Source organism: Pinus tabuliformis, chromosome 5_1, assembly GCF_031772625.1.
Source record: "Pinus tabuliformis cultivar Carrire ecotype Pingquan chromosome 5_1, CPIR1, whole genome shotgun sequence".
NCBI lineage: Eukaryota > Viridiplantae > Streptophyta > Pinopsida > Pinales > Pinaceae > Pinus > Pinus tabuliformis.
The window spans coordinates 385,179,716-385,323,894 of NC_142305.1; the positions used below are offsets into that span (position 1 = coordinate 385,179,716).

Here is a 144,179-nt window from a genome sequence, read left to right on the forward strand (position 1 = left end):
GTCAGTAATCAAGTCTGTTCTGGTTGGGGGCATAGATATTCATGATTCGAATGTTTTTTCCTAAATCAGCAGCAAATACATCCATACCCAAGTAACCTGAACCACCCCAAGAGGATATCACTTTAATAGTTTTGCGGTTAATGCCCATGGCAAGACCCCCCGATCTGCCCACTGCGTCCAGGCCTTGGAAGTGCCAACCAGGAAGGAGGGAAATAAGGGTTCTGGAAATCAATTCAATGGGGCCGAGGGTTTCCTGTAGGAGGAGAATGTCACAGCTGGAACAATTTAGGAGTCGTTTGAGGGCCAATCTTTTTTTGGGGTTGGCTAATCCCCTATAGTTGAAGGAGAGCCAAATCATGGGGGAACAGATTCAAGGGGCTCTGATGCTCTAAGTGCCCTTTCAATGGTGGTTTGACGACCCTGTGCAACATCAGCCACCGCGGATTTGATGGCTTTAGCGAGCTTAGAAGGTCGACCTCTAGAAGGTTTTGACTCTGTAGATTGGGGGGGAAATACCCAGGCCAAGAAGGGGAAACTGTGCAGAGGTCGAGATCGTAGGTTGTAAGGATGGGACCCCGATGCAGAGGGAGGGGAAGACGGGAGGGTAGGGGGAGTAAACCCAAGAATGGACGGAGGTGTAGTCGAGAAGATGGGTGGTGGAGATACAAATCCGCATTTTAAGGGGGGCTAGAAAATCTGGATAGGATCTTACAGAGATGAGGGGATATGTAATGATGCATGAACATGATTTAAATGTAGAGCAGAGGAGCAAGGTACAGAAGCATTACCCGTTGTAGGTGCAGCTCCCACCGCAGTCCTAGTACGCGTCAATGGGGGGGGATGGAGGTGGATTCCTTGGAGCATTGTTTTGCTGAGTTGAGGCACCTTCCGCTTCCTTTGGGAGGGCTTGACCAGATGGTTGTTCTTCCATGTTCAGCTCTTCCGACAGACGGTGTTTCACCCCTCTAGTAGCCTCCTGAACCGGTGATGAGAGTAAAGGGCATTCCTTATACAAATGCCCTACCTTATGGCATCTGCAGCAGCGGAAAGGTACTCCTTCGTAGTCCAAGATCTGACGATGCGAGAAATGCCTCCAGTGTAAGGTAATTTTCTCCTCCAGGCCCTCTTTGGTATCAAGGTGAACAAGTATCCTAGCCATTGTCATGATTCCTGTTTTCTCATATGACTGGTCGTGTTCAAGATAGGTCCCCAGGGCATCACCTATACGCTTGAAAACCGGAGGTGTCCAAAATTGCATAGGTAGACTAGGCAGGCAAACCCAAATAGGCCCTGCACCCATTTGTTCTCGCTCCGAGTCGAACAATGGATCCCATCGTTTAAGGAGAACTAGAGCAAGCTCAATGTGCCAAAAACGAGAGAGGATCCAATCCGTGTACTCTTCTCTGTGAAACTGGAGGGACAAACCAGCCATGGGCCAAACCCTGATGATGGGAAGTTCTTTGAGTAGAGAACCCCAAATCTCCATTGTCCAGAGGCGAAGGCATTCAACTGAGTAATTTCTGCCTCGCACACGCCCGACCAAGACCTTCTTCGCCGTGTCAGACACATCCCCCATTGAAATGTCCTCGCCGAGAGTCAGGTTGATGTCCGTATCCACAACTTTGAGACACTTCCCTTTTTTGGCTTGTCTGAACGATGACCCATTGGATGCTCCCTTAACAAACTCCTGCAACCCTAGTTGACCGTGTGAGGTGTGGACGGGGTGGATTTAGGGTTAGGAATGGGGGAATTGAAACACCCAGATCGAATAGGTGAATTAGGGTTTAGACCGCCAGGCGCTAGGGTTGCACTAGAGTGTGCAGGGATGGGTAGGGTAGAGGGACCAACTAGAGTGCAAGAGGATGAGGGAGCACTCAAGGGCATAGAGAAATGCGGGGGCTGTACCAGAGGGGATTCGAAGGTAGGAGAGGGTTGTAAGCAATTGCCCAATAGGCTGAGGGTTGCTGGAGATAACGGTGGACAATCCAACCGAGGTAGGTCATCTATATGAACGTCAGGTGGAGGAGGCTTGCCAGTGGAGCACGGGTGGAAGGGCACGGACTGTGCATTTGTCAACGGGCGATTTTTTGCAGCCAGAGACAAGGGACCGTTCCAGATTGTTGATGAGCCCATATGACTTGGTCAAGATTGGGGTCCGCCTCGTAGTCCACGATATATTCGAATCCATCGGGAAACAACAGTTACTGTCGGTAAACAACAGGAGTGGGGAGTAGCTAAATGGGGGTAGATCACAAGTGCACAGTAAAACAACTGAGACCGTGACGAAGAGGTTAACCAGGCCGAGAGAGGGTTAATGCTACAGGTCAGCAAGGTAAGGATGAATGCGATCAAACCACAGGGTTATGGCTCCCGCGGCCACCATGGGAGCCGTAGCGGTCGAGCAGAGCCAACTTCATCCTCCTCCACTTTCACCATCCAAAATACATGGTCCACCTTTGAAGGATTATTCAGACAGCAAAATCCTGCGTTTGCTTATGGTAAAGATGATGATAATAATAATTACACCAAGAGACATTTTCGACCCAATATGGTAGAGATGTTGTAATGTGATGTCTTGTTTAACCCTAAAAATAATCCTATGAATCAAATATCTTGAGATGCAAACTTTTTAAAAGAAATTTGATCCCTTTAGGTTTGATAAATTTGGAGTTAAGACAAATCTAAGTTGATAATAATAATATAAAATAAAATTATAACTTAGTTAATTTTAATGATTTTTTTAATCTCAAAAACTCCAGATATATTATGAGCTAAATTCCTATTTACCAAATTGCGACAATTAGCACTTAATTAAATTGATACTAATCATTAATTGATACTCAAGTAACATTTCATTTTGGAATGTGATGCTTTTAGAAGCATCAGGACACAATGATGACAAATATGTTAGCATCAATCTCTTGACATTGTCTTATAGCGAAGGATCTGTTAGAAAAAATTGAGCGAGACCATCATCAAATTGAATAAGAAATTAATTGAATTACAAAAAACGAAAAACATAAAAGCTAATAATCCCGTAAACTATTTTTAATCTCATAAACATCAAAATATTTACTTTCCAATTAACTTTTAAATATAAATCCATGCGAATTAAACAGCAACATTGTGACCCATCGCTTGGAAGGCCCTTTTTGGGTTTTACAAACTTGTGTTGTATTTCCTCTTTATTCATTATTTACTGCGACCCCTCGCTTGGAAGGCCCTTTTTGGGTTTTACAAACTTGTGTTGTATTTCCTCTTTATTCATTATTTACTACGAATTAAACAGCGACATTAAACAGCCAATTAACACTCAAATATAGGTCCATGCGAATTAAACAGCGACATTGTGACCCCGGGCTTCGAAGGCCCTTTTTGGTTTTACAAACTTGTGTTGTGTTTCCCGTTTATTGGGAGAGCTACCGTCCTGCATCTCCAACCTCCCATATTCACTTTAGCGGTCCCTATGGCTAATTTCTTGGCTTGCAGATTGTCCCAGTGGCTGCACTTAACCTCCTCCCGATCCTTTCAACTTGCCCACGCGCTGCGAAACAGCAAGCAACCTGCTTTTAGTTTCTCCAAACAGATCAATCGTTTTCTTCACGGTACACCACTGGCGGCAGCTAATGGAAAAGTAAAACATGTACTCAGTGCGGGTCAGGGTTTGAATCTCCCCGGAACCACTGGGGAGGTGGAGAAGGCCGCCGAGCAACCCGTCAAGAAGAGCAGGAATCAGAAGAAAAGGGACGCTGCTCGTGCTTTCTACTGGGGAATGGAGTTAGCAAAGCTTTCCTCAGCTCAGCTCAAGCGAATAGTCAGGTATTTCACCTTTGCATTAAATAAATCAGGAGTTAAATTTTGCAAACAATGATGAATTTCATTAAAATCCTTATAAGCTCTTGTATATGTTGCGAAATTAATTTGTTTTCATCAGAGTACTTTAATGGTAATGCTCTTAACTTGAATGTCACGAAACTCCTGAGAACCATTTAACAGGATTATTCAATTTCGATTTTTTGTTCAATTGAAAATAAGCTATTCATTCGATTACATTGATTCGAATTGGAATGCTTGTGAAGATTATCGGAATAAGATTTTTGAGACGACTTTCCTTAGTCCAGAGCTTGCATTCCCTCATTCAACAATAAAGTTGCAATCCCCTTGGCTTTTATACACTGCATGTATTATTGACCAGCTTTCACTTCAACCCAACCTTTAAGACTTCATCTTTCTAATTTCAAAGTTCAATTCTTATTGAAAAACTTAGCACGAGAGGAGACACTTGCGGTCGAAGTTTGGAGTGTGCGAACACTAAATATTTCAATCATTTTTGGGATTTGTCACGTCTCTTTGTGTGATTATTTACTAATATCAACATGTATTTCCCGACAAAGAACATTATGGCCAGTGATTTTGATGAGAGGGTAGTCCATATGTAATTTCCCCTATGGATTAATTGCCCAAGGGAGGACGAAGTAGCTTATCCAACCTCGTAGGTTATAATCTTTGAGAAAGGGGGAAACCCATTATCTAATGTTTTGAGGCAACATTGGGTAAATTTTGGGGCAGCTGGGGCAAAAAGCCTAATTTGAGGGGTCGCACGTGTAACCCTCACATAAGATCAATAAGGAGAAACCCCATGAGGATAAAGAAAGGAGCGATGGAATCATCTTCTTATCATCGAATTGGATTGGTTTATCTCGGATTTCTTTGAGTTTGGCTCTGAGGGTTTTAAGACCCCTTTTTCTCTTGACTAGTTTTGGTGGAGGTGATCCCACCCTAGCTAGTCCCCTTCTTTTCTTTGTTTTGGTACAACATAGTCATTTGGAGTAGCTCAGTTCTATCATGCTTAGCAAAGTAGGAGCTTCTGTGCTTTGGTTAACAATCTTTGTCTCAAGCCCAATGAAGGTTCATTCTTGAGGGAACCCTCCCAAATTGTCCCTTGAAGTTGACGTCACACATTCTTTGGTAGCGATACAGAGCTTGATTTAAATGAGGGTTGGGCCGTCTATACAAAAAGTCAGTTTCCCATGTGACAACATAAGGGCAACCAAGCACGTTATCAAGCTTCCTGCGACAACCTGTTAGGGCAGTCGCAGATTAGACAAGGCATTCCCCCTGTGACAGTGAGGTCTCCCACAACCGTCTGAGATTACCTTGTTGAGGAATACAAAGACACAAAGGCTGAAAAACCCTAAAAAAAAAAGATCACCTAAGGACATCTCTGTGGTATCAGAGTTGTCCATCTTGCTAGCTTGTGAGTGTATGAGCCTTTTATGCTTCTAGAAGATACAAGTAATGTTACAGTCATAAGAAAATATTTATCTACAGTACAACCATGGGGGATAGCGAAGGACAAGGAGGATCAGATACTAATGACCTCTTGCATGTGCTACTCCATGGACAGACAAAAATAACCAATTTGCTAGTGCAAGGGCAGTGAAATGTTCTAGTGTAAGCTTTTAGGGTTTCAAAATCATAAGTTAATCTCTAGTAACTGCACAACACTATTCATTTTAGGCAGAGATAATATAAATCATACAATAATGCAAATGATAATAGATTTTACCGCGCAACAATTTGTTCACATCTATCAGATCTTTACAACAACTACTAGGATTGTGATACCAACAATATTTATCTATGAAATGTAAACTGTCCACTTCAATGTTTACAATGGCAATCAATATCTAAGCAATAGTTCTGATTCAGCTGATCATTTTAACCAACTTACTGGAACATTATTATTCTAATTGTTGTTCTTTCAAACCTCAATCCACGTACAAAATTAGATGACTAAGTATCTTCTATACTAGTGATACTCTACTAATTGAAAGTTTGATTGCCCTTATAGTCCCGTTCCTCATATCTGTTTGTTGGAGACAGTTATGTTAACTGCAAAATTTGTGCTGCACAGAACCCTAACCAAATATTGTAGGAGAGATGCTATAGATACCCATATTTGGGGAAGAGGGGACCTTGTTGTCCTAGCGAGCTTTCCTCAATCCAATAAACTCTTGCAGCTGAGATCCAAACTCCAAAAATTTCTTTTTTTGGCAGACCTAATCAACTCTAGCTGATTTGGGATGGCCTGTAATGGGTGTCTGTTGACTTAGAGTGGGTTCTGAGCTTCTTTGTTATGTTTCTGTCTGTTTCCCTTCAAGCCCTGTTGCCAAACTGGTTTGTGGCCATGCGGCCCTTGTCGTTGTGGTCTTGCGATCCTTGCCGTTGCGGCACTGCGACCTAAGAAACTCATTTCTATTGCGAAATTACTAGAGAAACTTCTTAATCATGCACTGAATTTGATCCAAGAGATGTTGTGCTAGATCAAAGTATAATCTTCAATACTTGAACCAAATTAGAACTGCTCCAATGACTTGTGCCAAAACAAGGAGATGATGACTAGGTAGGGTGAGATCACCTCCACCGAAACTAGTCAAAGAATATAAAAGGGGTCTTAAAACCCTCAGCGCTTAAGGCTCAAAGAAAACAAAGACATATTGATCCAATCCAATGATGATGCAAATGATTCGAACTCCCTTGTATTTGTAGATTTTCTTGTGGGGGTTTACCCTCCTTAATTAATTGAGAGGGGTTTCTGTTAGAATTTAGGTATAGCTTTGGAAGTATTTCTGAGAGGTGAAACCTTTCCAAAAGGACTTGGTTGGGAAAATTACCCAAGTAGGGTTTTGACCCAAAGATGTGGGACCTAGGTTTTAACCCAAGACAATCATTTCTGTATTCTAAAGGGTAAGTGACAAAAACTCTAAAGGATCTAGGGTTTTGCTTAAGAAACCCTAAGAGAAAAATATAAATAAGAGCCAAAGGAGAGGTTCATTATACACAAGTGGAAGGACTAATTTATGTGCAAGGAGTGCCTTAGAGGAGGTTCGAGTTCTGCTCATGGAGGCTGAGTTCGGCCCTTGAGAGAAGACTGTAGCAAGAATACCTTTTTTTCTATGAAGCAGAGTCAAGGATTAGATAAGCAGCAAGAGAGCCGAGGCTTTGGAGGGCTGCTTAAAGTCTATTTAGGCTACAAGGGAGGTCTGTTTAGGGCTAGGTTCTGCTCTAGTATGTACCGCAACCATGAAAGTGATCATCCTTGCTGAACATATTAGTCCGAGCTTGGTTTAGGGCCTGGTCAAGGGCAATGAAGAGATCTATGCCATGCTGTTGTGTTTAGAGGGGTTGGCCACAAGCAGCCTTAGTATTTGAAGGAGGCCGAGTGCCTCAACTATCGTGAACAAAAGTACTGTGGAGGGCCAGGAGCTAGTTAGATGCATAGTTTTAAAAACCGCTCAGAAAAACCGGTAACCGGTCAAACCGGCCGGTTAGCTAGCTGGCCGGTCCGAACCGGCCTAAAAACCCGGTCAGACCCTTCATTTGCCCGATTTTTGGCCCTAACCGGTGAAAACCGGCCGGTTTAGGACAAAACCGGCCGGTTTGTTACAAACCGGCCGGTTTTAGGCACAACCACCATAAAGTTAAAAAAACATGTTTTTGACTGTGTTTGAGGGGTTTTGGGGGGGGACTAAGGGTGTTTCAACCCTAACAATGTTGGCAATTAATGGTAATGTTAAATTCTTAAAGTAAAAGTGACATTTCCTTTAATTTTCATTTTCATCCTTTTACTTAAATTTTTAACATTACCATGAAATGACTCAGGATGTTTGAGAGTGGTTTCGACCTCATTGGATTTCATATGGAGAAACTAGAATTTTAGATTTCACTCAAAATTCAGCAGACTTAATGGTTTTCAGGATTTCATGGTTTGGGGGTAAACAATAAATGCAATTAGAGCTCCAAATGATAAGAAAAACTCCTGATCTAGATCCCATTGTGTTGGACGATATTGATCCAACATCAGAATGGGTGGAGGAGACTGAAGAACCTGTGTTTGAGGCTGATTTTGATATCGACATGGCTTTGGCGGGGGATGAAGCAGATTATGTGGTGGCATCAGAACTAGGATCAATAGCGGCATCAAGGAAAGGCAAGGAACCAATGGAAGGCACTAGTCATGCAGGTCGACAAACTCGTGCTTCCATTAGGTCCACTTCTATTGTCATTGGTGGCATTGATACTGAGGTTGCAGATCAGGCTGAGGCATCCTCAGACTCTGAACCAGATGATGTCTATGTAGCTCCTGATGATGATCTTGTGTCTACTACTAGTAGTGGTAATGAACTTGATGATTGATCATGTGTATACTGTAGAATTGTAGTAGGCCAATGGCCTCATAGCTTGCAACAATGTTTTTGGACTTTATAGGCCATTTAGAGCCTCATTTGTTATGTATTTTGCTATTTTGTTGATGATATGTATTGCACTCGATGCCATTTTGATGTATTCACCTTTACATGGTATATAAATGAGCAAACTTTGCATATTTTTGTTGAAATTTGGTACCGGAGGACAGGTGGTTCCCTTAGGCTTTGATCTTTGGCCTAGGGAAAAGTGTCCAAAAGAATTTAATTTTTCTCCTAAAGTGACTTTATAATTTTATAAAGTTAAATCTAATTTAAAAGTGACTTTAAGTGATAAAGTTACTAAGTCTAATTTTAAAGTAACTTTTATAAAGTTAATGAAAAATTAGAAAGGAAAAGTGACTTTGGAAATAAATGACTAAGTGGGTCTTTATTAAAGTGAGGTGAATTAAAAAATAGAAAGTGAGATTTAAATGAGCATTTAATCTCAGCCATTGATCTAAATCTATTTCAGCCATTGGATTTAGAGATCACCCAAAAGTCACTTGGATCACCCAAAAGTCACTTGGAGTTATATATTAAAGGAGGAAAAGGAGGAAAAGGTCATTCATTCTTTCATGAGCAGATTGGGAGAAGGAGAGCAAGAGAGCAAGAGAGATTTCTGAGCAGGGAGGAGAAGGAGACAGCAGCTTGGCACACATTCCAAGGCAGCAGTTGAGCAGATTTGTACAGCTGATTCAGCACATAGTGAAAGGCAGATTTTTGCACAAAAAATCGAGGAGCAGTTTGCTGATTTTTCTGCACACAAAATGGAGGTCGTACAGCATTTATTGTTGTCCTGTTTGCTGTAATTTTCAGATTGCTGTGAGGCACGGGAAAGGAGATAAGTTGTAAATTTGCTTGCTGATTTTTTGCTGAATAATTCTCACTGTAAAAAGACAATTTTCAGAAATAAAGAAGCGCTCTCAAACTGGTTTTCCCTAAGAGTTGTAGGGGGTTTTTCTAGGGTCAAGTTGACCAAAAATATCAGTGTTTTAATGGCTGTTTTTGATTGCTGATTTTTAATTCTGCAATTTCCAGCATTCTGAAAAATTTCCAGAATTTGTGTTTTCAGCAATAATTATTTTTTTCAGTCTGTTAAATGTATGGTTATGGGAATGGGCATTTAACTACATGGGAGAAATAAGGAGAAACTGAAAACCGGGGTGGGAAAACAGAAATTTTTACATGGTATCAGAGCTTGAGTGCTGAAGGGCAGTTTGGGACAGCAAAAGGAAAAATTACAGTTGCTGATTTTTCACTCAGAAAATTCCAGCAAGCTGATTTTTTTCATAAACAACAGTTTTATCTTTACTACAGCAGTGCTATTTTTCAGTTTTAGGACAGCAGGATGTCATTGGGATTGAGGGTGGAGGATAGGCTGGATGGGCATATAAATTACAGCGTTTGGAAGGAGAGAATGCAGAGTATCTTTGAGGAGGCAGAAGTTTGGGATATCATGGTGCATACCGCACAGAACCCTGTTGTTGTGCCCACTGATGTTACTCAGTTGGCTGAGTATAAAAAGAAGAACAATAAGGGTAAGAGGCTGATTCTAGACGGAATCAAAGACCATTGCATTCCTCATGTGAGAGGAAAGAGCAATGCCCATGAGATGTGAACAACATTGTCCAATCTCTACCAGAGTACCAATGAGAACCGGAAGATGGTCCTGAAGGAGAAGCTGAAGAACATTAAGATGGGGAATGATAGTGCAGCTGGATATCTCACAAAGATTACCAATGTGAGAGATGAGTTGGCAGCGATTGGAGAGGCCATTCCATCCACTGAGTTGGTGCGTATTGCAGTGAATGGCCTCCCCCGTTCATGGTTGAACTTTGCTGATGGGGTTTGTGCACGTGAGACCCTTCCCACATGGGAGAGGTTTTGGGACGATTGTATTCAGACAGAGATCAGGAAAGGATAGCTTGGGGCAGCCAAGCCAGTTGAGCAGGATGAGGACGTAGCACTGGTGGCAGGAGGCAAGAAAGGCAAAGGGAAGAAGCAGGCTTCCACAAGCGGTGGTGGAGGCAAAGGCAAAGGTAAAGGTAAACAGGGTAACTCACAGAAGGACTATTCCAAAGTGAAGTGTTGGAATTGTCAGAAGATGGAACACTATGCAGTTGCGTGTCCGGAGAAGAAGTAGAAGAAGGGGAAGAACCAGGACGTGGCAGCTTCAGCAGAGATTGAGGACTTTGTGGTCGTTTTGACCGAGAGTTTGCGTTCACTACGTGTGAGTCCTCTAGTACAGGATCACCTGCCACACAGGTTCAGAGGTAGCATGCTTTTCCCTCGATTAGCGGAGCATCTTCAGGTATCTGGTATGTGGACAGTGGGGCTTCACGTCACATGACAGGAGTCCGGGAGTACTTCTCAGAGCTTTCAGAGAGTGGCACTGATATTGAGGTAGTACTCGGTGATGACAGAGTTGTTAGAGCAGTCGGGGTGGGGACAGTGACATTTCAGAGGGAGTCCAAACCTCCCTTGAAGGTGTCAGAGGTTCTTTATGTGCCAGGGATGAGGAAGAACCTCATATTCGTCTCAGCTTTGGAGGACAGAGGATATGAGGTACTGTTCAGGGGAGGACAGGTGTTGATGTATCCCAGGGGTTCTCCAGCTGATTCAGCTAGAGTGATAGGTGTACGCCATGCAAAGGTGTACAAGTTTGCATTCTAGCCCCCTTTGGCATTGAGCTGTAGTACTGACAGCAGAGCTAGCAGTTCTGAGCTGCGTGAGATTTGGCACCGCAGGATGGGACACATGTATCATGGAGCCTTGAGGACATTGCGGGAGATCACCACAGGTGTGCCAGATTTCAGTACTGATCACTTTGATACTTGCAGAGGTTGTGCGATGGGCAAGTTTGCCAAATCCCCTTTTCCCAGCAGTGACAGCAGAGCGACGGGGATACTTGATTTGATTCATTCCGATGTGAGCGGTCGGATGTCTCATGTTTCCTTGAGTGGATATGAGTACTATGTTTTATTCATTGATGATCACTCCAGGAGGACCTGGATTTATTTTTTGAAGACCAAGAGTGAGGTCTTCAAGCGGTTTCAGGAGTTCAGAGCTCTTGTGGAGACTCAAACAGGTCGAAAGATCAAGTCCTTGAGGTCGGACAATGGAGGAGAGTACACCCCCCTTGGAGAGTTTGTTGACTATTGTGCGGAGGCAGGCATTAGGAGGGAGTTTACTGTTCCTTACAACCCCCAGCAGAACGGAGTTGCAGAGAGGAAGAACAGATCCATCATAGGGGCTGCCAAAGCCATGATACATGATCAGGGGTTGCCATTGTTCTTGTGGGCAGAGGCCTGCAACACAGCTGTTTACTTGCAGAACAGGAGTCCGCATCGTGCCTTGGGGCACATGACTCCGGAGGAGGCTTTCTCTGGGAATAATCCTGATCTTGGTCATCTTCATATCTTTGGATGCATTACATACTCCTATATACCCAAGGAGAAGAGGACCAAACTAGAGCCCACCGCAGAGAAGGGTATCTTTGTGGGCTACAGTGAGACCTCAAAGGCCTTTCGGATTTACATTCCTGCACAGAGGAGAGTTGTTGTCAGACGGGATGTGAAGTTCGAGGAGGACAGGGCCTTTAGGAGGTCACGGGAGTTAGAGTATCTGGATCAGCCAGACCCTCAGCAGCAGTTGAGTCAGTCGCAAGGATCCAGTGGGCAGGGATCAGGAGGATCCGGAGGTACATCTATGAGGATGTCAGGTCCATCAGTGAGCAGTGGCTCGCCGAGCCAGAGGGGTGGTGCTCCGGGTAGCATGCAGAGCAGTTCACAGAGCAGTTCACTAGGGAGTCCACTGATGGACAGTTCACACGGTACCTCAGCTTCTACAGGTTCAGGTGCAGGCAGGAGGATAGCAGACAGACAGTCAGGAGTTCAGGCTACTGATGGTGATGAGGAGGAGGAGTTTCATTCTCCTATGGGAGAAGCATGCTCAGGGAAGAGGAAGCCCAAGTGGCTTTAGGACACCTTGAGAGATGCCACATCTGTTGCTGAGCCGAAGAGGCCGGTCAGAGAGAGTAGACCACCTGAGAGGTTCTGTAGCTATATGGCGATGGTTACCAGCATCCTTGACTCTGAGCCTTCTAGCTATGAGGAGGCAGCTAGCCAGCAGGTCTGGAGAGAGGCCATGCAGGAGGAGTATTCTTCTATCATGAAGAATGATGTTTGGGAGGTGGTGCCGAGGCCTGAGGGCAAATCCGTGGTTACTTCCAGATGGCTTTACAAGGTAAAGCATGCTGCAGATGGCAGCATTGAGAAATTCAAAGCGAGGTTTGTGGCTAGAGGGTTCTCCCAGGTAGAGGGAGTTGATTATGAGGAGACCTTCGCTCCCGTGGCTCGATATACTTCGATCCGCTCCATTATATCGATAGCAGCAGAGATGGGTTGGAAGATCCACCAGATGGATGTGAAGACCGCATTTCTCAATGGCTTCATACAGGAGGAGGTGTACATTGAGCAGCCACAGGGCTTTGAGGTGCATGGGAAGGAGTCCCATGTGTGCAGATTGAAGAAGGCCCTTTATGGCTTGAAGCAAGCTCCCAGAGCTTGGTACTCCAGGATAGATGCATACTTGCAGGGGATGGGTTTCACAAAGAGTGAGGCAGATCCGAACCTTTACTTTATTGTGATTGGTGAGGAGCCTCTCATTCTGGTGCTGTATGTGGATGACTTGATCATTACAGGTGCAGAGAGACTCATAGAGCACTGCAAGAGAGATCTTGCGGCGGAGTTTGAGATGAAGGACATCGGCTTGATGCATTACTTTTTGGGTTTGGAGGTGTGGCAGGAGAAGGGGCATTTCTTCCTGGGGCAGGGGAAGTATATTGTGGACATCCTTAACAGATTCCACATGGAGGATTGTAGACCCATGTCGACACCGATGATCACCAACTGGAAGAAGCTTCATGCTTCGGATTCCGAGTTGGTGGATCCCACATTGTACAGGCAGCTGATTGGTTCCTTGATGTATTTGGTCAACACTAGACCAGATATCTGTTTTGCAGTCAACACGATGAGTCAGTTTATGTGTGAGCCTAGGAAGGTTCACTGGGTGGCTGCAAAACACATTTTGCGGTACTTGCAGGGGACAGTGGATTATGGTCTGGACTACAGGCAGGGAGATGGAGTGAGATTGGCAGGATACACTGATTCTGATTGGGCAGGTTGTGCTTCTGATAGGAAGAGCACTTCAGGGTGTTGTTTTGGGTTGGGTTCAGCAGTAGTGTCATGGTTCAGCCGGAAGCAGCAGTCAGTAGCACTGAGTTCAGCGGAAGCAGAGTATATGGCAGCCAGTCTAGCTAGTTGTGAGGCTATCTGGCTTCGCAAGATGTTGTTTGGCTTATTTGGTCAGCCGTTGAGACCTTCAGTGATTTACTGTGATAATCAGAGTTGCATTAAACTCACGGAGAATCCAGTATTTCATGACAGGTCAAAGCATATCGGGATCAGATATCATTTCATCAGAGACTATGTTCAGAAGGGAGCTGTGAAGCTTGAGTATATTTCCACTGATGAGCAGGTTGCAGATATTCTTACCAAAGCCTTACCACGGGGCAAGCATGTCTACTTCAGAGATAAGATGGGTGTGGTGAAGAACACCTTCCTCGGTAAGAGGGAGTGTTGAAATTTGGTACCGGAGGACAGGTGGTTCCCTTAGGCTTTGATCTTTGGCCTAGGGAAAAGTGTCCAAAAGAATTTAATTTTTCTCCTAAAGTGACTTTATAATTTTATAAAGTTAAATCTAATTTAAAAGTGACTTTAAGTGATAAAGTTACTAAGTCTAATTTTAAAGTAACTTTTATAAAGTTAATGAAAAATTAGAAAGGAAAAGTGACTTTGGAAATAAATGTCTAAGTGGGTCTTTATTAAAGTGAGGTGAATTAAAAAATAGAAAGTGAGATTTAAATGAGCATTTAATCTCAGCCATTGATCTAAATCTATTTCAGCCATTGGATTTAGAGATCACCCAAAAGTCACTTGGATCACCCAAAAGTCACTTGGAGTTATATATTAAAGGAGGAAAAGGAGGAAAAGGTCATTCATTCTTTCATGAGCAGATTGGGAGAAGGAGAGCAAGAGAGCAAGAGAGATTTCTGAGCAGGGAGGAGAAGGAGACAGCAGCTTGGCACACATTCCAAGGCAGCAGTTGAGCAGATTTGTACAGCTGATTCAGCACATAGTGAAAGGCAGATTTTTGCACAAAAAATCGAGGAGCAGTTTGTTGATTTTTCTGCACACAAAATGGAGGTCGTACAGCATTTATTGTTGTCCTGTTTGCTGTAATTTCCAGATTGCTGTGAGGCACGGGAAAGGAGATAAGTTGTAAATTTGCTTGCTGATTTTTTGCTGAATAATTCTCACTGTAAAAAGACAATTTTCAGAAATAAAGAAGCGCTCTCAAACTGGTTTTCCCCAAGAGTTGTAGGGGGTTTTTCCAGGGTCAAGTTGACCAAAAATATCAGTGTTTTAATGTGTTTTAATGGCTGTTTTTGATTGCTGATTTTTAATTCTGCAATTTCCAGCATTCTGAAAAATTTCCAGAATTTGTGTTTTCAGCAATAATTATTTTTTTCAGTCTGTTAAATGTATGGTTATGGGAATGGGCATTTAACTACATGGGAGAAATAAGGAGAAACTGAAAACCGGGGTGGGAAAACAGAAATTTTTACAATTTTGTCTCTATTGGCTTGGAATCATGGTTTTACATCTAAAAATAGTTTCGTTTCATTAAAAATTGATTATTTAATGTATTTTTTAAAAACCGGTTCGTTTAGACCAAACCAGTGCCGGTTAGACCGGTTCCGGTCGGTAAACCGGTTCATTAGGTGGACCGGTCCGGTCACCGGTTCCGGTTTTAAAAACATTGGTTAGATGATATCTGTGAAGTTTGAACAGAGCTAAGGTATAGCAATATGTTCTTGTGATCAACATAAGCCTAAGGAAGGAGCCACAAAATCTCAAGTAGGAGAAGACAAACTAGAAGAGAACAAAAGGAAGTTTGTTTTGTGCATGAGAAGAGGTTGAATTTTGTTGGAAATAGTACCAAGGAGAGGTGTTACTAGGCATTTATCCCTTTTAACCTAGTAAATGTTGAAGTTTCTAAGTTTACTTATTTAGAAACCCTCCATACACTTTATCTGATTTATTCCTACCTACTTGTTATTTTCCTTAACAAGTTATTCATAATGTAATACTGAAAATAAACACTAGTGCATGCTCGCCATATTACAGATCAACAACTAAAAGAAACAGAAACAAACACACCATATGACACCATTATTTTTGGACTGATGTCCCCGAAAAAACCCAATGTGGGAAAACTGGTGTAGCTATTTGAGGGTTTTCTTATTAAGCAATATCAGAGTACAATTTGGGTGCCGAAACTGGCCTACCCAACAGAGAATTTCCTTGGCAGTAATACCTTTCAGTTTCTGACAAATCTACTAGCTGAAACCTCGAATAATCCTTCCGGCAGCTACTCAGCACCAATCTGCCCCAGAAACCCCACCGTCAGCCTCTCTCTGCACTGCATCAGCCCCTCTCTGCCTCACGCTGGCCCTGTGTCACCTTGGATGGGTCTGCGTCAGCCCTGGGAGGCCCTGCGTCAGCCCTCTGGTCATCTGTGTCAGTCACGTTGGCCTCTCTGAGGCTCTGCGCAGCTCTTGGCTGCCTCTGGGTGAGCCCTGGCTGGCTCTGCGTCACTCTCCTTGGCTATTGTGCTGCTCTCCCGACACTATCTTTGCCTCTCTGTCTCTCTGTACTCAAATGCCCCTCAGCTGCATCTCCTGATCACTAATTCTATCTCTTTTAGCAAACCCCGCTCTAGAGAATAGAATGACTGATCACTTTGGTGTATTCTCTCCAAGTGGCCCTCAAGCCTCCTCTATACTTTTCCTGTTGACATCTCAATGGCCGAGATTAAGTCCCTAATCAACGGCTAAGATTAGATCTAGCTTGATCCTTGTCTTTTGGACCATTCTAACACAGATTCATATTAATACACATTAATATTTTATTTTCCCTAAGTTTAGACTTAGGGACTCCATTAAAATATTAATTATTTTAATATCTCCTGATCTATTTAGAATCTGCCCAAACCCTTTTTGGGTATTGGAGATCTCATGTGCCCCAATCTCTCCACCAAATTTCGTAGCTAGAGCACATCCGATGCTACCCCAAATCAACACTCCCTCTTAGCGAGCAATGTGCTCTAGCAATACTCCTCACTGAGTATTACTCTGATCATCCAACATTGGTACCTATGCTGATGCTAGGCCTTTTTGCCCAACATCCTCTGCACTGCTGCATGCTATACTGCTGCCCATGGTTCTTCCACTGCCACTACTGCATCTGTACGACAACTCCCTCTGCAAACGTGTTGCTGCTGGTCCTTTCTCCCAGCACTGCATCCGCATTGCAACCTCCTCTCATCATGTTGCATCGTGCTGCCTACTGTTGCACTGCAACTTAGTTACTGAGAAGTAAGTAACTGATCTCCCAATTTGACTTCCCTGTTGGGCTAGAGACACCCACTGATGCTGAAGCTCCCTTTGCCGCTAACAAGTGCTCCCTCTCTGACCTCTGCGTTGCTGCAACAACTCCCTGCATCTCGCATCATTGCACACCTCTCTATGCCATCCTGCACTGGTGCAACACTTCTGTGCCTCTTGCACTGCTGCAGCTTGCTAGCCTCGTGTTGTCTTGGGACTCCTGCACTGTAGCTCTCTCTGCTGCTCCATCCGCATCCGTCTCTACCCGACTCAACTAGTCCTGCTATTCCTCTTCGGGGCTCCTCTAGCAAGGTCTAATCCAAGAGGTTGGGTACTTCGAGGATCCTGCACCTCATCGCCTGTAGTCTGCCTGCCTGCAACTCGATGTCTCCCCACTTCTTCTCAAGTGGCACATGTGCGCTCATGGCATAGTCATCGTCTGTCAAAACTTCCTTTTCTGCCTGTGCTAGCGCTGCCTTAGTCTCGGAAGACTCTCCCTTACTCCTCTTCCTTGGACACTGGGTTGCATAATGACCCAGCTCCCCACAGTGGAAGCACTTGATCTTGGAGAGATCTTTCTTCTTCCGCTTTTCCTGCTTTCCCTCAGATGCTAGGGCAACATCTTCCTCCTCCTGCTTGACTTTGATCCCCTTGCTACTGCTACCTGTCTTTGACTGTCGTCTGATCTCTTCTTGGCGAAGAGCTACCCACATCTCGTCCCAAGGTGGGAGAGTCTCTCTGCCCAGTGTACTCTGGACCAGTGTTGATAATATCGGTATCGGGAAAATATCGGCGAGGGTCCAGAAAATATCTTATCGGCAATATCGAGAAGCATAAAAAATGCATAATATATATATATATTTTTTATTTTTATTTTTTTTATTCAGATTTCTAAACATATAAAGCAATAACAACATGAACTAAACACATTGGCACATAAATATGAAGAAGGCACTGATATATATGATGTCAAATAGAAATGATACATCAAACTTCAAAGGCGATACCAAATCCTGCTGATCCCTGATAATTGTCCAATCAAGGACTCAAACAAAATAACATCACATATCCTGCTGATCCCTGATAGTGATAATTGTCCAATCAAGGACTCAAACAAAATAAGTTCACATATATAAAACTTTAAAAGTATTTCATCATCATGAGTTATAAACTTATATGTAGCAAAAGTTGCAAAACAAATAAAACTAGCAGCTATCTATCTGAGACCATTGGCCTCTCCCTAGCAGCTTTCTTTCTGTCTTGTTCAGCAATTGCTTCACGAGCTTTTTGTGTAACCTCTGCACTAGAAACCATACAAGGCATTACATCTGCATCATATGCAGAGAGTCTAGCCAGATGGTATTTCAATCGTGTAACCCCTCCTGACATCTTGGTCCCACACAAGTTGCATGATATATATGCCTGATTTGCCCCACCAACAGCCTCCCCATACTCCCAAAATGGGTCCAAGACTTTTGGCATATTTAACATTTGTAGTGAACTAATTCAAAGCTAGGGCACAAAAAAAACAAAAAATTGGCATTAAACCCCCAACACAAAATGAAAAAATAATAAGTAATAACCACCTCATTAAAAAAAAATTACTACATTATTTGCATTTTGCAATGTGAATGAAAAATGGCAATAAGAGGGTGCATAAGAAAGTTGAAAAAAAAAAAATGAAGCTTGCTGTCCAAATATGGAGAAAACCCTTGCATTGGTTCATGGGCATGAAAATCATAGCAAATGGAAAAAAACAAAGAAACAAAATGTTGGTAGGCAAAGAGGCAAGCAAGCATAACCCTAAATCTATGAAAAAATCATTAACATAAGGGTTTTTAAGAACATACCTGTTAATGGAAGAAATGAAGTTTGTCTCACTATTCTTCAATCTTTGATCCACAAAAAAATCTTAATTGGTGGTGATAATCGTTGTTTGATCCTCAAACCCTCTTTGACAAGCACCACAAAACTCTTTCCCTTCCTTCTCCAACACTCAGAAACAGAAATGAAGAAAAAAAAAAAACCAATTTTTCCTTTTTGTAGCCGCGGAAAAACACGCCCAGCAATATTTTATATCGTCGCGCGATATTTTGCCGAAATATCGCGATATTTTCGGGAGCCGAAAATATCGCGATATTTTCTCGGCGATGTTTCGGCTCACCGAAAATATCGCGATATTTATGCTATTCGGCGATATTTCGCTGATATTATCTACACTGCTCTGGACAAACACCTCCTAGTCTTCTGAGACAACATTTAGGGCTGTCCTCACCATCAGCTCTTGATCCGGTGTTGCCTCTATAGCAGTCAACTGATCTCGGATCTCATTCAGTCCTCTGAGGAAGGTGTCAATTGGTTCTCCCTTCTTCATCTGATATGACCTCAATTGATTCTCAAGTAACATTCTTCTCTGCACAAAAGTATGCTGGTACAATTTTTTGAGAGCCTCCCACATCTCAAATGCCGTTTCCTTCTCGGCTATGTGTGGTACTACATGATCCTTGACCTAGTCAAGGATAATGCTCTTGGCCCTTGCCATCGCTTCCTCGTACTTGTCATTATCATTGGGGTCGACTAGGAGCTATTACCTTCAAGTCGAAGTTCTTGACATGATTCTTGTCAAGAACGGATAAGATTCTGGCCTTCCAGACTACAAAGTTCGATGCTCTGTCGAGTCTATCTTGGTCTCTTACTCCATGTAGTGCCATGATGCTCCTCTACTTCCCCCTTGGAAGTCCTATGTTCGACTCCTTTGAGTCTTTACTTCCCGTCTGGAAGTTCTCTTCTAGACTCCCTCTGAGTCCTGATTTCCCTCTTGGAAATCCTTTTGCCGCGTCGAGATGCCCCCTACGCTGATCGTCTTGTGCAATCGCACCACTGATTCGGGTTCCTCAGCTAGAAACCCTCGGTAGCAACTCCTCTGGCCTTGCTTTTTCAGGTACTGTTCTGATTACAGTGCCTCACCAGCTCCACTCTGCAATATTCCCGCAGCCTTCTAAACCCCAACAACCTGAAGGTGAGAGCTCCTAGGCTCTGCGCAATCCCGACACTAGCAAACCAGCCTCCTCAGCCAACTGCATTAGCCCTCCCAGCTACTGCGTGGCTTTGCGTGAGGCTTCTTTTGCCTTAGCTTTTGCGTTGCCTCTTCCTAGCTCACCCTTGATGATGCAGGCACTGCGTCACCCTTTCTTGTTGCTGCTCTGCTAGAAACAACTTGTCACCTCGGGACAGCTGTTTTCTGCTGCTATTGCTCCGCTCGGCTGATGTCCTTTAGTCTTCCTGTGATCTGCAATCACCCTTCGATACCATGTTGAAGTTTCTAAGTTTACTTAGTTAGAAACCCTCCATGCACTTTATCTGATTTATTCCTACCTACTTGTTATTTTCCTTAACAAGTATTTAGTGTGGAAAAAGTCTGGAAAAAATCCCGATTTAATCCTAAAAACGCGATTTTTTGAACTAAACGATTTAATCCCCCGACTTTTTGGCGACTTTTTCACAAAGGAAAAAATCCCGATTTTTTCCTTAAATCAAGAGTCGACCCAAAAAGTCTGCCTCCCTTCCCAGGCTGTGGATAAAGAGGCCGCAAAGGTGAAAAACTGTAAATTGAAGCTTCCATCCATGCATTTTCAAGTTATTGCATTGTATTGTTTGTCATACTTCTTGCGAGCATAGCAGTCTCATTTGTAATCTGTTAGTTTTGAGGTTAAGATATGTTTTTGTTTTCCAAGGAAAAACAAATCTTTAGAATTCATATTTCTAGTTAGAAAGTATACATTGGCTAAGCCTCTAGGCTTTCAGTGATCCAGACTCTAATAGCCACTGCCCCTTCAAAAGATTACAAAAGTACCAAAAGGACAGGCATACAACAGTCTTCCGTAGAAAGAACCCCACACCATCAAAAACATTGTTACAGTTGTTGAATGCTTCCAGAAGAAACAACAAAGAGGAGGTCATGAAGATCAAATAGCAACAACCTGTCCAAAAAAAACAAAACCAGTGCCTCAAAAAAGAACCCATTTTTCAGACAGGAACAAAGTACCTGTGAAATCTTGTGACAACAAAGATCCTTCCTGCAATGAGAGCACGTTTTGAAAGGGAATCTTCTTTAGTGGTGAACTCCCTGTAAATGTGGGCAAAGGTTATGTATTGGAAGTGGATTTTACCTCCAAGAGTTTTTGAATAATAGATGCCAAGGCTAGGTTAGTAATCTGACATCTACTGTTTTCTCAGAAAATAAGCAGCTTGGAGTCACCAAGCGTTAATTTTCACATCTACTGTGATACTCACTGTTAATTTTCATTGGACCTACCACCTGACACCTTATTACCCAAGCAGATTACAATCTACTGAATAAATGCATGACTTATTTCTTAATACAATTAGCGGAAACAAAAATTAAAAAGGGAAGAGGATCTCAGTGACTGATTACTTGATGACTTTTAGATGACTTATGATATACATTTATTATATTTTTTGTTGATATTTTGACTCTTGAGAGTTGAGACTCAGACAGGACCCAAAATTCAGGAGTTGATTCACTATTTTGATATGTGATCTAGCATTAGACTTCATATACATATTATATATTAGCTTTCTTTACATGTTTATGTGGAAATGCATTTATTTGATGTTGTGGATACTCTAGATGTTAAAAAAAAAAATGAATAATTTTGTGTTTTTTTAATTTTGCCGACTTTTTGCCTACTTTTTCAAAAAACTCCCGACTTTGACGAGTTTTTCAACTTTTGGACCCTTGCCGAATTAATCCCGACTTCGACTTTTTCCACATTGCAAGTATTCACAATGTAAATACTGAAAATAAACACTAGTGCATGCTCAACATATTATAGATCAGCAACTAAAAGAAACATAAACAAACACACCATATGACACCATTATTTTTGGACTAATGTCCCCGGAAAAACCCAATGTAGGAAAACCAGTGCAACTATCTGAGAGTTTTCTTATTAAGCAATATCAGAGTACAATCTGGGTGCCGAAACTGGCCTATCCAATAGAGAATTTCCTTAGCAGTAATACCTCTCAGTTTCTGACAAATCTATTCGCTGAAACCCCGGATAATCCTTCCGGCAGCTACTCAGCACCAATTTGCCCCAGAATCCCCAGCGTTAGCCTCTCTTTGGATTGTGTCAACCTCCCTCTGCCTCACGCTGGCCCTACGTCCCGAATGGGTCTGCGTCAGCCCTGGGAGGCCCTGCGTCAGCCCTCTGGCCCTCTGTGTCAGTCACGCTGGCCTCTCTTGGGCTCTGCGCAGCTCCCGGTTGCCTCTGCGTGAGCCCTGGCTGGCTCTGCATCACTCTCCTTGGCTACTGCGCTGCTGTCCCGGCACTATCTTTGCCTCTCTGTCTCTCTGTACTCAAATGCCCCTCAGCTGCTTCTCCCGATCACTAATTCTATCTCTCTTAGCAAACCCCGCTCTAGAGAATAGAATGACTGATCACTCTGGTGTATTCTCTCCAAGTGACCCTGAGCCTCCTCTTATACTTTTCCCGTTGACATCTCAACGGCTGAGATTAAGTCCCTAATCAATGGCTAAGATTAGATTTGACTTGATCTTTGTCTTTTGTTCCATTCAACACAGATTCATATTAATACACACTAATATTTTATTTTCTCTAAGTTTAGACTTAGGGACTCCATTAAAAATATTAATTATTTTAATATCTCTTGATCTGTTTAGAATCTGCCCAAAACCTTTCTGGGAATTGGAGATCTCATGTGCCTCAACTTCTCCATCAAATTTCGTGGCTAGGGCACATCTGATGCTACCCCAAATCAACAGTAGACAAAGTAATGACTTTTGTCTTGGTGACCTTTATGAGTTATATTAATGTCATGGGTGGAAAAAGTACATAAAATTGTTGTACCATGTGCTTTTCTAATATTAAAGTCACTTGTACTTTATAAAGTGACTTTATGTGTAAAGTACTAAGTGTACTTTTCTAATATTAAAGTGAGTTGAAAAATCACTTTATAAGAAAAATAGAAAAATGTACACAACTTGAAAAATGTACTAGGATGCTTTTAAGTCATAGGGCCAATGTGTGAGCGGGGTCATTTGGGAGAATTGATCTCAGCCACACATCTTGAGATTTGGAGATTAAATCTCATCCATTGGATCCTAGGTATAGGGATTCAATATTTTCTAAGAGACAAAAGGAGAAAAAGGAGGCTCATTCTTCACTTCACACTTGAGAGAGAATGAGGAAAAGAGAAGAGAAAACTTCAAGGAGAATTTGCAGCTAGAGGAAGGCTCAAATTCCTAGGCAAAGGAGGCAGCTACAACACAAAAAACGAGAAGGCAGCCATAGGAGGCACAAAAATTGAGGCAGAGGCATGAATTTTGAGGCAGAGGGCTACACGATTTTTGAGGGAACAACACAAATTCCAAGATTTATGGGCACAAAATTTGAGGGAGATTCAATTGTTGTTTGTCACGAAATTTGAGGCACAAATTTTGAGGCAGCTGATAAGGGGCAGCGCAAAAATCGATGCATAGTCCAGCGCAGATTTCGAGGCACAACAGTCACCTTCAGGAATGAATTTCAAGGCATCTACAACACAGAAATCGAGGTTGAGTTTGCACAGAAATTGAGGCAGATTTGGCATTGATTTCGAGGCAGAAATTTCTGGGCATGAAAAATTTGTGAAATCTAAAAATTATCAGTGGGAACAAATTTCCAAATTTGCATTTAATGCTTCAAGTGCTAAGGGAGATACGTATTGTGATTTATTTATGTACTTAGACTAATTTCTCAAGCAATAAAATCCTCCTTTGAAGACCGGTTTTCCTGAAGAGGTCGTGGGGTTTTTCCAAGTTCACCTTGACCAAAAAGAAGTGTCTCACGTGCTTGAATGCTTTCTTAAATTTTGTACTAGTTTCAACTAATAGGAAAAATGAAAAATAGTAATAGTACTCTTTGAATGTTTACAATTAATGCATTCTGAAATTTATATCAGCATGACAAAACATGTGGGTTGGGTCAAATAAACACATGCAAATTTGTAAACTGGGGTAAGGGGCCAGATCATAATTTTTCTATATGGTATCAGAGCCAAGTTGAGGCTTAAATCTTCATTTTTAGTCAGCTGATAAAGAGGGCAGCAAGCTACCAAAGTCTTCAAACAGTGAACCATACCTTTGAAACTTTGTTAGAAACCCAAAGACTTCAGCAATTCAGACTCCAGAGGGAGAGAGGTTTTAGCTTCCAGATTTGCTTCATTTTGTTGGTTGTGAGGTCATGGCTACTGGGTTGAGAGTAGAGGACAAATTGGTGGGGGCTGAAAACTTTGGCCCATGGAAGGAGGGGATTATGCTTTTTTTTGGAGGAGGTGGAAGTGTCGGATGTTGTTGAATCAACTATGCAAACACCCACTGATCCAACATAGTTGGTAGAGTTCAACAAGAAAAATGTGAAGGCAAAGAGGATCCTTCTAGATGCCATCAAGGACCATTTATTCCCTCATGATTCAGGGATGAAATATGCTTATCAGATGTGGGAGTCCTTGGTCTCTTTGCATTAGAGTTCTAATGAGAACAGGAATATGATGTTGAGACAAAAACTACGCAACACCAAGATGACCAAGACTGATAGTGTGAGTTCCTCACCAGAGTCTTACAAGTGAAGGATGAGTTAGCTGCTATTGGAGAGACTGTTCTATAGGAGCAGTTGGTTCGAATTGCTTTAGAGGGGTTCACCGAGAAGTGGGATAGTTTTATCCACAACTTGGTGGCCAAAGAGCACTTTCTTGGTTGGAGGAGGATGTGGGACGATTTCCTCTAGGAGGAGATCAGGAGGAGTATGAAAAGTGGGAGCAATAGTGGTGGGGGAGATGAAGAGGAAAATGTCGCTCTTGTGGCAAAGGGCAAGAAGGGAAAGAAGATCAAGAAGGGGTCTTCTAGTGGAGCAAAGCAGGATAAGGGGAAGCAGAAGGCTAAGGAGAAGGACATGAGAAAAGTGAAATGCTTTGCTTGTGGGAAGATGGGTCACTATGTTGTTTAGTGTCCCAACAAGAAGGGTAAGAAGAAACAAAGAGTTGCAACTTCAATAGATGTGGATGATTTTGCGGCTATGTTTGATTCAGAGTGTGCTTTGGTGGTGAGTTTAGCCACTCATGTCACTTCTTCCCGTGCATGGTTCATAGACAGTGGAGCATCCTGCCATATGACCGGAGTTAGAGAGCACTTCATGAGCCTTTTGGAGGATGACATTGACTTGGAGGTTGTGCTTGGCGACAACTCCAAAGTCAAGGCAGCAGATATGGGGACAATTTCATTTCAGAGGGAGTCATCACCTCCTCTGAAGGTGACATATGTTCTTTATGTTCCAGGGTTGAAGAAGAGTTTGATATTAGTTTCCAACTTGGAGGACAGGGGGTATGAGGTACTGTTCCGAAAGGGACAAGTGTTGATATATCCTAGAGGATCCAGTATCGAGTCTGCTCGTGTGATTGGAGCTCACAGTGGGAGACTATACAGATTGATGTTTCAGCCTCTTCGAGCTATGGTAGTGCAGACCAGTAGCAGTGCTTTATGTGAGTAGTTGGGTCAGAAGTGTGCATAGGGATCAGCTCTAAGAGAGTGTTGAGTTGTATTGTTGCTGAAGGAACGACAACTGGTCAAGATGGTTTCTGGCTTGATGTTTGAGGATCAGTTGGAAGGGATTTACAACTACAATTCGTGGAAGGAATGAATCAAGCTGGTATTGTTGGTGAATGATCTGTGAGATTATGCCAACATTGAGATCAAGGCACCGACTGATGCAACAACATTGGCTTTGCATAACCAAGTTGATGCGAAGGCCAAGTTTATCATTCTTAATGGAGTTAAGGATCACTTGATACCTCATCTCACTAGGAAAGACATTGCATGGCCGATGTGGGAAGCTCTGAAAGCATTGTTTTAGAACAAAAACAAAAACTAGAAGATGGTATTGAGAGAGAAGCTGAGGAACATGAAGATGGGAAGTGGTGAGAACATGACTTCTTATCTCACAAGGATTTCACAAGTTTGTGATGAGCTTGCAGCTATAGGGGACAATGCGAAAGAATTAGAGTTGGTGAGGACTACAATAAAGTGCTTCTCAAAGCAGTGGAAGCCATTCATTAAAGGAGTAGTCTCACGGGAGAATCTTCTAGATTGGAACAGGTTATGGGATGATTTCATCTAGGAGGAACTTCAGGGCGAGGAACTTTAGTAGAAGATTGATGCAGAGAACATTGCCCTTGCTAGTAAGCTGAAGAAGGGAAAAGAGAAGTTCGTCATCAAGAAGGACCCAAGCAAAGTGAAATGCTTCACATATGAAGAGTATGATCATTATGGAAGCAAGTGTCTGCACAGGAAGAAGAAAGAAGGGAAAGAGAAGAAGCCTGAGATGGTGATGGCTGCTCTAGCTACAGTTGACGAGGAGTTTTCTTTGATCTCTCATTTTTTTTGGAGCACCATTCGTGAGGGTGCTTGATTCATAGATAACAGAGCATTGAAGCATATGACAAGTTCACGAGAAGTGTTTGAGAGCCTGATCGAGTGGAACTTTGAGTTACATGTGAAGATTGGTGATAAGAGTCAGCGTGCAGTTAGAGGAACTGGGACTATACCATTTAGGATGGAGTTGGGTGGATTGCTGCGAGTCCACGATGTACTTTGGGTACTGGAGCTCAGGTGCAACATGCTCTGTCTCAGCAATTGAGGCAAATGAGTTTAAAGTTATGTTTCCGGATGGAAAGGTGATGCTCAAGCCCAATGGATCTAACTCTAGCCTGGGAGTGGTTCTTGGAGTCAAAGAGAATTCTCTGTATAGGCTAAAGGGCAAGCCTACTGACCAAGGAATGAAGAATGTTTTTGAGACTTAGAGGGAGTCTAGTTACTAAGGGAATTCACAGATTTAGAGGGAGAATCAACAACATCAGAAGAGTGCATCAAAGGAAACTTCCTAAGTGACCTAAGGGACAAGTATAAATATACTAGCCAAAGGAGAGGCTTAGGACAAGAGCAAGAAGGACATTTCTCTTGCGAGCAAGGGCAGCAAGGAGCCACAACCAAGCATGAAGGAGGTCGAGCTGAGCAGTTGAGGTTATGTGGTTAGCAGGGAGCAGCCAAGTGTTTGGAGGCCTGGTTAGAGGCAACAGCAAGCAAAGGAGGGCCATAGAATTAGGAATAGGAGCCACAGCTTAGGAGCAGCAGCCACAGCAAAACGAACAGGCAGGTCTGTGTATTGCAGGCCAGGGAGGGCCGCAGAGCCACAAGGCCACAGGACCTGCCACAGACAGAAAGGGCTGAGCAGAGATTGATCTGGGCTGCTGAGTGTGTTGAACAGCTGGACAAGGGCAGACATATAGCTGGCTGAGTGTGCTGGCAGAAGGCTCAAAAGGACCCTGGGCTAAAGGATCATGCTCAGAGTGCTGGCTGTAGGTAAAATGCAGTTGCAGAAGAGCTAAAGAGGTTGACCTCAAAGGACAGCAGGCTGGCCAGGTAATCTAATTGATACTGTTTATGGTTCTATTGGCAAAGGATTGCCTCAGTGTATATGTTTTGGCGGAGAGGGCTCGGTGGATAAAGCCTCAGCCCTAAGTTTTTTGTCTGACGCAACTGACCTTGTATTTTGGGTACAGGAGCCTTGTGGTTTTCTTGTTAAAGGACTGATAAGCAACAAGTTTGGGCACAATAAAATCTTGTGTAGTATATTGATCTAATTGCTGGTGTAATTTCCGATGTGCAAATTGTTTTGAAGTTAGGCATTTTCAGTGTGTTTATGTTTTCTAGCTAAGAGCATAAACCAGACCCGGGGTGCATGGATTTCTAACAGAACGTACCAGTGGATGTCACTTAATGGAAAAAGTGAGACATTTGAAAATAAACACCCTTCTCTACCTATTCCTAATTAGGCTATGGACCCATAGAGGTTGTTTACAGCCGAAAATATTTTAAGTGTAGGGGTGTGCAATAACAGGTTATGCAATGAACAGTTGCAGGGGAGATTTAAGACTTGCAATCCAACAGTGGGGAATCATAAACCTGCAACCCAAATTTATGTAAGTACACAGACGTGCAAACTAACACTGTGGGCTCCACAAACCCACAGCCAAAGATTGTGGAAGTTGGGAGACCTGCATTCCAGCATTGTGGGGATTTAAACTCACAATCCAAGCCCGAGGGAGCAAAGAACCCACAATACAAATGACAGCTAACGAAGCTCTGTAATAACAAAATCCCTGCAATACAGAATGATAGAATATTGAAATCAAAAGCTCCACAACAAAAGAAAACCCACGGTACAACACCATGGAAGATTGAAGCTTGCAATGCTACATTGCAGAAGACAGTGGACAATATAAATTGCAGCAAGAAAACTTCAAAGCCTAAATGAATCATCAGTAGATGCGATGCCAAAGAAGACAAGGAAAGTGGAATGAATTGTTCATAATAAATTAATTATTGCTGCTGTAATTGTATAAATGTCTTAGTACTGCAACTGCTGAATATATACAGACACACATACAGGGAGAGAGAGAGAGCTGCAGAGTCATTAGAGAGGAGTGATCTCAGAGAATCTTCAACAGAGCTGGAGTCTTGGCACACTGATTGTTTCAATCTGTAATGCCATCCATGTATAGATTTCTTTGCTGTAATATATCTAATATTCAAAATCTGGATTCTCTGTTGTCTCTCCCTATTCTTGTGTTTGCATGTTTTTGAGGAGGTTCTATAACTAACACATTAGTTGCACAAAACGAGGCATGCACACTCACATTCATAACCTAATTCCTCTCAGAATTCTTGGTTGCACCCTGGACTCAGTCCTTTGGCCAGATTAGATGTAGTACTAGTTTATTTTTTTTTTGTAATTCTGCAAGCTAAGTTGTAAGTAGATTTAGGTGTTCTGTGCCATTTTTTCTTGCATAATCAATTGTGAGAATTTGAAAAATTTACTACAGCCGTTTCTTACTATTTGAAGATTGAATTCTCAAAACACGTCAAGGGGGAAATAGGTAATCTGACCCAAACATCTGTGGTATCAAAGCCCTCTATCCACTACTTTATGCAGAGACCAACCTTGTTTAGCAACCATCTGCCTTTTAGATAAATTTCTCTGATATCCTCACCAAAGAAGACTGATTAAATAGTCCTTGCATTGGATGATGTCTACTTCCCATTCTGTCTTCTGATCTGAACTATTCTATTCCTTCAAATTTTTGATTGAGGGCCAAGTACCTGCTAATTTATGCATACAATCTTTTATTATCACAACTAGGCTTCATGTTTGCAGCCTTTGCAGTCAGTGCATATTCCGTTTTTCTTAAAATTAATGTTTATCTTAATTCCATGGGAATTCCTTCTAGCTGCTTGGCAAGGACTTTGAAAATTTGGTTTCAAGGGTCGGGGACAATCCTTACCGCTCGATTGACCATGGACATAGCAGCTACTATGAGTCAAAATGTAGTTCCACTAATCATTCTCTGTTTGGCTGGACCTTATGATTGTACATGGTTTTTCCTAGTTGTATTTGTTTTCACCTGTTTTAATTCCTTCAGTTCCATTTCTTCTATATAATAAGTGCCATGTTTACTTACAGTGTAGTAGGATTAAAATTAAAAAGGTTCTATTTCCTATGCTACAGAATACAACACTGGAAATTGTTATTTTAGTGAACATTTTAGAAAACATTTCCAAATGTTATGATATGTGCCACCCTCTGAATCTGGTACCTGCAAATTTTTGAGTGGGTTGAAAGATCAAACAGTTTAGCAGTTTGAGATTGTTCTAAAATTTGGGCTGTCAATTATGCATTTCTGATGGAATGATTCATATGATTGACTTTTGGCAGGGCTGCTTCCCTTGGAAATGAAGTTATTGATGCTGTAATGCTTGTGAAGGTATTATTCGGATGTTTCCTACATCAGCATGCTTAAATGACAAAACACTTAAATGTAATACTATAGATTGGCTTTGTGGCAGAAATTGGGCTCTGATGTACGTGAAGGGAAACGCCGTCAATTCAATTACATAGGTCAGTAATTCCGTATGAGTTCTTGAAATGCATACCTTCTTTAATTTAAACATTTATTTTTCTGTGGCAGAGAACATGTATTGCTTATGTGTAAAATTTGTATGTGGTTTCTGTATGACCTGTATTTGCTCTGTTCTCAATTATGTTTTACTTGAGGCAGAAGGCCCCATCTTAGTGCCGAGTTGGATTATTGGTATAAAAATTTACATAGGGACCTGGCAATGGACTAGACTTGAGTGAACCCAACAAACATGCAGCATCACCATGATTCAAATCACCAATGCAAAATGACTCATGCTGAGAGGGATGATAAATAGAAGAGGAAGAAGTAATATCCTTGCATTTTTTAGAATAGTCTTGCCCTTTCAGAAGGGTTATTCTTGGCAAAACTAAAAAGAATGTCACTCCTTGTCAGCTTCTTGCTTTTCCTTTATTTTAATGATTGACCTAATAGAAGGTTGTGCACCAGGTGTGGTTCGAGAACAAAAAACGATGAGTTTGCTGAGGGCATTGTGTAAGGTGGGGCTGAAGAAACACAGTCAATTCTTTACCCCTTGGATATTGCAACTCCTCCCCTTCCAAGCTGAGCTTTCACAGCAGCCCTTGCATCTCTGCCTACTTTCAAATCTCAATTGCTTTGTTTGCAATATGAATTATTTCTGAGTTTGCATTTGGAGTCTGGACAAATACCCACTTCATGTCCTGGAATTTGTGCAAGGTGGTATTTCAATCTGGTGATTCTCCCCATTATCTCCTTCCCACAACTTGTAATTCAACTTTTTTCTATTAATCCCCCCTCGGGTTCACCATATTTCCACATAGGGTCCAAATTTCTTGGCATTTTCAATATTCAAAGTAATGATTAATCCTATGGCACAAAAAGAAAATTTTAAATCAACATTGAAGAATCAAAATACAAAAAATCTGCATAAAAAAGTACATTAATGGTAGATGTCCCACAATCCACTAAAAATAATTAAGAGGGAAACCTAATAGGCATTGCAAATAGAAGCACTCTCTCCCTGACAAGATGGTGGAAAACTAATTGGATAAAGGAACCCTATCAAAAATCTAAAAAAGAAACCCTAGAAATTGTTGCCCATACCTGCAAATCTGCAAATTGTTGAAGGAAATAATGCCCACTCCACAATAAAATGGTGGCAGCAAATGAAAACAGTCTAGACTCTGATCCTCATCCTTCTCCTCCTTTGCTGTCCAGACCCTTTGCTTTGTTTTGAAAATGAGGAAGAAAACCAAAAGATTGCTTTTATGCCAACCTGTCTGCAACTTGGTGATATTTTGGATTGTGGCACGATAATATCGTGATATTATCACAAAATAAAATATTATGAAAATAATGACCCAAAATTATCATCTCCTAGAAAATTTCACGGAATATTGTGATGTTGGCGATATTATCATGATTTTAGCGATTTGTAGGTGTGCGGATCCAAACTCATCATTTTTTAATTCACTTGCTCAATCAGGTGCCTAGACATTTTTGTCATTTCAGCAGTAGCCCATAGAGGTCTCTTCAAATCATTAGTAGCTGCTATAATTGAGTCTTCATTTTAGTGATTTGCTTGAAATCAGAAATCTGAGTTTGCTGCCATGTTGTTTCCTTTCTGTTGTAAATCATCTAACTTTTCATTAAGAAAGAAAACCCATAGTTTATGTGAAAAATGATCAACAAGAAGTAAAAAGTGCTTGGTACCTAACAACGATGGGGGTGTGATTGTCAAAATACAATTCTCCACAAGCACAAGCTCCAACATTTTAGTTGTTCTCCAAGCTATACTTTTGTCAACATCCTCCTTGTGCTGCACTACCAGACATGTTACGCATATCCCTACCTCCTGAATAGTAGGTAGACCAACAACCATCCCTAACCTACTCTGAAGATAAAGATGCTAAAATCATAAATGCCCATACCTTTGATGCCAAAGTGAGTTGGCATTGTTGAACACACACTTATATTGAGAGGGGGGGTGGTGAATCAATACAAGACCATTTTTACGTACTTAAACATTCATGAACAGTAAGAAAACAATCACATATGAGATCTATCAGCTGCAGAACACGGAATACAAAATTTACATGGAAATCCTTACAGGAGAAAACCACAAAACTTCTTTTTGTAAATCTTTGTAGGCAATAACTTATTGTTACAAATATTTGTAGGCACTAATCGACTGGAGACAAGAATCACCTCTGCTGCAAATATTTGTAGGCACCAACCTACTAGAGACACCAATCGCCACCATTGCAAATATTTGTAGGCACCAACTTACTAGAGATACCAATCCCCTCTGCTGCAAATATTCATAGGAACCAACCTACTAGATTGAGTCCACTAGCTGCTTTTGCATTCAGCGAGTCCATTTCTCCCAAAACTTCTTGTTTTTGGCTTCTTCCCAAGAACAAACTTGTACATTATGCCACATATCCAATTTTGCAAACCTGATTTTGAAATTTTTACCTGAAGCACTTTTGTATGTCTCCTTAGATCTCTGAAAATTTCAGTCTGAAATGTGTCAGAGAAAAAGTTACAACAAAAATTCCAAGCTGACCCAGGGGAAACTGATTTCAAGATAATTCGAAAACCCTAACTTCCACAAGGAATATCTTTTAAATTGTAGCGAACTAAAGTCTGAAATTTTTATCCAAGGTACTGCTATATGCCTACGCAGGTCTCTGAAAATTTCAGTCTAAAACATCCTAGAAAATGAGTTATAACAAAAATGCCAATCTATCCTATTTGAAACTGATTTAAGGACTATTCAAAAACCCTAACTTCCATAGGGCATACCTCTAAAATTACAACAAACCAAAGTATGAAAGTTTTACTTGAGGTTTTGCTATATGTCTCCACGGGTCTTTGAAAATTTCATAGTCTAAAAAATCCTAGAAAATAAGCTATAGCAAAAATGCCAAACTAACTTGTTTGAAACTTATTTTAGGACTATTCTGAAATCTTATCTAACAAACCAAAGTATGAAAGTTTTACTTGAGGTTTTGCTATATGTCTCCACGGTTCTTTGAAAATTTCATAGTCCAAAACATCCTAGAAAATGAGCTATAGCAAAAATGCCAAACTAACTTGTTTGAAACTTATTTTAGGACTATTATGAAATCTTATCTTCCACAAGGCATATCTCTGAAATTATAGAAAACCAATGCTTGAAATTTCAACCACATGTACGTGAAGATCTTGCTTCCATCTCCTCGAAATTTCATGTCCTGAAACATCCCAAAGTAAAAGTTATAGTGAAAATGCCAAATTGACTTGTTTGAAGTTGATTTAAGGACTATTCAGGAAACCTAACTTCCATGGGGCATGTTACTGCTCAAACTAGCAGGGGTCCTAGGAGGGGATCCTATAGAGCAACTACTAGGTCAAGGGGTAACAACGAAGCAATAGCCCATTGCCACCCCAGCTAAGGCTCCCTGCTTTTTATGGACTTTCATTGATGGGAGGAGACCTGGTACAAGGGAATCACAAGAATAAGTATGTCAATGAAAGGATGAAGGGTGATTCCCAAGGCCTATTCACAAGAAAGACTCAATCAATATGGCTTTCTTGCTTGAAAAGCAAGGTGATAGGCTATCTAGGAAGGGCTAAGAGGATTCTTGAGGCTAGGGTTTGGGAATATATCTTGTCAAGAGGGTTCCTATACCCAAAAATCCTTACGAAGAATTGGCCTTTATGTGATCTTTGTGAAAGTTGTGGGACCACACACGACCAAGTGGACCCAAAATTAGGTCAAGGGTATGGAGTTGATCAACCAAGGAGGGGCTTGACCTAATTAGGGAAGAGAAGAGGATCAAAAAACAAATTTTCTTTTGATGTATTAATATAACGATCCAAATGAGGACACTAGTTAAGGGAAACCTAGGGAAAGAAAAGGTCTTTGAGCTAGGGTTTGCTATATTTCGGGATCCCACTGTCGGAATTGCTTCAAATTTGGGGGGCCTCTAGAGGAAACCCTAGCGCAGTTATGGACCAAAAATCGAGGTGTTTTGATGGCTAGGATGGAATTTAGTTGATGCCCTAGGTCACCTATTAGGGCTAGGCCTAGAAAGAGAAGGAGAAGTCAAGAAAAATATTCTATTAAGTGACCACCAATGGTTGGATCAGTGCCTTGCCTTTGGGAGAGATGGAGTCAAGGTGAACTTGTGATTTGGAGAGACTATACCCAATCAAGGAGACCTCTAGACAACTTCGCATGGCAATTAGGGCATGAGAGTAGTTGCCAAAAGATTTTATACTTTGATATGCAAAAATTGATGACTTGTCAAGGTGTTTTCAACAAAGATAACCTCTAGGAACATTCACCCATTCGTAAATGACACATGCAATGTATGCAACGCTTCAAAGGCCAAAATTTCCACTATTTCGCATAGAGTAGCAGTAGATTTCAAACCTATATAGCGAAAATCCCAACAACATTCATGTTACAAAATAACAAGAATAAACATGAAAAATATCACTTACATGTACAATGAGTATATCCAATCATCAAATTATGCCAATACTGAAGCTCCAAGACCAAGAAGATAGAATCCAAACATCAAAATTCATCCATGAAAACGAACTCGTCCTCCAAAAGGGAATGCGAAATTCTCAAGTAGCTACTAATTCCAAATCCAAGTGATAATGAGAGAAATGAATCGCCTCTCATCAATTTATACCATCTCTAATAAGTTCGATTTGCCTAATTGGCCCAATTAAGCCCCAGATAATAAAATAATGTGCAATAATAACATCCCTTGGTGACAAGCACACCAAGATAACTCAATAACATAAAAATAAGCCTCTCAAGAGGGCATAATAATCAACATAATGAGTCGTTGGGCCATCGAGAAGGCCTAATGAAGTCCAAAGTGTTCCATGGTGTGAGAATGGACTCCAAACATAGTGGACAAGGGGTTGGCCACTTGTTTTCCAAGCAAATCACTGTGGTGCTCCCAAGTGGGTGTGGGGGCACAAAGACATCCTCATGGGTTTCCAAGTGGATCGAAGATGCTTGTAAAACATCTGTAAGGGCTAGGATGATGACATATGCTCTCCCTTTGTCTTCTGCAGTGAGACACATCTTCATTTGGACCCTGAAACATTTGGCAAGTGTATGTTGCAAGTGTGGAGCCGACTAGGCATGGTGAACCAGGTGCATCATCCTCATCCAAAAAGTGGAACACGAGCAATCAATGAGTGGTGTTGGGGATCCATGAAGTACTTTTTGCTATGGTGGAGGCCCATGGCTGTCAACGCTCACCCTACAAGTGCTAGTGTGGCCGTCTGGAGGGCTTGGGCCCTGTATAGGGAAACCAAGCCCCCAAATGGAGACTCATCTGCAATCTTGCATAAGATCCAATGCATCCCCTTACCTTACAATAAAATAGATCATTAGAATAATCAAGTAAAAGAGCTTACAAGTCATGAAATCAATGGGGCACTTCATGGTGGCATGCCCTTCCATAGTGGGCTTTGGCAACTACAAGTGTTTTCGAGCTCAATAAGGGGTGACATGTCCATGGTACATCCATCAAGTGGTAGGGGGCAAATGATATAGTGATGAAACAAAGTGGGGATTAGGGGAATGCTCTAGGCCACATGTCATGGTACAAGGGTAGCTATGATGAGGGAAGCCCACACTTGGGTATACGAGTGTAGGAGGGGGCAAATCATGGTACATGAGTTACCTCGATCTTTGTTTTTCCACCTTTCTTCATATGCCTTTTGCATTTGATAGGTTTTTCTTCATAATTGCTTAGGGCTCCAAGGGATGAGAGCATGAAGTGTTGGATACAATAGTGGGTACCCCCTTTTAAGGTGGGGCATGTCATTGCCTACCAGGGGTTGGGACATTCATGGGTTCCTTAATGTGAAGGGGGCTCATCTAGGGCCAATAGGAACTAGGGTGATGGCCACAAATAAGGAGTAGAGCTCATGTTTGACTTTTGCCCATGGGCTAAATTTGTATGTCTCGACCATCTTTTTCATTTTGTGGTACATTTCCTGTTGAGAGTGGCCAAATTATGATTTTTCCTTTCTTTTTAGTTGCATCAACCTCTGGGGCATCGTTTCAGGCCTAACCCAAGGTGTGGACAAGGGGAGGGGGAGGCTAACCCTATGTGGACCTAGATGGGAAAGGGACGAATGGGGCTAAAATGAGTGGAGGGGAGTGATGTATATGGTGTTAGGAAACGGGACCACGCAACCAAAATCGAGATTTCTCATGTAGTGCTAATGGCCAGTAAAGGAGATCCCACGGGAATAGGATATAAGGCTAACCACCAAATCAGGCAAATGAGACAAGAGAACAAACCTAGCCCACTCTTTTCGCAGAATCCCCCCACCAATCCATGTCCAAAAGTGCCCATGACAAGTAAGGAAAATTACTCAACTATACCAATGAAAAGCCATACCTTCAGGGCGGGGAGGCCCACCTTCAAATATACAATCATAACAAATGGGCGAGGGACCACATGGTTGGCTCAAGTGGCAGAGATAATGACATATCGAGCTATTTAGTGGCTACAAGGGGTTGGTGGCTGAGGACCACCTAGGAGAAAAAATTTCTCTTATGCATACTACCCACAGGTTGTGGGTAACAGGGCATATCTCCAAAATTTTAGCAAACCAATGCCTAGAACTTTTATCAGATCTACATGAAGATCTCACCTCCATCTCCTCAAAATTCACAATATGAAACTTCTCAGAAGAAACATTATAGCAAAAACGTGAAGATGGCTCTTTCACTCCACAAATCACATTTTTTGCGCCACCTTTAAAAGCCCATGAATACTCCCCAACATCTCTTTGCCTACCTTAGATCTCTTCTTACTTGGATGGTCTTCGAATACACACCCATCTATCCTTTATTTATAGTGTTTTTGGCTTTCACTTAAGGGGTTGACTTGTAAAATTGACTGGGCCGACATGGCATAATATTTCATATCTCCTCATTCCTATGGTGTTAGAGGGAGTGCCATATACCTTTGGAAAGGTCTCGGAATACTCTTTTTAGCCATATAGCCTATGCTTCCATTTGAGCTAGATCTTTATGGTAAAAAGACCGTAAAAGACATGGTATCCAAATTGGGCATACAAAAACACTGGGTATCCAAACAATATTTCCAACAATCCTTATCTTGGATATTTGTAGTATCCCTCTATCTTTGACATCAATGACAATATTTCCAATAGGCATCCACCAGATCCTCTAAATTCTTCACTGCTGCATTTGAACTTGTACAAGCCATGCTCCTCCACTCATGAAGATGTAACCTTTCTACATCATTAGTGCTTCACCAAGCTTTTGCCTATAGTAAACACATCTTCTACATGTGGACTTGTCTCTCCATTTTGACTAACAAAAAACAAATTTCTACGTAGCCCTTCAACCATGTGGATCCTGCATTTGCCTCAATTAAATGTTTATGCTTTGGACTTGGCTTCCATAAAGGACACATACCATTCCTTCCTCTTCACATATGCGATGCGATTCTAGTGTGAAGGTTTCTTTTTGGGGAACATATTTTCCTAATAATTTTGTTGGGCGCTTGAGATTCAAACTAACTATATTTTTGGCACTACTTCGTCATTGTCGTATTTTGAATTGTACCTGTTAGTGCTTTTGTTTGCTGGGTTTGAATTTCATACTTCATTTTCATCCATCCTTTTTGAATAATACACTGACTTGTTTTCACATTTATGTTTTGACCCATTTTTCTACTTCTATAAAAATGGTTTTTTTCATTATTAACTTTAACTATCACCTTTCAGAGTTTTCTATTTCTTGGTGATACTATTTTTAGAAAATGGTGCCATTGAAGATACTTTGTAACACTACCTACCCCAGTACTAACATTTTCATGGGTCATTGGGGATATTGCAAATGTTTGACTTAAGTTTCTTAATGGTACTTGTTGTCGCACAAAATGTCTAGGCACCGCAACAACGGCTGAGATTGGGGGCTGTCACCCTGATCCCCAATCTCTTCGTTTAAGTTGTTTCCCAATAGTAGACTAAGGTGGGTAGATCCTATGGAAATGGAATGAAGGAGAACTAGTTGGGAACCAACCAGTTCGGGAGACACAGTTAAGCAACCAAGTACTTGATTTAGATTTAGCAAGACTTATAGGATTCGATTAGATTTAGACGATTGATACCAATGCCTTATGGAGTCAACTATCTTGCTAGGAAAATTTAGGACCAAGTAATTGATGAGCAACTGCTGCTTGGATGAATAACTATCTTATATGAAATGCAGATCCTAAAACTAATGTGAGCTGCAGGAACCTTGGTTAATTTTAGTTAAATGCCTATTCTAAGTTTAAACCATTCAATCCTTTCTATATCGAGGTTGATTTCATAGTAAGTGGCAGAGAGAAGATAAGGTGAATCACACTAAGGTGTGATTAACGATACCTCTCCTGAAAATCTAACGTACCCAGTGCCTCCAGCGCTGCAAAGAGCTGTGGCTCTGATGACTGCAAGGCGCTGTGGCTTTGATGACTGCAAGGTCACCGTTTTAAGTACTATGAAAACCAGGCTTCTCAAGCAAATATGGATGGGTACCTATCTTTCTATGGACCAAACTTATGCTTGGAAGTAAATTTTAATTATGTAAGACTAACTTAATATGCAAGTGCATGAGATGATTAGAAGATGGAGCGAGATGAAGCTAGATCAAAGATTGATTTATTTCTGAGTTATATGCCAAATCCTTTAATCGCCAAAATAAATATTCACTTCACTAGACAATGACTGAAAGATAAACTTCTCAGTGATGTGCTTAAAATATCATAATATAATGCCCAATTAAATCGCAAGCTAATCACTTCAATTTATCGAAATTCTTTCCAATGCAATTATAGCTCAAAGAGAACAAAAATTTCTTGACAGTTCTTCAATATCACCTTCAAGGTAATGCCAATTATATAGATGCTCAAAATACTCAATTTAGGAAACGAAAGATATGCAATTTTCCACAAGTAAACGATAGAGTATTCAATAATTACTTGAAAAAATTCTCAAAATTAAATATGTAAGAAATATCCAAAAATTTCAAGTAAATAAATCCACGCTTATATTAGAATAATGCTATTTAGTGTTTAATGCTCATTCTTATTAGTTGTTTCTATTTTTATATTTTTAGCAGTTTCTTAGAAGAAACTGGTTGTTTCTATTTCCTAATAGAAACTTTATGTTTCTATTTCTGTAAATATCTCTGTTTTACTTATTGAGCTTCATTTGCTCATGTAAATCAATTCAATTCATTCATTGATTATGGTATCAGAGCACAGGTATCTTTCGAAAAATTTTTCATTGCTTGAAAAATTCTGTGGCTCATTTTGAAATTGTTCTTGGAATCTGAAATTTTTTTGGGTGTCAATTGTTTTTTGACGTCGTTGTTTAATTTGCGCCTGCGGGTTCCGACTACTCCGAGGGTTTCTTAATTACTGGAATATACTTTGAAGATGATCCTTCGATTGATCATCCCACTGTGTTGCACTACAACAACTCGTCGTCTATTTTTTTGGGGCTTTCGCAGAGATTTGAATCAGTGACGTCGACGGTGTTGGAGTCTCAGTTACTGTGTGTGCAGTTTAAGTTTGCAAGTGTGACCACCACGAGAGTCGGGCGTGTCTTTTATGCCGTGGATAGCCGCATAAAGTTAAAACCTGATCGAGATCTTACAGGGGTTCTCGCTAAAACTTCACTGACCAACATTGATTTCCGTGCAGAAGTTCTCTTTGCGAACAAAGTTGCTTTTCCTCCTTGTGTTGATTTATGGTTCTGCTCCTCCGAAGCTCAAAGGTCGATGCTCCGTTAATTGAAGGCAATATCTCAAAACTTTGGGTGACTGTTTGAGGGTGAGCCAATCATCTGATCCCGACGCAAGCGGACTTTGGTCACTATCGCCGTTCAAACGACATTGTTTTTTGATCCCCTCTATCTCTGCCCGAGTCGGAGAAATTTTTTTTGCCGCTTGTGAAATATCTCTATGTGGCCTGCGGAAGCAATGGCGACGACGGGACAGAGTGACGGCTAGATCGAGTGTTGGTTGCGTGTGACCGACGGAGTGACAACTAGGATTGAGCGGCCGCTGTGTGTGACGTTATCAGCACGAGGGTCATCGCCATTATTATAAGTCGTAACAGCGTTTGCACATCTTCGCCAATTATTAAAGGGACGTGTTCAGTCATATTGTTGGAGTAAATTTTTGCGCTGTTCTTTTCTGTACTTGAGCAAGAGTTAGCTGGAAATTGGCATTCCTGTAGCAGCATATGTCCCCACCTATATACCAGTTCGCACATAGAAAAGCAATACACGTCATTTAACAACAAACCAAGGAGGGGCCGTGGATTTTTTTTTGTTGCGTGATACAGGTATCATCTGTCCATAAATATTACAATTTCTGGTTCTATTTCTATTACATCAGCACCTATCAGATTTTGTCCGGATCAGCCGACATCTGCATTGAAATCTGTGCCAGACTCTTTTGTTGTTTTCTGTGTTTTGGGAAACGTGCAGATGGCCTCGCTAACCAATCTGATGTTGAAAGGCAATCAACGCTTTAATGGCACAAATTATAACATTTGGAAACAGAGAATGTTGACCATTTTTGAATATAGGCGTCTTGACCAGCTCGTTCTGAACAAAGAGCTCTGTCCTAGTACAGCTGGTACTGATCAAGATAAGTTGGATGATAGAAATCGAGAGGCTGTTATGCTTCTCAAACTCTCTGTGATTGATGATCAGTTACCGTAGATTCCTTCCGACAAGACAACTGCCGAAATCTGGCAACATTTGAAGGAATTGCACGAGACATCCGACAAGAACAGGGCTTTCTTTCCCAAGAATCAGTTGTTCTCCATCATGATGGACGAACATATGTCTTTACAGGAACCATCTTAATAGGATTAAAGACATTCGAGATCAGCTCGAAGCCATTGGTCGGACCATGGAGGAAGAAGATATGGTAGTCATCACTCTGAAAAGTCTACCAAAATCTTATGAGCACTTCATAGAAACACTCAACATTACCTCCACTAATGTTTATCTGAAGTTTCCGGAGTTATGCACCAAACTCATGCAGTAGGATCGTTGGAAACGACAGTTTGGTAGTGGTGCTTCATCAGCCTCCTCAGAAAATGCTTTTGCTGCCAAATATTAGTGCTCTCAGTCCTTACAACAGAAAGGTTTTTTCAGTTTTTTGATCCTGCTAGGAAGAAAAATGGGCAGTGTAATTATTGTCACAAATTCAGCCACATGAAGAAAGATTGCCGACAGAGGATTGCTTCTGAACAGAAGAAACAGGGAGGGCCCCATTAGATGGCGAATGTTGCAGAACATTCCGAGCAAACAGAATCTGCGTATGCCTTTATGGCTAAAAGGTCTTCAGATCATGTCCCGTCTTCGGCTTGGTACATTGACTCTGGTGCATCACACCATTTCTCTCACAGGCGTGACTGGTTTATTGACTTCTCACCTTTCAGTGATTCAATAGTATTCGGCGGAGGTGAAGAGCACATAGTAGTTGGCAAAGGTACAGTTCAGATCCAGTTTGTGGGCGCACACTCATCTTCCTGAATGTGTACTATGTTCCTAGTATGGAAATTAATCTGCTGTCTGTCAGCTAGATTATGTGGAACTCTCCTTAGCGTGATGTAGTGTTCAGTGTGCACAAGTGCTCCATTATCGATAGGGACACTAGTCTTACGGTTGCTGTTGGCCTAGAGGATCATGGTCTATACAGGCTTCTTGCCACTGGAGATTCTCTAGAAGTAGCTCTAGCAGCTCGTGTTTTTCCCATCAGCACTCTATGGCATCAGCGATATGGGCGTCTAAACATGTAGTATCTCTCTCAGCTCTCTCGGGAGGGACTTGTGTCAGGGTTACCTGATATTCAGGCTCAGTAGTTGGGAGTATGCGGCGCCTGTCAAGTTGGCAAGCAACATCGGTCTTCATTCAAGGATGGAGAATCTTGGCGCGCATCTAAGGTACTCCAGTTAATTCACGCTGATATTTGTGGTCCTATGCATACATCTTCTATTACTGGTTGCAAATATTTTTTTCTTATTGTAGATGATTTCAGTAGAAAGATGTGGGTGTATTTTCTAAAATATAAATCTGATGTATTTAGTATCTTTCAGAAGTTTAAATCCTTAGTTGAAAAAGAGTTTGGCTGTAATATCATAACTCTTAGGACAGATAACGGGGGGGAATTTTGTTCTTCTGCTTTCTCCAACTTCTGTGATACTCATGGCATCAAACGTCAGTTAACTACACCCTACACTCCTCAGCAGAACAGTGTTGTCGAACGCCGCAACCGTACGGTTGTTGAAATGGCTCGTTCCATGTTACAACACAGGAATGTTCCGAACAAATTCTGGGCTGAAGCAGTATTTACTGCTGTCTATCTTCTTAACCGATCACCTACTCAGGCTGTTAAGGGGAAGACTCCCGAAGAGGTTTGGTCTGGCTGTAAGCCTAAGATCAGTCACCTCAAAGTATTTGGCTCAGTTGCATATGTTTGGATTCCAGTTGCTAAGCGCTCTAAGTTGGATTCCAAAAGCCAGAAACTCATGATGACAGGGTACAATGATCATCACAAGGCCTATAGGTTGATAGATATAGCCACTAGTCGTCTTAGCTTCAGTCGTGATGTAGTATTTGATGAAGACAGAGGATTCTTTCAGTCTCCTCCTTTTGAGCAGTGTTCTGAGGATTGGCCTCACAATGTTCTTCTTCCGATAGGCCCCCCTGATGGGAGGGATGATGCAACATCAGTATTTGATGATGCACTACCTGAGCTTCCTCCGGAAAATAACCCTCCTCTTGCTGCTCCTATTGTTCCTGAGCCTTCTCCATCTCCTCCTGATATTGGTTCCTCTACTCTCCGGCCTAAATGGTGGGCTAAAACCATTGGTGATCTCCGGGATAATGAGCTTCTTGAAGGTAGAACTTCTAGACATAAGAGCAAACAACAGTCTACTGTAAATTTTGCTCTTATGGCTAACCTGCACAGTATTTTTGAGCCTCAAACCTATTCAGAGGCTAAGGGTACACCTGAGTGGGAATAGGCTATGGAAGCTGAATTCCAGAGTCTTCAGAAGAATCACACTTGGACCCTTTCTGATCTTCCTGCAGGGAAAAAGCCCATTAGCTGCAAATGGGTGTATAAAGTGAAATACAAAGCAGATGGAACTGTAGACAAGTATAAAGCTTGCCTTGTTGCTCGAGGGTTCTCACAGAAGGAAGGCATTAACTACGAGGAGACTTTTGCTCAACCAAGATGAGTACCATACGACTTGTCCTTGCCTTAGCAGCTCAGTTCAATTGGAAAGTCCATCAGATGGATGTAAAGAGTGCTTTTCTGAATGGTGACTTACAGGAAGAAGTCCACATGATGCAGCCTCCAGGATTCAAGGTCGCTGGTCAAGAACAAAATTCTGTAGATTAGTCAAAGCACTCTATGGTCTGAAACAAGCTCCTCGGGCTTGGTACATGAAAATTGATCAGTACTTCACAGATCATGGTTTTCAACGGAGTCCATCTGATGCAAATTTGTATATCAAGCATACTTGTGATGATATTCTGTTTGTGGTTGTCTATGTGGATGACCTTATCATTACTGGCAGCTCCACACATTTGATCCATGGGATCAAACAGGATTTGTGCAACACTTTTGATATGATAGATTTAGGACTTCTTCATTACTGTTTGGGGGTTGAAGTCTGGTAGACTGAGAACAACATCTTTCTCTCTCAGTCCAAGTATGCTAGAAATCTTGTGGACAGATTCAGAATCCAGGATTGCAAACCTGCCACAACTCCTATGGAATCAGGGCTCAAACTTTCAGCTCAGTCATCCTCACCCCTTGTGGATGAAACTTTATTCAGGCAATTAGTGGGCAGCCTCATCTACCTTATTGCCACCAGACCTAACATCAGTTTTGCAGTGAGCTGCATTTCCCGCTTCATGTCAGCTCCTAAGGCTGATCATTGGATAGCAGCGAAGCGTGTGCTGCGTTATGTGCGTGGCAATCCTGATTATGGACTTCTGTACACTCGAAATTCCAATCCTATACTCAATGGTTACACAGATTCTGACTGCGACGGTTCGGTTGATGACCGTAAATCTACAGCTGGGTATGTGTTTATTCTAGGATCCGGTGCTGTCACCTGGACTAGTAAGAAGCAGCAGGCAGTGGCTCTCTCCTCAACAGAAGGAGAATATCGGGGAGTAGTTAAGGCATCTTGTGAGGTAGTTTGGCTTCGGCGTATGCTTGTGGATATGCATGTTTTCCAGATAGGTCCTACTCCCTTGTTTAGTGATAATCAGGGAGTGCTCAAACTTGCCAAAAATCCAGTCTTTCATGAACGAACAAAGCATGTAGAAACCCATTGTCACTACATTCGCCAACTTGTTGAAGACGGATCCATTTAGTTGCGATATGTTCCCACAACGGAGCAGCCCGTCGACATCTTCACTAAGCCCCTTGGTCCTGATAATTTTGTAAAATTCAGAGGGTTTATCAGTGTTGTAAATAGATTGAGCATTAAGGGAGGGTATTAGAATAATGCTATTTAGTGTTTGATGCTCATTCTTATTAGCTGTTTCTATTTTTATCTTTTTAGCAGTTTCTTAGAGGAAACTGGTTGTTTCTATTTCCTAATAGAAACTTGATGTTTCTATTTCTGTAAATATCCGTGTCTTGGGAAATGTGTAGATGTCCTCGCTAGCCAATCTGATGTTGGAAGGCAATCAACGCTTTAATGGCACAAATTATAACATTTGGAAACAGAGAATGTTGACCATTTTTGAATATAGGCGTCTTGACTAGCTCATTCTGAACAAAGAGCTCCTTCTTGGTACAACTGGGACTGATCAAGATAAGTTTGATGATAGAAATCGAGAGGCTGTTATGCTTCTCAAACTCTCTGTGACTGATGATCAGTTATCGCAGATTCCTTCTGGCAAGACAGCTGCCAAAATCTGGCAACATTTGAAGGAATTGCACGAGACATCTGACAAGAACAAAGCTTTCTTTCTCAAGAATCAGTTGTTCTTCATCATGATGGACGAACATATGTCTTTACAGGAACATCTTAACAGGATTAAAGACATTCGAGATCAGCTCGAAGCCATTGGTCGGACCATGGAGGAAGAAGATATGGTAGTCATCACTTTGAAAAGTCTACCAAAATCTTATGAGCACTTCATAGAAACACTCAACATTACCTCCACTAATGTTTATTTGAAGTTTCCGGAGTTATGCACCAAACTCATGCAGCAGGATCGTTGGAAACAACAGTTTGGTAGTGGTGCTTCATCAGCCTCCTCAGAAAATGCTTTTGCTGCCAAATATCAATCCGCTCAGTCCTTTTAGTAGAAAGGTTCTTCTCAGTTTTTTGATCCTGCTAGGAAGAAAAATGTGCAGTGTAATTACTATCACAAATTCAGCCACATGAAGAAAGATTGCTGACAGAGGATTGCTTCTGAACAGAGGAAACAAGGAGGGCCCCATCAGATAGCGAATGTTGCAGAACATTCCGAGTAGACAGAATCTGCCTTTTATGCCTTTATGGCTAAAAGATCTTTAGATCATGTCCCGTCTTCGGCCTGGTACATTGACTCTGGTGCATCACGTCATTTCTCTCATAGGCGTGACTGGTTTATTGACTTCTCACCTTTCAGTGATTCAGTAGTATTCGGCGGAGGTGAAGAGTACACATTAGTTGGCAAAGGTACAGTTCAGATCCAGTCTGGTGGGCGCACACTCATCTTCCTGAATGTGTACTATGTTCCTGGTATGGAAATTAATTTGCTGTCTGTTAGCCAGATTATGTGGAACTCTCCTTAGCTTGATGTAGTGTTCAGTGCGCACAAGTGCTCCATTATCGATAGGGACACTAGTCTTATGGTTGCTGTTGGCCTAGAGGATCATGGTCTATACAAGCTTCTTGACATTGGAGATTCTCCAGAAGTAGCTCTAGCAGCTCGTGTTTCTCCCATCAACACTCTATGGCATCAGCGATATGGGCATCTAAACATGCAGTATCTCTCTAAGCTCTCTCGGGAGGGACTTGTGTCAGGGTTACCTGATATTCAGACTCAGCAGTTGGGAGTATGCGGCTCCTGTCAAGCTGGCAAGCAACATCGGTCTTTATTCAAGGATGGAGAATCTTGGCGCGCATCTATGGTACTCCAGTTAATTCATGCTGATATTTGTGGTCCTATGCATACATCTTCTATTATTGGTTGCAGATATTTTTTTCTTATTGTAGATGATTTCAGCAGAAAGATGTGGGTGTATTTTCTAAAATATAAATCTGATGTATTTAGTATCTTACAGAAGTTTAAATCCTTAGTTGAAAAAGAGTTTAGCTGTAATATCATAACTCTTAGGACAGATAACGCGGGGGGAGGGGGGGATTTGTTCTTTTGCTTTCTCCAACTTCTGTGATACTCATGGCATCAAACATCAGTTAACTACACCCTATACTCCTCAGCAGAACAGTGTTGTCGAATGCCGCAACCGTACGGTTGTTGATGGAGGATTTGATGAAGATGGAGGATTCTTTCAGTCTCCTCCTTCTGAGCAGTGTTCTGAGGATCAGCCTCACAGTGTTCTTCTTCTGGTAGGTCCACCTGATGGGAGGAATGATGCAACATCAGTATTTGATGATGCACTACCTGAGCTTCCTCCGGAAAATAACCCTCCTCTTGCTGCTCCTATTGTTCCTGAGCCTTCTCCATCTCCTCTTGATATTGGTTCCTCTACCCTCCGGCCTAAATGGCGGGCTAAAACCATTGGTGATCTCCGGGATAATGAGCTCGTTGAAGGTAGAACTTCTAGACATAAGAGCAAACAACAGTCTACAGTAAATTTTGCTCTTATGGCTAACCTGCGCAGTATTTTTGAGCCTTAAACCTATTCAGAGGCTAAGGGTACACCTGAGTGGGAACAGGCTATGGAAGCTGAATTCCAGAGTCTTCGGAAGAATCACACTTGGACCCTTGTTGCTCGAGGGTTCTCACAGAAGGAAGGCATTGACTACGAGGATACCTTTGCTCCTACAGCCAAGATGAGTACCATATGACTTGTCCTTGCCTTAGCACCTCAGTTCAATTGGAAGTCCATCAGATGGATGTAAAGAGTGCTTTTCTGAATGGTGACTTACAGGAAGAAGTCTACATGACGCAGCCTCCAGGATTCAAGGTTGCTGGTCAAGAACAAAAAGTCTTTAGATTAGGCAAAGCACTCTATGGTCTGAAACAAGCTCCTCGGGCTTGGTACATGAAAATTGATCAGTACCTCACAGATCATGGTTTTCAACAGAGTCCATCTGATGCAAATCTGTATATCAAGCATACTGGTGATGATATTCTGTTTGTGGTTGTCTATGTGGATGGCCTTATCATTACTTGGCAGCTCCACACATTTGATCCATGGGATCAAACAGGATTTGTGCAACACTTTTGATATGACAGATTTACGACTTTTTCATTACTATTTGGGGGTTGAAGTCTGGCAGACTGAGAACAACATCTTTCTCTCTCAGTCCAAGTATGCTAGAAATCTTGTGGACAGATTCAGAATGCAGGATTGCAAACCTGCCACGACTCCTATGGAACCAGGGCTCAAACTTTCAGCTCAGTCATCCTCACCCCTTGTGGATGAAACTTTATTCAGGCAATTAGTGGGAAGCCTCATCTACCTTACTGCCACTAGACCTGACATCAGTTTTGCAGTGATCTACATTTCCCGCTTCATGTCAGCTCCTAAGGCTAATCATTGGATAGCAGCGAAGCATGTGCTGCGTTATGTGCGTGGCACTCCTGATTATGGACTTCTACACACTCGAAGTTCCGATCCTATACTCAGTGGTTGCACAGATTCTGACTGGGCTGGTTCGGTTGATGATCGTAAATCTACAGCTGGGTATGTGTTTAGTCTAGGATTCGGTGCTGTCACCTGGACTAGTAAGAAGCAGTAGGCAGTGGCTCTCTCCTCAACAGAAGCAGAGTATCGGGGAGTAGTTAAGGCATCTTGTGAGGCAGTTTGGCTTCGACATATGCTTGCGGATATGCATGTTTTCCAGATAGGTCCTACTCCCTTGTTCTGTGATAATCAGGGAGTGCTCAAACTTGCCAAGAATCTAGTCTTTCATGAACGAACAAAGCATGTAGAAACCCACTGTCACTACATTTGCCAGCTTGTTGAAGACGGATTCGTTCAATTGCGATATGTTCCCACAACGGAGCAACCCGCCGACATCTTCACTAAGCCCCTTGGTCCTGATAAGTTTGTAAAATTCAGAGGGTCTAGCGGTGTTGTAAATAGATTGAGCATTAAGGGAGGGTATTAGAATAATGCTATTTAGTGTTTAATGCTCATTCTTATTAGCTGTTTCTATTTTTATCTTTTTAGCAGTTTCTTAGAAGAAACTGATTGTTTCTATTCCTTAATAGAAACTTGATGTTTCTATTTTTGTAAATATCTCTGTATTACTTATTGAGCTTCATTTGCTCATGTAGATCAATTCAATTCATTCATTGATTAGCTTAGAGTTAATTAAACAACGAGTGATCTCAATAGATATCAAACACAAGAATATTCAAAACCCAATGTCAATGATCACGAAACTTAACATGCAAAAAGCTTAACACTTGAATTTCAAAATTTTATTATCATGAAAAACCATGAATTTTAATTGTTAATCAAATAAACACTTCAAGCAATTCCAGAATTAAAATGATTTTCTTAAGTAACTCCAATCCAATTTTTTTTTATTTCCCATTAGTCAAACTTTAGAAATATTAAAAATTATATTACTTTGACTATAAGAATCTTTACTACGATTAATTATTTTCTCAAAGCCTAAAGATTTTAATTTGATGTCCCAATACCCCCCATTTTTTTTTTTTTACTTTCTAATGTTCATGAGACATTTTGTCTTTTTTAAACAAAAATTAAAAGTTGAAGTTTTATTTTATTTTATTAATGTCTAACAAAAATTAAAAAACGCCGAAAGGCCAACTAACAAAAAGGAACAAAGGTTTAATTTTTATTTGTTTTGAATTGTTTTAGGTTAAGGAAAAGCGTAAACAGAAGAAAAGTTGTGAGGGCTTTGGGTGCAGGTCGAACAGTGGTGGAAGAGAGCTCAAAGGAGGGATGCGAATGGAGAGGAGGGCACGCACAAAGGAGAAGACAGAGGCTCGGGCAACGAAGGGAGAGATGCAAGGAGGAGGAGGAGGAGGAGCTCTGCGAGGAATGACAACACGCAGGCAGAGAAAGGGAAATGCGCAAAAGGAAAGGGATGCAGGAGAAGGGAAGAGAAGAGGGACGCAGACAGGAGAGAAGAGGGAGCAACAAGGACACATAGGAGGAAGAGGAATGGAGACGTAGGCAAGGAGAGCGGATAGAGGAAAAATAATGAAATATGCAGAGAAAACGAGCAGAAAAATGAGGGCAGAGAGGAGAATGTGGAGTAGAAAAGATGCAGCAGGAGGGGACTGCAATTTGGCAGCAACAAAGGGAGAAAACACAGCAAGGAAAAAATGATTTCGAGCAGAGGAAAAGAAAGGAAAAATGCAAAAAGCATAGCAACAAAATTTGAAGGTTTTAAAGCAGTGAATGGTAGCCCAAGAACCTTAAAAAATTTCCCAGAAATTTATATTTTAAACTGATATACTTCTGCTTCAAATTGTTCTTAGAAAAACTTATGAAATCCTCAGATCTAAATTTTGAACCCTTAAAAAAAAAAATTCTCTGAATAATATTCCCTGCTAATTTTTGCTGAGGTCAGATCTTGCCATCTAGGGTCTAGATTTGGCTCCAAATTAAATTTTTCCTTGAGATCCGCACTTGCAAAATAGAAAACAAAAATACCTAGATCCCGATATATACAAAAAATAAATGAAACCCCAAGATCCAAATAAAAGAAATTTCAGATTTATACAAGATAATTATAGATCTATACAAATGAGTTATAGATTTATCAGATCTGAGGAGTATGAGCCCAACTCCGCTTCCAGATCTGTAGATCTAAGGCTCTTCTTAGCCAGATCTATCAATTTTGCACAAGTCATAAAGATATTTAAAATTTTTATTGAGGTACTAGCCCAAAAACATCTTGTAAAAAAATAGTTCGTTAGCTAATCTCGGAGTTTTAATCCAGAAGGATTTCCAGATCTCAAGTTTTGGGAATTCGCTGGTCCAACTGAGGACTTCCCCAAATGCCTAAAATCTTTGAATAAAGATGAATTCTGCACACTTAAAATATAAGCTGCCTAATTAATAGAGGTATAAAATAACGATTAAATCTTCAAAGATTGGAGATACTTGCCAGTTGAATAAAAATCTTAATGCCATCTTAAAACCCAACAATTTAAGCAAGATACCTGAGCAATAAATTGAACTACAAGAGCTATTAATCAACAACTTATAAATAAGATCAGCAAAAATTTAAACACATGTTACCATAAGATACCAGAGAGGAACACTGCCATCAAGTAAGACCCTAAAGACTTTGTGTTGTATTATTCCAGAAAAGTTTACAAGAGCTTCAAGAGCTAGCACACAATTCAATGATTAGATCGAATAGACTGACACTGACCTCTAATTTATAGATAAATTCTCCAACAGCTAGTTGGCTTGATCTCTGTCAAATTAATCTCGACTGTTCATAAAGCATTAATTAACATTTAATTGTCACCGTCGAAATTATTTATTTTTTGAGGAAAAATCGATTTTTTCATTTAATTTATTTTTATTTAAATCAAAATTAATTATTTTGAGTTAATTTCCTCAAAAAATTGATTTTGACTTAACCACCAAGGCACAATGGTCCAAATTTTTTTGATTTCTTCAATATTCCCTTGGTTGGGGACTTCCAAAAACTAATTTCTTTAAGACCTACGAATTTCACCTTTGGAGAATTTAATTTTACCCATGACACAAAATTAATTAAATTTTTGGCTTAAGATTTTAATTTAATTTTGCCAAAAAAATTTAATTAATTGACTTATGAGGGGATTAATAATTTTTCCAACCTTCTAATATTTTAGCCATGATGTCTTATTATGAGGGACTATGCACTAAATATTTTTTACATCAAGATATTACAATTTAATACATGAAAGGGGAACACTTGTTCATTATAGACCCTCAAATATCTACCCAATTTTGTGACTCAAAATATGATCTAGTAGTCTAAGTAATTTGTAATAAAATAATCTAGCCAATTAGCTAGGATTATTCCCTAATTATTTATACAAGGACTCGATAAAAAACACTAAGACTCACTTAATATCTTGACAACAAAATCCTCCCTAGCTTTGGGGTGAGGTTGGAGGGAAAAATTATGTCAATCATTTGGGTTTAGAGACACAAATGAATCAGTAAGACAAAAAACCTCCTAGGGTAGGAATTGTCACCAAAATACTATGCTTACTTAGATTCTTACATACATGATGGTCTTACTAAGATCATTTACATTATAACCATGCAAAATGGGTTTACATCTTTAACAAACTACTGATTGATGATGAAATATGAATGATGTGAACACTTGAACATGATAGATCCTTTTTGCGAAAAAATGGGTGTACTGCTATGGGGTCGTTGACACAGAGGGGTCAGCAATACTCAATAAATCAAGTTACAAAATGTCAATATCTAAAAATTTGCGAAAATAGATATGCATGTAATTCCCAAAGTCAGCTCGAAGAGAGGGTTCTTTTGACGATATAATCACTTAGATACACTGTAGCTTTAAGGATGGATAGTTATTAATATGATTGAGTTTTGCTACCATCGTACACCATATTGTTCTTAATTGATTTTCTATATATATGTATGTAGATACAACTCATGAATGACACACACACATGTGCATAGAATTTGCTTGCACATTCGCTTATATATGTAAATGTATTTTGTTTACAACATGCAGGTTATATATACCATATAATTTTATAACTCTATAACACATATATTAAGACAAATGTTGTGGATATTAAAGTCCTATGATCCATTTATATATACATATAAACATCCATATATCTAAACTAATTATATATATAAGATCCAACACACACACATGGTATATTAAGTAAACGAATAATTATATCAAATTATATACGATACACCCATATATTGAATATATATGCATACCATACATGTGGTATATCAATTATGTGAAATGAATTTATATCATTAAATGCTAAACACGTGTCCACTATATATTAATAAAGATTCGAAATCGAATTGATACGTAAAGTATCAAATTTATGTAAACATGACGATGATATCATATATTAAGGTAAATAGAACAAGTGAAGCCTGACCAAGCTTACTACATACTCACGCTGGCCAGATCACATGTTAAAGCAGTTAAAATCAATGAGGCCTGGGCCAAGCTATTCATATGCCCACACCAGTACTTCCTACGCCTGTGTGACTTTACGAGCATTAAAAAGGTGAAATAAAAGAGGCCAAAATCATTTTATATCACCATGCAGGTTCTGACATGTATATTGCACAATAGGAATAAATAAGGCACGGGCGAAAACATCCGAAAACAAAATGAATTCAAGAGGGGTGAAAGTAAATGACATGTAATATAATGGCCTGCCAATGTTACACTATACTATCCCTACAGGTTGTTTCACATGAGTTGTAGCAACATACTTCTTTCCGCCAATGCTAAAGCCACTGCTAGAGTCTCAAGTTGGGAATATCTTTATCCAGATATTCATTACAATAGATAACTAAAAAATATATATATATGAGAGGGATACAACATAAAAATCTGTCCTAGAATTATATGGAATAGATCCATTACAAGAAGAAAAGGGATTCCTTCAAAAGGAATCAAAGCCAACAAACTCTGTTGGTAACACCAAACATGACAATAATTGTGGCAACAACCAACACATGTGAATATTTTCTTTTTGCATTCATGTAAACATTTGCAGGTTTGATGTGCGCATAATACATATCAGCTTCTCCAATCAAAAGTGGTATAGCCGAAGTGAGGCGAAATGGATTCATGTTATCACGGTTACTTCCAGGTAGTCTAAAAGCCATTAACAATAATAGCTACAAATAGGTCATGCAGGTTATATTATCTTCAAAATATGTCAATCATGCAAGTGATCCAAAAGCTATATTTAAATTCTATACCCTACTTAGCAGTATCTGAAGATTTTGAAGCTGCCATATGACCTTTTGGAAAGTTTTTTTGAAGATTTTAGTGACAATGTCAATGGCTCAGTGTATTTTGCAGACAAATCAAGTATCAAGCCCTCAGGATTTGGCACCATTAGGCCTAAACTGCTTGGACCTCCTGATTTTCTTTTGCATGATGTACTCTACCTTCCAAAGCTATAGAGAAATTTGCTATTCCTTGTTCGCATTCACTAGCAAGGCCACTCTATTCATATGTTTGATGGAAAAGTGGAGGTAAGGAAGGCCTTTGACAACACATTGTCATGATTGGACTAGAGCAGGAAAGACCGCTGAAGCTAGAAGGAAGATCTGCTCATGCATAGAACTGTGCATACCTCTCTTAGCATAATGAAGGTACATTTCCATCTAGTTTTCTATGGCATGCAAGATTTGGACTTCTTAATTATGACAATCTTTGCTTATTGAAAAAGAATGGTGTTTCTAGTTTGCCAACTATTCCTAGGAAATTGAAGCAATGTGATGCTTGTATCGTAAGAAAGCATAGGAAACAACCGTTTCATAGTTCTACTTATAGAGCACGTAGAAAACTTGCACTGATTAATTCTGACTTGTGTGGCCCTATGCCTGTTCCTTCTACAAATGGCAATAAATATATGATGAATTTTATTGATGATCACAATAGGATGTGTTGGTTATATTTGTTGAAAAGCAAATCACAAGCTTTTGAAACTTTTAGAAATTTCCATATATGAATTGAAAATGATGCACAATCACATATTGGCTCCCTTGATACTGTAATGGAAAATAATATCTTTCTATTTAATTTACAAACTATCTTCACCAACATAAGATTCAACATCAAGCTATTGTTCCATACAATCCTCGAAAAAATGGTGTAGCTGAAAGAATGAATAGGACTATAGTGAATATGGTTCATTCATTGTTATTTTTCAAAAATGTAAAGTTGATGTTTTGGTCCGATGTCGTTCTATGTGCAGTATATGTGGACAACACATGTCCATCTCATGTTCTCAGAAATAAGACTACTTATGAAATGTGGTATGGCCACATTCCTTTGGTAAGGCATTTCATTGTCTTTCATTCCACTTGCTATGCCTTGATATCTAAGGAACAAAGAAGCAAGCTTGAAACAAGGAGTTTGAAGTGCATCTTCTTTGGGTATTAATAAACCACCAACTCATGTCATCTTTACGATAAGGTAAACAAGAAGTTTATTCTTTCGAGAGATGTGATCTTTCTTGAATCTTCCAAGAATGGCAACATTGTTGAGCAACAACTTGATCATTTGCATAGATTCAATCATGCAAAAACATCATGAATTTTATAATGAGATTCCACATCTTGAAGTGGAGATCCCTATCTTGGGTTAATATATGGAATCTCCTTCTGAAGCATTGTCTTGACCCTAGCTTTAGAGCGAGCCATAATGATGAGAAATGTTGTCATTGATGTCAGGCCAGGAGGTAACTCCTCCATGCAAATTGTGTTTATTTATTAAGATTACTCATGGTTATATACAGGAGGGAGTGACTCTTGGGCTTCACCTCCCGATGACTCTTCATTTTCCGTTATTTACTATTTACATTATTTACAAGTGTTCACCCAATCCGAATGATTAGGTGTCAACATTCCCCCCCTTAATCTGAAGGGATGTTGGTGAGTCCAAGCATCGTTCTGAATCTTTCGAACTTTTCTCTTCCAGGCGCTTTGGTGAAGATATTTGCAATTTGCTCATTAGTAGAACAATGGCATAGATGGATTGTATTGGCCTCAACATGATGTGGAATGAGATGGTATTTTGTATTGATGTGGTTCATTCGATCATGGAACTTTGGGTTGTTGGCCAACTTTATTGTAGAGGTGTTGTCAATCATGAGTGGAGTTGAATGTACTTGTTTTACTTGCAAATCTTCCAGAATTTTCCTGAGCCACACAATTTCTTTTGTTGCCTCAGCTGCTGCTACATATTCTGCCTCTGTTGTGGAATCTACTGGAACTGATTATTTGCGTGATCTCCAAGAGATAGCTCTTGATCCAAGACTCATAGCATAACTTGAAGTAGATACCCCAGTTTCTTTGTCTCCATCGAAGTTCGAATCAGAGTATCCAAATCAAGATGAAGTCGCGCACCTATGTATACTTGAGTGAACACATAACTTGCAGTAGACTTCCGATCATTAGGGTCACCAGCCCAATCAGAATTAGTGAAACCAACCAATAGAGGAGATGCTTCTGCACTGTAATGAATCCCAAACTGCACTGTACCTCGAACATAACGAAGTATTCTTTTAGCTGCTTTCCAATGACTTTCATGTGGGTTTTGCATAAACCGAGCAATAAGGCCAACAACAAAGGAAAGGTCAGGACGAGTATGGGTCAGATACAAAAGTTTTCCTACAAGTTGACGGTATAAGGTAGCATCAACTTCACGGGAAGTACAAGTGACTGAAAGTTTGATTCTAGATTGAAAGGGAGAAGGGGTTGGCTTACAGTATTCCATGTGAAAATGGCGTAGAAGATCACATGCATACTTGGAGTGGGAAAGGGAGATACCTTCCTTGGATTGCAAGACTTGAAGACTAAGAAAATAATGCAAGTGTCTTAAGTTTGTCATTTCAAACTTCTTTTTAAGGCTGGACTTCACATGGTTTATAAGGTTGGGATCACTACCAGTAAGGATAAGATCATCAACATAAAGAACAAGAATGATAAGAGACTTGCCCATTTTCTTGGTGTAGACAATGTTGTCAGAATGACACCTAGAAAATCCAGTTTCTAAAAGAAAGCTATCCATTTTGGCATACCAAGCCTGAGGGGCTTGCTTGAGACCATAAAGGGATTTCTTAAGCCGACATACAAGGTTGGAGTCTATTTGTATAAAGCCAATAGGTTGTTCCATATAGATTTCTTCATGCAAGTCCCCATGCAAGAAGGCAGATTTAACATCCATCTGATGGACTTCCCATTTGAAAGAGGCAGCAAGGGAAAGAACAAGGCAGATAGAGTTCATTTTGGCAACAGGGGAGAAGGTTTCAGTATAGTCAATGCCTTCAACTTGTGAAAAACCCTTAGCAACAAGATGAGCTTTATGTTATCAACTTTTCCATTTGGTCCATACTTGGTTTTGTAAACCCGTTTGCATCTAACAAGTTTTCGTCCCTTTGGAAGGGGAACAAGATCCCATGTATCATTTGCCAATAATGAACGATATTCTTCATTCATAGCTGCGTCCCAATCTAGATGGCCTGAAGCTTCTGCAAAGGTGTCAGGATCATAATTCGCTGAAGCTTGAGCCAGTAAAGAAGAGGCTCTATCGAACTGAGAACGTGTACGTCGTTGATCTGTAGGATCACCGACAAGAGCACCTGCTGCATCCCGAGTAGCACGGACCCATTTTGGAAGCTGAGAAGCTGAAGGAGGATCCTGAGAAGGTGGGGGAGGATTGTAATCCTCGTTGTCATCATCTGAAGAAGAAATATTTTCAAAAGTAGAAGGGATAGAGAGAGGTGGCACATCCGCCGAACTAGGCTCGTAGGCCGATATATTTTCAGCGAACTTTACATCTCTTCTAATGATAACATTTTTGGACTTAAGTGGAATAAATCTGTATCCTTTGACATCTTCAGAGTATCCAACAAAAATACATTTTTCACTCTTAGGTTCTAAAGCTTTATGTTTCTCATCTGGAATACGGGCCCATGCTTCACTTCCAAAAACACGAAAGTGACTTACATTTGGTTTGATTGAGCTCCATGCTTCTTCTGGAGTGATATTCTTTAAAACCTTAGTAGGAGTGCGATTTATTATGTAATTTGCACAGTTAATTGCTTCTGCCCAAAAATTAGGACTAAGTCCTTTAGATTGAAGCATACAATTAGCTATTTCCTTTAAGTTGCGATTTTTCCTTTCAGCTACACCATTTTGTTGTGGAGTATATGGAACAGTATGTTGCATTTGAATTCCATTCTCAGTGCAAAAGTTGATGAATTTGTTGTTAACATATTCTTCGCCATTATTAGATCTTAGCTTAAGAATTTGATGTCCAGATTGTTTTTCAACAAAGGCCTTAAAGGCCAAGAACATGTTAAATACTTCATTCTTGAGTTCTAAGAAGTATACCCAAGTGCGTCTAGAGAAATCATCAATGAAGGTTAAGAAATACTTGTAGCTAGAGAATGAAACAAATGGAAGTAGACCACATAAATCACTATGCACAAGCTGTAAAGGGGCTGAGATGTGCCAAGAGGCACATTTTTCGAAACTATCCTGATGATGTTTTCCGAGTACACATTCGGAACAAACACCATCTCTGCAAGATACCATTGGAAGATTTGTCACTATATTTTCTTTACATAGATTTTGAAGGGATCGATAGTTTAAGTGACCAAATCGCTCATGCCAAAGTTTGCTCACTTCATCATTATGAGCAACAAATACCAAGGGAAGATTTGATGACCCAAAGTTGTTAAACTTATACAACCTTGTACAATCATCAACAATGCCAATAGCTAAAATCTGTCTAGGATCTCTTAGGTCCTTAATTACAACATCGTGAGGTGAAAATTCAACGATTTTACCTTCACCTGAGTGAGTTATCTGATATACAGATAGAAGGTTGCAGGATAAGGTTGGAACACATAATACATCATTGAATTGACCATTGTCTACATGAACAGTTCCAGTCCTTACAACACTAAGAGATCTATCATCACCAACATATATATTTTTGGTGTTACAATCATTTAAAGAAGAAAACATGGCTTTGTTTTTGGTCATGTGATAAGAAGCTCCAGAATCAATGAGCCACTCATGAGAATGAGTAGAAGAAGATACATTTAGTGCATATCTAGACCGAGATGCTTGACAACCACATGCAGAAAGTGCTATTCCTGAAGATGAAGTTGAAGTTGTTGAGTGCTCCAAATAGATGTTATGCTTCTTCATTGCTGCTTCCAAGGCTTCCATCTTCTTAAAGCATATTTGGATTCTAAGTGACCATCTCGATTACAAAAGTGGCAATGTCTATCAGTCTTCTTCCCTTTGTTTTTATTTGCCTTATCATTTTGTTGAAATGATTTTTCATTTTGAGACTGAAATGGCTTAGGACCCTTGTTTGGTTTAGGACCATTCTTTTTAGGATTCTTTGAATTTGGTTGTTGCTGGGCAGCTAAGGCTTTCTTAGAAGAGTTTCCAAGATTAAGAAAACCAAGATGTAAGAGTTTTTCTTGTTCTCTTATTAAAGAATGACAAAGGGCATCAAAGGAAGGGGACTTGTAGTCTTCTCCTTGAGAAATGAAGGCTTTTCTTGTAGAATGGAAGGTGGAAACAAACATAGAGTAGGCTGGTCCAAATTTAGTAAGATGGAATAGATAAGGTTACCATCTTCTTTCTTAACCTTAACACCTTCCAAAAGAAGTCTAAGGGTCTTGAACTTGGACAAAAAATCTTCAATGGAAGAAAAATTATTGGGGTCCAATGTAAGCAACTCATTTTCGAGTTGATGGGCTCTAAGTTCATATTTAATTCCAAAAACTTTATTGATCTGTTTCATTGCTTCACTAGGAGTATCAAGTTCGGCGATATGGAATCTAAGGTCTGGAGAAATAGACATCCCTATCAACCCATGTGCTTGATCTTGCCTATTTTACCATTTGGTTGCCTTATCTTCATCTTTCGGTTTGGTTTCTTGGCCTAAGGCTATTATGTAAAGACCTTTACTTCTAAGTAAATCCACAATGTAGGACCACCATTGGAAGTAGTTGGTGTTGTCAATAATAACTTGGCATGGACTTTCCATTTTAACAAAAACTAAAGCTATAAATGCTGAAACTGAGTGTTCCAATGGAAAGATTTCGAAAAATTACGCTGATTAAAAAAAACAGCGCTGAACCGGATGAAGAAGTTATGGATTTTTGAAGAAAAGATGTTGAAGATGTCGACGAAGTGCGGGTATGTGCGGAAATGAATGATAATGTTATATTTAAAAAAAAATCCAGCCCCTTTCCAAACTTAATCTAATTAGCTCAACAAAAAGAAAGACTTGAACTCAAGACCTTTATTCTCATAAAGTAGCTTTGGATCAAGTGAGCTAGATTAAAGGGTAAGTAATTTTTGGAAAAGAGGAAGGGTTTTTTTTTTTTTTTTTTTTAAATTGGTTTTTTGTTTCGTTCATTGTTGTTTGGTAGTCACTGAAGCTTTGGGGTGCGTGCTTACTTGAGAAAGCTCTTTTTTTGCCTACAAAACAAAAAACATGAAATCCAACACGGACATACAAAAAAAAAAAACAAACCTTACGGCTTGAAGTTAGCTTTAGCCGAAAACTAAATATTTTCCTCAATGTTTCTGATTTTCTGAGATCACACTAAGGCGCGATGGAAAAGAGCATACGCATGAGAAAAATCCTTCATTTCTATTTCTGATTTGCCCAGATCGCACAGAGTCACGGGGCAAAGAGCATACGCAGAAATGAAAGGTATAGATCCGGTAATAAAGAAAAAACAAAGACTTAAATAAACCGAAATAAACAGAAAGAAAATAACTAAAAACTGCAAATAAACACTGCATACTTCCAGATCTTAAAAATGACGTAGCTAGGGCTATCGGAAACCTTTTCGCGTCAAATGAAAGGGGTTCCCCACTGGAATAGATGCTCCTAACACAATAGAGCAGTCCTCTCAGCCTGAAAGCAGTCAGTAACACTAGATCTAGGAAACGACAGTTGGATGCAGTTCTACCGGCTTCAGATTTGGATCAACAACGGATGGGGCCCTCAAATAACTCTGATACCATGTAGGAATTGACAGGGTAAGTTCCTCGGATAGAACACCAAAGGACACCGCTCACAAACAGATCATAGATCAATACGCCAGTATTGTTGACGTGGTTAAAACCCTCAAAGAGGGAAACAGTCCATGGCCTGAGCCAATGCGACCACTTCAGGCAATTTATTAATAAAAGAATGAAAATTTACATAAGCTTCTCTCATTAATGGTTACCCTACAAATGACCCTCCATGATCTTTAAATAGAGATCATGGACCAATCGGGTGTTAAGCCACGGATCAAGTGTCGGTAATACCGAGGAGAGAATGAACCGTCAGATCACTACATATCGTGACCGTCGGATTGTAAGTTACAAAAGTACATAGTAAAGAAATACACTTTACCTAACTCTACACTAGACCAAGTTATACTTAACTATTTCCTATATGTCGGAATATTCTAACATCCCCCCTTAAGAACAACATGGGATAGGATTGAAGGATGTACTAATATGACACAATAGGAGAAGGAAGGAGGCATTAGAACCTATAATCAAAGGATTGCACTCAGCCATGCCAAACTTGTTTAACAGATCTCCAATGTACTTCTTTTGAGAGAGGAATATATATTTCGGCTGTTGAGTTACTTCAATACCAAGATAGTAATGAACATAGCCCAAGTCAGTCATTTCAAAACCTTTCCTCAATTCCTTCTTTATGGATGCAATGTAGCTATCATTGTTCCCTGTCATCAAAAGATCATCTACATATACCACAAGATATACAACATTTTTGCCAACTTTCTTGACAAACAAAGTTGCATCATCAAGATCATAATGTTTGAAGTTGAGTTTCAGAAGATGCTCAGTGAACTTTTCATACCAGGCTCGTGGTGCTTGCTTGAGGCCATACAAGGATTTCACAAGTTTGCATACTTTATGTTCATGTCGCTTCACAACAAATCATTCTGGCTGGGACATTAAAACATTTTTTTCATATCTCCATTCAAGAAAGCAGTTTTTACGTCCATTTGATAGACTTTCCAACCGTTCTGAGCTGCCAAGGCAAAGGGTGTTCGGATGGTAGCACATTCTATGTGCAGTATATGTGGAAAACACATGTCCATATCATGCTCTCAGAAATAAGACTCCTTATGAAATGTGGTATGGCCACATTCCTTTGGTAAGGCATTTCATTGTCTTTCGTTCAACTTGCTATGCCTTGATATCTAAGGAAGCTTCAAGCAAGGAGTTAGAAGTGCATCTTCTTTGGGTATTAATAAACCACGAAGGCATGTCACCTTTACGATAAGGTAAATGAGAAGCTTATTCTTTCTAGAGATGTGATCTTTCTTGAATCTTCCAAGAATGACAACATTGTTGAGCGACAACCTGATCATTTCCATAGATGCAATCATGCAAAAACATCATGAATTTTATAATTACATTCCACATCTTAAAGTGGAGATCCCTATCTCGGATTAATACATGGAATCTCCTTCTGAAGCATTGTCTTGACCCTAGCTTTAGAGCGAGCCATAATGATGAGAAACGTTGTCATTGATGTCAGGCCAGGAGGTAACTCCTCAATGCAAATTGTGTTTATTCATTAAGATTACTCATGGTTATGTACAGGAGGGAGTGACTCTTGGGCTTCACATCCCGATGACTCTTCATTTTCCATTATTTAATATTTACATTATTTACAAGTGTTCACTCAATCCCAATGATTAGGTGTCAACATTCCCCCCCTTAATCTGAAGGGATGTTGGTGAGTCCAATCATCGTTCTGAATCTTTCGAACCTTTCTCTTCCAAGCGCTTTGGTGAAGATGTTTGCAATGTGCTCATAAGTGGAACAATGGCGTAGATGGATTGTCTTGGCCTCAACATGATGTCGAATGACATGGTATTTTGTATTGATGTACTTCGTTCGATCATGGAATTTTGGGTTCTTGGCCAACTTTATTGTAGAGGTGTTGTCGATCATGAGTGGAGTTGAATGTACTTGTTTTACTTGCAAATCTTCCAGAATTTTCAGGAGCCACACAATTTCTTTTGTTGCCTCAGCCGCTGCCACATACTTTGCCTCTGTTGTGGAATTCGCTGGAACTGATTGTTTGCTGGATCTCCAGGAGACAGCGCTTGATCCAAGACTCATAGCATAACCTGAAGTAGATACCCCAGTTTCTTTGTCTCCATCGAAGTCCGAATCAGAGTATCCAATCAAGCTGGAGTCACCCACCTGTGTATACTTGAGTCCAAAGTCTTGGGTTCCCTTCAAGTACTTTAGAACTCTTTTTGCCAATGTCCCTCACCAGGCTTTTTCATAAAGCTGGAGAGGATTCCAACAACAAATGAAATATCTGGTCTGGTAGTAGTAAGGTAGTTGAGACTTCCTACAAGCTGTCTATACCTTGTTGCATCCTCAAATTCTTTTCCTTTAATGGATGCGAGCTTTAAGTTCTGTTCCATTGGAGTAGTCAAAGGATTGCGCTCAGCCATGCCAAACCTGTTTAACAGATCTCCAATGTACTTCTTCTGAGAGAGGAATATATATTTCTGATGTTGAGTTATTTCAATAACAAGATAGTAGTGAACATATCCCAAGTCAGTCATTTCAAAACCTTTCCTCAATTCCTTCTTTTATGGCTGCAATGTAGCTCTCATTGTTCCCTATGATCAAAAGATCATCTACATATACCACAAGATATACCATTGTTTTGCCAACCTTCTTGACAAACAAAGTTGCATCATCAAGATCATAATGTTTGAAGTTGAGTTTCAGAAGATGCTCAGTTAACTTTTCATACCAGGCTCGTGGTGCTTGCTTGAGGCCATACAAGGATTTCACAAGTTTTCATACTTTATGTTCATGTCCCTTCACAATAGATCATTCTCGCTGGGACATTAAAACATTTTCTTTCAGATCTCCATTCAAAAAGCAGTTTTTACGTCCATTTGATGGACTTTCCAACCATTCTGAGCTGCCAAGGCAAAGGGTGTTCGGATGGTAGCCCATTCTATGTGCAGTATATGTGGAAAACACATGTCCATCTCATGCTCTCAGAAATAAGACTCCTTATGAAATGTGGTATGGCCACATTCCTTTGGTAAGGCATTTTATTATCTTTCGTTCCACTTGCTATGCCTTTATATCTTAAGGAAGCTTGAAGCAAGGAGTTAGAAGTGCATCTTCTTTGGGTATTAATAAACCACCAAGGCATGTCATCTTTATGATAAGGTAAATGAGAAGCTTATTCTTTCTAAAGATGTGATCTTTCTTGAATCTTCCAAGAATGAAAACATTGTTGGGCGACAACTTGATCATTTGCATAGATTCTATCATGCAAAAACATCATGAATTTTATAATGAGATTCCACATCTTAAAGTGGAGATCACTATCTTGGATTAATACACGGAATCTCCTTTTGAAGCATTGTCTTGACCCTAGCTTTAGAGCGAACCATAATGACGAGAAACATTGTCATTGATGTCAGGCCAGGAGGTAACTCCTCAATGCAAATTGTGTTTATTCATTAAGATTACTCATGGTTATATACAAGAGGGAGTGACTCTTGGGCTTCACCTATCGATGACTCTTCATTTTCCATTATTTACAAGTGTTCACTCAATCCCAATGATTAGGTGTCAACATTCCCCCCTTAATCTGAAGGGATGTTGGTGAGTCCAAGCATCGTTCTGAGTCTTTCGAACTTTTCTCTTCCAAGCGCTTTGGTGAAGATGTTTGCAACTGCTCATTAGTGGAACAATGACGTAGAAAGATTGGCTTGGCCAACTTTATTGGAGAGGTGTTGTCAATCATGAGTGGAGTTGAATGTACTTGTTTTACTTGCAAATCTTCCACAATATTCTTGAGCCACACAATTTCTTTTGTTGACTCAACTGCTGCCACATATTCTGCCTCTGTTGTGGAATCTGCTGGAACTGATTGTTTGCTGGATCTCTAGGAGACAACACTTGATCCAAGACTCATAGCATAACTTGAAGTAGCTACTCTGGTTTCTTTGTCTCCATCAAAGTTTGAATCATAGTATCCAATCAAGCTGAAGTCGCCCACCTGTGTATATTTGTGTCCAAAGTCTTGGGTTCCCTTCAAGTACTTTAGAACTCTTTTTGCAGCACACCAATGTCCCTCACAAGGCTTTTGCATAAACCTGGAGAGGATTCCAACAACAAATGAAATATCTGGTCTGGTAGTAGTCAGGTATTTGAGACTTCCTACAAGCTGTCTATACCTTGTTGCATCCTCAAATTCTTTTCCTTCAATGGATGTGAGCTTTAAGTTTTGTTCCATTGGAGTAGTCAAAGGATTGCACTCAGCCATGCCGAACCTATTTAATAGATCTCCAATGTACTTCTTTTGAGAGAGGATTCGATGTTGAGTTACTTCAATACCAAGATAGTAGTGAACATAGCCCAAGTCATTCATTTCAAAACCATTCCTCAATTCCTTCTTTTATGGATGCAATGTAGCTCTCATTGTTCCCTGTCATCAAAAGATCATTTAAATATACAACAAGATATACAACTGTTTTCCAATTTTCTTGACAAACAAAGTTGCGTCATCAAGATCATAATGTTTGAAGTTGAGTTTTAGAAGATGCTCAGTTAACTTTTCATACCAGGCGCGCGGTGCTTGTTTGAGGCCCTACAAGGATTTCACAAGTTTGCATACTTTATGTTCATGTCCCTTCACAACAAATCATTCTGGCTGGGACATTGAAACATTTTCTTTCAAATCTCCATTCAAGAAAGCTGTTTTTATGTCCATTTGATGGACTTTCCAACCGTTCCGAGGTGTCAAGCTAGGGTGTTTGGATGGTAGCCTATTCTATGTGCAATATATGTGGAAAACACATGTCCATCTCATGCTCTAAAAAATAAGACTCCTTGTGAAATGTGGTATGACCACATTGCTTTGGTAAGACATTTCATTGTCTTTCGTTCCACTTGCTATGCCTTGATATCTAAGGAAGCTTGAAGCAAGGAGTTATAAGTGCATCTTCTTTGGGTATTAATAAACCACCAAGGCATGTCATCTTTACGATAAGGTAAACGAGAAACTTATTCTTTCTAGAGATGTGATGTTTCTTGAATCTTCCAAGAATGACAACATTGTTGGGCGACAACCTGATCATTTGCATAGATCCAGTCATGCAAAAACATCATGAATTTTATAATGAGATTCCACATCTTGAAGTGGAGATCCCTACCTTGGATTAATATATGGAATCTTCTTCTGAAGCATTGCCTTGACCCTAGCTTTAGAGCGAGCCTTAATGATGAGAAACGTTGTCATTGATGTCAGGCCAGGAGGTAACTCCTCAATGCAAATTGTGTTTATTCATTAAGATTACTCATGGTTATATACAGGAAGAAGTGACTCTTTGGCTTCACCTCTCGTGACTCTCTATTTTCCATTATTTACTATTTGCATTATTTACAGGTGTTCACCCAATCCCAATGATTTGATGTCAACATTCCCCACCTTAATCTGAAGGGATGTTGGTGAGTCCAAGTATTGTTCTGAATCTTTCAAACTTTTCTCTTCCAAGCGCTTTGGTGAATATGTTTGCAATCTTCTCATTAGTGGAACAATGTCGTAGATGGATTGTATTTGCCAACGTTATTGGAGAGGTGTTGTCAATCATGAGTGGAGTTGAATGTACTTGTTTTACTTGCAAATCTTCCAGAATTTTCCTGAGCCACACAATTTCTTTTGTCGCCTCAGCGGTTGCCACATATTATGCCTCTATTGTGGAATCTTCTGGAACTGATTGTTTGCTGGATCTCCAGGAGACAGGTCTTGATTGAAGACTCATAGCATAACCTAAAATAGATACCCCAGTTTCTTTGTCTCCATCGAAGTCCAAATCATAGTATCCAATCAAGCTGAAGTCACCCACCTGTGTATACTTGAGTCCAAAGTCTTGGGTTCTTTTCAAGTACTTTAGAATTCTGTTTGCAGCAGACCAATGTCCCTCACAAGGCTTTTGCATAAACTTGGAGAGGATTCCAACATCAAATGAAATATCTGGTCTGGTAGTAGTTAGGTAGTTGAGACTTCCTACAAGCTATCTATACCTTGTTGCATCATCAATTTCTTTTCCTTCAATGGATGTGAGCTTTAAGTTATGTTCCATTGGAGTATTCAAAGGATTTCACTCAGCCATGCCAAACCTATTTAACAGATCTCCAATGTACTTCTTTTGAGAGAGTAATATATATTTCGGATGTTGAGTTACTTCAATACCAAAATAGTAATGAACATAGCCCTAGTCAGTCATTTCAAAACCTTTCCTCAATTCCTTCTTTGTGGATGCAATGTAGTTCTCATTGTTCCCTGTCATCAAACGATCATCTACATATACGACAAGATATACAACTGTTTTGCCAACTTTCTTGAAAAACAAAGTTGCATCATCAAGATCATAATGTTTGAAGTTGAGTTTCAGAAGATGCTCAGTTAACTTTTCATATCAGGCTCGCGGTGCTTGCTTGAGGCCATACAAGGATTTCACAAGTTTGCATACTTTATGTTCATGTCCCTTCACAACAAATCATTCTGGCTGGGACATTAAAATATTTTCTTTCAGATCTCCATTCAAGAAAGTAGCTTTTACATCCATTTGATGGATTTTCCAACCGTTCTAAGCTGCCAAGGCAAAGGGTGTTCGGATGGTAGCCCATTCTATGTGCAGTATATGTGGAAAACACATGTCCATCTCATGCTCTCAGAAATAAGACTCCTTATGAAATGTGGTATGGCCACATTCCTTTGGTAAGGCATTTCATTGACTTTCGTTCCACTTGCTCTTCCTTGATATCTAAGGAAGCTTGAAGCAAGGAGTTAGAAGTGCATCTTCTTTGGGTATTAATAAACCACCAAGGCATTTCATCTTTACGATAAGGTAAACAAGAAGCTTATTCTTTCTAGAGATGTGATCTTTCTTGAATCTTCCAAGAATGACAACATTGTTGAGTGACAACCTGATCATTTGCATAGATTCAATCACGCAAAAACATCATGAATTTTATAATGAGATTCCACATCTTGAAGTGGAGATCCCTATCTTGGATTAATACATGGAATCTCCTTCTGAAGCATTGTCTCGACCCTAGCTTTAGAGCGAGCCATAATGATGAGAAACGTTGTCATTGATTTCAGGCCAGGTGGTAACTCCTCAATGCTAATTGTGTTTATTCATTAAGATTACTCATGGTTATATACAGGAGGGAGTGACTCTTGGGCTTCACCTCTCAATGACTCTTCATTTTCCATTATTTAATATTTACATAATTTACAAATGTTCACCCAATCCCAAGGATTATGTGTCAACATTCCCCCCTTAATATGAAGGGATGTTGGTGAGTCCAAGCATCGTTCTGAATCTTTCGAACATTCCTCTTCCAAGCGCTTTGGTGAAGATGTTTGCAATCTGCTCTTTAGTGGAACAATGGTGTAGATGGATTGTCTTAGCCTCAACATGATGTCGAATGAGATGGCATTTTGTATTGATGTGCTTCGTTCGATCATGGAACTTTGGGTTCTTGGTCAACTTTATTGTTGAGGTGTTGTCAATCATGAGTGGAGTTGAATGTACTTGTTTTACTTGCAAATCTTCCAGAATTTTCTTGAGCCACACAATTTCTTTTGTTGCCTCAGCTGCTGCCACATATTCTGCCTCTGTTGTGGAATCTACTGGAACTGATTGTTTGCGCGATCTCCAGGAGACAACTCCTAATCCAAGACTCATAGCATAACCTGAAGTAGATATCCCAGTTTCTTTTTCTCCATTGAAGTTCGAATCAGAGTATCCAATCAAACTCAAGTCGCCCACTTGTGTATACTTGAGTCCAAAGTCTTGGGTTCCCTTCAAGTACTTTAGAACTCTTTTTGCAATAGACCAATGTCCCTCATAAGGCTTTTGCATAAAGCTGGAGAGGATTCCAACAACAAATGAAATATCTGGTCTGGTAGTAGTAAGTTATTTGAGACTTCCTACAAGCTGTCTATACCTTGTTGCATCCTTAAATTCTTTTCTTTCAATGGATGTGAGCTTTAAGTTCTGTTCCATTGGAGTAGTCATAGGATTGCAATCAGCCATGCCAAACTTGTTTAACAGATCTCCAATGTACTTATTTTGAGAGGAATATATATTTCAGAGGTTGAGTTACTTCAATACCAAGATAGTAGTGAACATATCCCAACTCAGTGATTTCAAAACCTTTCCTCAATTCCTTCTTTATGGATGCAATGTAGCTGTCGTTGTTCCCTGTCATCAAAAGATCATCTACATATACCACAAGATATACAACTGTTTTGCCAACTTTCTTGACAAACAAAGTTGCATCATCAAGATCATAATGTTTGAATTTGAGTTTCAGAAGATGCTCAATTAACTTTTCATATTAGGCTCGTGGTGCTTGCTTGAGGCCATTCAAGGATTTCACAAGTTTGCATACTTTATGTTCATGTACCTTCACAACAAATTATTCTGGCTAGGACATTAAAACATTTTCTTTTAGATCTCCATTCAAGAAAGCAGTTTCTACATCCATTTGATGGACTTTCCAACCGTTCTGAGCTGCCAAGTCAAAGAGTGTCCGGATGGTAGTCCATTTTGTTGTGGGGGCAAAAGTCTCCTCATAATTGACCCCTTCGTTCTGTGCAAAACCTTTTGCCACAAGCTTGACTTTGTGCTTGTCAAGTGAGCCATCAACTTTATACTTGTTCCTGTAGACCCACTTGCAGCCAATTGGTTTGGTTCCCAATGGAGGATCAACCAGTTTCGAAGTGCCATTCTTTATCAAGGCATCATACTCCTTTTGCATTGCTTTTTTCCATTCAGCATGAGAAGCGACTTCTTTGAAGGAAATTGGTTCAAAATCTATAGACAAATTTAATTCACAATCATAAGAAACATCCATATCAACAGGTGAATCAAAATCATCTACATCACGTCCATTTTGTCTGGTTGAATTTCATGTTCTTGTCTTTCCAACCTCATCACGATGAACACTTTCAAGTGTCTTTGTCAACCATTTTGGAGGACCTTTCTGAGATGGCCCAGGCTGCTCAGTTCACTGTGTTGGGACTGAATCAAGATTGAGTCTCCCAATTTTGTTAGTCACATCACTCAAAGTATCATCAGTGGCTAGAACTTCATGTGGGGGAGAGAGTGCTTTAGAAGAAGATTTGACAGATTGATCCAGTATAGGAATCCCCCCTTCAAGGTGTGGAATCTGATTATCAAATTCTTGGAACAATTTTGCATCTCCAAATCTATCCAAGCAATCAAGCTGCTGCTCAACAACATTGTCAGCTTTGGAAGATTCAAGAAAGATTACATCTAACAAACTTCTTATTAACTTCATAATAGAGACGATATGCTTTAGAGGTATTTGAATACCCCAAGAAGATACACTTATGATTCCTTGCACCAAGTTTGTTTCTTTGTACCTTTGGTATCAAGGCATAACAGGTGGAACCAAAGACCTTGAGATGCTTTACCGAAGGAATGTGGCCATACCACATTTCATAAGGAGTCTTGTTTCTAATAGCATTAGATGGACATCTATTCTTTACATATACAACACATAGAACTGCATCAGCCCAAAACATCAATTTTACATTCTTGAAAAACATCATGGAATGTACCATATTTAAGATTGTCCTATTCATTCTTTTAGTTACTCCGTTCTATTGGGGATTATAAGGCACATTTGTTTGATGTTTGATCCCATGCTGGCGGAGATAGTTTTCAAATTCATTTGAAGTGTATTATTTTCCATTATCAATGCGAATAGAGCCAATATGAGATTGTGCATCATTTTCAATCCATGTATGAAAGTTTTTGAATGTTTGAAAAGAATCAGATTTGTTCTTCAATAAATAAACCCAACACATTCTGGTGTAGTCATCAATAAATGTCATCATATATTTATTCCCATTTGCAGAAGGAACATGCATTGGACTGCATAAATCTGAATGAATGAGTTCATGTTTTCTATGTGCTTTGGAATGTGAATCATGAAAATACTGTTTGCTATGCTTTCCTAGAATACAAACATCACATTGCTTAAGTTTCGTAGGAATTGTAGGCAACCTAGTAACACCATTTTTCTTCAACAAGCAAAGGCTGTCATGGTTCAAGTGTCCAAATCTAGCATGCCATAAAAGACTTATGGAAATGTACTTTGATCATAATGAGAACTGTATGAGAAAATTTGTGCACGAGCAGAGTTACCTTGCAGCTTCAGAAGTCTTTGTTCTTTTATCCGCGTCGTGACAATTGAGTGATCTGATGCTTTTCTGACCTCAACCTTGCCATCAAACATATGAATGGAGTGTCCTTGATGGCGGATGTGGACCAAGGACGAAGTTTCTCCTCAACTGTGGGAGATATAAAATATCATGCAAAAGAAAGTCTGGAAGACCAGGGAATTTGAGCCTGATTGTGCCAAGCCCTGATGGCTTGAGTTTTGATTTGTCTACAAAGTATACTGCTCCATCAACAATATCAGTAAATTCTTTAAAAAAATCTCTTCTAAAAGTCATGTGGCAAGTTGCTCCTGAATCAAGCAACCAATCATTTTTTCAAGAAGCAAGTGAAGCATTAACCAAGTCTTCATTTACTCCAATATTACAATGTGCCACAACATAGTGAGTGGATTCAGGTGCTTTACTTTTCTCTTTGTCGTTGGTTTTACCTTTGGCTTGATTTCTTTCCTGCTCAATTTTGTCCCAAGGCTACTTGCATGTGAATGCATCATGTGATCCATCTCTATTGCAACATATGCGATGAAGATCAGACTTTTCTCCTTGAGATTGTTTGCCCCCCCTGCCTTTGAAATTTCTTCTTCCGCTTCCTCTAGAAGAATCTTGAGCATGATCCTTCTCTCTATGTGCAAGACACATAGCTTCCTCAGAAGATTGAGGAACTGTCTTTTTCCCAAAAGCCTTCTCTCTCAGCAAACTTTTTCACAAGGGAGTCAAAAGTAATCTCTTTGCATTTGCTTGCAATGACTCAAGATAATTTGAGTAAATGGGATAAAGTGCCTTGGCAAACGCTGTAAGATGAATGTCTAGTTCAACATTAGTGACTTTGATATCATGCATAATAGAGCTTACTTCTGATGCCAAAGCAAGAGGATCATCATTTTTTAATTCGAGACTGAACAATTTAATCATCAATTGGACAATTTCAAGTTCAGAGTGCGAGTCATAGAGTTCCTTCAACTTCTGTAAGGCTTCAAAAGCATTTGAAAATGGTGAAATATGGTGACTCAACTCTTCATTTACAGATGCTGCAATCAATGCATAGGCCTTGCTGTTCTTGTTTTCCCAAATGGTGAATTTCTTGTCTGAGGTAGGCTTTGCAGGTTCATTATCTCCTTCTCCTACACAAACTCCTTTCCACAGCTCATTGAAAATGAGAGTGTGTTTTATGTTCCTCGACCTTTCAGTGTAGTTCTCTTTTCCCAAGAGAACTACTCCAACAATAAATATCAATGAATGCATTTTAAATATGTGTACTCTGTTGCCAATATAAAAAATTGTACTTCTGGTGGAGAAAAAATGCAGTTTTGGTGTAAAAATTGTAAAAAAATTGCACTCTGATATATAGGACAGAGGTATTACTTTAGGGAGTTGTTATTTGGGGAAGGTTTTATATGGGGAAGGTTGTATGAGGGAAAGGGTGATGATTGGACCGATGGGGATATGGTGGGGGAGGTTATATCTGCTGGGATAGGCGTATATGGGGAGGAGTTAACCGAGAACTGTAGCAGTGAGGATATACAAAAGCTGTGGCAGCGTTATATATTATGAGAGGAGGCGGTATGATACCTGTGTGGAGGCTTTGATACCGGTGAGGGTATTACGTATACTGTGTATAGGAGTATTGAAGCAGAGTATGGAAGATAGGGAGTATACCTCCGCAGTAATGGACAATGGATACCAAACGCAGTATTACAGTCAACGCAATAGACATTGATGTGAGTTTTATAACTGGAGGGAGTAATACAACAAAGCGAAAGGCAGAGTTATATAACTGTGTGAGGATGGTATAACCGATAAGTGGGAGGTGTGAAACACAGTCACGAGGATCAACCACTTTCCACAAATATTTAATGCTCAGACACTAGTGTTATAACTGTCTCAACGTAACACAGTCATGCCACCCGGTGGTCCATCTCATTAAATGTTGAGTTGTAAAACATTGTTTAGAATGTATACACAGTTATTGAAAAATCGGCATACCATTCGCTCCACAGTCACAACACTCCCGAGAGACGCACCAGCTCACCGTTCTGGCTTCAATGCACCATATCACCGCTTGATCTTCACTGTACCAGCCACACCATGCTTCCACACACACACAGATTAATACCCAACAATGCAGCAATATGAAACTGAAGTATGCAGATAGGATACTGCGTGCACAGCAAAAACGTAGAATTTTGACCAAATCAAGGAGACAACTCAAGTAAAGAACCGATGGCAGAGGAGTTACTGAGAAACACAAATGTAAATTTGGGCAGAATATGGCAGAAAACTGCGTGGAGTCAGAAAACTGAACAAGAGTTACAATGCAAAAAACTAATTTTGGGAGCTGGCTCTGATACCATGTCAAGCCAGGAGGTAACTCAATGCAAATTGTGTTTATTCATTAAAATTACTCATGGTTACATACAGGAGGGAGTGACTCTTGGGCTTCACCTCCTGCTGAGAGAAAGATGTAATGCCTCAGACCTGTAGAACGATCCATATGCAAGTTACCAAAATCATAAACACGTTGTCTCAGTTAAATTTGCTGAGAAGCCATTCTTCCAAAACAAAGATCATACTATCAGTGCAATGTTAAATATATGAAGAGAGAAATTTTGTAAAGCGATACTGCTATAGAACACTCGGAATAATTATGTTTGAAGGTACTTGTCCACAGTAGCTCCATTGAACAGAATAACGATATGAGCTAATCTCATTTGTTGAGCGATTCTGTCATATAAAAAGAAGTGACACCATTGAGCGATGGTCAAAGCCACACTCGTAAATTACGAACCATACACTTTTTCTGTGATATAAATATGTGAGCCACCAGGAAGATGTGTGGGCCACAGAGATAGATTATAGTTGGTGCGAGTTGCAATGTCGGAATATATTAATGCAATCTTCAAAAATGAACTTATACAAGCTTCAGAAATAACGTAAACAAATCAGTCATAATGAGCCATAGTAATTAGGCGACAGTCCAATCATATGCGAGAGAGCCACAAAATAATCATATGCAAGAGAGGTCCTGTATATGTGCGATAGCCACATTCCTCAAATAGAGTCCATTGAACCTTTTTGTCACCAACCCGAATGTTGAATGATGGAGAGAGAGATGTCAATATATATAGTTGAATGGTCACTCCTTGGATGATTACACTTGAAATCTCACGGAGGGAATCTTAATCTTGATTTTAAAATTCACTTTTAAAATATCTTCCTCCTTTTTAATAATTTTGCGCCCAATTAATATTTTGTTCAATATGATTTCTTTGACCAATTTATTATAAAAAAAATATTTCCCTTTGAAAATAATAATTCGAAATCTTTCTTCTGACCAATATAATTTATGGGACACAAGGGTTTGCTTTTGGGGACTTAGGGTTTCCCTTAGGGGAAATTCGTCCCAGAGCTGCCAAATTTCAACACTTACTTTATATGTTATTTGTTTTGGACTCCAAAATAATGATGAAAAGCTAATCATTGCTGCATTTCATGGGGATTGTTTTTCAAAGTTTTACAAATCTTAATGACTTTTTTACTGCCTCCATTGTAATTTGTATTCAGATCTGGCGAATTGAGGGACAAAGTTACAAACAAGCTAGTTGCTCAAAAATGGAACCTTTCAAATTTAATTGTTTAAGCATATAGAATGTTGAAAGAAAATATTTTCAATCTGCCATCATTTTTCTAAAGCAGAAGGAATCTTGACCCAGTGCTGCAGAATGCTGTTTCTGTATTTTCATCCAATTCTTGCTTTTCCAATGTTTCATGTTTTACTGAAATTGCGACTATCCTTTTTGCTCTCTTATTTCCTGGAAGAGTTATCTGCACACAGAAGATGCATGCTTATAGCTCTTCAATATTGTGCATCATTCAGATATTTTTCCAATGGCCAGGGATAGTGGCTTATAAATGCCATTATCAAATGATATACAAGGTATTGAATTTAGCAAGAAAAGTTTGTTTTGCAACTACAGGGAATTAAATCCCCTAGAAATCTCATGATTAATTCTCTGTAATTAACAATCAACATTTCTACATGCCTGAAAACCAGTCTAATGTTTCCGATGTTTTAACTATATTTTAGGTGGGCTTCTGCGAAACGTACAGCCCGAACTGATGGAAACTCTTCTTCAAGCTACAAAAGATGGGGACATGGATGCATTTCATGCTGTCTCTAGAAGGAATACAGAGCATATTGAGGAGGATATGGAATTAGAAGAAGATGAAAAAGAAGAAGTAATTGATGAGGAGGTGCGTATAATTCAGAGGACTTGAACGGGCTATGTTTAGTTCGATTAGTACTCCAATCTACCATCGATTATTAGGTAAGAAACACCATCTTAAGATCCTGTTACGGCAGAATACTTTGTATATGAAGTTTGCTCAGCCATTGCTGGAAATGCCCATAGGTGCTACCATATATGGAGATTGCAAAGCGATGGTCAGAAGGTCTGATTTCAGGGGATGCTTCAATCACAAAAGAAGTGTATTCGTTGTACAACATAGATTTTGATCGTCAGGTACTTGAAATTGTATTATCCTAAAGGTACCTTAATCTTTCTGGAAAAAGTAAAGAGAAAAAGAGAGAACAAAATAAAGAAGACAGAAACAAGGTAGAAAAGGAAAATCAGATATCTTGCAAAGCCATAATAAAAAGGAAAAGGCTTTTAAAATAAAAATGAGCCTCAGAGTTTAGTTTGCTTATTTTACTTCTAGCATGTAGGATTACTTCTCTGTCTCAACACACGTTTTAACAAATCTGGGTGCTGTTTAGGGTCATGCTATTGATGTGTTTTTTGGGAAAAAAACTAGTACCTTTTTATTAGTAAATAAAGAGAGTACACTCTAGATATGCTTATACAGAATTCTTCTACTTTTCTAATTGAGCATCAGTTTGTATTTCATCAGTTTTCTATCTTCCGGTTCCCAAGCCAAAAACCAAATTTCTTGCTTGTCTGATAAAAACTCGAGTAAGACTCATCATAAAGTATGACAAAAATACCTTACAGAACCAGCTACTGTTCTAAAAAATCTAAGGAGTCCATCTAGTGTGTTCCACGGGGACTCCCCCCCCCCCCTAGGGGTCTAGTTTCCTCGCTCCCCCGCGCTCTGGGGACTTGGGACGAGTAGGGGACGTTTCCCCACGCTCCCAAAATGGAGGAAACTCAGGGGGACGTGCCAGGGAAACTTTTCCCTTCCCTGAGGGGGCGTTTCCGAAAAGGGGGACGAGGGGGGACGTGGCACACCTTTAATGCATTAAAAACCATTTTAATTAACTAAACGCTGAACTTAATATTTAATTAAGAGTTAATTAACGTTTAGGGTTTTGGGAAATCGTTGTTTCATGTTATAAAAACATCACCCTGAACCATGAACAACACACTCACAGCCTTTGCAAGTTCGCTGAGCGCTCCACTCACAGCGTTGGATTTCACTGTTCGGATTTTAATAAACAGTGCCTGTATCATTATTGATTGTATTAGGAATTGTATACAAAAGGTAAATTACCTAAAAAAAGCCAGTGAATTAATACAATTTGTTGAAAGTGCAAGCTAGGAAAACCAAGAACTTGAATCGGTTCAATATGGGCTCTCCCCGTTCATGGTGATAGTAGGTTTAGGAAAAGAGCCTACTGTCACATGTTCTGAAAAGTGGATCTGACTATTTTGTTTCCAAGAACCAATTAACCACAAGTATGGGTGAAAAATCCGACCTGTAAAAACTTAAAAACTGCCTCCTTGACTACCATGCGTTGTGTTGATGAGACCTGACTGAAATATAATATTGTTGATATAATAAGACCTGATTAAAATACAGAATGTTAATATTCCACCAGCCACCCAACTACTTTCCTATATGATTTCTCAAAATTCTGCCCTGACATCTAATTTTGATCCCATGAGAACTTAAAGGGTTCAAAATATACATTCGCTCAAAGAAAGAAACCAGCAGGATCTGTAAAATGGAAACTAACTAAGCAGTCTAACAACATGAAAAGAAGAAAGTAACTTCCACTTACGTGTCTATCATTTTTTGCATGAGATTGCCGATGGAAAAATCTATGGCACAAGGTTATGGCTGTCGCAATGGTTACCTGGGAACTGAATAAACAATAGACAGTCAGCCTATTACTATATTAGGCCTATGGTCTTTACCTGTGGAAAAAGCATCCAGGTTCTGTTTAGTCCAAGTTCCAAAAATGATTTCTTTTAGACTTTTTCTCTAGGTTAGCAGTATCTAAAACAGAATTGTGAAGGTATATCAGACCTATGGGCTAGTCCTATGGAAGCATTGCCAAATAGGCTATTCATATATTAATATTATCAGTTGAAAATCTACGGCCTGCCTAACTAATATGTCAAGAACTTAGAAGTCCAGTTTCTCAAAATCATTATACATAATCCACTATAGTTCTGAGTTCTCTCTATGTTTAAGTTTTCTTCTAAGAAGGACAGTTCTCTCTTTGTTTAAGTTTTCTTTTAAGAAGGATTGTGTAAATTTTCAAATTCATTGCTTTCTTGCTCCAGGAATTCATATCAATGATCATGCTTTGCAGCTTTTCAATTCAAACCAAATTGTCATAGTGGACTCAATTAATAAATTATATTTTATATTTATAAATTTTTAAGACCCTGACACTCCCCCACGTTTCCTAAAAAATGGTAGGGAGCTTTTGCATAGGCCGCTCCTGCGCCCCCTCGCTCCCTCGCCCCCTCGTCCCGGAACCTTGGTGGAACATTGCTTTTAAGTTTTAATACCAAAACTAAAGATATCAATAGTTTTTAAATAGGAATTGAAACCAGCATTGTATATCCAACATTTAAGGAAAATATTTAGTTATCTATATGCAGCTGAGATTCAGCTGCCAGTTTTAAAAACCGGAACAAGTCTTTGCAGAAGTCACCTATTGAACTAGATTCGATGAACTGTTTAAAAAAATACATAAAATAATAAACTTTTAATGGAAAAATACTTTTAAGATTCCAAACCATTAAAGAAAAAACATGCAAAGTTTTCTCATCTATATAACATGTAAGGGTGAATATATCAAAATGGCACCAAGTGCAATATATATATCAGCAACAAAATACATAATCAATGAGGTTCTAAATGGCCTTTGGAGTCCAGTTACCACCCAAACTAGCAGCCTTGCCAAGGTCCTTGCAAGATGCTGAAATGGCACACACAAGACGAGTCCCGACTGTCACCTCAACACGAGTCCCCACTTTTTAAGTTCAACTCCTACCTAAATGGCTATGGCAAGATACTCGTGTGAGATATTTCACCCAACAATTAGTAGACTAGTGCCTTCAATGGAGTCCTGGGTGAAGATAGGAGTTAATTCTTTTTAATTATGCTGATTTGAAATGTTATTTATTCAGAAAAGCAATGCAGACCAGCAAGGAAATTTACTCTCAACTCAAGATATTAAACATGTAAACAATTCAAAAGAGTAAACAATTAATATACTTGCCAAATATATAAGTTATTCTTGAAGCGTACCTTTGGTAATGGGCTGTCTTGTGTTATTTTGTTTGCTGTCCTGTGATTGCAGATCTAAAAAGATGCAGGATAAAACACAAAAGCCAACAAATAAAGTCTCTTTTCAAGGTCACCCAAAAGTGTATGCACACTCTATATTCATAATTTATAGGTGGGGGAAGGTAGGATAGCAATGATAGATAAACTTGACCCTTTATAAGCTTCAAATCTGCAAAAATCTGCATTTTCAGCAAGCTAGAAACTTGTTGCAGACGTTTAGCGGTCAATTACTCAGTAGGTGAAAATCCAGAATATTATTCCAGCTGATAATTTAACTTTCTAGTGGCTGGAATAAACCCTAAATAGCCCCAGAACAATGATATAAATTTGAGAAAATAATATGGAAACTACTACAAGGGTTTGGATGATATATACTTGCTTGGAAATGGCCCGTGTACCTTGAAATTTGTTGAATCTAAAGTATGTATTGTTGTAAATTAACGCAGATTTTCAAAATGAATTCAATCTATCTCATGAAATAGTTGAAATTTCTAGCATCGGACAAGAACTTCTATATAGTTCTAAGTGTCAAGACGTGTGGAAAATATCTGGAATTATTGAAGTGTTTTTTATAAAAGTGAGTTTAATTTAATAAAATGTAAAGGCTTTTACATTAGTGAATTAGATGAATCTTGACCATTGATCTCAAGTGAGTTGAGACATAATCTCAACTGTCAATCACTTTGGAGATTAAGGTTAATTGATTCAGTCATAAATCAAGATTATAAAAGCAATGCTAGATGAAGGAGAAGGAAACATAAGAAACTCAAAGTGACTCAAACACAAAGGATAGTGACTTAAGGAGTAACTCAGTGAGTGTTCAGGCTAAGGGAGATAGGAAACAGTGCAATAGCAAGAAGTAATTCAAATTCAGGAAATAAGTGGAGTTTGTACAACAAGGACGCAATATAGATTTTTTGAGTACAAGATCTGTAGCAAGAGAGCACCTAGTTGTATGTGTAAAGCCATACTAGTGTTGGAGAGGTTGCATGTGTTGTAGCAAGGGCGGATCGGGCCACATAGGGCGAGGATAGTTCGCATGATCTGCACAAATACAGTTGCAGGCCATATGTGTGATGTGGGTTTTGCAACAACAAGGCCGCATGTGTAGAGAAGGGGCTATATGAGGGTTGTGTTACCCACCACTTTGTGGGTAATATCCCTAGGAGAAATTTTTTCTACAAGATGGTCCTCAGCTGGCAGCCAGCAGCCCCTTGCAGCCACCAGCTAGCTTATTGTGCCATTTCCTCTGCCGCTTGAGCCAACCATGTGGTCCCTCACTCATCTGCCATGATCGTATGTTTGAAGGTAGGCCTCCCTAATCTAAATGCATGCCTTGTCATTTGGAAATTGAGTATTGTAGTTTTCTTATCATGGACACTTCTAGGCCTGGATTAATGGGGGGATTCGGTGGAAAGAATGGGCTAGGTCTGTGCTTTTATCCCCTAGACCCCTTCTAGGAATTAACATTGGATTCTAGTCCCATGAGATCTCTTTTACTGACCATTTGGTTTCAGGGATGGCATTTCACGGGAAACCCTGATTTTGGTTGCGTGGTCCCGCTCACTTATTCGCTTATATTACCATTTTTCCATTTATTACCACCCCATCCATCATTTCTTCCACCTGGGTCCTCATAGGGTTAGCTCACCACTTCCCCTTGCCCACACCTTGGGTCATGGCTTGGAATGAAGCCCGGAGGTTGATGTAGTTGAAAGGAAAGTTAAAAGCATATATGGTCACACACAACAGGAAAAGTACCATAAAATGCAAAAGATGGTCAGGGCAAAAACATTTAGCACGTGGGCAAAGGCCAATACATGAGCTCTACCCCATCATCATGGTCATCACCCTAGTTCCGACAGATTCTATGAGCCTTCTTCATCATATAGGAATCCATCACTGCCCCAACCCCTGGTGAGCAATGAACCGCCCCACCTTAAAGGGGGAGAATTCACTGCTATATCTCATACATCATGCTCTAACCCCTTGAGCCCTAAGCAATTAATTAAATAAAATCATAAAAAGGCAAAAGGCATATAAAGAGGGGTGGAGAAATCAAGGTTGGGGCACCTCATGTTCCACGATTGCTCCCTCCTACACATTATAAACCTAAGTGTGGGCTTCCCTCTTATTAGCTACCCTTATACCCCAACATGTGACCCAGGGCTACCTGTTCTCATTGCCTACTTCATTCACCTATCTGTCACATGCCACCACCTTTTGACGGATGTACCTTGACTATATTATCCCCTTTAGAGGTAGAAACCACCTAATAGGATACTTGGTTAACCCCATTAGGAGGTTAGGAGACATTGGCACATCCCGAAGCCCATTATGGAAGGGTAGGCCATTATGAAGTCCCCACCTGTGGTCCATGATTAAGTAAGCTCATTTGCTCGATTTCTCTAATAAATTGTTGTAGGGTCAGTGTTGAGAGCCATGGGCCTCCACAACAACAGATTGCATTTCATGGATCCCCACAGCCATTTAGAGATTTCTCATGGTTCACTTATTGGACGAGGAGGATGCACCTAATCCATCATGCCCAGCTGGTCCCAGATCTACACCATACACTTGGCAGATGATCCATGATTTCTACAATGATGAGGCATCTCCTACATTATCATCCTAGCCCTTGCAGAGAATCTACATGCATATTTGATTCATATGGAGACCCATGGGGTCATTTATGTGCCCTCAGACCCACTGGGAGCACCGCAGGTCTACTACATGGAGAACAAGGGGCCACCCCCTTCTCCATCATATTCTGAGGAATTTATTCCTCAGTATGGCACTTCAGGACATTATTAGGTCTTTGGAGGGCCCCACGACATGTACCTATTATTATTTGGCCCCTTGTGAGGCTTATTTTTACACTTGTGAGCTAGTTTGGTGGGCTTGTCACCAATAGGGGTTTTATTTGCACATTATTTTATCATTAGGGGCTAATGTAGGTCCATAGGCTAATTCGAACTCCTTAGGAGGCTATATATTGATGTTAGATACATTCATTTGGATCATCACTTGACTTGGAATCTTTCTAATCATAAATAACTTCACATTTTTTCCTTGGAGGATATTTTTGGAGATGAATGAATTTTGACGTATGGATTTGGGCTATTTTTCTTGTCTTGAAGCTTTGTCTTGCAAACGAAATGCTGGTTGGATATATTCTATAACATTGTAAGTAAATTGTGACGTTGTTATTATCGTTGCCACATACTGCTAAAATTAAGGCTAGTTGTTGCATAATTGAAATGTGGAATTAAGCATGTTTTAGTTAATTTAATGTATGGTCCAATGTTATATGAATGAAATTTCCTAGAGATTATTTGTCTCGATAAGCTAGAATCATTTGCTTTTGAAGTATAAATGCTTGAAGGTCACTTTTATTTTCTTTCTCTCAACATTGGATGAAGTTGACTTTCCGGGCCTCCTTGATCAAGAAACCAAGTTCTTACTCATCATCATCCTTGACACCATATCCCCAATTGAATTAGGCACTGATCCCTCGAAAAGGGTGATCATTTTAACCCTCTTTTTACCCTTTTTCCCTAGGTCTAGCCCCATTGGGTCACCTAGGGCATCAATTTCCTAGGAATTGACCCAAGGAAAAATTTCGATCTCCTACCGGCTACTGCACTGTTGGGCCCCCTCCCTCTCCAAATTTTAGGCAAGTCTAACAGTGGAATCTCTAGGAAGCCCAAGCCTTAGCTCTAGGATCAAATTCTGCCTAGGCATCCCCAAGGCTAGACCTCAACATGATCAATTCAACTTTTTGAAGTAAATATTCTTGTTTGGTCCTTTCCTTTCACCTTGTCCAAGATAGGAACATCATTGGTTGCTACATTCCATCTTTGAACCTGGAATGGGTCCACTTGGCCTAGTGTGGTCCCACTTCTCAATAAAGATTATTTGTGAAGGACCATTTGTGAATCCAAGTTTCCCAAGGACTATAGGGATTGAGAACCTCATTTATAAGCGTATTCCTTCTCCCTCAAACCTCTAATCCTCACCCCTTACCCCTGGAGGACCAAGTCCCTTGCTTAAGGAGCAAGCAAGTTCCATTCTTCACTCCATCCTTGGGAAAGGTTTTCCAAGGTCACTTTCCACCTATCCATGGACATATACTTTAGAAGTGATCCCTACACTACCGGGACTCCTCCCATCTGTGAAAGTCCGTAAAGAGCAGGGAGACTTCGCTGTGGTGACAGTGGGTTGAGCCTCCATTGTTTCCCTTAACCTAGCAGTTCCCTCTTAGGAACCCCTTTTAGGTCCCCTACTGGTTTGAGTGGTAACATTTCTGGCGCCGTTGCCGAGGACACAAAACGTGTGTTTTGTTCCCCATACGACATATTGACATATCATTATTGGCGTCTCCATTGGTAGAACGAAGCCCTAGTTCTTCATTGGACTTTAAGGCCAATGCTTGTAGGGTAAAGCAAGCATTTTTCTAGACATCTTTAATTTCACTCTGGCGACTCCTACATATGTTTCATGTATACCTTAAATAAGTTGTCATTCTTTTGTAAATTTCCCGCCTTGGACATTGCTAGTAGCCCTGGACATCCTAATCATGTCGCAGGATGAATGCTATGTGGGATGCCCGTGTTTGACGGTGATCCACTCTCCACAATTAACCACGTAGAAAGATGTAATTCACATACTTCAAGAGAGAAGGTTGTCCACCAAGATGTCCTTATGTTATTATTCATGGGATCTCTCGGTGGTCATAACTCATGGCTGCATGATCGTGAACCTAGGAGCATCTCATCTATTGAAGAGTTTGTTGATGGCTTTCTTAGACATTTTCAAGTACATCCTCCATTAAGAATCCAAGAGGAAGCCCTCATCGAGACATTAAGAATCTAGGTAATGAGCAAGAAGACGAGTCCTCCTTGGGTCCACATGATGAAAATGATGATTTTGAAGACACATATGCTGGGAAGGATGAATTTATGGAAAGTGAAATTGAGACCAACCCTACCTTTCTCAAGGATATTACTCCCGATGAATCCTCTTTTGAAAACCTTGAGAGAGATGATCTTGTTAGCCCCTTGAAATATGACATTGAAGATTATTTCCACATTGAAAAGGAGAAATGGGAAATTGTTGGTCCTAAATTTGATTGTGCTCCCATTTACGACACCGACAAGGAGGATGAGGATGAGATTGGTCTTCCATTCCCCTCAACCACTATTTATGATGACATACCCATTGATATCGTTGGGAAGGAGAATCTTCATTTTCCTTTGCTTAGAGAGGGGCAGTTGGAAGTGATCAATTTTCCTTTTAAAAGAGACCCAAACTTTGATAATAAGGAAATTGATAAGGCTCCCACTTCTCTTGAGTATGATGCAATGTTCAAATGATTTTAGCCTTTAGATTATGATTTTGGGAAAGCGCAACCCGTTGAATGCATTATTTATTTCTCCCTTTTTCCTATTGGTCATCATCTTGTGTCTTTGTCAGGTGATTCGCTTACCCCTTGTCATATGATCTCAGTGAATTGTGAGCCTTTCCCAAAGTTGCACGAAGCGGGGATGCGGAAGCGTCATTTTCCAAAAATCTAGGAAGCAAAGCGTATGCTATATATATATATATATATTTTGCATTTATACTCAAAACAAACATCCCAAACAGGCGGAAGCGCGCTTCCGGGGATGCTTCCTGGACGCATCCGCACGGGACGCGCTTTGGGCCTTGGAACTGGGGGAGGGGGGACGCTTCCTGCAACTATGGTCCTTACCCCCGCCCGAATATAGTATCAAGGAAGAGCCCTTTATCAATTATTCTTTTCCTCCTTGGATGCACCCTCAGGGGTTTGATCACTTTTGATCACTCCATGGTCTCCCCTCTCTAGTGTAATCATCATGTGCAACCTACTTGTGTTTCTCCATCTCTTCAATCTCCCTTTCCCACTAATCATAACCCAATGAAGGCCATAAGCCGTGATATAAATAATAAGGACAACGGTGGAAGTGATATGCTAGAGGTGGCCATCCATCAAAAGCTTATGAGCTTGGTTGCGGACATCTCTATATTTTGGTTGCAAGAGAAGATCTCATGGACTAAATTACATGCTTTTCTTATCTCTTCTCACATAATCGTCCATGTGTGGGCATCATATTTTCCCACCTTTCGCCCGCAACATCCTCCATGTGTTTGGGTTTGCATTTGCTTTAAGGTTTGCTGCATGAGTAATCTCACAAGCAAACATATTTATCTTGACTTGATGACATGTTGGTTGCATTGGATTTATGATTACAATTAATATAGCTTCGTCCTCTGCATGACAGGGTAGGATGCATTGCATGCTCATTTTACATTAGAAGTAACATTGTGATATTTCTCATGGTAGATTAGCTGCACTTAGATTAAAATTTGCATATTTTATTTTTTCTGTTGATTTTATGCCCTAACATACTAGCACGTGCGATCATGAGACACTGCGAAATCATGCTGCCCCGTGTTTTTCCACTTATTATATGTGCAGGTGACAGGCCTACGGTAACCAAGAGATTGCTGGAGTTTGTGTGACCTCCTGTTCGAGTAGCTTTACCCACTTCTTCAAGAGATCATGTCCCAGTTGGAGCCAGATGTTACCCACCATTTTTTGGGTAATATCCCTAGGAGAATTTTTTTCTCCAAGATGGTCCTCAGCCAGCAGCCAACAACCCCTTGCAGCTACCACCTAGCTTATTGTGCCATTTTCTCCGCCACTTGAGCTAGCCATGTGGTCCCTCACCATTTTCCATGATCGTATGTTTGAAGATGGGCCTCCCGAATCTAAAGGTATGCCTTGTCATTTGAAAATTGAGTATTGTAGTTTGCTTATCATGGACACTTCTGGGCATCGATTAATGGGGGGATTCGGCAGAAAGAATGGGCTAGGTCTGTGCCGTTGTCCCCTAGACCCCTTATAGGAATTAACCTTGGATTCTAGTCCCATGGGATCTCTTTTACAAACCATTTCGTTTCAGAGATGGCATTTCACAGGAAACCGCGATCTTGGTTGTGTGGTCCCGCTCACTTATTCGCTTATATTACCATTTTTCCATTTATTATCACCCCATCCATCATTCTCCCACTTGGGTCCACATAGGGTTAGCTCACCCCTTCCCCTTGCCCACACCTTGGGTCATGCCCTGGAATGAAGCTCGAAGATTGACGCAACTGAAAAGAAAGTTAAAAGCATATATGGCCACATTCAACAAGAAAAGTACCATAAAATGCAAAAGATGGTCGGAACAAAAACATTTAGCACGTGGGCAAAAGCCAATACATGAGCTCTACCCCATCATCATGGCCATCACCTTGGTTCCAACATGTTCTATGAGCCTTTTTCATCATATAGGAATGCATGACTGTCCCAACCCCTGGTGGGCGATGAACAGCCCCACCTTAAAGGGGGGAGAATTCACTGCTATATCTCATACATCATGCTCTAACCCCTTGAGCCCCGAGCAGTTAATCAAAGAAAATCATAGAAAGGCAAAAGGCATATAAATAGGGATGGAAAAATCAAGGCCGGGGCACATCATGTTCCACAATTGCTCCCTCCTACACATTATAAACCCAAGTGTGGGGTTCCCTCATAATAGCTACCCTTGTACCCCAGCATGTGACCCAGGGTTGCCCCTTCTCATTCCCTACTTCATTCACCTATTTGTCACATGCCACCACCTTTTGATGGATGTACCTTGAATATATTATCCCCTTTAGAGGTAGAAACCGCCTAATAGGATACTTGGTTAACCCCATTAGGAGTTTAGGAGACATTGGCACAACCTGAAGCCCATTATGGAAGGGCAGGCCATTATGAAGCCCCCACCTGTGGTCCATGATTAGGTAAGCTCATTTGCTCTATTTCTCTAATGAATTGTTGTACTGGAAGCGTATGGGAAGCATTGGATCTTATGCAGGATTGTAGATGGTTCGATTTGGGGTTTGGTCGCCCTACATTGGGTCTTAATCCTCCAGAGGGCTACATTGGCACATATAGGGTGAGCGTTGAGAGCCTTGGGCCTCCACAACAACAGATTGCACTTCATGGATCCCCACAACCATTCAAAGATTACTCATGGTTCACTTATTGGACGAAGAGGATGCACCTGATCCATCATGCTCAACTGGTCCCAGATCTACACCATACACTTGGCAGATGATCTAGGACTTCTACGATGATGTGTCATCTCTTACATTATCATGCTAGCCCTTGCAGAGGATCTACATGCATCTCTGATTCATAGGGAGACCCATGGGATCATTTATGTGCCCTCAAACCCACTGGGAGCACCACAGGTCTACTACTTCGAGAACAAGGGGCCACCGCCTTGTCCATCATATTCCGAGGAATTTATTCCTTAGTATGGCACTTTAGGATATTATTAGGGCTTTGGAGGGCCCCACGACATGTACATATTATTATTTGGCCGCTTGTGAGGCTTATTTTTACACTTGTGAGCTAGTTTGGTGGGCTTGCCACCAATAGGGATTTTATTTGCACATTATTTTATCATTAGGGGTTAATGTAGGCCCATAGGTTAATTTGAACTCCTTAGGAGGCTATATATTGCTGTTAGATACATTCATTTGGATCATTACTTGACTTGGGATCTCTCTAATCATAGAGAACTTCATATTTTTTCCTTGGAGGATATTTTTGGACATGGAAGAATTTTGACTTATGGATTTGGGCTATTTTTCTCATCTTCGAGCTTTGTCTTGCAAACAAAATGCTGGTTGGATATATTTTGTAACACTGTAAGTAAATTTTGACGTTATTCTCATTTTTTTTGTAAGCTTGGCAAGACTACATCTTCATCATGTCCAATATATCACCTCGATCGGGGCGGGGAATTGAACTAGTGACTTCACATCAAGGAGTTCCTTAACAAAGCACCCAATCACCATCTGTCATGCCCCTAATTCTTTTTTCCCGAATTGGATTACGTGCGGCACCGGCCAAATGCCTAAACATCTTGGTTTCTTTTTCATTTCCTGGACTACGCCTAACACATTCATCTTTCACCATTTTATTTATTTAAGTGTGGATTACTTAAATATTCATCACAACAATAACATTGCATGAGACACATATATAATATAAATATCAAATATAAATATCAAACGCTGTTTTTACAATGCCGGGAGTGAATACTAAATATTCGATTGATTTATAAAATTGTACAAGTGCTGTTTTCGTGCTGCTCGGCCAGTCGGTCTGCTGCACGACCCGACCACAGTACCATTCAGCCTCGCCCCGCACAACGCTACCTGGTTCACCACACCGCTGCAACCGTGTTCCACTACTCGTTCTACCGTGTATGTTGCACGACCCGCATTGTAGTCGTGTTGGCTTACCTAACCGCAGCCACACAACTCGCGCCAGCGTGCTGTCCACCCGAGGTTGTTCGCCTTTCCCCTCCGTTCAGTTGAACCATCTGCACCCAAGTTTGCGGGCAAACCCGCCCCTTCTGCGACCTAGTTAAGTCTCAGTCTACGGCCCTTTCGAACTCACTCACCTGAACTGATAAGTGTTTCACCCGTCAATGCGGGCTCATCCAAACGTGCAGTTCGTGTGCCTTTTCGCTCACCCGATAATGCGACTAAGGCAGACTTGGTTGGTGCCTTCTCCACTTCATTCTCCATGCTAATATATATGCTACTTAGGCCGTGGGGAGGGGGCTTGGTGTTACCCAGCCGACCCACCCAATCCTTCCTTAGCATATTTTTGCATGTCGGCTCCAAGTGCGGGTTCGAGTGGTGCGCCCAGCTCGTCACTCCTCAACTCGTCCACTATAAAACCAAGTCGACTCGCGACCCTCCAACTCTTAGTTTATTTTTTGTGTTGGTGCGCCCTCCAACTCGTCGGTTGACCCGGCTTGTTGGTTAAACGCGCCCGCCCATCCTAACTCGTTGGTTATGTGTACCCACCCAACTCATTGATTAAATGCTCCCTGGTGACTCGTCTGCCAACTCGTCGGTTAAATGCGCCCATCGTGCGCGCGCGACTCGCCCAAGTGCGATGATGACTCAGGGTTGTGACATCCTCCCCCACCAGAAGTCATTGTCGTCCTCGGCAATCCAGCTACTCCTCTCAACTTCTCGTCGTACTCTGCAATCTCCTTCCTCCATCTCCATAGTGAATCCTCCGTCTCCCAGCTACTCTCCTCCGGTGCGTTCTTCCATTTAATGAAGAACTCTTGTCACATGTTACTCCCAAGACTTGTAGTATGAAGATCCATGATCTTCTCCAAAACAAGGTTTGGTCTGTCTACAATCATGGCTGGTCCCCTCGGTGGTTCCATCCTGTCTGGATGGTGTGCATCAAGTCGACATCTCTTGAGTTGACTCATATGGAACACAGGATGTTTCGAATGCATGTGGTTCGAAAACTCCAACTCATATGCAACTTCTCCCACTCGCTTCTTTACTTGGAATAGCCCCTCATACTTCCTCGTCAAAGATCTCGCAGTCCCTTTCGGTGGGTGAAACTGATTCATGGTAATCCTGAGAAAAACCATATCCCCAACACTGAAGTGTGCGTCCCGTCTATCCTTATCCACCCATTTCTTCATCCTCCTTGCAGCTTCGTGCAAGTGCACTTGTGTTAACTCCAAGGTCTCCTCCCATGCGGTCATGAATGTCTGATTGTTGCATACTGCTAAAATTAGGGCCAGTTGTTGCATAATTGAAATGTGGAATTAAGCATGTTTTAGCTAGTTTATTGTATGGGGCAATGTTATATGAACGAAATGTCCTAGAGATTATTTGTTTCGATAAGCTTGCATTATTTTCTCTGAAATATAAATGCTTGAAGGTCACTTTTCTTTTCTTTCTCTCAACATTAGATGACGCTGACTTTCCAGGCCTCCTTGATCAAGAAACCAAGTTCTTACTCACCATCATCGTTGACTCCATATCCCCAAGTGGATTAGGCACAGATCCCTCGAAAAGGATGATCATTTTAACCTTTTTTACCTTTTTTCCCTATGTCTAACCCCATTGGGTCACCTAGGGCATCAACTTCCTGGGAATTGACCCAAGGAAAAATTTAGATCTCCTACTAGCTACTGCGCTGGTGGGTTCCCTCTCTCTCCTCCAAATTTGAGGCAATTCTAATGGTGGAATCTCTGGGAATCCCAAGCCCTAGCTCTAGGATCAAATTCTGCCTATGCATCACCAAGGCTAGACCTCAACATGATCAATTCAACCTTTTGAAATAAATATTCATGTTTGGTCCTTTCCTTTCACCTTGTCCAAGATAGGAACATCATTGGTTGCTACATTCCATCCCCGAACCTGGACTGGGTCGACTTGGCCCCGTGTGGTCCCACTTCTCAATAAAGACTATTTGTGAAGGACCATTTGGGAATCCAAGTTTCCCAAGGATTATAGGGATTGGGAACCTCTTTAATAAGCTTATTCCTTCTCGCTCAAACCTCCAATCCTCACCCCTTACCCCTGGAGGACCAAGTCCCTTGCTTAAAGAGCAAGCAAGTTCCATTCTGCACTCCATCCTTGGGAAAGGGTTTCCAGGGTCATTTTCCACCTATCCATTGACATATACTTTACACGTGATCCCTATACTACCGGGACTCCTCCCCATCGGTGAAAGTCCATAAAGAGCAGGGAGACTTAGCTGTGGTGACAATGGGGTGAGCCTCCACCGTTGCTCTTAATCTCGCAGTGGCCCTCTCAGGAACTCATTTTAGGTCCTCTGCTAGTTTGAGTGGTAACAAGTTATACATGTTGCAAAAGTGTAGATCATTTTTCTTTAGGGGAAGATTTACCTAGTTTTTAATTGTTGTAATTATTTCTAGTAAATTCTTTAATGGGCCACTTTCCCAATAAGGAAGCCGTTGTATGCTTCGATAATTATTGTGATGAAAAGCATATTTGAAGGGAAGAAATATTTTGTGTGCACGTGTGGAGATTGGTTTGTTTTCTTTTGGTGAAATTTTTATTTTTACCAGTAAAAAAATCCCGATAGTGCAATTTATTTAGCAAGCTGTAATTTTAAATAATTTTTAGAAAGTATATTGCTAGAAAGTAATTTTCCTAAGTATTGGGGTGAAGGAAATTTTACATGGCATTAGAGCTTACACTCTGAGAGGGAGGATGATTTCATGTTTGCACAACAATTTGTAGCAGATCTATTAGGTCTGTGAGGAGATCTCAATAGATCTATAAGGCAACAGTGAGATTGGTGGAGGCCATGTGCCTCAAAGGGGAGAGAGAGAGAGAGAGAGAGACTGTACCAATTAGGCCGAGGGTCCAACAGTTCATACAAGGAGGCCGTACAGTAGTTAAGGGCACAGTAATACAACTTGTAGAATACCCAACTGTAAAATTTTTGTGGGTGCTTGAAGGAATAAGCACAGGACAATTTGATTAGATCTAGAAATGGCACCAACAAGTCTAAGGTTTGAAGGCAAGTTGGATGGAGCTTTAAATTTCTTGCCTTGGAAAGCAAAAGTCACCTTGCTTTTGAAGGAAAATGACCTTTGGGAGATTGTTGACAAGGTAATTCTTTCGCCGACAGACCCAGTGCAATTAGCAACTCATGAGAAGAAAGACATCAAAGCCCAAATGGTAATCATGGATGTAGTGAACATTCATTTGATCCCTCACTTGTCTGAGCAGTAGTCTGCCAAATAAATGTTCAACGCTCTTGTGGATTTATTCCACGGTGATAACATGAATAGGAATATGATCTCGAGGAACAAGCTCAGATCTATCCAGATGTCAAGATCTGACAATGCTACCAACTACCTTATGAGGATCATCCAAATACGTGATCATCTTGCAGTGATTGGGAGAATGTGGATGATTGTAATGCCCCTTTTTATAACGTGCCAAAAATTTCTTAAAATTGTCTTTCGGGCAATTTGATAAACACTTTTCATGTTGACATTTTTTCAAACACTTAGAATGCAAAGCAATAGAAACTTTTGTGATAGAGATTTTTGTCAAACAATCCACATGCAGTCAAGATTAAAACCTTTATCCATCATATAAAACAATAAAACTCTACAATTATGAACAATAATATCTCAGCTAACTTATTTATTAATATAAAATATGGTACTAAATACCAATTGGTAAATTAGGAAATTGTAGCAGCGTAGAAAATGGCATGATTGGCTGTAGGTGAAAACAAATAAATAATAATATTATGCCTTTCGGTTGCTTCTCTTCAAGTTTGCACTTAATAGGCTCTTAATTTGATGATTGTCACACTGGAAAAGGGGTTATATAGACTGATGACAATGCCCTCCATTTTTTGTTATGGGACAACAACAGTCTCATGCAAAATAAGCCTCAAAACCAGTGTTTCGAACATCGCGATTAAATTGAAAAAATCACTATTTTTTTACGCTCTCGATTTAATCGCCGATTTTTTTTGTTTGTTTGTAGGCAAAAAACCGCCAAAAAATCACAATTTATATGAAAAAATCACGACTTTTATGAAAAAATCGCGACTGGCTAGAAAAAATCGTGACTGGCAGAAGCAATGGGTTTTAAGAGCCGATTTTTGGTTTTTTTGTCATTTTTTCAGACAATGGGCAAGTTTGAGAGCTAAGGAGGAGAGGAAGTCATCTACAAGGGCAGGAGAGGAGAAAAGTGAAAGAATTTAGCACATCCCAAGCAAGAAAAATTTGAGTTTAGACCAAGTTTCTTCAACAAAGCGTGGTTTCCGGGTATGGGCACCAAATTTGGCCTTTTTTTTTTTTGTTTTTTTTTCTTGTTTTTGCTTGGTTTTTTTTTAACCCATTGATTTTCAATGATTTTTGAGTGGATTTGATTGTGTTTCTTATTTTTATTTTTGTTGCATAGAGTGGAGACGGTTCATTTTGGTCAAAATGCAAAAAACTTGACTGTTAGATTTATAAGTTTAATTTCTTCTTGTGCTCTATTTTTTGCATCATTTTTGCATGGGTTTGAATGTGCATTTTTTCCATTATTGTTGCATTGAGTTGAGGTTTTTTTTGTTGTTGTTGTCAAAAATTCAGTGTGTTGTATGTAAAATTTATTTTTATTTTTTTAACTTACAATTCTTCTTGTGCCCTTGGTTCAACTTCAAACTTCATCTTACATTAAAACTCAAGAGTTCAACAAAGTTACAAACATGCCAAGGAAATTGGACCCTCTGTGGGAATTTAGTGAACCTGATGGAGGGTTTGACAGATCAAACTTGACTTGCAAGTTGTGTGGACATCATATGACAACAAATTTGGAAATTATCTGAAGAGCCCTCAAATCGTTGGAAGAAATAGAGAAGACCAAACTTTCCAATTCAGCTCTGAAGAGTCAACTAACAAGGAATAGAGTGTTAGGAGGTGAATATGAGAGTGACACTAGTTCTATTTTAGCATCAGAATCTACAACCAACCCTGTAGCTGCCTCATCATATTTTGTTCCTAGAACCACGTCTGGTTCTCAACCATCTATCTTTTTAATTATTAAAAAAAGGAGAAAGAAGAAGCTGACAAGTTGTTGGGCAAGTTTCTTCTTTGGAGTGATATTCCTTTCAGCGTTGCAAGGAATAATTGATTTTTCTAGCCTGCTGCTGATGCTATTGCAATTGTTGGCCCAGGGTACAAAGTTCCTTCTTATGATGACTTTAGAGGCCGCATTCTTCAAAATGAAAAGGTTGACTGCACCAAGAGATTGGAGGAGTTTAGGCCATCATGGGCACACATAGGATGCACTGTGATGTTAGATGGTTGGACCGATCAAAAGGGTAGAAGCCTTATAAGCTTCTTAGTTAATTGTCCTAAGGGGATAATGTTTATGAAATCTGTTGATGCATCTGCACATATCAAAGATGCACGATTATTATGTGATTTGCTGGATGTGTTTATTTTGGAGGTGGGTGCAGAACATGTTGTCCAAGTCATAATGGACAATGCTGCAAATTATGTTGCTGCTAGCAAGATGCTTATGGAGAGGCATCCTACTTTATTTTGGACACCTTGTGCTGCACATTGCATTGATTTGATGTTGGAGGACATAGGAAAAAATCCTTTTGTTAAAGATATTGTTGACTCATAAAAAAACATTACAAAAGTTATATATAATCATGCATCTGTGCTTCATTTGATGAGAACATTCACCAACAACAAGGAGTTGGTGTGCCCCGCCATTACACGGTTTGCCATCAGTTTCATATCTCTTCAATCCCTTTTGAATTCTATGTGGGATGTGAAGATAATGTTTCTTTCAGATCAATGGCGTGCTTTGGCATTTAGTCGCAAACCAAAGGGAGAGGCCATATGTAGATTAGTTTAATGCAGGAAATCTTCTGGGCGGCAGTGCAGGAGGTGTGCAACATTACTGAACCTTTGGTAAAGGTTCTTTGATTAGTTGATGGTGACAAGCCCAAAATGGGCTACTTGTATGAGGCCATGGACAGGGCCAAAGAATCCATTTGGACCTACTATGATGATAAGGGAGATGAGGGGTTTTAGAAACAATTCCTATGGGAAGTGATTGATGAACGATGGAACAACATACTCCATCGTCCTATTCATGCTGCAAAGATCTACTTGAACCCCGCGTTTGCTTACCCCTGTGGGTTCTTATTTGATGCTAAGGTCATGGATGGATTCTTCACTTGTGTTCAGAGGATGGTGCCATCTCCAACAGAACGTGCAGAAACCTCCAAAGAAATGGAGATATACAGGATTGCAGGTGGCACATTTAGCTTTGATATGGCTGTGGTTGATAGGAAGACTAGAATGCCAGGTTTTTTTTAGTTTGTTTCAAATTTCATTGTCTCTTCAAGTTCATAACTTCATACTTTGCTTCAACTTTCAAATTTCATTTTTGTTCTTATGTTTTTCTTATTTGTAATTTTGTTGTAGATGCATGGTGGAGAAGCTATGGTGGCAGAGTACCCAATCTGCGAAGGCTTGTCATTAGAGTGCTCAACCAAACATGTAACTCCTAAGGATACGAGCGCAACTAGAGTGTATTTGAAAAAATACACACCAAGAAGAGCAACAAGTTAAAACTTAAAATATTCTAAATTTTCAATTAATTTTTTGAATTCATTAAATAATATTTTTTTTTATAATTATTATTTTATGACCTTTGTACAAGTTGGAGTCCCAGCGACTTAATGACATGGTCTACGTCTACTACAATCTTCGATTGTAGGTGAGGCAACTTGAGAGGACACCTGATATGGAGGCCAACTCATTGGATGGGATTGACACCACTGCTGCATGGAGGGTTGAGGCGGAGAGGCCTCTCATGGAGTCTGTCGCTGATTGGTTAGAGCAAGAGGTAGTGGAGGAGGAGGAGCAACAGGAGGAGGAGGTGACACCACCTACCCAGGCTACCCTTGTCACCAGTAGAGGGCGTGGTCTACCTCCTGTAGCTCCTAGTTCTTCAACTTCTAGAGCACAGTAGAGTCCACTGCCAACTCCACCGCCATCTACATCTAGAGGGAAATCTATTGCATTTTCTCGCAAGAGGGGCAGAGGAAATCAGTAGCATTAGTTATTTGGTTCATTTCATTGTATATGACATCATGATTCATGATATGAGATACATTATTATATTTTGAGGCTGAGTTGGGACTCAGGACTTACTATTCAGGACATGATTCACTGTTATGTGTGATGTAGCACTAGAAATGATATTACACATCTTATATATTAGTTCTTTTATCATATTTATGTGTCAATGCATTTATTTTATGTTGTAGATGCTTTAGATATTAAAAAAAATGAAAAAAATGAATATTTTTGTATTTGCCGATTTTTTCCCGATTTTTACCGATTTTTCCGATTTTTTCCCTCACCGATTTTATCTCGATCGCGATGTTTGAAACATTGCTCAAAACCAAACATCAGATCTCTAATTAAGACTGCTGATCATATAGCATTTCAGCTCCAAAGGCCAAACTTCCTATCATGAATAAACCACACTAGGAGGAAATGCTTGTGTGTTGTTTTATACTCATAGAAATGTTGTGATGAGAGCGAACCATCCCTGAAATATGAGAATACTAAGATCTCGGCTTGCCAAATTATAGATCTCAGCCTTCGATTAATGATGGATTTGATCTGCTCAAAGAAGTTGATTGTGGCTTGCAATTAATAACCTTGTCTTCAATCTTTAAGCACTTGTGAAGACCCTGATTGGTCCTTCCCATTTTGTCTCCACGTTAAGCACTAATGAAGGATCTAAGTGGTCCCTCCTTTTTCTCCATTGTGAAGCACTAGTGAGGAACTCTGGGTGGCTCCTCCTATTGACCAACTAGAGTAGATAGATTCACTACTGAAACCAGTCTGGCCAGATCAGCTAGGGTGGATCTCTCACCATCAAAACTAACCCTCCTCACATGGGTTCTCACCCATACTCTCAAGCTACAAACAATTATCAAAATCAATAACCAATGCATGCCCAAAAGTGAGCTCCAATTCTCTTTTTATAAATTTTATTATTAGAATACCATGGGCCATCAAAATACCGTGGGTCATCAAAATACCATCGATCTCCCTTTTTGACCTTTTTCGCACTCAATAATATAAAGTGACTTTGTAAAATTTTATCCTTTAATTAATCAAAATTCACTTAATAATCACTTTTTAATTTAATTACTCAAAACCACGTTAGATATGACATTAAATAATTAAATTAACCGACTCCTGTCCTCTGTTCTTGAAAAGTGACATTACAATGATGCAAAACTAGTTAATGTGGCATTGAATGGATTCTCAAAGCCTTGGGAACCATTTGTTTAGGGTATCTATGTTCGAGAGAAATTTTGAGAAGCTTTGGGATGACTGCATCTAGGAAGATGCTCGAGAAGTGAAAAAAGGGTTCTAGCGAGAAGGGTAAAGGTGAGGATTTAATGTCACTCGGGGAAGAAGAAATACTTGAGCAAGATCAAGTCCTTCATATGCCATAAGAATGAACGTTATGCATCTCAATTTACAAAGAAGAAGGGTAAGGGAAAAACATAATAGCTAGCAACATCAACATAAATTTAGTTGGATGAGTTTGCTCTGAAGTTTGAAAAAATCTTCTCACTAGTTTCTTGCATTTCTACCAACAGAATCACTAGGAGGTCACGGTACTTGGACAATGGTGCATCTCATCACACGACAGAAGCATGAGATCTATCTAGTTGTCCAACAGAGAGTGACTCAAGGATTCATGTGGAGCTTGGTGATGATGCCAAGTATGCAATGAAGGGGTATGGAACAATCTTGTTCCAATTTGAGTTAGGTGTTTCATCAGAGGCCTAATATGTGCTAGGAATGAGGAAGGATTTGCTCTCAATCTTAGTTATGGAGGATGGGGGTTTTGTTGTCATGTTTTGGAAAGGGCAGGTACCCATTTGTCTCAAGGGATCTAGCTCTGACACAACAATGGTCATTGGGGTTAGAGAGGGCAGTTTATACAGGTTATAGGGTAAGCCAATTCAAGCCTTGGTACATAACAATGACAACTTGTGTGCATTATGACAGAGGACAATGAGACACTTGCATTGCAGGGCATTGCCAATTTTAAGGGAGATTGTCATGGTCTCTTATATTTTAGTATTGAGTAGAAGGGCATGTGTAGAGTGTGTTCACTTGGTAAGAATGCCAAGGTTGCTTTTCCAAGCAACAAGAGTAGGTCCAAGAGTATCTTGGATCTCATTTGTCTCAGATGTGTTTGGGCCAATGTCAGTGACATCAGTGGACGAGACATTGTACTATGTGGCCTTCATTGATGAATTTCTTAGAAAACTTGGATCTTCTTTATAAAGATCAAGGTTGAAGTCTTCAGTCGATTTCGAGAGCTCTTGGCTCTTGTGGAAAAAACCAAATAGGAAGTAAGATCAAGGTCTTCAGGTTAGATCATGGGGGTGAGTACACTTCCAATTACTTCATAGATTTCTGCAACGAGACAAGGATTAAGGAGTTAATAGCCTCATACAAGCCACAATAGAACATGATTTTTGTTGCAGAGAGACAAAATTAGTCCAACATCAGAGATGCCAAGGCTATGATTCATGTGTTAAATTTCAATGAAACTCTGCAGCTACTTAGATGAATAACTAAAAACTGAAATCTAGTTTACTTTCACCACGATACGCAGTCTCATAACAATTCATAAGCAGTGGAATAACAACATAGAGATAAAAACACATCACACAAATTGACACACTTATTTTTCTCAAGAAACCTATTAGGAAAAACCTGCTTGCTTGATGTGGTATTTTATTGATTGTCTTGGAGCAATTGAATCTATTACAAAGCAATCTGTCTCTCTTGAGAAAGTGTTTTGCTTCTCTCACAAATCTCAGTTGATATAGTTGATCTTGGCCTGCCTTGATCACTGCTTGATCTCGACCTTCTAGCTCGCAACCAATCCTTTGCTGCCTCCTTGACTTGCTCCGCAAACCCTGCTTCCTTGTTGAATTCTGCTCGTCCTTCCTTATGCATTGGATGCCCTAAATCCTTGCGCCCTTCTCCTATTTCCTTGTGTATTTCAGGTCCTATTTTCTAGCACACTTGCGCCATATTTCTTAGCACACTTTCTGCCTCCTATTCTTTAGGACCCAACTCCTATTCATTGCGCACAATCAACTCCTAAATCCTTGCACACTTGTTCCTCCTATTTCTTAGGAAACAATTCCTGCGCTCTCCACAATCAAGGTTCCTCTCACAAACTTGTGAGTTGTCTTGTCACACAAACCTTGTGCACAAAAATTTTGCTTTCTTGTGCCTTCATCCTCCTTTTTATAGACCCAATTTGAACATGCAAGGAGACCCACTTCTATTTTAGAAGTCGAGTTCTGTTTGAGAGCTAACTGAGAGTTCTTCTTATCCTTTCTCTAATCAACGCTAGAGTTCTTAACTCATTCTCTCTCCAATCAACATTGGAGACTAACTTGTTCTTCATTAAACCAAGACTGAAGACTAACTAGCTCTAACTGAACTTTTAACTGCCACCTCATTTTGTAGTTAAATTGATGAAGACTTACTTAATTGAAGCTCCAACTCTACGCATGCCATTTTGATGATTATTCCGGTAAACTGGAAATAAACTCATCCTAACTGGAGTCTAACTCGTGAGCTTGCACTCATACTAGAAGGACAATTCGTGGTCTTCACTAGCTAAGGCACAAGCCAAAAGACCTTTACTTGCTACATTTTCAACATCATATCCAGGATTTTCCTATGTTTCTTTGGGTAGAGGCATGTAATACAACAATATATACTCAAAAACAGAGTCCTCACATGATATTGGGGGACAAGACTCCAAAGGAATCATTCACTAGAGTGAAACCAAAGATAGGGCACTTTTGGATCTTTGGTTGTCTAGTATACATCCATGTGCCTATGGAGAAGAGGATGAAGTTGAAGCCTTGAGAAGAGAAGGGCATATTTGTGGGGTTCAATGAAACTTCAAAGGATTACAAGATCTCCATTCCAACACAAAGGAAGATAGTTGGGAGAAGAGATGGCATCTAGGAGAACATGGCATTTAGGAAGTCACATGAAGCACTATTGGTGATGGAGAAGGAGGAGCAAGAGACTCCGAAGGATGAACAACATTCAACAACTTCCAATTCAAGGAGTCTGACTTCAAGTGGGGAGGAGGAGTCAGTAGCTCCTCGTAGCTCTGTCAGGATACCCAGTTGTTTACATAGACATTGAAGGAACATGTTGAGGCTCCTAGGAGCACATTTAGGGAAAGCAAGCATCCAAAGTTGTTTCTGAACCATATGGCATTAGGAGTAGCATCATTAAAGAAGCAGGAGACCAACAAATTTGGAAGAATGCCATGGGAGGATGATGAGTGGGACATTGTGCCAAAACTAGAGGGAAAGCTAGTTCTAGGTCACTCTTCAAGAAGTTGCTTCCTCGTTAAGAGGGATTGCTGATGTATGTAGCATTGGATAAGAAATTTTGATCAAGTCTAAGTGTCAAGATGTGTGGAATCTAGAGTCTTTATTGTTGAAATACAAGGTTAGGTCTTCATAATGACATGTAATCGTGATTTTATGTATTTAATGAAAAGAGAAAAATAAATTTATTATTTGTGTTCTTGAGGCATGGGTTTCATACTCAAGGGAAATTTATTTTTAGGTCAAACACCCATTGAGTGCTTTTAGGTTTGTCATAAAATCAATTGAGTCATTGTCATGTATTGAAGACCCATTTGGGCATGTTATATATTGTAAAGAAAAATTTATTGAATCAAAATAGAGTCAAAAGAACCTCCAAGACCTCGTCATGGCACAAAGATCAAGTTGGCCTACATGAAGGGACAAGTTGGCCTCAAGATAGCGATTCGTACCCCTCAGAAGTGTTAAAATTGGCAACCAGGGCAAAACTTCATGTGGGTCATTTTATTCATGGCTAATAATATTTTTATTAGATTCCTCTCGTCGAGAGGTTTAGGATTGATATAAAGATCATCCAATTCCGATAAGTATTCATGGAGATATGAATTTATTTTGATTATGGAATTATTATCAAGCCGACCTACAACTCATGTAGGCTCAGAAGCCCAACAGTCGCATCTATTCACCCACCAACGTTGTGTATAAATATAAGAGGACTTTTCCTCATTTGGACTCACTCATCTCATCACATCTCTCTCTCTCTACTGCGCAGATATGAGTCTCTTCTCTACTGCGCTGAAATAGGTCTCTCTCTCTCACACATGTGAAGTCGGAAGCTGTTGAACTTGAAGCTGCAACTGCAGAAGTAAAGATTGACTTGCGTGGCCTAGAAGATCTCCTCTTTGGAACTGCGCTGTAGGTTCATCTGAACCTCCTTTGAAAGCCACAACTTTTGGTGGTGGAATGAAGTCAATCCGACGAACGGTTTGCAAGATATCAACTGCCCTAGTTTGAAGCCGGAAACTGCTGAAACTGAAGTTGCAACTGCAGAAGTAAAGATTGACTTGCGTGGCCTAGAAGATCTCCTCATCTGAACTGCGCTGTAGGTTCATTTGAACCTCCTCTGGAAGCCGAAACTTTTGGTGGTGGAATGAAGTCAATCCGACTGTCGGTTTGTGAGATATGGTCTGCCCTAGTTTGATAATGAAGCCACTAATGCTGATGCTACTGATCTAGGGTTTGCTACTGCTGATATGAATCAGATTTATTGTACTATTTCTCTCTGCTGAATTATTGAAGATAAAAGAAGATTTGATCAAAGGGTTTCCCCACACATTGTGGGGTTTGTCCCTGGCTAGCCGCCACATCTTGTGTCTCTTGTCTTGGCTTGTTTTCTGTTGATCGTTTAATGTTCTATCTGCACTTTACTTTATGTACATGTGATTGCTAATCAGTGGAATATAATAAGAAAAAGAAGTAAACTGTTATAAGCATAGAACATACCATAACTTAACATGGTATCAGAGCTGAGGTGAAGACAAAGCCCGAGCAAGAGCAAGAGCAATCATTAAAGAGAAGATTGGCAAGGCTATCCTAAAAGAACTATGGGGTCCTCAACACTCTTTCCTGCTGAAGACAAGCTCCGTGAGAAAGCTGACTATCACGGATGGAAGATGTCTATCGATCTAACCCTTGAAGATCAAGGAGTGCTGGACCATGTAAGAGGCAATATTGTTGAGCCTTCATCAAATGCATCTGCTGCTGCCTGGAACAAATGGAAAAATGGAGAAGTCAAAACAAAGAAGATCATCTGGGACTCTATTGACAAGCGCTTGGTGGCCTACATCTCTGATCTAGACACCTCCAAGGAAATCTACAACAGACTGGTGAGTTTATTTAAAGTTAATGATGCAAATCAAGTTTTGTTTCTTAGAAATAAGTTGAGGGAAATCAAGAAGGGTAAAGATGAAAGTATGCAAGCATATTTCTTAAGAATCACCGAGATCAAGAACGATCTCCTATCTATTGGGGAAACCATTACTGACAGAGAAATGGCACTCACAACTCTCGGAGGATTACCATCTGAATGGTATGTGTTCAGGACTACTCTTCTGAACAATAATGTAATTCCTAGTTTCGAGGAATTAATGGCTAGATGCATTCAAGAACAAACAAGGGTAGAAGAGCAGGAAATGCCCTTGCCTAAAGGTCCTCCTGCTGCTTTTTCTTATCATGCTAAGAAAAGAAATAATTCTAGGTCTAAATCGAAAAGAAAGGCTGGATTTAAGGGTGGAAGAAAAGGACGATGTTTCATTTGCAATAAAGCAGGTCACTATGCAAGGGAATGCCCTGATAGAAAGGACTCTCACCGTGACAATGATCAAAATCCCTCTCATGGTAATCGAAGGAATGGAAAATTCAACAACAAAGGAAAAAGGAATGCGGGAAATCAAGGAAGAGGGCAACCATTCAAGAAGGCTAGAAATTCCAGGTATGAATCTAACACTGTTGACGATAAGCAGGCTGAATATTATCTATCAGCTGCGCTATCTACCTCCGCTCCTTCGGACTCAATGGGAATTTGGCTCATTGATAGTGGTGCCTCAAGACACTTCACTGGTTACAAAGAAGTACTCTATAATCTGGTAGAGAAAGAAACTAACCTGGAAATTGTCCTTGGAGATGACATGAAATACCCAGTGAAAGGTGTAGGCAATGTTTCTCTTAAACTGAATCAAGGTAATACGATTCACTTACAAGATGTATTATATGTACCTGATCTCAAAAAGAACCTGGTATCCATCTCGGCAATGGAAGACAAAGGCTATAAGGTAACCTTCAGCGATGGTAAGGTACGCATATGGAAAAATAATGTTAAAGATGCTTTCACTCTTGGGTTTCGAGTTGATTCTTTATATCAAGTCGGTGGAAGTCCGCTAGGTGTCATGTCTTGTGACTCAACGCTTCAGTCCGAACTTTGGCATCGGAGGTTTGCCCACCTTCATTACAAAGCTCTACCCGATGTAAGACAGATGGTAATAGGGATGCCTGAATTCCAAGTAGAGAAAGAAGGTGTATGTCCGGGATGTGCCGAAGGAAAGCTCAAAAGGGGACCATTCCCTTCAAGTCAAAGCAAGACCTCCGATATATTACAACTAGTTCACTCAGACATATCAGGTATGATGCCTGTGAACTCCTTGGGAGGATACTCATGTCATCTCACTTTTACAGATGACCATTCTCGAAAGACCTGGATATACTTCTTGAAAAAAAAGGATGAAGTGTTCCCTTGGTTTCGACACTTCAAAGCCCTAATCGAGAATCAAACTGAAAAGAAGATCAAGATCTTAAGAACTGACAATGGGACTGAATATGAATCTAATGAGTTCCATGATTTTTGTAAAGAGGCTGGCATCAAGAGGGAGACTACTACACCATATACCCCTGAACAAAATGGTGTGGCAGAAAGGAAGAACCGCACAATTATGGAAGCTGTCCGGGCCATGCTACATGATCAAAGTCTTCCTAAGTTTCTATGGGCTGAAGCTGCAAACACTGCCGTATATGTACAAAATCGATGCCCTCATCAAGCATTGGGTTCCAAGACTCCTGAAGAAAAATTCACCGGTAAGAAACCTGATGTTTCTGATTTTAAAATTTTTGGAAGCCCTGTATACTTTCATGTGCCGAAAGAGAAAAGAAATAAATTGGGAGCATCTGGAAAGAAGGGAATTTTCGTGGGCTATGGTGAAAATACTAAAGGCTATAGAATCTATGTAGCCGGTCAAAGGGAAGTCATAATTAGTCATGATGTCACCTTTGACGAAGATATGGCTCTCAGCAAGGTGATCAATCTTCCGACTTTGAGGAGCTCTCAAGAAGCCGACACCAGGGAACCGAAAGAAAAGGATGATGAATCAATGCCTGATGTAGAAGAACCCATGGATCCGATTGATCCTCCTCCATATGAGCCCTCCTCTTCTAGGAAGAGGCCTTCATGGCTTAAGGGGTTACTTGATGATGCTGAAGGACATGCTGCACCCCGAGGAACCTTTCGTGAAAGTAAGAAACCTAATAGGTATCAAGGATACCTGACCATCATGAGCACGATCATACAAAATGAGCCTTCGTCATTCTCAGATGCCGTCAAGCATCAAGTATGGAAGGATGCTATGACCGAAGAATATGAGTCTATCATAAAGAATGATGTTTGGGAAGTAGTTCCCAGACCCCAGGACAAGACTGTTGTTACTTCCAAATGGCTTTACAAGATAAAGCATGCAGCAGATGGAAGCACGGAAAAGTATAAGGCTCGTTTTGTTGCTCGAGGTTTCTCCCAAAAGGAAGGTATAGACTATGATGAGATATTTGCACATGTTGCCAGATATACGACCATCCGCTCGATCATAGCCCTTGCCGCTTCACAAGGATGGAACCTACATCAGATGGATGTCAAGATTGCGTTCTTGCATGGCTCGATCAAAGAAGAGGTCTACGTGGAGCAACCCGAAGGATTTGAGATTTATGATCGAAAATCTCATGTATGCAGGTTGAAGAAAGCTCTCTATGGGCTGAAGCAAGCTCCCCGAGCATGGTATGAGAGGATCGATAGCTACTTGATGAAGCTGGAATTCACTAGGAGTGAAGCCGATCCTAACCTTTACTTTAAGGTTGAAGATGACAAGCCTCTCATACTGGTGTTGTATGTGGATGACCTCTTTCTAACAGGTGCAGACCCTCTCATTCACAAATGTAAGAGGGAGCTGGCCTCTGAATTTGAAATGAAAGACCTAGGACTGATGCACTACTTCCTAGGACTTGAAGTGTGGCAAAAGCCAGGAGAAATTTTCCTATCTCAAGGAAAATATGTGGTGAAGATATTGGAAAGATTCGGAATGGTGGACTGCAAGCCTGTAACTACTCTGATGGAGCTTGACTTCAAGAAGTTAAGTGGTAGTGCTGCTGGACCTGTTTTACGAAATGCTACCGAGTATCGGCAACTCGTCGGAGCATTAATGTTCTTAGTGAACTCCCGTCCAGATATATGCTTTGCAGTCAACACGTTGAGCCAGCATATGGTTGAACCCCACCACATACACTGGATTGGTGCCAAGAATCTGCTGAGATATCTTCGTGGCACTATCACTTATGGGTTAAGATACATTGCCAGAGATGTGAGACTATTTGGATACACAGAGGCTGACTGGGCAGGCAATGTGGAGGACTGTAAGAGCACTTCCGGGTGTTGTTTCTCCTTAGGATCTGCTTCGATATCTTGGATGAGCAGGAAACAAAAGTCGGTGGCTTTGAGCACCGCCGAAGCAGAGTATATTGCTGCTAGCATGGCTTCTTGTGAGGCAGTTTGGTTGCGAAAGCTCTTCAGTGAGTTGTTTGGATTCACATTGGATACCACTGTGATCCTTTGTGACAACCAAAGTGGGATTCGTTTGTCAGAGAATCCCGTATTCCATGATCGCTCCAAGCATATTGATATCAGATACCATTATATTCGAGATATGGTGCAACGGGGAGCTATAAGGCTCCATCATATCGGTACAGATGAACAGGTCGCCGACATTCTGACAAAACCCCTTGGGAAAGTAAAAGTTCTGACTTTCCGTGAACAACTTGAAGTTGTTCAAAGACCCTCCAATGAGGGTCATGTATGATGCATTCAGCTCTGAGAGCTCCAGGGGGTGCGGGGTGCTTCTTGGAGCAGCATATGACCACAGGATTATTCACTATCCCCTAGTGGTATACATGTACACCCCGTGGCGACATTGTAGCAGGATTGATGTGTTCTCCTGTGAGGACATGATTGATTAGTTCTCCTGTCGAGGCATCCTACCCATGCAGTCTGGGAATCATGGGAAGTACCTCTCATCTGATCAATGAGCAGGGAAATGAAGTTAGGGACCATAGTAGTACTGATGGACGCATCGTTGTAACTACCGTACTCCCTACGCTAGGATGACCTCCATTGATCTGGGATCAATGAGACTGGTCTGGGACCAGTGGTAGGAGTTGTACCATACTATGACGCTGACTTAGGGTCGGTTGAGACTGGTCTGGGATCAGTGGTACATACTCTGAGACTGACTTTGAGTCAGTGGAGGATGATATTGGTCTGGGACCATTGGAGTTGTACTCACTATGACGCTGACTTTGGGTTGGTTGAGACTGGTCTGGGACCAGTGGTACATACTCTGAGACTGACTTTGAGTCAGTATGATACATCCTCGATCATTTCTTCTTCTTCATAATTCGGACAAAAGCAGAGTAGAACAGAACAATGCAAGAGCAGAGCAGAACAGAACAAAACAGTACAGATCAGTGCAGGGCAGAGCAAGACAAAGCAAAACAGGCAAAATAGAGCAGAGCAGGGCAAGTGTCAGGCTGTACAAGGCAGTGCATTTGATGGATGAATAGTAACGACCGATAGACAGATTGCAGATGAAGTTCTCCATGGTTGAGAGGGAGTGTTAAAATTGGCAACCAGTGCAAAACTTCATGTGGGTCATCTTATTCATGGCTAATAATATTTTTATTAGATTCCTCTCGTCGAGAGGTGTAGGATTGATATAAAGATCATCCAATTCCGATAAGTATTCATGGAGATATGAATTTATTTTGATTATGGAATTATTATCAAGCCGATCTACAACTCATGTAGGCTCAGAAGCCCAACAGTCGCATCTATTCACCCACCAACGTTGTGTATAAATATAAGAGGACTTTTCCTCATTTGGACTCACTCATCTCATCACATCTCTCTCTCTCTCTACTGCGCAGATATGAGTCTCTTCTCTACTGCGCTGAAATAGGTCTCTCTCTCTCACACATGTGAAGCCGGAAGCTGTTGAACTTGAAGCTGCAACTGCAGAAGTAAAGATTGACTTGCGTGGCCTAGAAGATCTCCTCTTTGGAACTGCGCTGTAGGTTCATCTGAACCTCCTTTGAAAGCCGCAACTTTTGGTGGTGGAATGAAGTCAATCCGACGAACGGTTTGCAAGATATCGACTGCCCTAGTTTGAAGTCGGAAACTGCTGAAACTGAAGCTGCAACTGCAGAAGTAAAGATTGACTTGCGTGGCCTAGAAGATCTCCTCATCTGAACTGCGCTGTAGGTTCATCTGAACCTCCTCTGGAAGCCGAAACTTTTGGTGGTGGAATGAAGTCAATCCGACTGTCGGTTTGTGAGATATGGTCTGCCCTAGTTTGATAATGAAGCCGCTAATGCTGATGCTACTGATCTAGGGTTTGCTACTGCTGATATGAATCAGATTTATTGTACTATTTCACTCTGCTGAATTATTGAAGATAAAAGAAGATTTGATCAAAGGGTTTCCCCACACATTGTGGGGTTTGTCCCTGGCTAGCCGCCACATCTTGTGTCTCTTGTCTTGGCTTGTTTTCTGTCGATCGTTTAATGTTCTATCTGCACTTTACTTTATGTACATGTGATTGCTAATCGGTGGAATATAATAAGAAAAAGAAGTAAACTGTTATAAGCATAGAACATACCATAACTTAACAACAAGCCTATAAATAAGAAGGAATTCGACCTCATTTGAACACTCACTCAAGCAAGTTCGATCTCCTCAAGATAGAAGCTGGAAAAGGACAAAGAAGAAGAAGATCAAGATTGAAGTTTTTGAGCCTCTCTCTTTTTCTTTCGTTAGGCTTTTTACAATTTTTGGGCTAGACGAAATTCTGAAGTTGCACCAAAGCTGTGAAGTTGCAAGGTTGAAGTTGGGAAGCTGCAAGGTCGAAGTTGTGAAGCTGCCTCTAGATTGAAGTTTTGAAACTGCTTGGTCAAAGCTGTGAAGTAGCTAGGTCGAAGTTGTTGAAGCAGCTAGGTCGAAGTTGCAAAAATTGTTGCTGGGGTCAAAGTTGCTGGAGAAATTGCTGGAAGGCCGAAGTTCGTTGCTGAAAGCTGTGTAAGGAAAGTTCATCAAGAAGGAAGGATGACTTGGTCTTGGAGGGGCTTGGTCAAGGGTCATAGGTCTTGGAATTTGTCAATTGAAGTTCTATCAGAAGAGAAGGTTTCTGGTGGGTTTTCCTCTCAGTTGGAGAGGTTTTGGCTCTGGCTGATCGACTACATCTTGTGTTCTATTGTCTCATTGTTCTTTATGGTATGGTAGTTGTTTGATGCTAGAGAACACTAATAATAGTGACCAACAATGACCAGAGGAATTCGTCAATTGAAGTTCTATTAGAAGAGAAGGTTTCTGGTGGGTTTTCCTCTCAGTTAGAGAGGTTTTGGCTCTGGCTGATCGATTACATCTTGTGTTCTATTGTCTCATTGTTCTTTATGATTTGGTAGCTGTTTGATGATAGAGAACACTAATAATAATAACCAACAATGACTAGAGGCTCAACCATAATGCACTTAGGAACTTGCTATCCTGATCTAATATGATGCTCTGCAGGATCCCAAAATGTACCAACACCCATTTGAAGAAGAGCGTGGCAGTGGCTTCTACTGTGATACTCTTTTTGCAGGTAGTCATGATGACAATCTGAGAAAACCTATCAACAACCACAAACACATTCATTACCATGCTTGGTAGAAGGAAGGCCAAACATATAGTCCATCGAGATGGATTCCCAATGCCAGTTAGGAGTAGGCTAAGGGGCGTACAAGCCTTGTTTCTTAATGGTTGGTTTGGAAATGACGTAGTCGACTTAGGCCCTGATATATTTGCAAACATCCTGTCGAGGTTTCAGCCAATAAAAATATTTTTGTAGTTTTCCATTGTCTTCTCCACAACAAAGTTCCTTGCTACCTAATTGTAATGTGCCTCCTAGATCAACTTGGCACACTCGTTTGAAGGAACACAAAAGTGTTCTAGATAGCACAACAATACATCCTGGAGGTGGAAGTCTGGAAGTTGCTTACCTACCATCAACATCTAGTATGTGGCAGTGAATTTTGAGTCATTGTTGTATAGTTATGGCCATCTATAGGTCTCGTGCCCACAAGGGTTGAGAACAGTGGTTAGTGCCACAACCGGGGGTCGACTGAGGTAGTTTGCGACATGATTGGTGCTACCTCTCTTGTATTTAATCTTTAAATGGAATTGTTGCAGCTATGTAAACCATTTCTGATAGCGTTTGTTTCGTAACTTCACTTGTGTCTACATAAATGGAAGAGGCTTGTAATCTGTGTGGATGATTGTCTCCTTGCCTAGAATATAATGTTTACATTGCCAACAAGCCTACACGATGGAATACATCTCTTTATCATAGGTGGGGTATCTCCAAACAGTATCAAAGAGTGCCTTATTGTGATAGGCCACCAAATGTTCTTGCTAAATGAGGACTGCACCAATAACATGGTCAGAGGCATCCTCCTCAATCTCAAATGGTTGTTGCAGGGTTGGTAGGGTGAGGACCGATGTCGAGCAAGGGTTGTGTTTCAGTTCATCAAATGCCTTCTGTTGTGACTTAGGGCAATGAAACTTTGCTTTTTCTCTGCCCTTAGTAGCTTGACTTAAGGGCCAAGCGATATACGAGAACCCAACACAAATATTCGGTAGAAATTAGCAAGGCCCAAGAAGTCGTGAAGCTCTGTTAGAGTTGTCAAGGTTGACCAATCCAGAATGACGTGGATCTTGGTTGGATCCACATGGACATCTTGCTCATTAATAATGTATCCTAGATATTGGACTTTGTTCATGCCTAAGGAGCACTTTTCCATGTTAGCACATAGCTTGTGTTGCCGCAGAGTGTGAAGGACCTGTGGAATATGAAGCAAGTTCTCTGCTTAACTCTTGCTGAAGATGAGGATATCATCCAGATATACAACCACAAAAGAGTTCGTGAAAGGCCGCAAGATGTCATCCATTAGCCTCATGAAAGTTGTTGGGGCATTCGTCAAACCAAAAGGCATGACCAACCATTCAAAAAGACCCTCCTTGGACTTGAAAGCAATCTTTAGTTGGTTTTATTTGGAATTGGTGATAGTCGAACTTCAAATCAATCTTACTGAAGTACTTGGACCCATTGAGTTGGTCAAGAAGGTTGTCATTTCAGGGAATCATGTACTTGTTCTTCACTGTGATTTTGTTTGGAGCCCGATAATCAATGCAGAGTCTCCAGGTCATATCTTTCTTCTGCATGAGTACAATTGAGCTTCCACAGGGTGAGGAACTTGGTCAAATGTGCCCTTTTTGTAGCAACTCTTGGATCCGCTGCTTGATTTCCTCATTTTCCAAACGAAAGCAACAGTAGATTTTCCCATTGGGTAGAGGTGCGCTGGGGGTCAAATCGATTGAATGCTTGATCTAATAGTGCAGAGATACGCTCGTGGGTGAGGAGAAGATGTATCCATATTCTTCCACGAGTTTGTCCACTTACCTCTACTGTGAGGAGGAGCCCCGTGTGGAGGCCATGGATGTGGCCACAATCTTCTCCTTACTTTGAGAGTGAATCAGGAAGAAGACAAATTTCTCAGCTTGGGAGATGACCTTGCTACATTGTTTAGCAAAGATCAAAGAAATGGTAGTAAGTGGGTCTACCTCTGGTATCCTATATAGTTGTTTGCCCAAAATAATAATAACACTACAAGGGATAGACTCATACACAACATGACGCTTCCACAAGTATGGTTGGCCTAACAGAACATCACAAACTTGAAGGGGAACAACATCACACAATACCTCGTCCTTGAAAGGCTTGGTGTTGTAGGGCAGGTGGAACTGTTGGTTGACATGGAGATCTCACCCTTGGTGGAGCCACTTGATGGTGTATGGTTGCAAGTGTGGTGTTGTCAGCAAGTTCAACTACTTAATGACCTTTGTTGAGATGAGGTTCTTTTGACTCCAACTATTGGCTATGAAACGCAGTGGAGCACTCTTCACCTACATTTGTGTGTGAAAGAAGTGCTCTCCTTCCTCCGAATTTTCAGACCCACTTTGTTGGATCTTGGTGGTGGCAACTATGGCACTAGGTTCTACATCAAAATGATCTATCTCTCTTTGTCTAAGTTTGGTTCAGAGTCAGAACCTGCGTTTGACTCTGAGGCTTTTAGCTTAGCCACCAACGACTTCCTTGTGCGACATTCATTGGTGTTATGAGTGGGGATCTTGTGGAACTCACACCACGTTCCCGTATCTTTCTTCTTCTTCCCATTACCATTCTTTTTTTGTGGTTTCGATGGGTTGTCCTGGGGTGGTCCAACTTGGCATTGTACTTTGTTCTACAGTTTGGGGATGCCCTCTCCCTGCTTTTGTTGTGAAGGATTCACACATCTAATGTCTTGCTTCTTTTGTGTAAATTTTTGCTCAAGTTTGACAACATATCAGTATGTTGCGCCAAGCGAGATGTCCAAGAACTCCATTCTGTCTAGATGTATTTGTGCAGACAACCACAATACTTGAGCACTAGATGTTGCTCAGAGTCCTTGATACCGAGTTTGGTGCACAAGGTATGAAAGACATTTGTGAAGTCTGGCACTGTTTGGTTTCTTTCCTATTGAAGTGTCGTCCATATCATGTATTGGTCTTCATAGCTTCCAATAGGTTAATATTGTCCCTTAAAAACATCCCTGAAAGTGTCCCAAGTGGGTGTGATTGAAAATAGTGTGGATTCCTCCACGACCATTTTCTAACAATGAGTTTCCCACCAATCCTTGACATGGGGGGCGAGCTTAAGGAGCGCACAGGTATTTTTTATTTTTTTATTTTATTTTATTTATTTATTTTTTATTTTTATTCTATCAGAAAAATTATGGACCGGAAAATACCCTTTTAGTAGATTTAACCATTTTTCTAGAGCATTTGCATCTATCTAGCCTTCAAATATAAGAATATCAAAATTAACTTGTACCTTAAAGGGGGCGACGCCTCCAAAGTGGTCACTTGATGAAGATGTATCACCTATTGGCATCCGTCGAAGGATTTGGGAAAACTTATCTATCATCTCCTTCTTTTGTTGCTCGAGGGCTTCTTCGAGAAACAATTGATAGGATCTTTGGCTCCCTCGTCTTTCTTTGCTTTTGCCATGGGAGGCCATTGAGGTCAGTGAGGATGGTCTTGCAAAGGCCCAAGCAGTTCAAGTCCCAACTCCTTATACTCCAACTTCATTGGGGACATGCAGGAAAAAACAGATAAAGAGCTAACCACTTTGATACCAGTGATCCAAATTTATGAAAGCAACAAAATGAAGTATAGACTTATGACCAAAACAAAGAGATACAGTGAAACTTGACGTCAATTAATAAATGAAAAATAGTGAAACTATATACATGCAAAATGAAAGCAAACTAGCTCGAAGAGATGTGATGACTATGCTCTTCGTGAATTGTCTTACAATGAAGCTTAGAGGCTTTTTTATCTTGAAGAAACAATGAGAAACCCTAAACATCCAAAAACCTAACCCTAGGAGATGAAGTGCCAAAGGCTTATGGGCCCTAATGGAGTAAGCTGGAACGTCAACTTCCCAGGGTTTTGACTTTTTCATACAATCTTTGTTTGGCATGCACGATAGCTCGTTGGAAAGTTATATTCAAGGAGTACGTTTTTCGACTACCACATGGCTTGTTTCCACTAAAAACATTATTTAGGGCCTCAAAACAGTTCTGGAAGTTTCAAACCTAAAAAATGCCAAAAATAGAAAACTGTCAAAATAGGAAAATTGTTGTGAGCGAGTGGAATTGGTAGGTGGCCACCTATATCCACTTAGATGAAGAAGCCTTCCTTACCACTTGGTTCATAATCATTCTCGAAGACCTGCTGCTTTTAAACTTGTTCCTAGAAACCTCTTACTTTTGAACATCCTGTAAAGTCATTTCATACCATGAGACCTTCTTGATAGACTTGGAAGAATGTGCTAGCTGGGCCTTCCCACTTAAACCTGAAAGTTGACTCCCTCTATTGTGTTCAACTATCATGTTGCTTTCCATTGCTCAAATAAGCTGGTTCTTTAGCCTACACAAGTTGCCCTCTCTAACTCTAATGATGTGGCCATCATCAGAGCTAAATCCCATGTATCTGATTAGTGTCGATCCATCCTAGAACATTGTAACAAATCCCTTCTTGTCTATCGTAGAGACTAAGAACAAACTTCTCTTGAGTACTGGCACCCAAAACATGACCTTCACTTTCAACACGCCCCCTAACTCAAGTTGCATATCACTGTCCCAACTCCCTATTGTATCAACACCAAATTCCATATGCATCTTTGAGTCCCAATATGTCAGGTTGTCAAATAGCTTCCATGCTCCTATCATATGACTTATTTCTCCACTATCCATAGCCACACACCAATTGGTATGGTACTCGAGGAAAGGTAGGAAATAAGTTTAAATTCCATCTCAAACTTCTTAACAAACTCTTCCACCTAATTTTTTTTTCCGATGTAGCTACAATTGACTGTGTACCTTGTGCCCTTCTTCCTCTCTAGACATTGTGATGCATAGTGTCTTGTCTTATGACATGCAAAACATTTTCTCTTAGTCGAGTTCTTCTTATTCAGTTGTGACGTTGACTCTTCACTTTCTACTGTTCGAACCTTTTCCTTTGCTCTTCATTGTTTGATTGGCAAGAGCAAGGTTCTTATCATCACTTTTGTGCTGGCTTCCTAATAGGGATTTCTCCCGAATCTCCTCTTGGGTGAATCATCCCACATTCTATACCAATCATGAAGTTTCTCTCGTACGGCATGCCCTTGATGAAAGGAGCCCATGGCTTGGTGAAGCCATTCAAGGCCTTTCTTATCATTTCTCCATCTGTCATAACCTCGTCAACTACGAACTGTGTGATCTTGGTAAGATAAGAAATCATTGTATTTGATTAGGTCAGCTTGGTGTTCCCGAGCTTATCTCTCAACACCATCTTCTTGTTGGTATTATTGCTCTGGTATAACTTCGTCAAAGCCTCCCACATCTCCCTCCTTGTATTCTTCTTAGATAGGTGAAGAATCAAGTGATCCTTCATTGTCATATCCAAGATAATATTTATGGCTTTCATATACTTTTGATTATGAATGGCCATATCTATAACACTTGTAGGTGGGGTGAGTTTGGTGTTAGCAAACTCCCATATGCCATTCTCCATAGAATCAGTGAAACCCCTCGCCTTCTAGAAAATGAAGCTATAGACAACTTCCAACCTGTCCTCGAACCTCACACTGATTGACTATCTCCAAATCAGAAATTTAATTGAAATATTTGCCTAGTTCTTTAGGTACCCACGAAATTAATTTGCAACCAAACTCTTGACTGGTATGATCTCCCTCTCTCCTCCTAATAATTAGCGTTTTAAATTTTAATCATATGACTGCGCAATTATTAATAATTCCCATTAAAACTTTTTTATCTCATGAGTCCAACCTCTTCAATTGAATAATGGTCCACTTTTTCCTTTGTAAAAATCGACTCCGCGACTCACTCCGCAGTACATTTCACTCATTAAACACCGCTGGAACTGTGCTAGCTTGACTATGCCCTGGTGAAGCTTTGCTGTGGTCCTAATCCAAGCCATCAAACCCTGATGATATCTTGCGAATTATTTCTCAAATTCCAACGGTTCTAGTTTTTGCCCGACGGTGGTAAGAATGTGACGGAGTTTGTTGGCAGGAATCTTGCTGGCGAACTCTTTGTCTTGGGATTTGAAGGTACACCCCTAAGCTGAAGCATGGAAGCTCCCTTCCTTAAAGTTACGTCTCATCACGTCCAATTATGCGAGGGAATTAGATGGTGCCGCTGAGCCTGAAAATATGCACTAGGTTGGATGCTGAATTTTTCCCACTTTGCCCTCTGCGGAACTTGTGAATATACATTTGTCAGACCATTGGAATCTCATCTTGTAATCACGTATTGAACCCAAATGGCTTCACGCTGTCCATATCTACTATTCCTCACCATTATATATACTGCTCTTATGGGCCGTGCAATTGGATCAACTTCATCACACCATTCAAGAGTAGCCTCCTTGCAAGGAATGATAACATGAATTTCCGATAATTCCAAAGACTTTCGTGTCTCTCCCCAAGCCTCGGATCTTCTGTGTATTTAGCATGTCAGTCAAAGTTGTTTGTCCAGGAGTATTTCCAAGCTTTAAGCCTAAGGGAGCCAAATGTAAGATATCCACCAAATTTTCGACAGAGAAGACAGCTTATTAGCCCTTGCTCACTCATTACGAGTGCAAGAACGGGCATCTCTGTCACAAGATGGAAAGCCTTCATATGGAATTTGCATCGGGCAATTGCAATTTGATGAAGTGGTCAACAGTTATATACATGCTCCAGATGCTGAACCTGCTAATAAATCTCTCTGGTGCTTCTGAAATATACATGCTCCAGAAGCTGAACCTGCTAATAAATCTCTGTGGTGCTTCTTTAAACTTTTCAGATAACTATCACAATTGTAAACTGCCCTATTTTCCCATCTCTTGATATATTATCATCTGAATGGATTGCCATAATTGAGCACCTTGATTCATAATCAGAGTTCCATTTACCCAAGTACTTAGCTTGATCCCTGTAGGATGTTGCACTTTAGTGCTACATAATCTACATGTTGCTCAACAGGTGAAAAAGAAAGGTCAGAACTCAAGGCAAATAACAGCCACACTGTTAATACGTATTCAGGACTAGAAACACTGCTGTAGATAACAAATTTCTGTGAGTTTGCAGGCTGTTTGCATGATGAGACAGGTCCACATTTCAATGATTAGTGGAGAATGCAATCTGAAACTTTCAGCCCATTAATACAGATTCTAAGTTGGGTTTGAAATAAGATTCGAAATGGAAATGTCTGCTTTATTTACTGCACATTACAGCTTTGAGAACGATCTATTTCTCCCTTGTTGCCTTAAATGCTTCTATATCACTGCATCGAAAACCCCTTTTTAGCTCAGCAGATTCTCTGATTCCTTCCTAAGAATGAGTCCTGTTAAGTTTGCTTTAGATAACCCTGCTAATATGGTGGTTACAGGTCTATTAGGTGACTTCTGCACACCCAGAGTCTGCTATTTCCTTCTCAACTAAAATTAGAGCTAGCTCATCTCTACTCTTGTCATAAACTCATTTTAATACAACAATTTTAACTTTTCTGAGATTAGCTACTTGCCCAAGACTAGCTGACCTCTTATGTTTATGGATAATAAAATCATTGGGATGCCTTCTTACTCTAAGGGCCCCTTCCAAGGTTTTTCGTTTCCCCTCAATCACTTCCTTAATAACGTTATTCTGAGCTAGAAAAAGACTGATTTTCTACACTTACTTTGAGGTTCCCTCCCGACATCCTTATCTTTCCAAGCACTCCCCCATCAAATTTCCCTTTTAATCCCTTTCGAGATCTAAGAGGATATCTGAAGGATGCCTCTCCGATACCTTATCTTCAGAAATCGATGAAACACTGGGATGTACAGAGCCAATGGTCCCCTTACCCAAGGCAGAGAGGAGGTTCCATTCCCTTTCAAGATGAATTCATAGGCATATCCACTCCCACTCCCACAGGACTCCCACCAATCAAACCCAAACCCTCGTCAGCCTCCCTGTCCCATGACTTCAAGGCTTAATCTATCTTTATAAATATTCAAGCTAGGCCATTCTTCTAAAGAAAAATTCACAAGAAAATGTTATATGATCTCTAAATGAATTAGCTCGGAGTATAACTTTTCCGAATGTGCTGAGACCAAAGCTAGGTTGGGCTACATTATTTGTGACTTCACTGCTTCCACTACCAGATGCAAGATGTCCTGATCCATCAATGGAGAACTGTCTTCTAATAGCATAGCCGCTTCAACCACCTCCACTACCTTCCCCAAATCTTTTACCTCTCCCCCTGATACCAGATCAAGACACAGACCTTTATTCATAAATTCCTAGTCACCCCCCTAATTCCTGCGTCAATATTGAATCGCTGTTGTGCAAGACTATTTACCCATTCCCCAAGGGAATCTTGAGTTCAGGTCCCTTTCCTCCTTGGAATCCTTCCCCTGGATTTCATTCCAACCTTAACAAAATTTAAACAAAACAAAACTGATTTAACCTTTATAATAAGCGGCTCCCCTGCCTTCAAGTCCAACTTCATCCAAGTGAGAGTATAACGAATCAACCAGTGATAGACTTGTTCCTAATGGAGAAACCTTTTAAGCTACATACACAGACATCTCGTTAACATTTCTCCTTTATCTTCAATTAACCCAACTGTACTCTCCTCCTCGGTGGCCTTCATCGCATCCCCAATACCCCTAGAGTCATCCTCATAGCCATCAAACAATAGATCCCTAGACTATACCCTAGAGACCCTACCATTCAAGCTCTTGTTGTCCTTCACAGTAATCCTGTCCAGTTGCTTCAGAGCTGAAACTCCATTTACATTTATCCTTAAAGCACCCCTCTACCTGAACCAAATTCACTTCAAGGTTTCCTACAGACAGTGAGTACGGGGAAACATAAGAACTTTCCAATGCTTTCAGATGCCAAAACTGGAGGATGCTTCATTTTCAGTGACTCCCCTATATCCACGCCTGTGCAGATGATTCCAAACAACCAACAATGAATTAGTTTTCAACAGGCTATCCTCTCCACTGATATTCATAAGCTTCTCCATATCATTTTTCCTTTCACATTCAGATGGAACAAAACCAGTCTCTTCCTGTATAATATTCTTCCTGCGATCACATCTCCTAATGGATTTCCTATCCTCTACCTTAGAATATACAGCCTCCAACCTTGCCTTTAACTAGTATCTTCACGGGCTTTCTTTCTCCACTCCTTGTTATGGAACTTAATCTTACATTCACTAAATAGATGTTTGTAACTGTGACAATGAACACATCTGAATGGGATACCAACATAATCCATTCTCTAAACACAAGACTATATCGCACCACTATCTCAATATCCTCTACCAACCCCTCATTTAAATCGATTTCTACAAGGATACGAGCTACTGAGTTAGAAGTTTCAGATTTAAACTGCTGATCTATGTCAAGAAAAGTCCCCAGCCTGTCAACAATGACAGTGAATATCTCCATTGACCAGAACTGAAGAGACCCCTTGGCGTCTTTACCCAGATCGGTTGCATGGAGATTGTCTCTGACCTAGGATCAAACCTTTGCACCCATTTCTTAAAGGACATCACAGTCAACCCCCAGAACCGGCGCACCTTAAGTATAATTGCAATATCTTCTTCAGCTCTAAAGTGGAAAGCCAACCAGTCCCACATCAGTGTGTGAAAAGCCACCACATACCCTAACAACATCTGCCAAGGATGATCTTCACAGTATAACTACACATTAAGTGGGTTGGTTTTGACATTAACATCACATTTTCTCTATATGAGACAATTTACATCACAATGGATTTTCCTAAGGGGTTTTCTGCATTTGCCTCTGTTGCAGCTACATGTAAATATTGCATTTTTCATAATAAGATAGGTTTATTTTTATTATTCCTGCAGCTGGCAGGATATAACGTATTCAGTTTTTCATTGATTTGCTATTAGTTTTTCTTTAAATTTAAAATCTATCCAAAGTTTAACATTATGAAATTAAATTTATTATTTTTAAATAAAATTTATTTCTATTTATCTCAAATATGATTGGTTAAAATGTCTCCCCTCTTATTGTGTAATGATAGTGAGAATTGACTTTTGTATACTTTATTATTAATGCCGTAGTCTAACTGGCCGGAGGAATTGCCCGGAAAGTTATGGAAATTCCGGTCATATTTAGAGAAAATCCGGCAAGGATTTTTGTAAATTCAAGTTATAGTTGTTAAACTTCAAAATTTTAGGTGTCTTATACGTTTTTGATGGTGCTGAATCCATTTCCACCATAAAAAACACGATTCAAACACTATTTCTACAAGACTTTTTGAACTTTTTTTGCCCGGATTCTGGCCACTTTTAGCAGTTCGGGCAATTCCTCCGTCTCGGTAGACAACTCCATTATTAATTACTATATACTATATCACTAATTACTATGTACAATAAATATTACTATGTACCGTAAACACAAATGGTATGTAATTAAATTCAAAAATTGCATTTTCTCATTGGTGTAAAGTATTCAATAGACAATTTTTATGGGTTTTATTTTTTAATTTACAAAAAAGTAATTTAAAAAATATAAATTTGAAAAAAAATGTAAAAATAACATGTGTACAATTTGTACAATTCTCATTATATCAATCTATACTCTAATGACATGAGATGTGTACTATAATATGAACATTATATAAAAAATTGCCATCACTCAATATTAAATAAATAGTTATTAACTTTTTGTCATTCTCTTCAATGTCAATATATATATATATATATATAACCTTTATCTACTAAAAAATGTTTAATTATATTAAAAAAATTAATAAAGAAAAACTAAACAAATATTCATATAACTCATTTTACAATTTTATTTTATTATTGTTTGAAGTACATACAAGATATCATGACATTAAAATATTTTATTAAACTAAACAGCAAGGAACTGTAGCTATTCGGCCTTGTTACATTTTTTTATCTTGTGAGGTACAAAATGATTTATTCAAAACAGATTTATTGGATGTTGATAACGCTTAAACATATAAATATATGATCATTACTTATTGCAAACTCTCCATGAATATTTAATTGTATTTTTCTTATCTTAGTTTTTCGAGTGTTTTTGACTTATCTAGGAATTGCGAAATCTTGTTCGATCTGCAAAGCAAGAAGAGGAAAATTCGACGATGACAGTTCAAGGTGCAGAAGTGTCTCAAGCAAGAAACTTGTTGAATGTTTTTCTGTGCAAGCTTGCAAGTCAGAGTTGTACTGATCCATATTGATTTTGACAGTAGCCTCTATTAGATCATCATTGAAGTGCATGGGGTCTAAATCCAAGGTTTGGGTTTCATGTAGACTTCCACGCACAGTTGAATAAGGCCATGTCATGCCTAGACTGTTATATTTTTGAAAATATAATCTTATGACACGCATTATTTACAGAGTTTACTGCGTTGTAAAAAATTGGGGATGATTCTGGCCTTGCTTTTGTATATTTCGCGGGATTTGTGATGTCATCGAATTGTTATCCTCTGCCTTTTCTCCCACATCAATCCAGAATGATGGGCAGCGCTTGCCGGAACCACCTTGAAAGCAAAATTTTGCCCACTTCTATCAATGTAATAGTGGCATCATGAATTGAAGTACAGAAGATCGTAAAAATGTAATCGCCCTAATATTAATTATTTTATAATTATAGAAAAAAATTGGTATCTCAGATTTATCATTCTCTATATGACCGAACTTTCTGATTCGAAACCAAATTTTAGATTTTTATTTCAAGGAGATTGAAGTTTCATAAATTTTTTACAATTTGAAACTCAAATCAAAATGTAATCATACCATTCAATTAAAAACAAAAAAATTACAGTTTACATCTTATAATCGTGATTCATAAAACACTTATAAAATAATATTCTTGATGAAAATGTCAATGATAATGATGAAAGCATCAAAATAAAAAGCATAGTAAATAAAATTTAATTTGGAAAACTCTATCATTACAAAATAAATAAATTATATATAAAAAAGTTATAATAGTCATAATATTATAATTATACTTGAGTAGCTTCTTCAAGGTAACTATTTAGGGAGTATCCTTACAAGGGTGTTGTGTTGTTAATTAATAATAAAAATATTACAAGGGTGTTGTGTTGTTAATTAATAATAAAAATATCACAATACAAAAGTATGGTAAACAAAATTTTTCTGGGTGTTGTGTTGTTAATTAATAATAAAAGTATCACAATAAAAAGTATGGTAAACAAAATTTCTCTGGTAAGTTTTACAAGTCCAAAATAAAAATAAATGCCATAGTATTAATGTTACAATTACATGTGTTGTCTGGTGGGTAACATTTTACAAGTCCAAAATAAAAATAAAAACAAAAATAAATGCCATAGCATTAATGTTACAATTACATGTGTTGTCGCCTGGGGTAACTATTTCTAAAGGCACCGTGACAAAGGTGTTATGTCATTGATTCCATTAACTCTCTTGCTCATATTCCACAAATTCAAGAGAGCTCTCTAGGTGTCTCCTATAAATATGTGATTATGCTAGCTCAACCATGATATATTAGTTATACTCCCTTACATCTTAGATGATAGATGCACTTATGGATAGTACTTTATATTTCACTTGATATTGCATTGTTATGATAATTAGACATGGTGGTATAATTTTTTACTTAGTTATGAAAGTGATAAGCATTGAAATGAGATTTAATAACACTTCGTAACATTTGTAATTTTATTATTTTTCTTGTCATGCTATAGGGGACATAATTATTCTTTAGAAATGTAATCATTTCTTGGGTTTGGTTGTACTACTAGGAAAATAGTTGGGATAGTATATTCCACACTCTAACCATATTTGACACTTTTCATTATCGTTATTCACTCAATTCTTGTTGAGAAATATAGCTTGAGTAGAAGCTTCTTGCACATGTTAGGAGTGAAACGTGCAAAAAGTAATTCGAAACAACTTCTATTGACCAATTAGTAAAAGTGGGAAGCAATACCATCATTTAATTTCATTTAAATAATTAAAAGTGAAATTCAATTTTCTCTCATGTCCCAATCTTAAAAATAGAAATGAAATCTTCTAGAATACTAGTGAATTTGATTTGTGCTAACTTTAACCATACACCCCATTATTCAGATAAGGTGGTTACTAGAATACTAGTGAATTAGATTTGTTCTAATCTTAGACATACACCTCATTATTCGAATAAGGTGGTTGCTAAGATATGGGAAATTAGTTTATAGGATTGAGAAAGTTAGTTATCTTTCAAAGTATAAATAAGAAAATATGGGAGAAGTTGAAACACATGGGAATATTTGATGAGGTGGAGACCCAGAGAATGAGAGTGCATTTGAGAGGATAAAGCGCAGGTTTGTTGTAACAAATAGCAAGAGCGAATCCATACAATATTAACATTGTACAATTATATACTAGTAGTTGTTGCCTTCTTTTTTCAATGGAGCCATACTTGTATTTTAGATTTGTTTTTTTTAAGAGAATCATAGGACAACAATCATCTAGGGCATTTGGAAATTTTGACAATTCTATCCACTAAAATGTTATTCCAATTCATGCTTTACCTATCAATTGTCATAAAAAATGTCTAATTGAAAAAGCCTAAGTGAAATAAGCCAAAAATGGGTTAGAGGTCGAGAGCTAATGAAAGTCAAAAGTAAAAAATGTAAAACCCTGAGCTATGCCATGATCTAGATTATATCATTATATTGTTTGTCATTTATCTTGATGCTTTTAAAGTGGAAAAAGTGAAGGAATCAACGCATGGGACCATTTTTATCTACAATACCCAGTTTGGTAAATTGGGGTTTGAAACCTTCTAGGAGCATTTTGAAGCATCAAACGACATTTTTTGGCAATATAACTTTGATTCTTTAGCGCAACACTTTATTTTTCCTATTTTACACATTGACTTTACAACGGTGCAAGAATCGCTTCAATCAGAATCTGTATGCAAAAGTTATGCCACTCAGAAGTTAACCTTCCTGATACGATCACCATAATTCGAGAGGATGCCACGTCAACCCCCATTACTCAAGGAAAAGGGGCTAGCTGATGTGATTATGATGAATAAGACTCTAGAAGAGTCCATATGGTAACTATGGTTAAGAGTTGAGGGAGTCAAACCTAACCACTAATAGGGTATTGCGCTATGTTATAACCAAGCCACTAGGAGGAAAAGGGGTTCCATTCTTTCGAGAGCATTTTGTTCCATAGATGAGTAGAGTAGCTGAGAGGGACACAAAGAGAGTACATAGAGAGGATTTGTGCATTGTAGTAGCCCAAGGGCCACAAACCTTACTTCTTTGTATTTGCATCCATTTTCTATTTAAAGAGAGAGCAGAGATGCCTAACCTTCCAACTAGGTTCTTTCTTGAAAGGGGTTCCCAAGTTGTATTTAGTGTCAATTGTGGTTTATGAGTTTTTATTTCATTGTTCTCTATGTTCTGCACAATTATAATTTGCATGCATATGCAATAAACAATAATTTATAAATCCAGAAATCTGAAGAGAAATAAACCCTTGTAGTGTAGAGTTCAAATTTTAAAGTATAATTTTATCAAATTTGTTGTGTCGAACTATCCAATGTAATATCCACGATAGTTTACAAATCATATTGGTATCAGAGTAGGTTTCTTTGGGTATATTATGGATATTTGTAGGGGATCTAGATCAACGAAGCCAAAAGTAATAAAGCCCTAGTCATGGCCAATGAATTTGTGAATATACCTCGTGATCTTCCAAAGGAGAGGTTTTCATGGCTGAAAGCACATGTTGCAGATATAAATCGTAACGTGAATATTCTCATGGTGGCCCTGACTGCTAAGCTTGGGCTATTCAGAGAAGATGTGGGTTCTAACACAGAGGGGAGATAAGGAGATTGGGAAGAAATAGAGAATGATCTGAAGAAATGATCCGGAAAAGATCAAGCCAGTTCAATTGTTGTGAACCATCCACAGTCCCTGTTCAAAATGGAAGCGAAGATCGATATCAAGTCGTACCAAGGTGAGATCGACACTTTGAAGCTAAATCATTGGTTGCAATAATTAGAAGTTTATTTCAATGTTCATCATATAGAGGAAGAACAAAAGATTTCATTTGCATGACTTAAATTAGCGGGTCATGCCCTGACTTGGTGGGAAAGCCACATAGAGACATTGAGGTTGGAGGGAGACCGTCTAGTGATTAAGTGGGAGGAATTTAAAACCTTCATAAAGTCACAATTTTACCCTATCAAGTATGTAGAGGACCAGTGGATCCTGTGGCACTACTTCAGGCATAAGCAAGGGCAGAGTAGACAAGAGTACATACCACATAGTTCAGAACTATGGTCATAATACTAAGTATTTTCCCAAAGAATCTAGATGTACTTAAGTATCTATGGGTTATAAGCCATCTACAGAAGTAAATGATGTTATTCAAGCTTGGATTGGTGGATGAGGCTTCTATACAGGCACAATACCTAGAGAACATAGGCCAGAAGAAAGGGAAATCAAGTGGATTGAAGCAAAAGGAGCACCAAGATGCTTCTAAGGAGGGGAAGAAGAAGTGGAAAGGGAGAAAATATAAAAAGACGACAACCACAACACATCAGCGCAAGGATCCCAGCGACCACTGTAACCATTGCAACATTGATAATCATACAAAGGAGAACTGTTGGAAGTTGCATCCAAAGCTTAACCCGAATAATAAAAATAGAGATAATAAGAAAAAGAATTTCATGGTTGCTAATTCAAGCAACTAGGTTGAAAGTAGCTCAAAAAGCTTAAACGTGGATGAAAAGATCATTTGTACATTAGTTTAGAAGGAGGTGAATCTAAGTAGCCTTTAGCAACAGGAAGAGAGAGTGTTGGGAAACACGATTGCCGTTAGACCAAAACCCGCAGGTGTTAGTCAACGATCGCATCGTCAGAGATAAGGATCCACGAGAGGTAGTTAGTCCATGTCGCGAAACACACGGGGAGCGTTGGTTTTTCCAATGCCCAACAATATCCCCCCCACCCAAACGCGAGTCAGGTGTGTATCGAACTCATGATCTATGCTTTGATACGACTTGCTGGGAATCACGATTGCCATTAGACAAAAAACTGCAGGTGTTAGTCAACGATCACATCGTCAGGGATAAGGATCCACGAGAGATGGTTAGTCCATGTCGCGGAATACACGGGGAGCGTTGGTTTATCCAATGTCCAACAGAAAGAAATGATCAAACTCTTCCACATAAATATACAGGTGAAGAAGACAAAGATGGATGCTCTATTTGACTTAGGATCACAAGTGAATTTCATTACAATAGAGTTGATCAACAAATTGGGATTGGAAGTTCATGATCATCTAAACCATATCCATTGGGATGGGTAAATAAGGATGCATAGTTAAAGGTAACAAAATAGTGCAAAATTAGATTTTATATTAGTGATGATTTTATGGATGAAGTAGAGCTAGATGTAATTCTCCTTAATGTATGTGGATTGGTGTTTGGAAGTCCCTACATGTACATGTGAGATGAAATCTTCAAGTGGAAAGCCAATCAACATCCGCTCATCAAGGATGGAAAATCATTCACCATCAACATGCACAAAGGAAAGTAAAAAATTTCACTAGTAAGTGCCAACCAAGCCAAGAAATTAATTAGTTCTAGCAAGAAATTTGGTTTACTGTTTTTAAAAGATAATCAATCTATAGAAGAGTCAGTTAGAGAAAATACATCCCTAGAGGGGTGTACTAAGAAACATTAACAGCAAATGGAAGAGTTGCTACATGCATACATGAATGTGTTCTTGGAGTTTAAAGGGTTATTGTCCAAGAGGGAAGTGGAGCACGAGATCCAACCATTTCCGAACTCCACAATGCCGAACATTAGGTTGTATAGGCAGTTTGTTATAGAAGTAAGTGAGGTGAAGAAACAGTTGCAACAACTACTAGAATAGTGTGTCATTCAACTGATTATATCACCATGCGGGTCACCCATCATCATAGTAGCAAAAAAAGATAGTACTTGGCAGGTGTGTATTGATTATAGGGCATTGAACAAGATCACGCTCAAGAACAGGTACCCCTTGCCCAGGATTGATGATCTAATGGACCAGTTGTAGCAAGAAAAATACTTCACCAAGATAGACTTAAAGTCTAGATATCATCAAGTTTGAATAGAAGAAGAAGATATATGGAAATTTGCCTTCAAAACCAAGCCATATTTGTATGAGTGGTTAGTCATGCCATTTGGTCTATGTAATGCACTAGTTACATTTATGAGGTTAATGAATGGTATATTTCGCCCTTTCATAGGTTCATTTGTTATTGTTTATTCGGACGATATATTGGTATACAATGCTACCTGGGACACACACATCTCATATTTGACACTGGTGTTGGAGATATTAAAGAAGCACCAACATCTAGAAAATATCAAGAAGTGTGAGTTTACACAATAGTCTTTGGTGTATTTTGGGTGTGTGATAAGAGGAGGAGAACTGAAGATAGATCCTGCCAAGATGGAGGCCACCATGAAATGGTTGATGCATACTAATGTTTTTGAGGTCAAGATTTTTGTTGGGGCGGCACAATACCTAAGGAAATTCATAGCCTCGTTTTCAGTGGTAGCAACACCACTCCATGCCATAACAACAAGTGGCAAGAATTTCCAATGGGGAAAGGGTTAACAGAGGGCCTTTAAGGAGTTAAAGAAGAAGATCAGTCAAGCACCAATTTTGGCATTACTGAACTTGGAGTAGCCCTTTGAAGTGGAGACAAATGTGAATGGGTATGCTATGGGAACGACCTTGACATAGGAAGAAGGCATATATGCTACTCTTTGGTAATTTAATTGATGTTAAATTACTTCATAAATTATCGACCAAGGCTAGTATACTGATGAAGTGAATGTGTACTGTATGTACTAGAAGTCTTGATTATTCAAGCAGTTCCCAGATTAAATTGAGATATCAAGATGCACATGTTCCTACATGAAAGTAAATATGTCACTCTTTAACAAAAATGAAATCAAAATTATTGCACTTGCTTAAATAAAAGATCACACTTTACTTGAAAGAAAAATCAGACTTGCTTGAAAGAAATATGAAACTAAGATTATCACACTTGCTTGAAAGGAAATGTGAAACTAATATTTTCACACTTGCTAGAAAAGAAGATCACATTTTGCAAAAATAAATATCACACTTATAATGAAACTAAATCTAAATCACTCTGACAGAAAAAAGAGAAATTAACGCTAATTGAAAATTGAAATCCTCTTCACCAAACTCAAACTGTACTATAAATCGTAACTAAATCCACACTTTGCTATACTACTTATCATGTGCACAAGAGATCTCATCTTCGTTCATTCATCCTACAAAAAAATGATTAAACAAAATGTGCTCTGTTATTAACTCTGTGATCATTGTTAAAAGTATCTTTTAACAATCGAACTATTAGTGAAATAAATGAATGAAACACAATATAGAATGCATAATTGAAATGTTAGTTTGAAAACAATAAAACTTTACAACTCCAGGGGACGCTCCTGCGAGATGTAGGCAACAACACGATTCTTCAAATGAACTATATACGCATCAAGGGAACACAAAACATAGATATAAAATGAAACAAAGCTTTATAATTGTAAAACAGAGTTTTTCCAACAATATGCAACACTGTGACTATGATGCCGAGAGGCAGATTTATAATAGGCTTACGAATAACTGTTTCAGAGTATTACAACTCTACCCTACTCAATAGTGACTAAAATTAGCATGAAGAGATAACATAACATGATTTCCTCATGATTTGCTATGAGTGAAGCAAATCATGACGCTGAATATCTACATTCACTAATTCCTCGCTCAAATGGTTTCACTTCGTCAGTGGTTGACTTTCTCTTTGACCGAGCTGCTACCATGCTTTCCTTATCGATCTAGGTTATGAAGATAGATAAATATCATTGTGCTAGCTATTAGCCACCTGCCCATATGTCTCCTTCCTCGGCTAAAGTTTCAGAACCTACCAAACCTTCGTCTTTGCTGCAAAATCAATCATTAGCTGCATAATTGGTGCAATTCAATAGCTCATGCAAATATTAAGTTAAATAATAAAGAACAATGAGACTTATGAAATAACAGATGTTTAAGTATTGCTATTGCCATGAACCTTGTAGATTGATGCTCATTTAGAGTTATTAGAGTAAAAAAGAAGAAGGATGGAGTGTAGGAAGGTGGTAAAAAAGAGACAATTTTGGGCTTCAACAACTACCATTCTGAAGTATGTCATGGGGAAATTCCTAACTACCCTACTGACGACAAGGAACTCTATTCCTTGGTGCAAGTTGTGAAGAAGTGGAAACATTATCTAATGGGAAAGGAGATAATAATCCACATAGATAACCATCCACTATAGTGGCTGCAAGCCCAAAGTAACCTATAGCGGACCAGGCATTACAAGTGGTTGGATTTTCTACAACAACTTTATTTAATGATAAAGTTTAAGAAGGGTAGCACAAACAAGCTGATTGACATGCTTTCAAGGCCACCCACATCAAATATTACAACTTTGGGAACTTTGATGCACATGGAGCCATTCACCCATGATGTATATAGAGGCATATTCAGAGGATGAGAACTTCAAGGATGTTTTTTAGTAGTTGCAGAGCCAGAGTCATGTGCATGATGGTGGCAACACAATTGACTACAATCTCTAGGATGGGTTACTCTACAGGTTGGATAAGTTATGTGTTCCTAAAGGTGAGTGATTGCAGTTGATTAGAGAGGCTCACACCTCCAAGGTTGCAGGGCACTTTGGTGTAGGGAAGATAGTGGCCAACTTGCAGAGGTATGTGTATTGGCCCAAGATGCAAGAATAGGTAGCTAGGTTCATAAGAGGATGCATGCTTTATTGCACTAGTTGTTGGAAATACTGAGAGGGGGGGTGAATCAATATTTCATTTTAATTGTTCTTTTTATCACCAAAACATGTATATATGGAACACAGAAATAGATAGCTGGAATAAATGCTTTTATTAACACAAACAATGCAATGAAATAAATACAATATATAAATAGTTGCAATCAGTTGCCAAGCACCAACTTGGAAATTAGTGAGGCTCCAACCCCCAGAGCACCAACTCCCAAGGATTCCAATCCTTTCAGTTCTGAGGCTCCAACCCCGTGGGCTCCAACCCTAACCTGGTATAAATTGTTTTTGTTGTAGTTCTCTGCTCCCAAGCCTGCTGAACTTCTGCTTCACTCCTGCTCTCCTGCTTCTCCTACCTCTCTTGCCTCTGCCTGATCTTCAGCTTCCTATTGCTCTAATTATACGCACATCAGCACAAACCTTTCCTTGTTTTTCCCCTTTTATATGTTCCTGATGCCTTTGACTATTGGTTTCCGCGTTCCACTGGCTCTTCAGCTTCCTCAATGCTCGCTTCAGATTCCTCTGTGCTAGCTTGTCCTTTGGCTTCCCTGTTCTTCATCGCTTTGGCTTCCTCTGTGCTTGTTGGTCCTTTGGCTTCCCGGCTTTTTGGCTTCCTCAGTCTCTTCGTGCTCACCAAAACTCCTGGGACACGTTGATTTAACGACGAGGACCAAAATACACAGAGAAAGCTGCCATGTCACCATCGCCATCGCAATCAGCATCATTCAGGCCTTTTGAACTATCGGGAGCATTTATTATGCATTTTGGCCTTCAAAAACCCCGCGCAATATAATATTCTTATGCCACAAGTGGTATTTCGGAAGGGGCATAAGCGGGAATTGGTATTAAGAGGATGGCTTCTGATTCCACTCGGCAAGCGACATGTAGTAGCGGGAAGGAAGAGGATACCACTTTTCGGGCGGGTATTCCTCGAGCTACATGTCCACTCAAAATATATGTAGATTGTTGGATCCACGAAGGGATGATCAATAGTGGAGGGTCGGATGCACTGGGAATGCGGACCCACCTTTTTATGGTCGTGAATGTAATACACAGGAATATATGAAAAAAACAATCGAAATGCTAAAAGGGCGGACTTCAAATTTATTACGCCCGCATTTATAACTTTATCAGGTTCGCTACATATATCGCAATCGGTAGTCGCAGCTTCCCGATGGCCGATGGCCGATTCACCTACGGATGCGATATGATATTAAGCCAAATTGTAATGTTGCATTGGGTATGCAACATATATCGCAATCGGCGCTTTCAGGGGTGACACCCCTTTGTATTATTGCGATGGGCGAATGCGATATAACATTAAACCATTGCATAATGTTGTTGTTGGGTCCGCACATATATGTCGCTGTCGGGGATTTCGGGTAGTGGCTCGATGTAGAAACCGCCGATATATATATATATATATATATATATATATATATATTTTTCTGCCTCTATACTCCAATATATATATCTTTTCCGCCTCCGATAGTGTATATCGATATACCTATGTTTTCTGCCTCCGATAGTGTAAATTTCCTTTATGTATAGGTTTTCGATATAACTATGTCTTCCGCCTCCAATAGTGTAAATTGCCTTTATGTATGTTATATGTTGCTCCGCTTGTATTTGCATGCATATATGGCCTCCGATAGTGTATTTGCACGCATATAACTCTTTTGTGGCATGTATTGCTCCCGATAGTGTTTCTTTGACATACTTTGCTCCAGTAGCTCCCGATAGTGTATTCTTTGGCATCCATTGCTCCGATAGTGTATTCTTTCACATACTTTGCTCCGATAGCTCCTGATAGCGTATTCTTTGGCATCCATTGCTCCGATAGCTCTGTGTTGCTCCTCCGATGGCTTTGTTTGCTTCCTCCGGCTCCTCGAATATTGCCATATTGACATCAATGACAATCTATGTCAACAATCTCCCCCTTTGTTATTGATGGCAATATTCTTCTTCTCTCCCTCTTTGACATCAATGGCAAAGGAATGCACACGAACTCCCCTTGTCGAATTACTCCCCCTGTAGAACTGCTCCCCCTATCCTGCACCATCTTTATGAATGAAGTTGAGTGATGCTAAAGAGATAACCCCCATCTTTTGACGAAGATGTTCGAATGCTTCTCGAGGAAGAGGTTTTGTGAAAATATCAGCTATCTGCTCCTTAGATTGATATATTCCAATATGATGTTTTGTTCAGCTACTTGTTCACAAAGGAAATGATACTTGATTGGTATATGTTTGGTCTTTGAGTGCATCACTGGATTTTTGCTGAGACTGATAGCACTTGTGTTATCACAATAGATGGTAATTGGTTGATATGTACCTATGTTGACACCTTTTAGAGCTTCCTTCATCCATATTATTTGAGTACAACAGTCTGTAGCAGCTATATACTCGACTTCGGCTGTGGATAATGATATAGATGTCTGTTTTTTGCTGAGCCAAGATACTAAACAATCTCCCAGGAAGAATGTATTTCCACTAGTACTTTTTCGATCATCTACACTTCCGGCCCAATCAGCATCGATGTATGCAGTTACAGTCAGTGTTGAGCTCTTAGGGTACCAAAGACCGAAATCAGGAGTTCCTTTCAGATATTTGAGAATTCTTTTTACAGCTAACAAATGGGATTGTTTAGGAGTAGATTGAAATCTTCCTACCATTCCTACTGCTTGCATTTTGTCGGGTCTCATAGCAGTTAAGTACAAAAGGGCCCCAATTATTAACCTGTAATGAGTTGCATCTACTGGAGGGGAGTCATCATTTTTGCTCAATTTGCAATTTGTGGTCATAGGTGTGCTCATGGGTGCACAATCTTCCATTCCATATCTTTTAAGCATGTTTTAAAGATATTTGGCTTGAGATATAAACAATCCTGCTCTGGTTTGAGATACTTGTAGTCCAAGGAAGTGAGATAACTCTCCTATCATCGACATCTCAAACTATTTTGACATGTTTTGAGAAAATTCATGGCTCATCTCATCATTATTGATAGCAAAAATCAGATCATCAACATAAACACGTGTGACTAGTAACTTACCTTCATCCGTCTCTATGTAGAGATTACTTCCTGCCACTCCCTTCTTGAAGCCTTGTTGTTGTAGATAGTGATCCAATCTTGCATACCAAGCTTTGGGAGCTTGTTTCAACCCATATAATGCCTTTTTCAACTTACAAACTAAGTTTTTTTCTTCTGTTAGATCAAACCCTTCTGGTTGCTCCATGTAGACTTTTTCCTTGAGTTCCCCATTCAGAAATGTTGATTTTACATGCATTTGATAGATTTTGAATCCTTTTGAGCAAGCAAATGCCAAGAACATCCTGATAGCTTCCATACGAGCTACTGGTGCAAATGTTTCTTCAAAATCAATTCCTTCAATTTGTGAATAGCCTTTGCAAACAAGCCTTGCCTTGTTTATGATGATTTGTCCTTCTTCATTCATTGTTTTTGAATACCCACTTGGTTCCCATAATGTTTTTGTCCTTTGGACGAGGTACCAGCTCCCATATCTCATTCTTCTCAATTTGGGACTTTTCTTCTTCCATGGCTTTTACCCAATGAGGATCCTTACTTGCTTGAGTATATGTTTCTGGTTCTATCATGGATAGAAGAGCAATACCGTTTTTCTTTGGTGTATTTATCATCCTTCTTCAGGTTTGCGTCCCTTCATCTCTATTGCCAATAATCTACTCTTCTGGATGATATTTCTGGAGAAACTTCATCTTTGAAGGGGTATGAGGTGGTTCTTTTTCCTCTTCTTCTTCTTCCTAATCTATTTCTTCTTTTTCTGGTTCTTCTTCTTCAATGAAAGGATCAACTTCGTGTTCTTCAATTTCTTCTTCTAGAAGGCTTTCATCAATCTTTACATTAATGCTTTCCACTATTTTCCTTAGTCGATTATTGTAGCACATGTAGGCTTTGCTCCGTGTAGAGCATCCAAGGAAGATCCCTTCATAAACTCGAGAATCAAACTTTCCTGGTGAGCCATCATTGATTTTTATGAAGCACTTGCTTCCAAAGATCTTGAAGTACTTTACTGAAGCAAGTCTTCCTTTCCATAGTTCATAAGGAGTTTTTTCACTATTTGGTCTTAATTGAGTTCGATTCAAGGTATAGACAGCTATCCCAACTGCTTCTCTCTAGAATTTTGGCTGCAAATCTATTGCTAATAGCATTGTTCTTGCCATTTCTTGAACTGTTCTGTTTCTTCTTTCAACTACCCCATTTTGCTGAGGTGTTCTAGCAGCAGAGAATTCTCTTTTAATTCCATGTGTTTTGCAGAATTCATTAAATTCTTTTGATGTGAATTCTCCCCCTCTATCTATTCTGAGGTACTTAATCTTTGAGTCCTTTTCATTTTCTACAAGAGCTTTAAGGTTCTTAAAACACTCAAATGCTTCAGATTTATATTTTATAAAATATATCCACATCATTCTAGTATAGTCATCCACAAATAAAACAAAGTACCTTTCTCCTTGGAGTGCATGATTTCTAGTTGGTCCACATAAATCAGCATGAATGATCTCCAAAGGTTTTGATGTAGAGAACTCCTTGGTCTTGTGGCTGGTTCTAGTTTGCTTTCCATGTTGACATGGACCACATACTCATTGATTTGGTTTGAATAGCTTTGGGATGTCTCGTACAACTTTAATCTTGCTGATATTGATCAAGTTCTTGAAGCTTGTATGTCCAAGTCGCTTGTGCCACAACCAACTTTCATCTGTTTGACTTAAGTAGCATTTATCTTCTTGAATCTTGTTCAGAATGTAAATGTTGTCTGGAGTTCTAACCCCTTTTTCCACAAGTTCCCCTGAGGAAGAGTTCCTTATTTCATAGTCTTTGGTGCTAAAGACAACATTATGTCCTTGATCATAGATCTGGCTACCACTCAGGAGGTTGTGTTTGAGCTCGTTTACTAGCAGAGCATTTTGGGATTTTCCTTTTCCATTGATAAGAGTAACAATTCCCTTTCCAACAATTCTGGTAGATCCACTTCCAAAGGATACATTTCCTTCCTTTTTGCTCAATGAGACAAACTTCCTTTTGTCCCCCGTCATGTGTCTGGAGCACCCACTATCCATAGACCAATGATTTTCATTATTTTGAGCATATAGAGCCAGGCCACATTTATTCATGTTGGGATTCTCACTACTTGCTTTTCCTCTTTTTAGTGGGCAATTTTGTTCATAGTGTCCATTATTGTAGCACAATGAACAAATTAGATCAAATTTGGTCAAGGGATCAAACGAATTGAAGGATTTGATTTGTCCCTGCCTTTTGGGGCCATATGGTTTGATTATTTGACCCTTTAGCTTTCGTGTTTCACTCTTGCGAGCCATGCAATTTCTGGCTTGATGACCAAAGTTTTTACAATGAAAACAATGTCCAAGAAAGATAGTTTTGTACCTGTTGTAGTAGCCACGATTTGAGTCAACTTCCTTCCTTGGAATTACTCCCGCTTCATTCTTTGGATTTGAGATGGGCCTTTGATGGAATACTAGTTTGTATCTGCTGTAATATCCATGATTCGAATCCACATTCTTCTTTGGAGTTATTTTCTCTTCATTCTTTGGATCTGGGATGCACCTTTGATGACATACTTTTTCTTCTTTTGGGTTGCTGGAAAGTGCATCGGCATAGCTTTTCGCACTATTCTTGGTGCTTGATGATTCTCCTTTAAAACCTATTCTAGACTTGTTATGTTGAGGTTTTTGACTTTTCAGGATAGTCTCAAGTATTTGAGAGCTTTTCCAACCCTTTTTAACTTGCTCCAATTCCTTCCTCAAAGATATTATTTCGGCTTCACGTTCTTCGCAAGTCTCTTCTTTTTCTTTTAGCTTTGTTTCCAAGAGATCTTCTCTTCTTCTTGTTTCCTCGTTTTCTACCTTTAGAGAAATGATTTTATTCCGTAATTTCTCATTTTCTTCAATGGCACTTATTAACAGTTCATCTACATTTCCTTCGAGCCCCGAGTCATCATCATTTGTGAATGCCATGAATAATGTTTCTTGGCTTTCATCATGGTCACTTTCCTGATCTGATTTCTTTTTGATGACTACAAATTCATCCTCATCAGACTCATCTTGCTTAGAGAAGAAGTTCTTCTTATTGATCCCTTTCTTTTTGTATACCCTTCTTTTAGAATTTCCTTCATCATCATTATCATGTTTATGAGGACATTTTGCAGCATAATGACCTATTTTTCCACATTTGAAACAGATAAGAGGGTACTTACCTTTTAGCTTAGATCCTTTCTTTAGCTTTCGTACGAATTGAGCCAATTCAGATTCCACATTGGAGTCATCACTACAGTGATTCCTTTCTTTCCCCTTCTTTGATTTTGAAGTCTTGAATGTTGCATCTCTGGAGCTTGGGCCACCTTTTCTCATCTCATAAGCAGTGAGGATTCCATGGAGTTCATCCATCTTGAGAGTATCTAGATCCTTTGCTTCTTCTATGGCGCTTATTTTGGAGTCAAATCTGTCTGGAAGAGATCTTAAGACCTTTTGAACAATGGTACTTTCTTCAATCTTTTCATCCAATCCTTTAAGAGAGTTGACCACTTCAGCTACTCGGAGAAAGTATGATGCAATATATTCTTCATCTTCCATTTCATACTTTCAAATTTCCTTCTATGAGTTTGAAGCTTTTCCTTCTTGACTTTTGAGTCTCCATCGTATAAGTCAATTAGCTTATCCCACATTTCTTTGGCAGAGTTACAATTCATGACTTTTGTAAACTCCGAATCAGTGATTCCACTAGTGATGGAGTTCAAGACTTTTGCATTTGCAATGTAGGCTTTCCTCGTCTTGATTTGTTGGAAGAGTGGGAGGAATTTGGTACTCATTTAGAACGAAATGCCAGACTTCAGGTCCAAGGGGCATTAAGTAGTAGGTCATTCTCTTTGTCCAGAAACCAAAGTTGGTGTTGTCGAACAGAGGAGGTTTTCCTGACGCTTCGTGATTTCTCATCATGACTACGAATCCTTCTTCAAGCTATTGGGCTAATATGAAGAAGCCCTCTTTGATACCAATTGTTGGAAATACTGAGGGGGGGGTGAATCAATATTTCTTTTTAATTGTTCTTTTTATCACCAAAACATGTATATATGGAACACAAAAATAGATAGTTGGAATAAATGCTTTTATTAACACAAACAATGCAATGAAATAGATACAATATATAAATAGTTGCAATCAGATTCCATGCACCAACTTGGACTTTAGTGAGGCTCCAACCTCCAGAGCACAAAATCTGTTTTGCCAAGGCAATAGTTATGCACTTAGGAGCACCAACTCCCAAGGATTCCAATCCTTTCAGTTTTGAGGCTCCAACCCCGTGGGCTCCAACCCTAACCTGGTATAAACTGTTTTTGTTGTAGTTCTCTGCTCCCAAGCCTGCTGAGCTTCTGCTTCACTCCTGTTCTCCTGCTTCTCCTGCCTCTCTTGCCTTTGCTTGATCTTCGGCTTCCTCTTGCTCTAATTATACGCACATTAGCACAAACCTTTCCTTGTTTTTCCCCTTTTATATGTTCCTGATGCCTCTGACTGTTGGTTTCCACATTCCACTAGCTCTTCAACTTCCTCAATGCTCACTTCAGCTTCCTCTGTGTTGGCTTGTCCTTTGGCTTCCCTCTTCTTCATTGCTTTGGCTTCCTCTGTGCTGGCTGGTCCTTCGGCTTCTTGCTTTTCGGCTTCCTCAGTCTCTTCGTGCTCACCAACACTCTTGGGACACGTTGATTTAACGGCGAGGACCGAAATACACAGAGAAAGCTGCCATGTCACCACCGCCATCGCAATCGGCATCATTCAGGCCTTCTGAACTATCGGGAGAATTTCTTATGCATTTTGGCCTTCAAAATCCCCGTGCAATACATATATTCTTATACCACAAGTGGTATTTCAGAAGGGGCATAAGCGGGAACTGGTATTCAGAGGATGGCTTCCGATTCCACATGGCAAGCGACACGTAGCAGCGGGAAGGAAGAGGATACCGCTTTTCGGGTGGGTATTCCTCGAGCTACATGTCCACCTAAAATATACGTAGATCATTGGATCCACAAAGTGATGATCAAAGGTGGAGGGTAGGATGCATCGGGAATGCGGACTCGCCTTTTTATGGTTGTGAATGTAATACACAGGAATATATGAAAAAAACGATCGAAATGCTAAAAGGGTGGACTTAAAATTTATTATGCCCGCATTTATAACTTTATCGGGTCCGCTGCATATATCGCAATCGGCAGTCGCAGCTCTCGATGGCCGATGGCTGATTCACCTACGGATGCGATATGATATTAAGCCAAATTGTATTGTTGCATCGGGTCTGCAACATATATCGCAATCGGCGCTTTCAGGGGTGACACCCCTTTGTATTATTGCTATGGGCGGATGCGATATAACATTAAACCATTGCATAATGTTGTCATCTGGTCCGCACATATATGTCGCTGTCGAGGATTTCGAGTAGTGGCTCGATGTAGAACACACCGGTTACAATATTGCCGATATATATATATATTTTCCGCCTCTGTACTCTGATATATATATCTTTTCCGCCTCTGATAGTGCATATCGATATACCTATGTTTTCCGCCTCCGCTAGTGTAAATTTCCTTTATGTATAGGTTTTCGATATCACTATGTCTTCCGCCTCCGATAGTGTAAATTGCCTTTATGTATGTTATATGCTGCTCCGCCTGTATTTGCATGCATATATGGCCTCCAATAGTGTATTTTCATGCATAGAACTCTTTTGTGGCATGTATTTCTCCCGATAGTGTATTCTTTGACATACTTTGCTCCGATAGCTCCCGATAGTGTATTCTTTGGCATCCATTGCTTAGATAGCTCTCCGATAGCTATGTTTTGCTCCTCCGATGGCTCGTTTGCTTCCTCTGGCTCCTCGAATATTGTCATATTGACATCAATGACAATCTATGTCAACACTAGTAAGACTAGTAACAGGAAACATGGTCTATATCATCCCTTATTTGTACCAACTCATCCCTGGGAAAGCATTTCCATCGAATTTGTTGGAGGTTTACCAACAACCAAGAAGGGACATGACTACCTATTCCTATTAGTCAATAGGTTCAACAAGATGTGTGTTCTAATGCTTGTTGATTTTTTAAGTGCAATAGATACAAGCACACTATTATTGAACTGTTTGTTGGGTGTGGAGCTTGATTATATTCTTGATTCAGAGGTGGGGGGGATTTCCTCCCCACTAGTGCTGCTAAGGGGGGGGGGTGGGGGATGGAAACATATTTTGGAGCCCCCGCCACAGGGGTTTGGGGGAAGCACCCCTGAAAACAAAATTTCGAGAAAAAAATGCCTTGTAAAATATTGTAATTTAGTAGTCAAGATGGGTAGTTCATTAGGCAGAAGATCTGACAGTAGAAGTTATGTTAATTTAGGGTTTTTTTGCCCTAGAAGGAAATCCTTGGTTTATATGAGGGAATTGTATTTCGACTATTGTGAAAATTTCATCTATTACAGTAACTGGAAATTATTCTCCTAATTGTTACCGTAATTTAACAATTTATTTGCACATACAAACAACAAATAATTCTCTATTGCAATTTTCAGCATAAAAATATTGCGAAAAATAAAATACTGGAAACTAAGAAATTCTAGTACACAAAAATTTAACACGGTTGTTTTTGGACAATTGTCCCCGGAAAAACACAACTTGGGCAAACTGGTGCAATAGATGAAGATCTTATTATTATTCTTCAACAACAATTCAGAGTACAATAATTTAGATGCTTTACTAGCAATCTAATACGAGGAAAAATACTAGAAAAACTATTATGAGATTTTTCTCTCACCCCACAGCTAATTTTGTCCCCCAAAATTTCCTCCCTAACCACACACAGATCCTTCTGCATCAACCTTTGCGCAGTGCTTGCACATAACCTCTAGAAATTTCGGCCTACCTCTCCCTACTTCTCCTCGAACTGGAATACTTCCTCCTGAAATGCTACTGACCTCCTCTACCACATTCTACTCACCCTTTGCTCTATCTTCTCTGTTGAGTCTCTGATAATGAGAAAATTGAACTGACTGGGAAACTGAGTATCTGCACTAGTATATTCTCCATCAACTCATCGATCCCTTCTTATATATTCCGGTTGGGACTCCAACGACCAAAATTAAATCTTAAACGATGGCTCAGATCATTTCTGGATCGATCTGTGTGAGTTTCTAGATAATTCGCACCTTGACTTAATTAATTCTAATTAATTAACCAATTTTCCTAAGTTTAGACTAAGGAAACATTAAAAAATTGGTTAATAATCTAATTAAGTCATCTCTAGGTGGAATTTCCATAAATGATTTCTGTGTTTTGGAGATCTCATTTATTCTAGCCTCTCTACCAAATTTCGTGGCTAGAACACATCCGATGCTACAAAAAATAACACTCCCTCTTACCGAAGATTGTGTTCTCTCTAGTCCTACACACCCTGCCACAACACCCTGTCTCTATATCACCTCCTGTCACGTAACGGATGTATGGCCATACTTCCCACCAACCACTGCACAACTCTGATGTTGCATCTATGCGGCTGCTGACACTGGGATATTGCTGCCAACTCTTCATCTGCACTGCAACTACCTCTCATTTTTTGCTGCTGCAACTGGAACTGAGAAGCATCTGAAATAATTTGTCCTTCTACTGAAATAATTTCTCCACCATACCCATATGTTCTCTAAAATAGATGAATTTAGCTCTCCTTAGAGATTTTGTGAGTATATCTGTAACTTGCTCTTTTGTGGGAACATACTGTAGTTGGACCGCTCCAAGTTTTACACAATCTCTGATGAAATGACACCAAATATCTATGTTTTGACCTGTCATGAAACATTAGATTCTCAGAGAGTTTAATGCAACTCTGATTATCACAGTAGACATTGGTCACCTCCATCCTTTGCCTAAACAAGCTTACTAGCAACTTCCGAAGCCATATAGCTTCACATGTGGCTATGCTTGCTGCCATATACTCTGCTTTTGCAGAGCTTAGTGCTACTAACTTTTTCTTCCTGCTACACCAAGAAACCATCCTTGATCCAACGTTGAAGTAGTACCCAGAGGTACTTTTCCTGTCCACTAAATTGCTTGCCCACTATGCATATGTGAATCCACATAGTTTGACATCATCCCCTTGGGTATATCTCAACCCATACTCGATTGTACTGCTCACATATCTAAAAATATGCCTCGCTGCTTCCCAATGTACCCTCTTTGATTATATCATAAGCTAACTAAGGGTATTGACTGCGAAGCAAATATTTGGCCTAGTTTTGACCAGATACATTAGAGAATTGATAAGTTGTCTATACAAGGTGGGGTCAACATCCTTGTCATCTGATGCGTTTGTGTTCTTCCAGCTGGTGATCATGGGTGTAGACATGGGTCTATAATCCTTCATTCTGAATCTCTTCAGAATGTATGTAGCGTATCTTCCTTCCCAAGGAAGATATATTTTTCCTTTTGCCACACTTCCAATCCTAGGAAATAGTGCATCAACCCCAAATCCTTCATATCAAACTCTGTCGACAAGTTCCTCTTGCGGTCCTCTATGAGCCCTGATGATCCTGTCAAGAAGAGATCATCTACATACAATACTAGGATGAGTGGCTCACCCTCTACCGTGAAATAGTAAAGGTTGGGATTTTCGTCACTCTTGATGAATCCCATCTACTGCAAGTAGTTGTCGATCTGACCATACCACGCCCTAGGAGCTTACTTGAGCCGTATAAATATTTCTTCAATCTGCATACATGAGTGCGCCTCTCATGAGTTTCAAAGCCCTCTAGATGTTCAATGTACACCTCTTCCTCTATCACCCCGTTTAGGAATGTTGTCTTGATCTCCATCTGGTGAATTTCCCATCCCATCTGAGCTGCTAGGGATATAACTGACCGAATAGAGGTGTATTTGGAAACTGGAGCGAAGGTCTCCTCATAATCTATCCCTTCTTTTTGTGCATACCCCTTTTCCACAAATATAGCCTTGTATTTCTCCACACTACCATCCACAACATACTTGATCTTTTAGATCCATCGAGAACCTACAACTGACCTTTCCTTAGGCCTCGACACCACCTCGCAAACATCTTTTGTTATGATAGAGTTGTATTTTTCTACCATGGCATCTACCCATACTTGATGTTGTATGACTTCTTGAAAGCTGGAAGGTTTTGCAACCTAAGCTACCAATGCTTGATATCTGTCAAGCTACATGAGCTCTCTTTTGCTCGCCCTAGGAGCTCCAACAAACTTCTCTGCATCTCTCAATGTATGACAAGCTATCTGCTGGCTCAACCACTAGTAATGGGAGGTTCTACCAACTCCTCCTCATCCTGCCCCTACTGCTTCGTTTCCTGAGTTCTCATTGGATTTCCTGTTCCTGAGGAGCTGCTAGTATTGGTTACTGTACTGGATTCTTGTGACTGTCCCATTGCTTGTCCCTATTTATGGACCAATGGAGCTTCAACTGGTTGAATCTGATCGCCTGCAGGCATCTCACAAGATCTCTTGAAAGCTCGATCTTCCATGAAATTTACATCTCGTCTTACTACAATCTTCATATTTCTAGGAATGTAGATCCTATATGCCTTGGAGGTCTCACTATACCCAACAAGAAATTCCTCTTCTGTAGTTTGATCCAATTTGGTGTGCTTCTCATTTGACACGTGGCAATAAGCAATGCTGCCAAAGATCCTAAAGTGAATCACTTTTGGTTTTTTCCCTGTGAAGACCCCTTCTGGCATTTTCTTCCCCAATTCTCTAAGGAGTCATGTTTTGAATATACACTACCGTGTTACATACTTTTTCCCATAGAAACCTGGGAAAATCCTGGTCATATAACATCGATTTTGTAGCCCCAAATATAGTTCTGTTTTTCTGCTCCACTACCCCATTCTGCTGTGGATTATACAGAGTTGTCCATTCTCTTCTGATGCCTTCCTTCACACAAAAATATGTGAAGTATTTATCAATATATTTTCCACCATTATCTGAGCCAAGCACCTTGATCTTCTTCCCTATCGCATTCTCCAGGAGAGCCTTAAACTCTTTGAAGTGATCAAATACCTCATCTTTGGTCTTCAAGAAGTAGATCCAGGTTTTTCTGGAATAATCATCAATAATGGTGATGAAGTATTCGGCACCACTGAGATCTCTAGTGGATATCAGACCACAAATATCTGAATGTATAAGTCCTAACACACCATCTGCTCTGCTGTCACTTCTTGGGAACGTTGCCTTAGCATACTTCCAAAGTACGCATCATCTACACACATCATCATGTTTCATGCCAAGTTATGGAACCCCTGTTACTATTTCCCTGAGCATCTTGATTGATCCAAGGTGTAAATGCCCCATTCTCCTATGCCATAACTCATTCAGTTCCTTCCCACTGATATTGCCACTGCCAATTAGTGCCATTGGAGAGTCGAGCTGCAATCTATATAATTTATTGCTTCGAACTCCAATCTGTCTTACCCTCTTCGAGGTTGAGTGTTTGACAAACACTTTCTTCCCAACGAAGTGGACATCATATCCCTTATCCTGTATTTGGGATACTGAAATCAAGTTCATACCCAATCCTGGCACATGCAATACATCTGTAGCATTGGTGCTTGATCCTGACTCCCTCTGAAAATCGATGGTACCTCTCCCTATAGGAGTACACTTCCTTCTGTTTCCCATCGTAATCTGGAATTCCATTGATCCTCCTTGTAGCTAGAGAAATATTATCTAACCCCTGTCATATGAGATGATGCTCCACTATCTATATACCAGACACCCTGTGAAGCTGATCGTGACTGGCAAGCAAATTTGTACTCCAACCTGGAAGATAAATCTAAAGCCTCCTAAATGTCAATTTTATCCATGGTCATACTGAAGAATTTACCATGTGTTATCCTGTTAGGCCCCTATACTACTAGTCTAACCCCTTATTATTATTAGGACAACCCCCTTATTATATTGATGTACCCATGTAGTGCCCATATTGTTACTATTGTGCCCCATAGAAGCCCACTATTGTTATTATTGTGCCCTTACATTATTATTGTTATGTCGGCTCTGATTATATTATGACCCCTTAGACTCCTATATATAGAAAGGAGGTATTTTCATTTGTATCATCGAAGAATTGTTCATTTATGTAATGTAAAGGAGGTTGCCCCCTCGAAGAGGCTGAATTCTAAGGTGTTGATCTATCTTTTCTATCTTTTTCTTGAGTTGGTTTCATAACATTTGGTATTAGAGCTTTGGATTCTAGGGTTTCGCTGCTCCAAATAGGTCATCGTGGCATTTTCGCTATAACTATTTTTCTACGACGTTTCAGAAGCTAAAAAAAAACCCATTTGAGAAGAAATTGCTCTGAATCTCAGGTCCAAATTTCAGAGCATTTCACGCTATATTTGCGGAGATATGATCTGAGGAAGTTGGACTTTTTGAAGACTCCTGAATTACATTCCAAATAGATGACCTGGGGAAAATCATCATAACTTTCTCTCTGAGCATCGGATTGAAATTTCGTAAGAAGGTACAGAAAAAGGACGGACTGTAGTTTTTTGTATATCTTTTTTAGATCCAAAGGTTGAAATAATGACTCGTGGCACGTCGTACAAGTTCGCTCTACTAAACTAGTATATAATCAGGTCATCTTGGGAGATTGTGCATAACTCTTCCTTGGAGAATCCAACTTGGATCAGACTGGTGGCATTTGAAAGAGGACAAAGAGGGCTATTGCAGGTCGCAATTTCAGAACTTAAAGATCTGAAAGTACAGAGTTACAGTCATTTCAATATCAAGCTCCTAAAATCAAGAAAAAGCAAGATGAGGAAGTTTGATGGCAAGGATCCGATAAATTGGATACTTCAAATGGAGCAATATTTTGATCTACATGGTGTACCACTGTTACAAAAGGTATGTATTGCATCTTCATATTTAGAACCGGATCAATTTTTATGGTATGAAGGGCTTTCTTCTCGTAAACAACTTGTTACGTGGTCAATCTTCACGGAGGAAATGATAGCACATTATGAGGATACAAAGAGCAACACCTTCTTTAGAGCAACACCACAACAATTGGAAAGAGTAAAAGGGCTTTTTGACATATTGGAAAGCAAAATTATGGAAACCAGGAAGCATACCCCTCACAACTATAAAGATGGAAGTGTTGTTTCTCCTAGCCTTCCACAACCTACAAGGGTTACACCACAACAATTGGAAGAAAAAAGAAAAAAGGGGCTTTGTAACAATTGTGATAGCAAATGCACTAAAGGTCATAAGTGTGCTGAGAAGAAATGATTTTACATAGAATATGAAGAGGAGGAAGAAAAGGATCAAGAAACATCAAAAGAAGAGGATATACGCCAGGACCCCACCCCAGAGAAAGAAGAAATGAATCAGACCATATCTTGTAAAGCATTGGCAAGAATTACCACTCCTCAAACTCTCAAGATAGAAGGACATATCAAGAAGAAAAAGGTGCAAGAAGTGAAAGATCACATCGAGAAAGAAGAAATGAATCCAACCATATCTTGTAATTCATTGGTCAAAATTACCACTCCTCAAACTATCAAGATAAAAGGACACATCGAGAAGAAAAATGTTCAAGAAGTGAAAGATCACATCGAGCATCAAGAAATGAATCCGACCATATCTTGTAAAGGATTGGAAGAAATTACCACTCCTCAAACTCTAGAGATAGAAGGACATATCAAGAAGAAAAAGGTTCAAGTAGTGAAAGATCACATCGAGCACCAACAACAAGTTCTCCAACTTTTAAAGGATAATGCCACTTCGGTGCAAAATCAAACGAAACAACAAGTAGATCAACATTGTAGTGAAAAATGTTTTGATGTAGGTGATTGCGTATTTTTAATGCTACATCTCAAGCAAGCTATTTATGAGAGGGAAATGTTGGCAATACTACATGCACGTAAAAAATGGCGACCTTACCGAATGGGAAGACTCTTCAAGGATAAGGATGTGGAAGCATTGTTTTGTGATATTTCTATTATCCAACCAGATAGGATAAACGAAGCAACGAATGAATGGAAGAAGGACGAAGAAGTATGGCCACTTATTCAAAAGTTGCAGAAGATCCCTATCCAAACAATATTGCCAAAACTTGAAGAGGAAGGAAAAATCATATTGGAACCTGGAGTAGTCACAAAAACAAGAACCCAATAGCTACGAAATCGATCAATTTCAGAGTATCTCATCAAGTGGAAGAAATTACCAGCTGAAGATTCCACAAGGGAGGACAAGAATTTTATACAGAAGCTTCAAGAACTACTCAAGCGTTGAGGACAACACTTTTTGAAGGAGAGGGGCATGTTAGGCCCCTATACTACTAGTCTAACCCCTTATTATTATTAGTACAACCCCCTTATTATATTGATGTACCCATGTAGTGCCCATATTGTTACTATTGTGCCCTATAGAAGCCCACTATTGTTATTATTGTGCCCTTACATTATTATTGTTATGTCGGCTCTGATTATATTATGACCCCTTAGACTCCTATATATAGAAAGGAGGTATTTTCATTTGTATCATCGAAGAATTGTTCATTTATGTAATGTAAAGGAGGTTGCCCCCTCGAAGAGGCTGAATTCTAAGGCGTTGATCTATCTTTTCTATCTTTTTCTTGAGCTGGTTTCATAACATATCCCTCTTTCCACTCGACATTGATTATGCAACTCCAAACTACTGCAAAAACCCTCTATGTCCAACCAAGGAATTTTCTTAGCAAAAATCTAAGTTGTTTCTCCCTCTGATTGTTGGAATCACTAATCCGGGCAACTCGACTTTTCTGCAACCTTGCAGCTGAAAATTGAATTCCTACCCCAACAATTCGAACTGCTGGCTAGGCACTATGCAACACTAGAAAATTTTGGTCAGTTGCTCCCTCTGAACAGTGAAATTGTATTCTTCTACTTCTGAGCTTCCTGGATGATCACTCATGCTCTGATACCATGTGAAAATTTCATCTATTGCAGTAATTGGAAATTATTCTCCTAATTGTTAATTTAATTTAAACATTTATTTGCACATACAAACAATGAATAATTCTCTACTGCAATTTTCACCATAAAAATACGTGGAAAATAAAATACTGGAAACTGAGAAATTCTAGCACACACAAAAAATTAACATGGTTGTTTTTGGACAATTGTCCCCGGAAAAACC

At 39.9% G+C, this 144,179-nt stretch overlaps 2 protein-coding genes across 2 annotated transcripts; one reads left to right on the forward strand and one right to left on the reverse strand.

Annotated features, from left to right (window-relative positions):
• Positions 1 to 817: 817 nt before the first annotated feature.
• Positions 818 to 1,576, reverse strand: LOC149165064 (uncharacterized). The gene has a single exon (XM_089429694.1). It carries the CDS (start codon positions 1,574 to 1,576, stop codon positions 818 to 820), a length of 759 nt encoding a protein of 252 aa, XP_089285820.1.
• Positions 1,577 to 3,340: 1,764 nt separating this feature from the next.
• On the forward strand, positions 3,341 to 118,717 carry LOC149165065 (kinesin-like protein). The gene is made up of 6 exons (XM_089432226.1): positions 3,341 to 3,819; positions 29,610 to 29,658; positions 29,741 to 29,792; positions 74,176 to 74,342; positions 74,501 to 74,611; positions 118,137 to 118,717. Exons 1-6 carry the CDS (start codon positions 3,467 to 3,469, stop codon positions 118,281 to 118,283), a joined length of 879 nt encoding a protein of 292 aa, XP_089288352.1. The 5' UTR covers positions 3,341 to 3,466; the 3' UTR covers positions 118,284 to 118,717.
• The last annotated feature ends 25,462 nt before the right edge of the window (positions 118,718 to 144,179 follow it).

What these genes read in the sequence shown, in the direction of transcription:
- LOC149165064 (XM_089429694.1), bottom strand. Translation starts at nt 1,576, where the DNA reads ATGGGGGATGTGTCTGACACGGCGAAGAAGGTCTTGGTCGGGCGTGTG.
- LOC149165065 (XM_089432226.1), top strand. Translation starts at nt 3,467, where the DNA reads ATGGCTAATTTCTTGGCTTGCAGATTGTCCCAGTGGCTGCACTTAACC. An exon ending in ATGCTGTAATGCTTGTGAAG is followed by an intron (nt 29,659 to 29,740) that starts GTATTATTCGGA and finishes GCTTTGTGGCAG; the next exon opens with AAATTGGGCTCTGATGTACG. An exon ending in AAGAAGTAATTGATGAGGAG is followed by an intron (nt 74,343 to 74,500) that starts GTGCGTATAATT and finishes AAATGCCCATAG; the next exon opens with GTGCTACCATATATGGAGAT.